Below are 144,179 nucleotides of genomic sequence, written 5' to 3'. Positions count from 1 at the left end.
GTATACATTGAATAAAATTGTTTACAATAAAGTGATCCTAAACCATGTTTCCACCATTGAGTGGTGCTCCTCAAAAAAAGTGTATTTTTTATTTTTTTATTTTTTAAGTAGGCTCATGATGAGTAAAGGGGAACTCATGATGAGTAAAGGGGAGCCTCAGTGCTCCATCTGCCCCAGGCTACCATTCTATTTTCCCCTTTCCCACAAAAGGACTAAAAAAGGAGCTTCTAAGCAAAGTGTGTTCCATGAAAATGTTTCCTGTGTCTTCACACCACCATTGGTAGAAATGAAGAAAAAGACTTCAAACTCTACACGCTTCTAGTAAGACCCACCCCTAGCCTGACTCCCTGGCATGAGTCTCACCACCGCCTGCGTTGGCACTTTCAGAACTTATCTTACTGTGCCCTATATCTCTGCTTGCATCAAACTCTGGAAGGAAGCCCAGCACTCCCAGACCATCTCTCCATCCCAAGACTCTAATCCCCATATATGACTCCATCTCCCAACCCCTGCTCCAACTCCTGAAGACAACCACTGTGCCTCTGGTACTCTTGGTCGGTTATCCACAATATCCCTCATATCTTAAACATCTTCACATTTTTTCTAGCTTCAGCTGGAATCACAATATTGTTTCTTTCATAATCTCTTGGGTGATTTTCACTCCCACAAACCTTGTATCATATTGCAGCTTTAAGACCATCTCCATTCTCTCCTTTCTAAAAAAAACCCCAGGTTTGAATCTCATATTGTCAGACTATAGCACCCATCCATTCTTGTTAGGGTCACGCTCAGAGCTACAAGTCACTCTAGCTCAGGCCTTGAGGATATTAGCTCCTGGCTCACTTTTTCTCTCTTATTTAATTCTTGTCATAACCATGGTGATTTAAAATGTACATCTGCAATATCTCTTATATACTGTCATCTCAGTTCGTTGACTATTTTTCTGTCCAAAGATCTTGTTATTCACCCTACTAAGCCATAAACTTCTATCAGTCCCTCCTGGACCATTTCATGATCAGTAACTACAACACCTCCAAAATTCAATTGCAAGCAACACACCTCTTGCATATCCAGAGTATTTCGATAATTTTCCAACCTACTGGAAACTAAAAATCCATGTATTGAACTATCTTTTCACTATCTGCTGCTACCTTGACATCTAATGCTTCTTTACCTGGCTCAAATTCCACAGTTCTTCATAATAACCACTTCCTTGAATTCTCCCAACTACCTTGCCCTTTCCTTCCTGCATCATTCTCATCTGCCAAAAGCCCATTCCTGTTAAATCTGACTCTCTACGCACTTTGTAGTTTCACTCACACATGAGCATTGCAGGAATAGGCAAACAGGGCCCCACCGAATGGCTTCATGTTAAACTTATGGCCTTGAATTCTGACCCAACAAACCTTTGGACTGTGCCATCCTAATCCCACTACCATCTCACTGTTCTACAGGACTCTTTTCTACATCTCTTCTGTTCTGAAAACTCCTCTTTTTCTACCATCATTAATCTCAGATGATGGCCATACTTATTACTTCACTAAGAAACAGAAGTACTCAGAAGATTTCATAAGCTCCCAGCACCACATCTACCTAACTATGAACATCTGTGCCTAAATTCTCTGCAGTCCTCTGGTTATGAAGGAGGTAGAGTGCCACTGGGCTCAGTTCTTGGAACATCTGTTTTCTCCAGCAAGGCTCTCTCCCTACATGAATATACATGGATTCTCAGCATCTCCACTTGGATATCTAACAAGCATCTTAAACTCAAGTTTTATTTAAACTTAAACTCAACCTTTTATTGCCCCTCCCACAATAAGTCTGCTGTTCCTTTAGAGTCCTCATCGCAGTAAATATTATCCCCATTATTACAGTTGTTAAAACTAAAAAGTTTGTATAATCCTTAACTTCTTTCTTACCTCTCCTACCATACATCTGAATCCATCAGTAAATCCTGTCAATTCAACTTTCAATATTCATTCAGACAATAAGCACTTGCTCCGAACTCCAAAAACTCACTGTAGTCCAAGCCACCATCATCTCACAAGTAATACACTAGCCACCCAACTGTTTGATATGACTCCTTCACGGTCTTCTACTGTCTGGTTTTTCTCTACAGTCACCAGAGTGAGGTTTTCAAAGCCTGTCAGAAAATAGTCTTTTCTGCTCAAAAATCCTGAAAAGGCTTACTCAGAGAAAAACAAAACAAAACAAAACAAAACAAAAAACAAAAAACAAAAACGAAAACAAGGGTCCTACAAGGCCTGTACCATTTAGATCCCAGGCCCTCTCTGAGCTCTGCCATTACTTTTCTCCCATTTGCTTGCTGCTCTAAACACACTTGTCTTCTTGTTATTCCCTGACCACATCAGTCACATTCCTGCCTCATGGTCTTTGCCCTCACTGTTTCCACTCCCTGGAACACTCTTCCCCCGACATCAGTATGTCTTGGTTCCTAACCTCCTTCAGGTCTTTGAATGCCATCTTCTCAGAAAGCTTGCTTTGATTCTTCTATTTTAATTGTAACATTCTTTCTCATTAAACTGCCTCCTTTTTATGCCTTCTTTGTCTCCGTTGACTCATCATCCAATACACCATGTATTTTACCTATTTGCATACTATATGCTTCTCCTCCCTAGAATAAAGCCTCACAAAGGATGAAATATGGGCTGTTTTATAGACTGATTTATCCTGGTACCTCAAATAATTTCTGGAAATAAATATTTACTGAGCAAATGATTAAACTGCAACAACATTGTTAATTTTTAATATGAACATAAGGTCGAAAGAAATGTTCCGCCTCAGGAGTCCTGGGTGCCTCTCTCACCTCTCCAAGATTTACTGTCCTAGTCTTCTGCCACAGGGGTTCATCACTGGAAAGTTTTGAGGAGGCTCATTGTGATGCATTTAATCCCAAAACTCATCTCAGGATTACTATAGAATCCTTACTCAGACACAACCAAGGACTAATGTACACAGTGTAGACTTTGGCATCCGACTTTATTATTTTTAAAAAGTAAAGTAATATATTTTACTTGAAGGATAATTAACAATATCCAACATAGAACCAATGAATTCTTATTTATATACAATTCTTACAATTGTACACAGCCTCTAACAGAATAAAGGCAGAGTGGCTATAAAATAGGCAAACTGGCAGGGGAGAAAATAGGTGTCTAAACATTTTAGTAAAGGAGGAAATGGAAAAACTCTTTAATTCACTAAGCATGGGGACAAACTGTCTAAATGGATACCCTAGTACTAAAACAAAGTACAATATCTCATGTTAATAGTTTCAATTCTGAATCACTGAGGAAAATTGAAATGAAGATAGATTCTTTCCTTTCTTTCAAAACTAAACTATGAACATTTACTTTTATGTAACTGCTTTATTAAGATATAGTTCACATAGTATACAATTCATCCATTTAAACTATACAAATCACTCTTTCTTAGTATTTTTAAAGAGTTGTATAACCATAACCAGTATCTCATTTTAGAACATTTTCATAACCCCACAATGAAACCCTGTACCCATTAACATCATTCTCATTTTCTGCCCAATGCTTATGCACCTCAACAGCTCTTGGCAGCCACTAATTCGCCCTCTGGTTCTGACTTGCTAATTCAAGACAGTTCACATAAATGTAATCATTCAATATGTGTCCTTTTGTGCTTGGAATCTTTCCTTTAGCATGATGGTTTCAACATTCACCCATATTATAGCACGTATTAATACTTCATTCCTTTTTCCGCATGTTTGTAAAGAAGGCAGTTTAGTGTTCAATTTTCAACTAATAGAATATTCAGACATGGCATACAGACTGCAATCTCTAATATCACTTCCTACTAAAAGAACCCAGAAATTAGAGGAAATATGATAAAAGAGGAAGGAAGGAAGGAAGGAAGGAAGGAAGGAAGGAAGGAAGGAAGGAAGGAAGGAAGGAAGGAAGGAGGAGGAGAAAGGGAATGCAGACACCATCAGATACACCCAGAGAGTGAAACATTCTTCAAGTAAACTAGCTAGGTCTCTATAATAATTATGTTTTATGAAGACAAAGTTGTGCTTGAATGAAAGAGATTAAAGGAATATATGACCAGATGCAATGCAAATATTTTGGGGTCAGTTGGAGAAGTTTGAATGTACCCTGGATTGAGATGTGATAAAAATTGACCAAAACAGAAAGGCAAAATTTATTGAAAAGATATGTTACCAAAAAATATGTACTGTATAATCTCATTTTGCTTAAAAAATGTGCATGTCTACATGTGTAAGTAGGTAGACAGGTGGTGGGATAGATGGACAGATAGATCTAGATGGATGCACAGTGGTGATTTCTGGAATTGTGTCTTAATATTTTAAAACCTTTACTTGTCTAATTTTCTCTAATGTAATTGCACTTCTTGCATAATAATAACAAATTATGTAAAATAAAATAAAAATGGAGAAATTCCCATAAATCAATTTAAAAACAATGTTTTTGATCCTAAAATAAATAGGCTGATTCAAGATAGCAGATGAGGAATTCTTACTAAAATGAGAGTAAAGTAATTTTACTTGAGGGAAAGTAACTTTTAAAATATATGTTTGAAGATAACCCTTAAAATGAAGATAACCCTTAAAACCCTTAAAAATAAAACCCCTAAAAAAGTGTGAGGTGATGCCATCTCCAAGTTAAAACAATATATATGTATTTAAATTGAGAGAAAAAAAGATAGAAGATTATGAAGTATTTGATAAGTGAGACAAGGCAGAGAAAGCTGAAGACTTTAAAACCTAGTGAATGGCTAAAGCTGAGAAAGGAGGTCTTTCTAGCAGAAATGTAGCTGTTCTGCAGATTTAGAATTAACTAGTATAGGGTATGGAGTAAGAAGTGGGGGGCTAAAAACTAGATTTAATTGGAGGGTTTGGAACAAGATCCTACCTCTTCATACTAAAAGTAGGGTAACTCAAGAATTTAACCCTAAGCAAACATGTGTAATATATGCATACATAAGAACACAAATTTGAGAGAGAAAATCAGAGCCTTAGAGAATCCATTCAGAAGGCCCCACACCCAATTATTAGAATTTTCAAACAGAGAAAACAAAGAAAAAATAAAGAAGAAAATTAAACAAAAAAAAAAGATAGAAGAAAAATTCACAGATGTAAAGACATGAGCCTTCAAACTGAAAGTGCCCACCAAATACATGATTAATTTTAAAGCATTTGTTTGGTATATATGATAATCAGGTAATGTTGGACATTTTTAATACTATTTAAACAAAAGTGTTACAATTCTTACACATTCATTCCCCTTCCACTTCTTCAGACTATCAAGCATCACAACAGGTTGTTCGTTATAATTATTTATACAACTACGCTTTCAAAAAGAAGTGGTAGGTAGAGGATTCGCAAGTCAATGAACTTTTAAAATTGAAATTGTTAGGCTAAAGGAAACAAATCATCTTTAAATAGAAGTTTTAAAAAAGATAAAACTTAGAAAAAAACAAAAATTAGTATTTTAAATAGAGTAACACAAAATAGTATTATGAGTGCTGGTTCTGTGAGAAAAATGTGACCAAGAGAAAAAAAGAGACACAAAGTTCTCTAATTTGAGAACGAATGTATATCTACCATGAACAGAGTTCACTTTAAAAAAAATAGAATTAAAGATTATCTCTATCATGTTTCTATCCTTAAATTATTAGAGAAACACTAAAGAGTGTACTAAAGAATGAATCTATTACACAGAAGACCCAAAGTTCTGATCTGTGTTGATTACAGATTAGACATGACAAGAGGAAATACCAAAATTTGACACTCGATTTCTTCAGCTGCAAATGGGCATAAATCTCTGTCCTTCTTATCTTATAACAATATTGTTAGACTGCATTTGTTCACCCTCGCTTATTTATCAAGTGCTTACTACATGCACTGCATATGAGTATTCACAAAGTAGGCAGGCTTGCTCTCTTGCGTTTAGAGGAAGGAAATCATGATAAAATTCTCAATAAGATCTTCGTAAACTGTTTTAAAATGTAGATGCCAGTAAAATGTCATTAAATTTAAATTAATTTTTAAGTTAAGTTGATTTTAGGCTTTCCAGTGCTCTTGTGCTATGTTGTCACAGTTAAGTATTTTCAATCGGCATACATATTTCAGTGTATATATACTTTTATGGGTACTAGACAACCTCAAGGTATTTACATAACACTGAAGTAGGTCTTTCTCATACCAACCTGGCTTACCAACTTTCAAGTAAACCAGAGTATAAATCAAGAAGCATAATAAATGTAGAAATTTCCCTAGCATATTAATGTTAAAGATAATTCTAAATGATTGGTCCAGAATAAATAACCCGAAGTAAATTATCTGTAAGGGATTTTGAGAGGTTGTATTGTCTTGCTTTTATGTCATGAGTAAGCATAACATTTCTATGCTGTTCTGTGACTGAAGATTTTAAAAATTGATTTGCACATTAAATTTCATCTAAAATGTACTATAGTTCCTTGGGTCATAAAACATAGACATTCCATTCGGTTTACAATGCTTAAATAATTTTGAGTCAGATTTTTTTCTTTTTTGCCAATGGAGCTTGTGCTCCTTCCCCCCCCACCACCACCTTTTTTTTTTGAACAATAGATCTTTTAAAGACAAGAATCCAATGACCTTTTCAAGGGTCATTTGGAACCTTGGGCAAAATGTAACAGTTCTTCCTGATGGATTTCCACACAAAGTTACTGGAGACTCAAAGTCTATGGTAAATAGAGTCTAGGGAAACACAAACCTGGATCTGTCTGCCAGCTGATTATTAATACATCTGAATGGCCTGAACCCTGACCTGTGCACTGAATCTCCGAGCAAAACTTCCCTTCTTCCTCTCTCTCCTCTATGGCACCGTAGTCTTACAGGCTTTGCTTATTTTCTTCTATGCTTTGCATTCGTGTAACCCCCATTACGATATTAAGTCAGATTTATTTTGTTTCCCACATCTGTTCTTCTCAGCCCCACTGATAGCACTTCGCGGCAAGATGAGCTAGGGAAAGAAAATAAGCAGAATGTGTGGGGTTGCCGGAGTAAAAATGGGGCTTTTTTTCCTTTGATCTCCAAGTCATGTTTTCCCTGCACAGCTTCCTCTACACATCTTGGCAAACGTCAGACGCTGAAGTCACACTACTGTGAAGGTTGGGAAGAGAAAAGGAGAAAGAACAGACAACTAAAGCCTCTGGAATTAACAATCAGGACTGTAGATAGCCCTTAAACATTAACCTAAATGTATATAATAAAAAAAAAAAAGCCTCAAGTGAATTTGTGCAAATTGCATATGCAAATATATGCATAAATGAAATTTTTGAGTTAAGACTCAAAATGAAAGTACTATTCAAATGATTATCTGACAGTAAAGGAAGAATTCTATCATCCACAGGAGCAAATTAATGTTGCTACAAAACTTGAAATCTTCTCCTGAAATTCCCTATTAATATTGCAGTATCAAAGCTTAAAGCATTTAATCTTCTACGATCGTTTATCTCCACAGATTTAATTATTGGCTAAAAAAAGCTAATCGTGAGTAGCGACAGAGATATGTTCATTGTCCAATTGATTCATGGCTCTTTGACCTATTTAATCATGAAAAACTAAATTCTAACCTATATTTTTTCCTAAAAGAACTAACGAGAGTTCTCTGGGCACTGAAATCCATGCTTCAGTGTGATTTTGATTTTGCATCACGATTACTTGACTCCCCATTTTTCTTCAGGTGAAAAACACAGCCATCAAACTGTAGTGCCAATTTTGCCCAGGATTCTTTTTTTTTTTTTTTTTTTTGGCCCTAAGGAGATTACAGTGAATCATTTTAAAAATCATTTTAGAAATTTAATTACATCATTGTTAGGCAGGCACGGTACCATTGCTCCCCTACGGCTCCCCTCACAAAACTCCAGAAAGGAGCTCATGGCTGTGAATGTGGACCAAGTTGCGCGTAGTGTTTAGAAGCGTTAAATCCGAGCTGAGAGAAAATTAGTCCTTTTGCAAGCAGTGAAAAACCAAGGGGATCATTTCATTGTCACCACCCAGTAGCCACCAGATGCTTAGAATTCCACGTATTTTAAGGACAAACCATTCAATGACTCCTTTGACACCCAAAGTATGCCAATAATTCAATGTATTAGTTGGATGCAAATTTTATACAATAAGGTATGGAAAGCAAACTGTAATTGGGAGTGCCAGAGTGAATGGAGCTCTATCCTTTGACAGAGCCCATTGTTGAACTCCAGCCTGAACCCCGACCCTTTACTTTGCAGGGATACAATAGCCTTTGATATGAGATGGTGGGAAACGGACTTAGAGACTCATTTCACATTCAGTTGCAATTCATCAGTTTGGCGAGGACTTTTAGCAGCTTTAATGACCACAGCAATTGATGGTTAAATCAATTTGTGCCGGTGACAGCATGGCTGGCCTCTAGACTGTAACAATCCAGGATTGCACCAGGCAGAAAAGACTCTGTTATTCAGATGTGCACGGCTCCTACTCAGCTCAGAGTGAGAACAACGGGGAGACAGTCTCTCCCAGGGCAGGCCCTGGAGAATGCACACATTCACTCCAGTGGACTACACAACGGCAGGGCTTCTTTGTAAAGTGGGGCAGTAGATTTTTTTTTTTTAAGTATTGTTGCAAGTAAAAATATACAGTAGGAGACAAAGATTTCTAATATTTGACTATATCCTAAGAGAAAGAAGCAAACCAGAAAGAATTTAGCCTTTGTTTCTTTGATCAAAATGGGTGGTCCTCCTCCTGCCACCACTAGACACGCCACCCCCCAGGAAAAAAAAATAGGAAGAAGGCAAAAGAAAATCCACAGTAGAGATTATGGCAGAGGAGGTTTACATTTAGGAAAAAAAAAAAAAAAGAAGAAGAAGAAGGTGAAATAAGAACTTAAAAAACAATACTGCATTCTGAGTCAAAAAGGAGGAAATACTGCTCCCTCTCCTGTTTATCAGAGGGATTTTTCTCCCCAAGTAGTTGGAAGACATATTTTTTTAAAATGTTTAAATATAAATGTTTATAATCAAAGAGGGCAGCGGCAGCATGGTGGGATGACTGGTATGGCTTATGCGATTTATTTAGAATAAAAAATGTTAAGTAAGCCAATACTTCGCTGAGCCTAGTGTTTAATGTTTGGGAAATTTATGTGCAAAAATTGGCATTTTAAAGGTGGGGGTAGGGACAAAAAGTCATTTCGCCAACATAATGCTCTGTGCCAGAATGAATGAGTGTAAGAATGACTGATTAAACCATACACAATACTTTACAAGTCTGCAGAAGATGTACCAAGGCATCTAAGAATAAGTACACATAATGGGGAATGTCCCCTTATTATTTAAACATCTGACTTGTAAAGGTTGGAAAACCTAAAGTCCACAGACATACTTCTCTGGACTTCTGAGGTATGATAGCTAACTTAAGTAACTGTTTAGGATTTTCAAAAAAATAAAAACAAACAGGCATTAATGCTACAGTTTTTGCAAAACAGAAATTGCCTCCCAAAGTATAGAAATCATGTTAACATAATATTAAATTTGGAATTTAATGAACTTGACTATAAGGATGGAACCTCTGTGATCCCGAGCGTTTTTTTTTTCCTACCTTGTTAAAAATCGGACCAAATAACGTAATATTTTTTTTTAAGCTATTGTGAGGAAAAGGGGGAAGGGGGATCTCTTTTAGAACCTGGGTAGATCCATGGGAAATGAATTGCATTAAACACGCAGCTATAGCACGGTGGAAAAAATGTAAACAACATTTTCCACCAGATTTGTCTAAACATTGAGAGAATATTGAGGTTGTACAGAGGAGGTCTTGGCACTGAGTCCAGAATCTGTACTTGGTAACTGGGGAGGGGAAAGAAAAGGAGGCGAGTTTCCATGGCAACGCTGGTGCCGAGAGCAAATGGAACAAGCAAGCATCTTCCCAAGGGAGGAAGGGAGCATGAAAAGTGGAAATGGAGGGGGAAGGGCAGTGGCAGCTTCTGAAAGGCTAGTTTATGCTGAATAAGTGTTTTTGTGCAAAGCTGTGACGTGATCCATGACAGGGTGCGTATTCTGAGAGATGTGACATCCTCTGGTCATGCGCCGCTCGGGTGATTAAAGATCACTCTGCCTGGGAATGTGTATTTGTCTTACCCTCTTCAGTTTAGCTGCATACAGAGAGTGGACTCATGTCGATGTGCACATTGTCCTCCACCTTCACAATAAAATACCATGAGGCGACTAGACTAGAACTTCACATGCATTTTTTTCTTATCATTGTACCCAGGAGTGATGTGGGGGGGGGGGGGGACTTTTATTTCCCTCTCTTAGAGGAAGAGGAGGAACTATAAAGGCAGATAGATGTGGTTTCTCATACTTTTGACTGTAAAACTCTGATTCACAATCCTGACAGCAGTGTTTCGCGTGTCACAAGGGTGTATACTTGTTCCGAAGGAATACGAGCGTCTAAAAGCTAACCTTATTCGTCTGGCTAAAACCATCATTATGAATATTTTCTTCTGATTATAAGTGGCCTTCGCGTAAAGAGGAAAACAGTAATGGCACCAAGAACAGGTGACAGATGGAGGCCTAGCTTTCCTCAATGCTCTAGAAAGAAACACATGGCCACTGAAGTACAAAGGCCTTTCATTCGAGGTCAGATTATATTGCAAATTAGCACCACATAGAAGAGCCCCGAGAAAATGTGGGCTTGGTCGCACAGGAGTTAAACTTACACCATTGTCCCACGATTTAAAAACAAAAACCAGGATCAGAATATATACCGGTCTGTAAACTCTGTGAGGCAGTAGTTATGTCTCCCCTTCTCCCATCCTATTTCCAGCACACCCCCCACCCAGAGCCTACACGTAGCAGATGCTCAATACATATTTGTTGACTATTGAAAGAGTAAGTAAGATGAATCATTTTTCAAAATTGTGAGACACAACTTGTAAATGCGCAGGAAAGGAATGAACCTTTATTCACCATCTCCGATATGCCAGGCAGCATGCTCATGTTCTCTCACTGAGTGCTCACCAATACCTAGGAGGGTGGTCGTTTATCATCCCCATGTTACAACTGGGAATAGAGAATCCCTGGAAGCCTCACTTACTTGCCCAAATGTACACCATGGATTAAGCAGAGATTCAAACTCAACCCACTCATGATCTTTCAACTTTTCCATCCTGCTTACTTTATACCAGACAGCAATGACTAACTCCCACTTTGTTCTGACCTAAAGAACTAAAATGTGATGAATTCATCATCATACTCATCAAGTCTCATTGGGAACCCTCTAAAAGCTCGGGGAACAGTGCTTCAGATCTCCTTCCACCTGCTCCTTGGAAGACAGTGAAGGCCAGGATCGGAAATTAAAAGCTAGATTAACCGAATACAGCTCTCAGCCCTTCACATATAATGGAGCTAAGATTCTGTGGAAGTAAAAGCAGCTGTGTTCCTAAGTTCAAATGGAATCTTGGTGCAGCCCATATTTCTCCTGTCTACTCTTTTGTGTTGCTTCCTACCTTCTGTGATTCAGTGTCTGCCAAGACTGAGCCCCCCTGGACTGACAAAGCTCTACCCGGATCCATCTCAACCCCTTCCTTTCCCCCATCTTCCTTCTATTGACTCCATTAAAAAAAAAAAAAAAATCAATTCCAGTGAATCCAATGGCATCTCCATTTCATTATCAGTCAACATATTTTACTCTAAACTTAGTCTTCATAGAATAATTCTTCACTACACGTTCATGATCTTCTCTTCCTTCTGAGTGCAAGCTGTTGTTTTTCTTCTCCCTGTCTTCCAAGGATCATAAAACTCCCAAATTCCCACCAACATTTTGAGATCATTATTCTTTCACCCTTGTTTAAAAAGGTAGGATGCACCTTTATTTACGTGTCCACTAACTATGAACAGATAATCCTACGACACCCATTGTCTGAGGACATGATTTTGTTTTCCATAAATCTCATTTCACTCCATTTTTTTGTCTCCAAATGACACTCCTTGAAAGTAAGTTTCAAACAGGTTAAATAACTGACCTAGTTTTTGAAGTGGAGTGGGAATTGGCCCCCACGGACGTTCTCTTCACAGCATCATCCTTCCTCTCTATCTGATTAAACTGACCTCTTTCTGCCATCTACCAATTTTCACATGCATCCACAGTCCCTGAAGGCTCTGTCAATTGACTCATATTGTTCCTCTCCATTGCTAGCATCCTGGGGCTTGCCAATGTTCCCCGTGATCATGTATCTTAGCACGTATCTATGCTCTGCCCTGATAATCTTATCCTATATTTCAGAAACCTACTCTCATGGGTATACCCAAACCAGTTTCTCAAAATGTGGCCAAGAAGACCTCTGATGATCACCAATGGTGTCAGCAAACATGTGGCAATTTAGAGCAAAAGATAATGAAACTACCTTGTTGACTTTCATTTCACAAATCTCCTTCACTTATTCCGTAAGTATTCATCACACACTAATGAATTGCCAGACACTATTGTAGGCACTGAAGATAGAGCAGGGAACAAGACAGGTGAGATCTTGTTTTCATGGGACTCATGATCTTAGGGAGAAATAAACAATTGTAAGTTATTATACAATGAAAGAAAAAAAGCAACAGAGCACCAAATAGTCAAATATAATATTCATCTACTCAACAAATATTTCCTTTTGTTCCTCCTCTGTGTCAATCACTGTTGTACATAGTGTGGATGTAGCAGCAACCACAAAATGCTAAATCCAGAAAATATTTACTCCCAAGATAGATAATAATGACCTTATCATTAGAGTAGAAATTCTTTTAACCAGACTTGGTCCATGATCATCAACATATCATGAGAACTTGTTCTTTATCATTGCTAGGGTGTCTGGGATTAAAACACGAAGGTGTTTGTGTAATCATCTGTTCTGTTCTGTGTGTAAGGATCGTTGCTCGAGTGTTCAGCTGAGAGCTCCTCAGAACCATGAGTCTCCTTGGTCAAGAAGTTGAGCAGGTCTAGGGCTTCTTATCTACTGAACAGGATGGGGATTTTTGTTTGTTTTCCCCAGAATAATCGATGCCCCTGTTCTCTGAGAGACTCCTTTTTTTGGGGGGGGAGGCAGGGAGGGAGATCATTTCTGAGCAAATAACAATAAATAAATTTATTTCTAAGTATAGGGCATGAGGATATAAGATATGTAAATGATATGTATTCGTATATGTGATAAATAACATGCAATAATAAAATAATGTAATAGAGAGAGAGAGATGAGGGATAGGGTTTGAGGGAAAAAGAGAATAAATAGGATGTTGTCGGGGAGACCCTTCAGAAAGAGAAGGCTTAAGAACTAAAGAATGAGAAGTGCCAGAAACTCCATTGTTTTTAATAACCATCACAGGCTTACAGGGCCTACCTGTGCAACACTGAAGTAGTCAATATGTTATATCCAACACTTAAGTTTAAAGTCTTCTCAGCTAATATGTTGTTTCAGAACCTACCTGGTTTTGTTCGCAGTTGTTATTATGCTGTAACATATCTCAAATTCAGAAAAAAAAAAGTGGATCAATGACTCCAGAGTTGTTTATTAAAACACAAATGTGGCAAAAATCATCCACAGATTACTACAACCAGGAAAGTCACTTATAGTGTACCAGACCCCAGGATAACATCTGATGTGAACTTCTCTGTGCAAGACAAGTGAATCTGCAAGTGTAATCATTTCACATAAGTAAAGGAGGACAAAACAAGAATACTCTACATAATAATGAATATCTGAAAATTCAATTTTATTGAACCAGTGATCAATAAGTCTCAGTGCATTTCCTGTTGAAAGTACCTCAAATAATGGTATAAAACCATAAAAGCTTTTACATTGTTTCCCAAAAAAGCACAGTGACCTCTCTGGTAAACCAACTGACTTTTTCCAGAATGAGGAACAAATAATGGTTTCCAGTATAGAAGAGATGAATTTATTGGCCAGAGGCGGAAGAGAAACTGAACAACAGAGGCAACAAAATCGTAGGCCTCATAGCGCAAACAAGTATAAACCTACTATGGCTGGGAAGTTTACAAGACTATTAGCAAAGTCAATTTAAGAGCAAGAGAGAGTATGTGTGTATATGGGGAAGAAAGCCAAAGGAGCTGCACGCAAGATACACCAGCATATTTTGCAATTATCGACAATGTATGATGTAGAAGAGCAATTGCAGTTACGTCTGTGTGCTGACCAATAGTTCGCTTTATGGTTCTACAGATGCCACTAACGTGTAGAGCACGAACTAGGTCCTAGTACGTGCGGGATGCGTATGAGAGGAAAGTACTAGGTGATGACTTGTTCTGTTAATCATTGAAAATCCACAGCCACGAAGACGTGAGTCTGGGTGCATAGTGACTATTCTGGTTCATTTAGATCAATGCTGACAAATTTCGACGATGTGTGCCACAACAGGCTACGTTGCTACCCACGTAAAGCTAACTGCACCTGCTTAGCAAGCGATCCATGGCTTCATTCACAGAGACTGTTGGTAATGAGCCCTTTATCTCCTGATGCAGGGTCAGTATGGAAGGAAACCTGAAACTTGGTGAACATAATTAAATGAGATCCCTGGGTGTATGGTTTTTGAATACTTTAAGGAGAAATAGATTGATCAGGAACTATAAGAAAGCTCGCTGGTTGTTGAAGGAAAAAATACCTCTATTTTTGAACTAAGGAACAGGTTATAAATACTTTATAACGACACTGATATTGCTCATAACAGTTTCAAGTGACTTTCTCAAATACTCTACCTCAAATAACCTGCACTTCAATATAAAAAATTGCACATTTCAATGTTGAGAATCATTTGAAAAAAAAAAAAAAACTACCAGGATTTCTTACAGACATGGAATCGCTGTGTTAACAGGTCAGCTGCTCAAAGCTCCATGCCTTCCCAAACCTTCACCGTTTTTTTTCACTTATGAGAGAAATTGATACCATATAATCAAGCTTTTTGTTTTTAATTGTGGCAAAAAAGAAAGAAACCCACTAAACAAAATTTATCATCCCAACCACTTTTAAGTGGACAGTTCAGTAGTGTTAACTGTATTCATATCACTGTGCAACAGATTCCTAGAACTTTCCATCTTGTAAAATTAAAATTCTATACCCATTGGACAACAACTCCCCATTTCTACCTCCTCCTCACACCTAGCAAACCATCTTCTATCTTCCATCATGCTATCTTCAAACTTTTATCTTCTAGGAGTTTGATTACTTTAAGTACCTCATATAAGTAGAATCATACAGTATTTGTCTTTTTGTGATTGACTCACTTCACCTGGTGTGACATTCTCAAAGTTCATCTGTGTTGCAACATGAGACAGGATCTCCTTTTTTAAGGCTGCATAATACTCTGTTGTGTGTATCTCCTACATTGTGTTTGTCCATTCATCTGTCAATGGACATTTGGGTTGTTTCCACCTCTTAGATATTGTGATTAATGCTGCATTGAATACTGGTATGCAAATATCTCCTGAGATCCTGCCTTCAATTCTTTTGAATACATACTCAGAGTGGGAATACTGGATCATGGGGCCATTGTATTTATAATTTTGGGGGGAATTTCCATACTACTTATCATAGGGGTGCCCCATTTTATATTTCCACCAACAGTGCACAAGTGTTCCAATTTCATCACATCCTTGCCAAGACTTGTTACTTTCTGGTGGGTTTTGTTGCTGTTGTTGTTGTTGATTGGTTTGGTTTGGTTTTTGGTTTGTTTGGCATTTTTGCTAGCCTTCTCAATGGGTATGAGATAACTCATCATGTTTTGCATATCTCTAGTGATTAGTGATGTTGAGCATCTTCTTGGCTTGTTGACCATTTGTATGTTTTTTTCAGAGAAATGTCTATTCAAATCCTTTGCTTACTTTTTAATTGGGTTATTTGATTTTTTGTTGTTTTTGAGCTGTAGCTCTTTATCTACTCTGGTTAACCCTTAGTCGCATATATGATTTGCAATGGTTTTTTCTCATTCCATCGGATGCCATTTACTTTGTTGATTGCTTCTTTTTTTTTTTTAAACTGAATTTCTTTGAACCATTCCAACTCACTTCTTTTTTTTTTTTTAAGATTTTATTTATTCATGAGAGACACAGAGAGAGAGAGAGAGAGAGAGGCAGAGACACAGGCAGAGGGAGAAGCAGGTTCCATGCAGAGAGCCTGATGCAGGACTCGATCCCGGGACTCCAGGACCATGTCCTGGGCCAAAGGCAGGCACTAAACCACTGAGCCACCCAGAGATCCCCCAATTGTGTCTTTTGATGTGCACAAGTTTTTAAGTTTGATGCAGTTCCATTTGTCTATTTTTACTTTTGTTGCCCATTGCTTTTGTTGTCATAGCCAAGAAACTACTTTCAAATCCAATAAAATAAAGCACTTCTCCTATGTTTTCTTCTGGGAGTTTTATAGCTTCAGGTCTTACATTTAGGTCTTTAATCTATTTTGACTTAATTTGTGTATACAGTGTAAAGTAAGGATCTTACTTTATTCTTTTTCATGTGGATATTCAGTTTGCCCAGCACCATTTGTTGAAGAGTCTCACCCTTCCCTGTGGTGTGGTCTTGCCACCCTTGCTGAAGATCATTTTACCATATATGAAAGGATCTTATTTTTAAGCCACATTCAAATTCTCAAAAATTAATATCTAATTTCCAGAGATAAATACAACTAAATGGATTAAAAATGTTGTTGTATTTCTCTCCAAACTTCTACACTGAGTGGGCAATGCTTGTTAGCAGTCCTGGAAGTAGTTTAAGTTAATTTCTGCACACATTCAATCTGAGCATTCAACACTGTTTGACAGCTGCCAAATAAGTATTTCCATGCTACAAACTCATGATTGTGAGGCTAGAATTAACTTAATACAAATAAAGCCTGAGAATAGAGAAACTATTGAGTATAGTTCCTAATCTGTGCATTAAGCCATCTATAATTGAGATTGATATCAAGATGTCAGTGAAAAACTAGGAAAATCCCCTCACTAATACTAAATAATGATCATCATTATTTTTCCCCCATTCTGCTTCACCCGTTTTGTCCATCCCTCAATGATCGTTTTTCTTAACACACATTAAAATGTAGTTTGCCCTTTATTTTTTATATTGTGACAATTTTTCTACTTAGTTCAATGTTAGTTTATTATACCCCACATATCCATTAAATGAGGTAAGACCACACTTTGGAAAGCTCTGCCTTAAATCTGTGACTTAATCTACAATTTAAATCTACAACTGCTTTAACAGTGCAATCCAATAGAAAATAAATGCAAGCCATATATGCAATTTTAAGTGTTCTAGTAGCCACGTTAGAAAAGATGTAATAGGCGATGTTAACTTTAATAATATATTCCTTTTAAAATGCCCCAAATATTATTATTTCAACATGGGTTAAATATTTTTAAGATATTGAGATATTTTGTATTCTTTTCTTCCCAGCACGTATTCACAATCTGGTCCATATTGTGCATTTGCAGCACTTCTCACTTGCTCTTACATCTCGACTCGGAGCAGCTGCATGTGACTAGTGACTACTGTACCAGACCGCACAGTCCTGAAACTTTAACCTTACAAATCAGATTCTCTGATCTTAACCTTCTTCGCATTGACTTCTTTCAATATCTTTCTGTCACTAAACCTAAATTTAAACCCCAAAGAGATCCTTTCCTTTGATGCTACACTTCTCTGAGTCCAATGATTCCCCGAGGCCTTTGCTAGGAAAGCCCTCCTTTAGGAAAGCTCTCTAGTCAATGTGCTTCACTGGCCAGACCATTCTGGAATCCTGAACCAATTTGAGCACTCACCTTCCTATTTCTTTTCCAGACCACGGACACTACCAAAGAAAGTATATAACCATGCCGATTGGCATCATTTCACATATATCCCTTTCACCCTGCGTGGGTATGCGAGGGTCTTCAACTCTCCATTATATATTACAGTCACTGTAGTCCCTTTCCACTCCTTCAGCAGACAGTCATTGGTAGAAGCCCCTTCTACTGTCCCATGATATTCCTTCCCCCCACAGTCTTAGCAGACTGTCTAGTCCCCTATTTCAGAGGGAGTAGAGGTGATCAAGCATGCCCAACAGTCAGACACTTGCCTCTTCAAGGCAAATCCCTTCCACCTGAACTCTTCAACCCATCCTCTCCCAGATTTCTCAGTGACTTTGTGTGAAAAGCAAGAGCACCGGCTGACATCCAAGTTAAATATTAATGTAATTACTCAGCTTCTTAAGGAGACTTTACATTATTGTTCCCATTCTGGCACTAGATATGGGACTTTCAGCAAATGTTTCCATACCTCAGCTTTCTCATCTTAAAAGCTAGGCTGGGTGAATTCTATTGTTCCTTTTAGTTCCAGTGTTTTAGACTCTACAGTCCTGCATAACAGAAAATGAGCTTTGATGTGCTGAACAGAATCAGAGGAGAGGAAAATGAGTATGTGTAGGACCAGGTGGCCTCCATTCCTTTCTGGATCTGCAACCTCACATTGACCCGAACCTCTTCGGGACACTGTTCTTCATCTATAAAGTTGAGTTAGTAACCAATCCACAGAATGGCTCTGAAAACTTAAAGGCACAGCACCTACATGGACAGGTGTCTCCTAGGACAGTGCTATGCCAGAGCAGGGACTCAATTTCCATTAATTGTTTCAGTCAAGGGCAGAGGCATTGTGGAGGTTGTTGCCTGTCTGCTTACAGACACAACTGCGCCCTGTTCTTGCAAACTACATTTCCCAGGTTCCCCTGTTAACTGGTTTTCTGGCACATTTGGCCCCTCAGAGGCACTGGTTGGTAACTAAAGGTGGAAGGAGGGAAAAATAGAGAATTCTTTTTTTTTTTTCTATGCCTCGGCAGCATTTAACATGGCTCCAGCTCCCTGTCAGACACCCCCTACCTTAATGGTCCTATGTCGTTTGTCACAAGAGATAGCCCCTAATTCTGGGTTCTACTTATACCACCTTCTGTGTCCCTTTGCCCCTCCTGAGGTTCATCCCTTTGTTTAACATATTTAGTGAATCCCACTTCCTGGCTGGACCCTGACTGATGCAGCCATGACAGTGTCATTTGTCTTTGGGGAATGGATGAGGATTTTAACACTGCGAGTAAAGGAATGGGCCAGGTAACCTATAAAGACCCTTATTCGGTTTCAATCACCTAATTCTTACACTTTGTTAAATTCAAACAGTCATTACATTAATTTCACAGCCTAATGTTTAGTTTCAGAGCTTCTCAGAGAAGTGCTAGGTTCACAGAATGAGCAAAATTTGGGGATATAAAACTTGGTGAGTCCAATGCACCGCAGCTGGTCTTAATAGCAAAGCCACAGGGTAGAAATCGTATGCATCAGACTACCCTGGGCCAGACCAACTGTATTTTATGATCACAGGTCCGGTTTTCCCACAGCATATCCTCCCACAGCTAATGGCTTCCATGATTTGAAACTCTTTCCCCATTCCTGCAGGCCTTGCTGCTTTGGAATGTTGAGGTTTCTAATGCTAATCTTAACCACATTCTCTCCTCTGTGTTATGCACTAGGATGGATCAAAGCAGATTCATATGCAAGAAATAAGATTTTCGGAAAATAAAACTCAAACTTTTCTTGGGCTTATACACTAAATGAGAATTCATTTCTTGTATACCACATTATTTCTCAGAAATACTTTCTGTCTGGAGCTAATAGACGCCTTGCCAAAAGTTCAAATCTCTTAGAAAAACCACATTAATGGTTTCCCCTGACCTCCCAACCTCTTCACCTCTGTGCTCCTCTGTTGCAATGTCAAACATTCTGTTAGCAGGTAATGAAATGGAGATTCAAACTTGAGAATGCTGCTGTCACAATCTGCACTCTCAATCACTGCCCAAACTGAGAGATGGGTTCTTTAGTAAATGCCTCCATAGTTGTAATGTGTTTTTTTTTTTTTTACCTAAAATGTTTTAATTTAAATTTTAAATAATTCCAGACTTTAAAAAAGTTACAAAAATTACATAATTTTCATATTCCCTTCCCTCAGACTCCCCCAGCACAGTTACCCAAATGAAGAAATTAATATTAATACACTACTAATTAACAATACTAATCTATAAATATTATTCAGATATCGCCAACTGTCCCATTAATGACCTTTTTTCTGACTCGAGATCCAATCCAAGACCAAACATTACATTTACTTGTCATATCTCCTTGGTGTCCTTCATCTGGAACAGTGCTTCAGTTTTTCTTTGTTTTTCATGATCTTGATACTTTGATGCCATTATTTTGTCAACTGGCCACTTGAGTGTCCACAATAATCTTAAGGCTCAAGAAAGCTGGACATTGATCAGCAGGAAGTGTCCAAACCTTAACAGAAAGACGTGGAATTGGTATACATCAAACCCTATATTTGATGGGATGCAATGGCCTCTCAAGGAGAATCCACGGGTCTTGACCTTGTGGCAACTAGGCTCAGGTGCCCTCTCCAAAGCAAGCAATCTCGCGACCAGCAATCCTTTCTCATAGCACTACTGGTTTGTAATGAATTAGAGAAATATTTCATTCTGCTGGGTAATCTCTATGAATATGATCTCTCAAGCATTTTCTGCCCCAAACCAATTATCTTGAGAAGCATATGAAGGAATTTAGTTCGTTTTCCTGTACGTGTTCTTCTTGAGCATTTCCAGATAACTGGCTCCAGATGAATTCCTCACATGGATGAAAGCCATCAATATCACATTTCTATTGTGATATAAGTATGACAGGCAGTGTCTCCATGTTTTAAAATCTAAGTTAGTTATTTGCCAGTTTCAGGTTATTACCTATTTTAATTCCTTAGATGATCCAGGCAATACAGCCATTGATGTTGCTTAGACTAATCCCTGTCTCAGCCATAACTATCACACTAGAATTTTTCTCAATGGATATTCTAAATATTGAACATAACAACATGGGGGGAAAAGACAAAAGTTCTTTTAAGTTATCATGTAATTCATGTAATATAAAATAGGCATGTTTCAAATTGGTGGCTGCTGAGGAGTGAGGGCTTTCTCATACAGTTCAATAAAAGACTACTCATGATCCTCCTATGACCATTCTTGGTTCCTTCTTGGACTTGATCGTGAAAATTCTCATTCGTTGGTCAATGTGATAAACTCAATACTTTTCCATACTGATAAGTAAGACTACATTAATACTTTGTAAAGCAATAACAGTTCTCACGCTTACTGGTTTTTGGACGCCTTTATGCCCTTAAAGGTTATTGAGAACTCCGAAGAGTTTTTGTTTTACTGGGTTTTATCCATTACTGTCTACCATGATTGAAATTGAAACTGCAAATAGGGTGCCTGTGTGGCTCAATCAGTCAAGTGCCTCAGCACAGGACATGATCCAGAGTCCTGGGCTTGAGCCCCACATCCTCCCCAGCAGGGAGCTTACTTCTCCCTCTCCCTCTGCCTTTCTTTCCCCCCTGCTTATGCTCTCTGGCTCTCTCTTTGTCAAATAAATAAATAAAAATCTTGGGATGCCTGGGTAGATGTTTGGGATGCTCTAGTAGAGCCCCTCAATATCTGACCCATTCAGATGTCCTCAGACCAATAGACTGAATCCTCTTCATCCAATTCCCTAAAATCTTGGGATGGCTCAGCGGTTGAGTGTCTGCCTTCGGCTCAGGGCATGATCCCCTCCCGGGATCCAGTCCCACATCTGGCTCCCTGTGGCAAGCCTGCTTCTCCCTCTGTCTGTGTATCTGCCTTTCTCTCTGTGTCTCTCATGAATAAAAAAATAAATTCTTTTTTAAAAAATTAAAATATTTAAGAAAAAATCAAAACTGAGAATATTTTAAAACATTTATATATCAATTCACTTAAAATAATTATTCTTCTTTGGTCATCCAAAAATGGGCATTGCCATAATTTAATAAAATCCTTGCCTCCAAAAAATATCTTTAGTCACCACTTTTAGCACATGCACTTAGAAGATATAAAATTGATTGGAGGAGATAATAGGTTAGGACCCACCAAAAAAAAAAAAAAAAAAAAAAAAAACTTTCAAAAATAAAAATGGGACTAAAATGATCAAGAAATTTTATAAATTGACCCAAGGAGCCAAAAGATGACAGTACTTTGTATTGTATTATATCACTCTGAAATTTGTTACCAAGATTTCTTAAGTCATTTCCCTACCGTATTTTCACTTCTCAAAATCAAATCCTAAAGGCTTTGCTATCACTCAGTTCAAATACTGTTTCATATTGCAACTTCTTATATATTACCAAATTTTAAATTGACCTCATTCAGCTTCAATATTCTTACAAAAACCTACAAAGTGTGACTACTTAATTGTCACAAATAAAGCTTTTATCTTTATTAAAGTCCTTTAGAAAAAAAATTAAAAAGGAGATTTAAATCTCCAAGCACAGGAAATAGATGAAATAATACTTTAACCACCACCATTCCACTAGTCATTTGAAAGCAGCAGGCCTGCAGGCAGTTCTTAACTTGGGCTATCCTGGTTCCTGACCCAACCATTTCTCATTAGAAGCTCCATGTAATGTCTGCAATGAATAAATAGGCTTCTGGAACATAACATGACTCAATAAAAATAACCTTATCCAAAAGCCTTTTTAGTTGTAGAGTTATCAAATCTCATGATATATTTAATAATTATTTCTGATACATTTCTTCTAGAAATCATCTTCTGTATCACCACCACCACCACTGCTCCCAGATATTTTTAATAATAGACTCAAGTAGTAAAGTCAAGGCCTTGACTTCATATATTTCCTTAAAATTGCTGCCCCAAACATAAGCTGTTTATAGGTTTCAAGTCGGATTGAAATACCCGCAGATGCATCACTTCTAATTAATGATCAAAACATAAGCTTTTAGTTTTTCTAATAGTATTCTCTCAACCTAATTGGGAGGTACCCTAATTAGAATTCTGGTTATAAATGAAAACCGACTCAAATTATCTTACAAAAACAACAGAGTTCATTGGGTGTATACAGGGCCAATTCATTGAACTGAGAAAGAAAAGCAGAAATTGAGACAGTCTTACAGACTTTGGGAACTGCAATCAAAAATTCAAATGCTGCTGGGGCACCAGGTCAGCATCCAACTCTTGATTTCGGCTCAGGTCATGATCTCAGGGGTGTGAGATCGAGCCCCACCATGGGCTCCACAATTACAGGGGGTCTGCTTGAGAGTCTCCCTCTTCCCCCATGGCTACCCTCCCCCAGCTCACATGTGCGCTCTTTGAATAAACAAACAAATATATAAAATCTTCTTTAAAAAATTCAAATGGCCCCTCTTACCTCCTTTTCTCTGTTTCTCCGTGTGAGCAGTGTATGCAGGCACGTCTTACCTTGACTGCTCTCTACTTGTGGGTTCTTCTTCTAGGTTTCATCTCTGCCAGGAAACATGTACGTCAGCAGCTCTGGGGTTCCATCCTTGCAACTCCAACAACAGAAAGAGGAGGCCTAACTAGTGTCATGCACCCATCTTTTAAATCAAACTAGCTGGAAGTTAAGAACCCCCAATTGGACAACCACAGGTAGTGTGACCACTCCCAGGACAAGATGTGGAGGGAAGTCCAGCCAAAACTACTTGGCTGGAGTCAAGGAAGGGAAGGTTCTCAAGGGAAGATGAAACATACTTCCAGAAGAATGGGACAGAGTGGTGCTTTTCAAAGAAAACAAAAGATATTGACTATAGATAACTTCTCTTATCTACTACAAATACTGACTTTAAAATTATCAAGTGTGTTTTAAATTTAATTAATTGTTCAGCTCCATCAATTTTTGTTCATCTTAAAATAACTAATCTTGGGGCGCCTGGGTAGCTCAGTGGTTGAGCGTCTGCCTTTGGCTCAGGTTATGATCTCGGGGTCTTGGGATCGAGTGTCTCATCGGGTTCCCCGCGGGGATCCTGCTTCTCCCTCTGCCTGTATCTCTGCCTTTCTTTCTGTGTCTTTCATGAATAAATAAAGAATAAACAATCTTTCTTTTACTCCTCATTTCACAACCACTACTCTAGTAGAGCCCCTCAATATCTGACCCATTCAGATGTCCTCAGACCAATAGACTGAATCCTCTTCATCCAATTCCCTAAAGCTTCACTTTCACACAAACCCTGCCCTGCCCTAGTCAAAGAGGCCCCACCAATAGCTCTTCCTGACAAGTGTCATAGTTCTTTGCATTTCTCAGATCCTAGAATGCCTCTCCCTCGCCCACCTTTGTTTTCAGTCCTGAACCCTTCCTTTAGCTACATCTATCAGGTTCTAATCTGATGTCTTCCCATGCAATCAGCTCTTACTTTCCTTCTCCTCCTGCCAGCACATACAATCCAGGGCACATTATATAAATCTTTACTGTTGCAATTCTTGTGCATTAGACCAGCAGCCTGAGGAAAGGTGTTCTAGTTTTGTACCTGCTGCTGTATCTGTCCAGCCTACAGCTCCTCAGGCTCTTCCTAATTCTGAGTTTAGGTTTACTTTGCTCATCATACTTTGCTTAGGTTCTATATTTCCCTTATACATTATTGTTCACATTTTTTATCTTACCCTTTCAATGGGTTATTCCCTAAACAATGCAAGGCCTTAGTAAACCCTGGGTAGCTGGGTATAATTCCAATGCAAAAAGTAAAATGCTCTAGTTTTTAAACAGTAGTTGCATTATCTGGATTCTAAGTGGCTTTGCCTTACTACAGTACATTACTAAGACTTCAACCCTCATTTACTGAATAAGCAAAATAATGTTTAATAAGAGCGATAATTGCAGGAAATGGAGATGGACAATAGTGGAATCTCATAGCACAGACCTGGATTTATTTCAGACCTGAGAATATGGAAAAAATAAGATAATCACTAAATGCAAAAATATATCAGTTGTGGAAGAAGGCAACATGAAGTAACCAGAGGAAGAAGTAAAAAAGAAGCATAATCCATCACTTGTTCTTCAGCTTCTATAAGATGTATCTGCTTTGAGCTTTATAACTTAGTGGCTTTTTCTTCTTAGAGCACTCTTCCACCTCAAAGTAGTTTCTGGATACCACATTTAAAATAAAAGTTAAATAGAGACGCTGGGGTGGCTCAGTGATTGAGTGTCTGCCTTTGGCCCAGGGCGTGATCCTGGAGACCCGGGATCGAGTCCCACATCAGGCTCCCTGCATGGAGCCCCCTTCTCCCTCTGCCTGTGTCTCTGCCTCTCTCTCCCTCTGTGTGTTTCTCATAAATAAATAAATAAATAAATAAATAAATAAATAAATAAATAAAATCTTTTAAAGAAATAAAAAATAAATGAAAATTAAATAGAGTAAATTAAACTACCTCAACTTTATGTCTTGAAACCTTAGTACGTGCAATTCTGATGCCTATTGCTGTTTGCTCACTGGCCTGGCAATGACACACCCGTACAGCTTCCCAGTGTTTGCGAGACTTTCTCTGTGCCGCTGGAGAGGCATGCCCCAAACTCTAGCAATAGGATATGTGTGAATATAAGTCCTGCTGGACCCTCTAAAATGAGAGCTCCTAAGACTCAGGCAAGAACACCAGGTATCCTCTCTCTTCCTCTTCAGCTACCACACCAAGTCAATCCTACTGATATTCGGGCAAGGAAAATGATCAACCTTGTTTTGCTTTTTATAATTATCCCCTCTGCCAGGTAGGAAACTAGGACAATATCTCGGCATGATGAGTTTGTGATGTTCTTCTCTTTTTTGAAGCAGAGGGCAGATGACACTCCAGCTCTTTTGGAATTGTAATACGACATGATTCCGAGTCATGGCAGCATTTAGGTCATTAAGTCTAGTACCCATCCAGGACTTGCCTCCGATGACAATCACTGCCCTGAAGAGCATTTTGTTAGATAAGGGTGGGATGGGGAGGGAATACACTACACCCATTATTTCAAAGAGCTCTCGTTGCTGTGTTGCTGTGAATAAATTAGAAAAAAAAAAAAAAGGAAATCTTCTCATAAGAAGAACTTAAAGAATGCCATACTCTGCTAGTTTAGGATGCTGTGGTCTGTAATGCGAGGATACATTTATGAAGGATGTAGTCTACAGAGGAGAAAGTATGAAAAAACCCTTGGTATAACAGTGTGAGGTGCCTTAAAATAATTTTTTAAATGGAGTACAGATCTTGCTGCACCCTGCTTCCAGTAAAAGGCAAAGCAGAAAAAAAAAAAAAAAAAAACTGATACTGGTTGCTATGGCAGCAAGTGCAAAGAGTGAGTCTGAATTCTGTGTCAAGGTAATGAATTTAGCATCTACAGGAAAAGAAATGGATTTCCTGTCACACACTGTAAATCCACCACCGGAAATGAACACATTGTAGTCATTTTGGGATGTTTAAAACCCATTTAAGATGTGCAAAAGTGGTAGAAAGAGTGCATCAGATTACCTCAAGGGACTCAGTTTTTCCCCATCAGTGTGTTTCCATCCATGTCTGTGAGAGGAGCAGGAAAGAACCTTCCACATGAATCTGGCAGTTTGTACTCAGCAGGTTCCAAAGTGACTATGGCATGGCCAAGATTTTTCCTCAAGGCCTTGTTGCTGCTCTGGACTGCTAAAAGCTTCTTCTCGGGGGATGCTCTTCAGGAGGGCAGTTCACCCCTTCCTTGACCCTTGATAATTCGCTCATTCTTACTCCTGCCCATATCCAGGGCCATCCTCTAATGGGCTTTCCTGGGCCTACTCCTCAGCTCTCCCCACTCTATCACAAAAATAGTGTTGTACTATTTTTGTTATTGGTCTCTTAGGTTGGCAGTTGAATAAGCCATTTTCAAAGTAATAATAATGATGATAAGCACGTGACTATAAATACTGTATCTTACTGAACTGAGAAATATAATATATTGTTTAGGAAGCACCAGAGAGTCATATTCACTTTCACACGTAGAATGGTAACTACTTACCTAGATATGCTATATTTAGTAATGATGTCAAGATGATTATAGATGAATGCAGCGACAGACTTAAACCTCAAAAATGAAACACTAAAAATGTTAATTTTCTATTGATGGCCCTGCCTGATATGAGTAAAACAGCCCCCTTGTCTTGTAGCTCTGCCATCTGGAGCGCCTGAGCTCCAAGCATGACCTGGGAGGGAAAGAGAGACGGAGGGCAAAACCTTGGAGGTGGCATCCATTACTTCCAGCCACATCTCACTCGCCAGAAACCAGTCAGAGGACAATCAGAACTGCAAGAAAGCATATGAACATGAGCAATTTCTACAACCAGAATCTAATAAAGACTTCGTTGGGCAGTATTTTCTATTTTGACTTCTGTTATTGACAGAGAAATACAAACCAAACTTGGGTGAAATGATATAGTGGTTTCAAAATCTACATGAGAAACAATGACCTTTATTGGGAGCTGCATTGAGCCCCTTACGCTAACATTCATACTTCTCTATGATTTCTGTGTGCCTCTCCTGGTCTTCCTAAAACAGAAGGGTATGAAAAATTATCCCTAGACTCTATTAGAAAAATATTTCTGTATTAGAATATTTCTGCAAGGAACAAGAAACAAGGACAATGACAGTCTTTCATTGTACCTTCAGGCAAAATTTAAAACTTGCAATCTTAGAACCCTTTTTCTCACCTTTCAAGTATCCTTGGACTTAGTCTTCAAAGAAGTCCACTTAAAAGTGCTATTAGCACAGAATATCTTCATATCGCTTAGCAATTCCGTAACAGCATATTGATGTCAGTGAAATTGTAATGAAGTACCTTCACACCACTGATATTTCTATTATCTCTGAGAATAGTGTAGTCGGAATAACGTAAAGCATCAAATCAAATACCCTGTTAATTGTTGATGTTGCTTTATCAGATGCTAAGTAAAGACTAAGACAAAGCAGAAAGCATGAGTTGTCTCAGTCCACTTAGAAGGAAAGCAAAGAAACAGAATTCCCAAGTATAAACTTGGCTGAACCCACTTGGAAGCCCAACTTGCCTATTGCTTTAGAAATTAATGGACTGCAGATGTTACTATATTTTAACAGCATATTGTACCCAGATCAGAGACTATGCATGGTCCCAGTAGGACAGATGTTTTGTGCAGTCAGTGGAAAATTCAATCAAATAAGCTGTAATTGCAAAAGTAATTAAAGTTCATTACTTACAGTAAATACACTGAGAAAACTTCAATGGTTAAGGAAAAGCAACTTTCTTCTTTTACCATCATACCAGACAAAATTAAAAATGAAAGAATTTGATCACTAGAACAAGGCAAAGAATTCTTTGCCAGTCTAGAGACAAGTTAATATTTGCAAGGTAATAAAAGTTAAGTGAAAATATCCAGCAATGCGTCTCATAATAAATACTTGAGTTGACAAAATTATGAGCATAAAATATCATCAAATACAACTGAGAAAGATTTAGGCATATAATAAACTTCAAAATAGTTATATGATTTCAAAATTCTACCATTGGGTATTACATAAGAGGTTTAAAATATGACAGATCTTGCCAGTTTTCTCCAAGTTTAATATCTGGTCTTTTAGAATAGCTCCAAAGAGTGTTTGGGGACTTTTTTGTCCTCAAAAGTTCAATGAAGTGTCACCAATTATGCATATTATAATAGTAAAATAATAGCTAGCAGTTTAATCTATTTTCCATGTACTTAGCACTGTGTTAAGAACTTAACAATAATCCACTGACATGGGTTCTTTTATTTCCCCCATTTTGCACATGAAAATAATGAGCTTTAGAGAAATTAAGTAACATCCCAATATCGGGAGTTGTGATGATAAACTACAGTTATACTCCAGAGGCTATACTCAAATACTTCATTATATTGCCTCAGAAAGTCAGGGTTCTTATTTATTCAAATGCTATCTATTTCCAATCGTTATTTAAGGTAGCTCTAACATTTTTAAAATCACAAAAGTTATTCATGAGCATTTAAAAATCTATCTTGAACTCATTTACATTTCACCCTATAGTGATCATTATGTAAAGTATCCTTTTTTGATACTAATACCTCAAGTCCATGAGAGCCCCTTAATTTTACGTGCTCTGTATTTGATGAATTAACAGTCTTGCTCATATTTTTCATTAATTAAAAATTGTAGGTATGTCTTCATTTACTCTTGTGTTTCTTTTTAATTATTTTATTAAACTATTATCTTCCCATTTGTACTAATATGGAACCCATTTACCCACTTTATCAAACTTATTATTCTTCACGATTTTTCAGTCCCTTTATCTCTTAACAGATGGCAAAATGGAATTACAAAAATTCTTTAACTTTGAGTAAGGCCAAACTAATGTTTTCCATATTGTTCTGTCCTGGTAATGGTTTTTAATCATAATAACACACTGTGTTAGAAAATTTAAAAAAAAAAAAGGAAATTCAAGAAAAAGGCAGTTACTTCTTCCTAAAAACCTTTCCTGGCCTATAATTAGTAATACATTAGTTTCCGGTTACTTTTCATCTTTTTTCTAAATATCTCATATTTACCAACATAAGAGTCTTACAATTTCAAATACTGTTATCCTGAATTTCTTAAATGTACTAATAGAAACAGGCTTTTTTTTTTTTTTTTTTAGTATAAATGCTTTTTTTTTAGATGATATTATTGATTCTTCTTTTAAACTTTTTTCGGCACATGGTAGCCTAGTTAACATTGTGATTGAAGTATCTGCTTTCAATTATGTTTCACTAGAAATAATTTCCCTACATTGGAGGTAATTTACAAATATAACAAGAGAAAAAACAAGAAAAATAGCTTGAAAGATTAACTTCCAAAACCATTCATATATAAATGTTAAGTTAATCCACTGCTTCCTAAATTATGGTTCTTGGAACACTAGCTCCATGACATTAAATGAAACAGTTCTATTGTTTGGGAAATCAGTAATTAAACAAGTTAAACAAGTTTCTATACCCCAGACCTCAGTTCTTAAATTATATATATAAAAAAAGTGCATTAGGAATTTCCAAGAGAAAAACATAATATAAACTATTTCCCACATTCCTTTGGCTCTTTCAAAGCCCTTGTATTTATGGAGCCGCTCTCAGTTTTAAAGCCCTGTGGAACACACACTGGGAAATGCAGAGGTAATTAATATGTTCCACAAACTACAATTAGAAACTAGAATGATTTCTACTTATAAGATGTCTAGCAGTGGATATTTTAGGTACCATTATTATATAAGGATTTATTCTAATTGTAAGGATCCTAGAGATGGTCAACACAGAAGGACATTGTGCAAAAAGGCAAGGCAGGGTGATGGGCATCATGTACTACTTATCGATGTAACCTCAAAACTTAGTTGACTTTATTAATTTTTCTGTTTTCAGATTTTCATTACAGTGTAAGTATTTAAAATCATCAAGATGCTTTTTTCACTAACAACATTTAGCTGTTTCCATTTTCTTGTAATACACGTTAACACAGACATAAAAGTTATGTAAAAAGATTGTCCTTTTCATTCAAAATATTTGTTCTTTTTTTTTTATTTGTTCTTAAAGCACAATGTTAGCAGTACCTGTAACAAAAGGAAAAAAAAATAATACTGTGGCTCTGTTTAAATAGATTGTCTCCAACTTGCTTATTGATTTTTTTTCTATAAAAACTTATTGTTTCCTAGGATTCTTTAAAGAATCTACTGGGGAGACTGGAGACCTGTCAGCTTATAAGAATATGCCATTACTGTATATATTATATTAAATTGTTGAATGTGCATGGAATTTGTTTATACTATGTGCCAACCAATGAAAAAGCTGAACTGATGTTCATCCATCGGTGACAACATGAAGGAAATTAAGAAACACAAATTATTAGACTTTTAAATGCTCGTACTACTAGCACTTTTTCTTTTATAATATTGAATACGCTGCAAGTTAAATGCCTTTTCTGTCCAGTGAGGTCTTAGCTTCAACAAATATCAATTCCTAAGGTAAAATTTGATGCACCATCTTTAACAATATTTTTTTGTGCCAAAGGAGAGAGAGAGATCCAGATTTAAGGTGGGATCTGAGCAGTTTCTGAGCAGTGCCAATACTAAAAACTTGATCCTATTGCCCATCCCTTTACCTTCATAAATAGCATCATTCCTTTGAATATTGAAGAAGATTCTGTCTCGAAGCATATGCTACTAGAAATACAAATATCCTAGGGTAGAAATAATTTCAAATGGTAGGAGTCAAACAAGAACATAGTCCTTTGATTTGAGAATGAGAGAGCAGAAGGAAAGGAGGAATATGGTAAGTATGGAAAAGTATGGAAGAAAAGTTTTACTTCCTTAGAAAATATCTTCCCTGTGAACACAAAATGTTCCACCTGTAGCACAATTAATGGCAAGTAAGATTGCAGAAAAGATCCCCAAGAGGCAGATAATGAGAAATGAGAAGGTCCCATTTTTACGTCGTCTAGCATTCTTTTGCATCTTTGGACAATAAAAGTCTCTTTAAATGAAACAACTTATTAAATTTAAAATATTTTGTTTAAGTTTGAGGGGTTAACATATCAACCTAGGAAACAGAAAGTAGAGCAGAAATAAGACCATAGAGCTTCCCACCTCATACAGCCCACCCAGAGGTCGGTGGGTCACTGGCCAAAATCAGAAACCAAGACTTGACCAGTGGAAGCAGGAGACCCAACCCTCACTCTTCCCAGAACAAAGATCTGAAGGAAGATCTCTTTTTCTGCCTAAATTTAGTGCAAATTTCTCGACTCCACAACTAGTGAATGAAATAAAATACGAACAACTGAAGTGCATTATCTATTTTCTCAGGCACAGAAAATTCAAAGAAAACATCTCTGAGTTAATGCATCAGCATTGAATGTAAAGTGAATATGGAAAATCTTTGTTAACACAACATTAAAGTATTCATACAATCGATGGGCCTCAGAGTCAGTAATGTGCTGAACACTTTTAAAGAGAATATTGTCACTCTTTAAATTACTAAAGTGTTATCAGCAGAACACTTACAAATGAGATCAATTGGGGAGCCTGGGTGGCTCAGCCGGTTAAGCATCCAACTCTTGCTCTGGGCTCACGTCATGATCTCCTGAGTTGTGAGATCAAGCCCCCAATCTGGCTCCATGCTCAGCGGGAGATCGGCTTGAAGGGTCTCTCCCTCGGCCCCTTCCCCACTCAAATAAGTAAATAAATCTTTTTTAAAAATGACATAAATTACTCCTTTTTGAAATGTGCACCTTAAACCTCCAAACTTTTATGATCATGGATTTTCTTCACATATGAATGGTGTTAAAGGATACAAAATTCACTTTTTCTTCTTTCTCTTTCTACTTAAATAGAAAGTAATATAACAACCAGCACCCATGGAGCCACCACTTATAATGGAGTCTGCCACATTTGACACTAATCTTTTTTCTTCGCTAAAGAAAATAAAATATTAAAAATAAATTAATCTTTTACTCTTTCCCCAGTTTTATTCCCTACTCCTCCTCCCACCCCAGAAAACAATTAACCAGAATATGCAGGCATTTAAAAAATAATCATGCTACGCATATATGTAGCCATATACAATTTTTTTTATTTTTAAATTTTACTATGAGGACCTCTCATTGCTAAATAGTTTTGTGCAAGTTGGACTTTTACTCAATATCATTTCTTATCTAATCTACACTACATCTAATCTATCCGTGTTGGTACATAGATCTAGTATATTCATTGTAACTGCAGCAGAATATTCAAATTCTATTTCCATTTTATTTCTTCAAGAATTCTTAAAGAATTTAATTAGTTCAGGGATGCCTGGGTGGCTCAGTGGTTCGGTGTCTGCCTTTGGCTCAGGGCATGATCCCAGAGTCCCGGGATTGAGTCCTGCGTCGGGCAGGGAGCCCGCTTCTCCCTCTGCCTGTCTCTCTGCCTCTCTCTCTCTCTTTGTGTCGCTCATGAATAAATAAATAAAATCTTTTTTAAAAAAGAATTTAATTATTTTAAATGAGTTTTCACTTAATGGATTTCATCTGCTGCCCTGTTTTCTTCCCTTCCTGGCCTTTGATCCCAACACACACACATACACACACACACACGTACTCAGAGTTTTTATTTATTTATTTTTATTTATTTTTATTTTTTATTTTTTAATTTATTTTTTATTGGTGTTCAATTTACCAACATACAGAATAACCCCCAGTGCCCGTCACCCATTCACTCCCACCCCCCGCCCTCCTCCCCTTCTACCACCCCTAGTTCGTTTCCCAAGTTAGCAGTCTTTACGTTCTGTCTCCCTTTCTGATATTTCCCACACATTTCTTCTCCCTTCCCTTATATTCCCTTTCACTATTATTTATATTCCCCACATGAATGAGAACATATAATGTTTGTCCTTCTACGACTGACTTACTTCACTCAGCATAATACCCTCCAGTTCCATCCACGTTGAAGCAAATGGTGGGTATTTGTCATTTCTAATGGCTGAGGAATATTCCATTATATACATAGACCACATCTTCTTTATCCATTCATCTGTCAATGGACACCGAGGCTCCTTCCACAGTTTGGCTATTGTGGACATTGTTGCTATAAACATCGGGGTGCAGGTGTCCCGGCGTTTCATTGCATCTGTATCTTTGGGGTAAATCCCCAACAGTGCAATTGCTGGGTCGTAGGGCAGGTCTATTTTTAACTCTTTGAGGAACCTCCACACAGTTTTCCAGAGTGGCTGCACCAGTTCACATTCCCACCAACAGTGTAAGAGGGTTCCCTTTTCTCCGCATCCTCTCCAACATTTGTTGTTTCCTGCCATGTTAATTTTCCCCATTCTCACTGGTGTGAGGTGGTATCTCATTGTGGTTTTGATTTGTATTTCCCTGATGGCAAGTGATGCAAAACCATATCTGGGGGCATCACAATGCCAGATTTCAGGTTGTACTACAAAGCTGTGGTCATCAAGACAGTGTGGTACTGGCACAAAAACAGACACATAGATCAATGGAACAGAATAGAGAACCCAGAAGTGGACCCTGAACTTTATGGTCAACTAATATTCGATAAAGGAGGAAAGACTATCCATTGGAAGAAAGACAGTCTCTTCAATAAATGGTGCTGGGAAATTTGGACATCCACATGCAGAAGAATGAAACTAGACCACTCTCTTTCACCATACACAAAGATAAGCTCAAAATGGATGAAAGATCTAAATGTGAGACAAGATTCCATCAAAATCCTAGAGAAGAGCACAGGCAACACCCTTTTTGAACTCGGCCACAGTAACTTCTTGCAAGATACATCCATGAAGGCAAAAGAAACAAAAGCAAAAATGAACTATTGGGACTTCATCAAGATAAAAAGCTTCTGCACAGCAAAGGATACAGTCAGCAAAACTACAAGACAACCTACAGAATGGGAGAAGATATTTGCAAATGACATATCAGATAAAGGGCTAGTTTCCAAGATCTATAAAGAACTTATTAAACTCAACACCAAAGAAACAAACAATCCAATCATGAAATGGGCAAAAGACATGAACAGAAATCTCACAGAGGAAGACATAGTCATGGCCAGAGTTTTTAATTCAGGCCTCTCAAACCCCAAATTCTGTTGGTGAATGTTCTGGAATCCGTCTTTCAGGCTCTAAAAATACAACAGGCAGTGATGCAGAGTGTGATCAAATACCTGAACTTTTGTCAGGATCTCACTTGGGTGCAGTAATCACGTTTAGCTCAGAAACTTTTTGCAACTGGGTATAAACAAATGAAAATTTGGGGTCTATGGCCGGAATGTCCTATTAGTTTTCCCAAAGGGTTAATAGTTAAAATAGCACGTCAGCAACAAAAACTAACAGATAGGGTGTATGAATCACTGATTTAGCAGGGTGTTTCCATTAATAATGCTTTTCAGCTGTGCAGTTTGGAAAGAAAAGTGAAAAAGAAGGGATGCTCACCAGCTCACACAGATAACTGAACTCTCTTATAAAGCTTTGCTGGTGGAGTTGACATCATTCTGGATGAAAAAAAAAGCTGCAGCTTCCCTGTCCCTAGTTCTCATTACTTCAATTTCTGGATTTAATTAGAATTACATTCTCTTCCTTCACACACACACACACACACACACAATGTGTATCTACAAGGTCAAACCACAAACCTGAATATTCAAAATAATTTATATTTTCATGTGGTAAGACTATTTGTTCTACATATTGTGATAAATCTGTTACTTCTACCTGTTTATGCTTCAGTACTGAATGTCAATCAATTACAGTAATTAAATGCATGAGGAAAGAGCAACTCAAGCTAATCTTTATCCCCTCCCCTAAAAAAATGTGATTTACTTTTTAATTACCCACAGGTTAATGATTACATTTAGGGAACTTCATATATCACAGTGATTTTATACTGTACAATTTATGTGAGCAACACTGTCCTACAGATATTAGAAAATAAAATAAACAACAAAAACCAAAAATGAACCCTATTCTTAGGAGTTTACATTTGCATAAGTGAAATGACACCTCCAGAAATGACAGCAGCATTGACTGTAAACATATTTTAATAGGGAAGAAGAAAGAGTTCTATCAAATATACTAGTCAGGAATTGAGGCATCCTGGAATAGGATAGGATAGGAGACTCAGAATTCTAAGACTTTAATCCCTATTGTGGCTCTACCCTTACTGATTAGCAGCCTGCCTGACACATGGTGGCTGCCAATGAACATCTGTTGATTTACCCTATAGACTCGAGACATCACAGCTTCTCAGGATCTTGGTTCCTCTCCCACAAAAGGGGATAAGAGATAATTCATAAAATTCTTGTGATGAAAAAAAAAATTCTTGTGATGATCAAATAAAATATGTGAAAGCATATTATGGTAACTTTTTATATTGCCTATTCTCTGAGGAATCTAAAACTATGAGCCTCTGGATTATTAAAGCTTGTGCATCATGATATGAAGGTAACTTTCCTGTGAATAGCCTAGGGCTGGGAATAAAAAATAAAAGAAAAAAACATAGCTCATTGTTTTCCTCTTCCTTTAGCTATAACCACCCGCCCCCCCATCCCACCTCCCCAACCTCCCCTAGTGGTTAAGAGGTAGATGACCTTCCAAACTTGTAAGTTCCTTTTCCATAGGGGAGTGGGACATTTCCCAGGAGAATGTGAAGCACAGACTACCTCCATGCCTAAAATCTGACCCTAAATTGAAACCAATCAATGTCTCCTCTGTAAGCCCCAGCACAATGACCTTAGAGAGGAAGATTTAAACGCTGTGGGGTCACCTGTGATTTTAAATCCTCATTCTAAGCCAAACCTCTTGCTGGGAACAATGGGAGATCTGGGTGCAGATTACCTGCAATTTCCATGTTCTGTGGTAGCTTAAGAAACGATGCCCAGATCTGGAAACAGAGCACAGAGCCATAATGACAGTGAACAAGAGGTAATGAGAAACCTGTTCTCACAGTTTAAATATCTGAATCACACCTTCAGATAGCATTTGTCCAAGAATAGGAACGTTCTGAGCATTACGGCACCGACCAAACTTTCTATACGAATCCTCAAAATAAGCATTGTTTGTGAAATGCACAATGTTTTGTGAGAATGCACAATACCATACTTCACGTGCTAATGTTTTCCTGACACTTTGTTCTATAGACATTTCAGTGATGGTGTATAAAAGAAGAAACGTGACTAAACCTAAAAGGGAGGTGGTAAGGATCATTCAAAAAGAAAGAAGGAAAGAAGGAAGGAAGAGAGATGGGACGATCTGTAGTTGAGCCAGTGAAACTTTTTAAGAAAAAGAAAAAAAGGAAGGGAGGGAGGAAGGAAGGATAATATATGGTGCTCAATCCATCTTGCCATATTTGAGAGGCTATTTTATTAGGATATTTTACTATTGACAGACTTTTCATTTAAATGTAAATTGTGTACGTAACAGTAGTGACCCTCCACATATAAATCAGCTTGGCTCCAGCTATGAGCAATCCTACACAGATATGCCAATAAAATGCTGGAATTTCAGCAAAAATTAAAAATCAATAAGGCCCATTGAACTATGTCATTCATTTATTATCAATCTATTTATATAATTTTTTTCAATCTTTGGTTAAAATTTCTTCTTCTTCATGTCGTGCATTTAATACATTTATCATTGTGACATTTCTCATAGTGCTCAACCCACAGTATTTGTTCCCTCTCTCTGTACTCATATCTTTCTTTTCTCTGTGGTATCTGCCTGAACTGGTATGTGTGCGATGCCAAAAAACAAAGTAGCATAGGGAAGAAGAAGCGATTATGAAGAATTATGACTTTAAAAATGGAAAAGTTCTTGAGTAGGTAGTTTTAAAGCAGAGTATACTGGGTTTCTAACAATTTATGAGTTGTTTTTCTGGAGTGTTTTCCTTCTTTTACCCATTACCTGGCCTATATTTTTTTGCATTCTTTCTCTCCCTACTCTCCTTTGCTTTCAGATGACTTCATTTTTTTCTTTCTTTCTCTACTATTTTTCTTCCTTTTTTCTGTTTTTCTCTCAACACTGAAGACTACTGCTTTAATATTGTCTTCTCTCATGGGATCTCTCATGGGAAGTCTATTTGTGGGTGAGCCCCAGCTTCTTTAGCTATAACCAGAGGAATGCAGTCCCAGATTCTCACCACAAGCCACATCTAAAAGTGAATCACTCTCAAGCAGATGGAGTTTCCCAGAAGAACAATGTACTGCTTGAGACTGTCATTCCTAACTAAAGGCTCAGCCTCAAGTGAATCACAAACTTGACCAACAATATGTTTTAAAGTGAAGATACAATAAGTATAAACTACTGGAAAAGATTGTTAAGGTCCAAGTCCCCCCAAAAATGGGTTCTAGTGCATAAATCATATTGGTAGTTATAATATGGATCCCTATTATAAAGTGAGCATCCAAAGACAAAGGGCTATCTGTAATTTAGTCTAAACCTAATGTGCTAGGTATGAGAGAGTTACTTTGATTTAACAAATGGGGAAGAATTAAACAATTACTAATTTGGGTGAAATGTGTGTGTGTGTGCGCGCATGTGTGCATGTGTGTGTACACACCCACACATATACAGCTTCTCTGAGTTTGAAATTACATACAAATTTAAAAGTATATAAAAAACATGTGCCAAGATCAGCATTCTAAATTACCAACCATCCGTTTCGCCCAGGATTAAGAGATGTCCTTGGGTACAAACTTGAATCAGTATAACCAGGAAAGTTCCCCTGGAAACAAGGGCAAGTTGGCCACCCAAGCCCCCAAGTAAAGGGTGAGAAGTGATCTGGACGTGAAAGAGAGGAGTTTCTTCGCTGTTTGGTTTGAATGCTAAAAATTATTTATGAACTTACAAAAGTATAAAATCAATCTTAAGAGAACAGCGCTATTAGGATGAGAAAGAAGACATGAATTGTACTGTTAAGACTGTTTGGCATGCTAGAGTAGTAACTAGTTAGGGGAAATTATGGAAATTGATATTTACTATGCACCCTCTTTTTAAAGAATGACATTTAGCCTATAAATGTGTAAGTTCAATCATCAAAAAATACAATCAATATGCAAAATTCTGTATTTGCATATAAAGAGATTGCCTCCTTATGTGGAAGATTAAAAGAAACCAATTTCCCTCATACTGCTGTTTAGTATCTAATGAGGGATTTCAACCTATTTCAACTGAGATTACTCTTCAGCATTCCATCCAAGACAAAGTATCCTAGCTGGCATGCATGACATAGTGATTCTAAAGGGAAAACAAATGAATAGCATAATTGTGTTTTCAAAACATTTTAAACAGCTTTGATGCTTGGAAAGTCACTTCACTTTTTGCCAACAAATAATGCCAATTTTCCTTTAATCTTAAAAAAAAAAAATGCCGGTTTAAAGCAAGATTCCCAGTTAGATTTTTCAGTCGAAAAAAATTTTGAAAAATAGAGGCCAAAATCTCATCATATTACTACCATATAATCAGTATAAACCCCCTTATAAATAAGTGTGAAGCTAAATATAACAAGAAATTCTGAAGGATTTTTCTGCAAGCATGTCTCAAGTATCTGCCCTGAAAGCCTCCTGCAAAAGAAGCTGGTAAATAAGCTCATTGAGTCTCACAAGTATCTTCACACAAGCAGTTTCTCCCTGCCAGCCTACAAACTACGCCTCTCAGACTTTGGGACAAGATATAGAGAAAAGCATCCTTTCTTTTTCAAACTGTTGTTTTGCTTTTGGAGAGGCTACACTGACTAAAATCATCTGGATTTGGAATCTTCAGGGTATTTTCTGAATCTGAGTTTCACTAATCATCTTAAGGTAAAGGAGGTACTATGAGCCTCTGCACCTTCTTATACACCTGTAAAATCATAAAGTACTTGATCCACCCACCTCACAGAGGATCTTTGAAGCATCTGCTGTAGTATGTAAGATAAGGGACGCCTGGGTGGCTGAGCTGCTTCTCCCTCTGCTTATGTCTCTGCCTCTCTCTCTCTGTCTCTTATGAATAAATAAATAAAATCTTAAAAAGAAAATAAATCCAGGAACTTACTGTTGAAGGTCTCCAGCTCATTCTTTGTTGTGGAACCGTGGTTGTCCTCCTCACTAAGAAGAGAGAGCCATAGTTTGCCCCTTATAGCTACCTACATGAGTTGTTCACACAATGCCATTTTTGTTATTAGATGTAGTTATCCTGCAGTTAGGAGAAATGAAATGAGAACCTGACAACGAGCTGAATTTATTATAAAACACTATCAGTACAGCATTTGGGAGGTATACGAACTATCCAAAAGGATAAAAATCAAAGTTTGCAAATTATCATTCTACCTATATATTTTTTAAAGATTTTATTTATTTATTCATGAAAGACACAGAAAGGGAGGCAGAGACACAGGCAGAGGGAGGCAGAGAACACAGACATCAGGCTCCCTGCAGGCTCCATGCAGGGAGCCCGATGTAGGACTCGATCCCAGGACCCCGGGATCGCAACCTGAACTGACGCTTGATCACTGAGCCACCCAGGTGCCCCAGTTCTTGGTTTTATTAAGACAATTCCTGCCAAGAAAATCTTCCATCAGGGCAGATCTGGCTGTCCTGACAGGAGCTCAGGGTGGTTGCTCTTGCAGGATCAACTCACAGCACAGACCTGCTAATTCCTATTGCTTGTTTCCCAGAGTTGTCAATGCCTGCCCTGAAGGGTGACTCTAGTCAGCTCTCCAAAGGAGCTCCATCTTTCTTGGTAATTCCTAGTTCGATGTCACTATCTTATACAATTGGATCAATAAATGTTTATTAAATTCCTGCAATTTGCCCAATACTGTATTTGGTGCTAGGGATAAACATGTGAAAAATAATATGGCTGTCCTTGAGAAACATAGAAGCTAGTATCAGCCCCAGAGCCAGAAACAGAAGCAGGTGGTTACACGTTCTGCAGTAGTCCCACCAGCAGTCAGGGGAGCACTGGAAGACAGATACCTGGACACCTAAACTTTAATAGTTGGTTCATACCTTGGTCCTCTCTGAGCATTCTAAGTTGAGTTCTTTCAAGGAAATAGATGAAGGCTTCTAAACCTGGGATCCACAGATACAGTCTCTGGTATAAGGAGAGTTCTGAGAGAATTTTGTGTATATGCATTCTTTCATTTCCGTGATAACCTCAATTATGTAAACCAAAGTCAGCAAACTTCCGTAAGGACCAGATGGTAAATATTTTAGGCTTTGAGGGCTGTACTATATCTATCACAGTTACTTGACTGTGCCGTTATAGCAGGAGAGCAACCACAGGCAATGACAAAAAAATTTAGGCATGACTAAGTTACAATAAAGCTTTATTTAAAAAATAAATGTGGGGGGGGTGCAGATTAGGCCAGCAGGCCAAAGTTTGATGACCTGTGATCTAAGTGAACGTTTTATAACAAAATACTCCTGTGCGATTGCAGTGGTGTTTTGAGTGTGTTTAGGAGAGGGATGGATCCAAAAAGCATCAAGGCACAGTATGAGTGTAAGCTTATAAGTGATTCAAAAAGAGTACTCTCTCTTTCTCTCTCAAAAGGAAAGAAAAAAAATGAAGAGAAGAGAGGAGAGGGGAGGCCAGACAAGGCGAGTGGGGGGAAGGAGTGAAAGGGAAAGAGGAAAGGAGAGGAAAAGAGAAAGAAGGGAAGAGAAAGGAGAAGGAAGAGGAAGAGGAGAGGAGAGGAGTAGGAAGAGGAGAGGATAGTCAGCTGAGGAGATAGTCTCCTCAAGACTTCCTAAGTACTCACCATCCTCTCATCTCATCTCCTCTCCGTCACTCTCCTCTCCTGATCTCTCTTCTCTCTTCTCTTCTCTTCTCTTCTCTTCTCTCTCTCTCCTCTCCTCTCTCTCCTCCTCTCCCTCCTCTCCTCTGCCTCTCCGTCTCCTCTCCTCTCCTCTCCTCTCCTCCCTCTCCTCTCCTCTCCTCTCCTCTTCCGCTCCTCTCTCTCGCTCTCCTCCCCTCCTCCCCTCTCTTCTCTCTCCTCTCCTCTCCTCCTCTCCCCTCCCTCCTCTCCTCCTCTCCCCCTCTCCTCTCCTCCTCTCCTCTCTCTCCTCTCCTCTCCTCTCCTCTCCTCTCCTCTCTTTCTGCCTCTTCCTTCCTCTCCCTCCTCTCCCTCTCACTCCTCTGCTTTTGAGCGGTCCAGTTGGTTAAGCATCTGCCTTTTGATTTTGGCTCAGATCATGATCTCAGGGTCGTGAGACTGAGCCCCGCGTCAGACTCCACACCCCACTCCACAAGAAGCCCATTCAAACCAGACAGGCCAAGATGGCAGATGCCATAACAGGAAACTCCTCACCAAATTAGTTAGAAAAAGCCCAAAGCCCTGCATATTGCTCTAAGTAATGACTATTCTACGTGCTAGCTAACAACTGCAGATAGCAGATAGAAACCCAAGCCCTAGGGATGCAGCTCCCTCTCTCTCTCTCTCTCCCTCTCTGTGTGTGTCTCTCTTTCATTAGCATGCTGTCATACCTTGAGAGTGTATTTTTTGCTTTAGTAAACTTTCCCTCTTGTGTTTCCCATCTGCTGTGCTGTCTGTCTTGAATTCCTTTTCATGATGAGACCAAAAATCCCTAAGGACTCTTTCAGGTCTGGCTGGGTCAAGGCCCCAGGGCCCAGGGTCACCACAATCACCCAGTGGCACTAAGAGGACAAATCAGAAGACTTGACTTATATTTCTTGAAACCTGGGTGATACAGAAGACTGGTGTCTGCCCCAGAGCTGGGGAATTTAAAAAGCCTAGAAGTGGGTAAGGTGGACAATGGTAGCTGAGAAGATGGCTTCACTGTGGGAACCTTTTCTAGCAACACATTCAGTGTGGGTGTGTTTCCTCTGAACTGAGAAGAAGTGACCTGGTGTCAGACCTCAGTCATCTAAAAGTGAGTTTTTCCAGGAAGTGTGGTAGAGACCCAGGTATAGGTGGACAAAAAGGACTTTTAGCTTGTCAGTGGGAAAATGTCAACGAACGACCAATGAGAGATCTGCAGTAATGGGACAATCTCCAAAGAACCCACACAGCCCACAGTCAAAGAAAGAATCCATTGTAAACACTAGCCACGCCAGAAAGAGTTCTGCTGCTCACATTAGTACCAGGAAAGTAAAACCATACTGCGCCCTCACTTCCTTTCTCTTCTCCATTCATCTTGGAGGAGCCACAGCATCTTTACCTTGATTTTTTTGGAGGGGTTACCTATTCTTTTTAATTAATTAATTAATTTATTTATTTATTTTAAATTTTGTTTATTATTCATGAGAGACATACAGAGAGAGAGAGGCAGAGACACAGGCAGAGGGAGGAGCAGGCTCCATGCAGGGAGCCCGATGTGGGACTTGATCCTGGAACCCCAGGACCATGCCCTGGGCTGAAGGCAGGTGCTAAACCACTGAGCCACCCAGGGATTCCTTATTTTTTTTATTTAAATTCAATTTTCCAACATATAGTATAACACCCAGTGCTCATCCCATCAAGTACCCTCCTTAGTGCCCATCACCCAGTCACCCCCTTCCCCCCACTCCTTCCACAAGCCTTTGTTTCCCAGAGTTAGGAGTCTTTCATGGTTTGTCTTCCTGTCTAATTTTTCCTCACTCAGTTTCCCTCCTTTCCCGTATAGTCCCTTTTCTTATTTCTTATATTCTGTGTATGAGTGAAGTCATACGACGATTAGCTTTCTCCAACTGACTTACCTCACTCAGCATCATACCCTCCAGGCCCATCCATGTCGAAGCACATGGTAGGTGTTCGTCCTTTCTGATGGCTGAGGAATATTCCATTGTATACATAGACCACATCTTCTTTACCCATCATCTGTCGAAGAACATCGAGGCTCCTCCCACAGTTTGGCTCTTGTGGACATTGCTGCTGTGAGCATTGGGGTGCAGGTGTCCCAGCGTTTCACTACATTACCCTGATTTTACGACCTGTGTGGGGAGAGGGGAAGGGGCAGAAACATGAGGCAATACAATAGAAAAGAAGCCTTCTACATTTCCTATTCTTAGCAGGTGTGGGCTGGGAGAGAGGTAGGGAGCTTGGCAGTTAGAACTCACCAACATCATTCTATTCCCTTTTTCTGATAAGAAAAAACACATTTTCCAGCCCCTTTCAATTACATGGGGCATGTGACTTTGTACAACTGAAGACATGGGACTGGAGATGTCATGTGTCAAGAAGATAGAGTCTACACAACTTTGTTCTTCCCTCTTTTGCAGCCGCAAGGAGGCCCCGTGTCAACATGACAGCACCCCAAGAGCCACAGGGCTTAGATTACTCAGTTACCGCAAAGATGAGTTACTCTTTGGTCCCAGGAGGACTTAGAGTAAACAAACAAAAAAAAAATAAGCAAAACCCCAAAACTTGTGTTGCGTCTGTCACCACAGCACAACTTGATCTGCCCTAATTCATGCAAGGATAGAAGATTTAACCTAGAATGAAATTTGGAGCTTCTGTTGCTACTTGGGACTGAACATACTAATTACTGGTCTAAAACTGTCATAGGGGTCAAAGAACCTACAGGGCTTTTGTTGTCTAAGAGCTTGTTTGAGATTTCATCCAAGGGCAGGGAAAAAAAACCAGCCACACAGACATTTGCAGGGCAGTTGGGAGAAAAAAAAAATTATTGTTTTATTGTTTCAGCCTCAAAACTTATGCTTCTTTTGTGTGCTGATTATGGAAGGTTTCTGGAAATAACTAACTTAGGTCAACCTATTTAAGAGATGTAACAGGAAAATAATGGTATATAGATTTTAAAAAAACAGATTCTAGCTCAGATTTGACTTCCTCTGAGCTTCAGGTACGGATAGGGTTAATTCGCAAAGGAACGGAAAGGACTACCATCCTCCAGGAGTTAAAATGTTATGTTTCTGGAAGATTTCTAGACCTTGAAAACACTTTCGTGCCATCAACTAGTTAAAAAGACAATTCTCATTGCCTTAGATTGCTGTTGGTTCTCTCTGCCGCAGCAGTGGGGTCGCCCAGAAGTACGGCTGGGCTACGTGACCAGCCATAGGCTTTATTTAACTGCAGTAAATTACCACCACCACCACCACCACCACCCCCCAAAAAATGGCCACAATCTCAGCTCTTTTCCTCTGTCCCTTCCATCTGGTCTAGTCTTTTGACTTGATGTGGCCAACAGACTGAGGTGGAAGGAACAGAGTTCAAGTTCTGAGCCTGGGACTGATCTGGCTTCTTGCAACCCTGGAGTTGCCATAGCAAGGCCAGGCTAGCCCGCCCGAGGGTGACAGACACGCAGCCCAGTCACTTCTGTTGACCAGCCACCCTCTGAGAGAGATCCACCCGGCAGGCAGGTGGCTGTCCACACACGGAGAATCCCAGCTAAGACCAGAAGAACTAGAAGAAGGGAGCTCCCCAGCTGAGATCTTGCCTGCTGGCCCACAAGACTGAGAGCAAAATAAATGGATGTTTTGATTCATTAGCTTCTGGAGGACTCGTCAAATGACAAAAGCTGATTAAAAAAATAAGGATGAAATCAATATTATTTGTTTAGAAACTCTGCTAATTATTTTACAAATGGTGACAGAAGGGAAAGGCCTGGAACCAATGCCATGTGTCATCAATGTTACATTTAGGCAGAGAGGGTTAGGTTTTATAGCCACACATTTTTAGGTTTGTATTAATCAGTTCGGGCTGTCATAACAAAATACCATAGCCTGGGTGGCTTAAACAACTGAAATTTATTTTCTCACGGTTCTGGAGGCTGGGAAGTCCAGAGTGAAGGTGCCAGCTGATTGGTTCCTGGTAAGAACTTTTCCCAGCTTGCAGAGAATCAAAGCCTTTTCTTTGTGTCCTCACATGCCAGTATCTCTTCTTATGAGGGCATGAGCCCTATGGGATGAGGGCCCCACCTCGTCACCTCATGTAACCTTTCTCACCTCTGCACAGGCCGTATCTCCAATACGGTCGCATTGGGGGATAGGGCTTCAGTGTGTAAATTTAGGGGGAACAGAAAAATTCAGTCCATAACAGCTTGAAAAATATTATTATTGTTGGAATTCCTAGAGCAAAAAATCACTTCATTATTGTGCAACTGAAAGTCATTAGTTTTTAACCCCCCTTTCCCTGCTAAACGATTGTGTTTGGTAACACGATTTCTTAGGAATGCAACTTTTACATGATTAAACTGAACAGATTACACAAATAATTCTCTCTAAAGTTTTTGCTACAGAATCTGACATTTGATGACGAAAAAGCATGCCATTGGAAGAAATAACTTGAGCTTTAGCAGCTTTTTGGATGTAAAAGTTGTCCTCAAACCGAATTACATTTGATGAAGCAAAACAGAAAAATAATTCTCAAAGGCCCACAAATACATACTGGCAATTTTATTATTTCCCCTTCTTCTCGCATTCTTTTATTTTCATATTTAGAAATAGCCAACCTGTAATATTATTTGAATAACAAAATAGAAACAGTGATAGTAAGTAAAAGGCAAAGAATTTTTAAAGTCTATTAGGTACTCCTTCCTAAAAGTTGACCACAATGCATATAAAAAGGACTTTATGCAAATTTTGTATTTCTCACTGTGCAATGCTGAGTAAATATTGAGGCTGGGCTGTTTTGCATTCAAAGTGTTTTATGATTTCTTAATAAAAGAATGCTAAAGTAGACAACGTAATGGGTGACGGGCACTGGGTGTTATTCTGTATGTTAGTAAATTGAACACCAATAAAAAAAAAACAAAACAAAACAAAAAAAAAAAAAAAAAAAAAAAAAAAAAAGACAACGTAATGACTACGGAGCAACATATAAAAGAATGATCTATTCAATTCTATGAATACTATTGGTGGACCATTACATGTTTTCATATTTTATACTCCAACTGAAGTCAACAGATACAGACCGTTCACTACCCTGACATCATAAAAAACCTTTTCCTGTGTTGATAATTGTGTCTTTTGTATTTAAATCTTTAATCAGCCCAGATTTGATTTTCTGTGTGATGTAAAGCAGCATTTTGATTTGTGGTTCATATGGATACATCTGATCTGAACAGTATTTATGGAAGAGATTTTTCATCCTCCGCTCACCTTCCACGCCATCGCAGGCACATACACGTCTGCATACCCATACATCCGCTTCTGGGCTCCCCCTTTATTTAATTGGTCTTCCTCTGCACCCATACCACATTACCTTAAATAGGATAGTTCTACAATAAGTCTTAATACCTAATAAGTCAAGTCTTTGGACTGATTCTTCTATTTCAAGACTGCCTAGCTGTAGGCACCCTCTTGAATTTACACATAAATTTTAGAATCAGCTTGTCATTTTCTATGGAAAGAAAACGCTGTGATGTCGACTAGAATCATTTGGGGGTAAAATCAATGAGTACAATTTAATTGTACTTTTACAATTGTACTTTTACAATCTTTTAATTCATTTAGGTATTGTTTAAGGTCTTTCAATAGATGTTAAAATGTTTCTCACAGAGTTCTGGAACATAGTCTGTCAGAAATGTTTTTGGATAATTTGTATGCTTGGTGTTACTGTAAATGTCACCTTTAAACTTTTTTCTTTGTATTCTTACTATTTATTGCTATTATTCAGGAACACAATTTATTGTACTATGCAGATTTTTATTTAGCAGCTTTTCTTTACTCTTCTACTAATTTGAATAATTCATTTGTGGGTGTCTTTGTTATTCCTTCTACACAATTATATGATTTACAAATTAGCTTTTATTTCTCTATTCTTCCCAATCCCTACACACTTATTTCTTTTTCTTGTAATACTGTGCTAGTTAGAAACACTGATAAAATATTAAATAAAAGAGCTATTGCTTGGAATCTTGGTCTTCTTCCTAAACTCAGAAGTAGAGCCTTCAATGAGTCTTCACTGCGTAGTAAGTTTACTGTTGATTTTCAGTCACATTAAGGAAGTTCCCTTCTGTTTCTAATTTGTCAAGAACATCAACATCAATGGACATTATATTTTAATAAGTGCCATTTCTGCAATTGTGGAGGTATTATATGATCTTTAATTTTGTAATATGGCAAATTATATTAATTAACTTTTCCATATTAATACTTTATCTTCCCGAAGTAAAATTAACTTTGTCACGTGGATTATACCATTTGTGCTTTACATATGTTCTACATTCTTTTTGCTAGTTTGTTTTGTTACTTTTGTTACTAGATTTTTGCATCTATGTTTCGTAAGTAAATTTTGCTCATGCTTTTCTTTCTTTACTATTTTTGTTACATTTTGGCATTAAAATTAAACTAGCCTCATAAATAAATTTTTAGTGCTCTGAAAAAATATGAGTAAGATTGCAATATTTTGTTACTTAAACACTCGTTTGAACTTGTTGATAGAGACTCTGTGCTTGGAATTTTCTTAGTGAAAATACTTTGGACTATTGATTCAATTTTCTAGTAATTATGGGACAATTCAGACCTTCCAATTTTCCTTTAGGTAAATTTGTTTATATATTTTTTCCTAGAAATTTGTCAACCTAGTTTAAATGTTTTCATTTATAGCATAAAGTTTTCATAAAACTGTCATAAATATTAAAAATCCCAGAAACACCCAAATGAGTTATAACTTATATGCACACAAAAATCTGCACATGAATGTTTATAACAGTTTTATTCATAATTGCTAAAACCTGGAAGCAAGTAAAATGTCCTTTAATAGGTGAATGGATAAAGAAACTGTGGTATATCCATACAGTGGAATATTGTTCACCAATAAAAATAAAGGAGCTATCAAGTCACGAGAAGACATGGAGAAAACTTATTGTATGTTGGTAAGTGAAAGAATTCCATTGGAGAAGACTACTTACTGTATATTTCCTACCATAAGACATTCTGGAAAAGATGAAACTATGAAGATAATAAAAAAAAAAAAATTCAGTGGTTGCCAGGGGTTGGGAAAGGCAGGAGGAGGGTTAAATAGGTAGATCACAGGGGATTTTTAGAGCAGTGAAATTATTCTGTATAATACTGTAATGTGGACATATGTAATACACTTAGACATTTGTCAAAATCCACAAAATACATAGCACAGAGTGAACTCTAATATAAATTATGAAATTCAATTAATAATAATGAATTGATATGGGCTCATCGATTGTAACAAATGTTCACACTAACGCAAGGTTTAATAATAAGGAAAACTATACTCAGAGGAGAGAATGGGTAAATGGGAATTCCCCATATTTTCTGCAAATTAAAACTGCTAAAAAAGCAGCCTATTAATTTAAAAAATAAATAAACAAGTATTGTATTAATTTACTCCTTCTCATATGAGGTTTCCTAGTTTCTTTCACAATTGCATCAACTTTTAAACATATTTTTCCATTACTATATTACATTTTTATAATGATGGAATCCACAGCTGTCTAAGTCCTAGACCTAGACTTTCTTCTTTTACAAACTCCTTATGTACCATAAAAACACTACATTTTTTCCTAATTGACTTATTTTTATGGGTATATTACTTTGAGAGACAGTTTTAAGAAACGCTCTCATTAATGTTGGTTTCCTTTCTGAATAACCATTTTTTTCATTAGAGCTTTATTATTGTTGGCGAATTGTGATGTTTTCCAAGGTCAATAACATTTGCTAAGTACCAGCTGCATCAACTCAGGTAATTCTTACCTTACCTCAGTGTACACTTGCCTAAAACGGTCAATTTAATAAATTTATTTATTTATATTAACATTGTGGTCACATAAATCCATCAAGGCAGATATTCCACATCTTTAGATAAGTTCCATAACCCCGACTTATTGATATTTTCCCAATAATCATGGGAAATGAAAAAGAACTAATTTAGACAATTTTTTAAAAGTATATGTCTCAGGACACACTGACTGTTCTATGTTCTCTTTCCTTTTGAATGCAACCCATCTGCCCAAAGATGAAAGCTTATAAATATAGCCTTCCGGCTGCCTAAGAGAATCTGGTTGTATTTTACTTGAGATGTTAGGTTAATATGATTTCCTTAAACTTCATAATTCAATCCACCTTTTTTATTTTGGGCAGAAACTTTTCCCTTGAATTACAAATGATCTACAAAGTTGAAGGAAGTTGTAAGTTCAATTCTTTTGTGTTGACATAAGCAACAAGTTGGAAATATCAGGCTTACTTTATGATGGTCTCTGTAATTAAGCAGAAAATTTATTTTCTGATATTAGTTATAATTTTTCTAGTATTTTATTAATATTTTTTCTTTTGTTTATTCAATTTGTGCTAACTATATGCATGAAAGGCCCAGGAATAAAATTCTAAATACAGGGGATCCCTGGGTGGCTCAGTGGTTTAGCACTTGCCTTCGGTCCAGGGTGTGATCTTGGAGTCCCAGGATCGAGTCCCACATTGGGCTCCCTGCATGAAGCCTGCTTCTCCCTCCGCCTGTGTCTCTGCCTCTCTCTCTTTGTGTGTCTCTCATGAATAAATAAAATCTTTTTTTAAAAAAAAAAGAAAAACTCTAAATACATATATTTTGAGGTTTCATTTAGAATTGCAAGCTCTTTTATTTAGGACAAACCTGAAACTGATTAAATTATTTCTACTTCAAATTCCAAAATTTCAAGAGCTATAATACTAACAAGAAGAAATGATGAAAATAGACTTTTATTCTTTTTCTGGACTTTTTCTATGATATCTTGGACTTCATCATATTTTTTTCACCTACAATTCTTGGGCACGGAATTTCTACTACTTAGTTATTTGTTAATAAAATTGGTTGTCAAGGCCAGAGCAGGCATTTTTTTTTTTTTACTTTCTTAAAAAAAAAGAAAAAGAAAGAAAAGAAAGAAAGAAAAGAAAAGAAAAGAAAGAAAAGAAAAGAAAGAAAAGAAAAGAAAAGAAAAGAAAAGAAAAGAAAAGAAAAGAAAAGAAAAGAAAAGAAAAGAAAAGAAAATGACTTACCACTTTAAATGTCCTCAGGGGGCGCCTGAGTGGCTCAGTCAGTTAAGTTTCCACCTTTGGCTCAGATCATGGGGTCCTGGGATCAAGCCCCTCTGTCGGAAAGTCAGGTTCCCTGCTTCACGGGGACCCTCTTCTCCCTCTCCCTCTGCCTACTGCTCCAACTGCTTGTGCTGTCTCTCTCTGCCAAATAAGTAAATAAAAAAGCCTTTTAAAAAATAAATAAATGAGACAAAATGCCCTCTGGAATTCAATCAAATTCTACAGAAAAACTCTAAAACTCAAATGTGTACACTAGGTCAGTTGGTTAGAAAACAGTTTGTGGAATTGCCATAATTGAATCTGTCTGGTCTAATCAGGAGGAGAACCCAGACCAAGTAGTTTAATAGAGGACATTAATAGGGGCCACTAGTTAAAAAGGAAGAGGAAGATCTGCAAGACGATCAGAGAAGGATGAGGACACTCCATGATTCATGTCAACATCCAGAGATTAGTGCCAGCCCAAAGTGATTCTAGAGTTGTAGAGACAAAGGAGACGGTGATGCTGCAAAAGCCTGAGGATGCAGAGCCTGTAGACAGAAGCTGAAACCACAGAGGAGCTCCTTATGGAGGCAAGAGCCAGTTGGGAACTGGGATTATGGCAAGGATTGGCTCAACAGAGACTGTGGCCCCAGAGAGAAGGTCTGCTAGAAAGAGATGGAATTATGGAGACAGTTTAGGCTACAATTGCAACCCAAAGCCAGGAAAGAAGGCAATGAAGTAACCTGGCTTCTCTCCTGTAGTCCTCCATTTTCCAAATTTTGTCTCCCATTAGCCATATCTCTCCAGAAAGCAATTGACAAACGGGGGTGTGGGAAATCAAGTCTGTGAGAATCGGGACCCTAAGACACTGAACAGGAAAATAACACATTAATCTTTTCTCATAGTGAACTAGTCATGATCTGGGGAAATCTGGCAGAATATTTAGAAGTAAGGACTAGAAAAAAAGTAAGAAATGAAGGGTTGGAAAGCTCTTTCGTGACTACCAGTAACATTATACAAGACAGAAATGTTTGCATGATAAGTGTTTATATTAAGTTTTATGGTAAAGAGCAAAAGTCTCAGGAAAGTTTTAAAAATACCTAGGAGCTCTTGAATCAAGTCAGAAATCTTGCTTTATGAAGTTCTTGGCAAATTTCTTGTAAGAGCAACTGCTTATTGACTGTACATGATGTGCGTGCAGGGCTCTCCATGCACTTTCTCACTCAGTCCTCACAAAAATTCTATGATATGGAGACTATTGTCATTCTGCAGACGAAGGGACAAAGACTAATTGTCTGAGGTCACAGCGGTGGTAAGTGAGAGAATTCCCACCCCAAGCCCCGTATCCTGATCTCCAAGCTCGGTCTTGGTCACCATGGGCTCTGTCCCAGTCGGCGCTGGTTGGATGAGGCTTCATTATGTGTTATTCATAATCACCTTTCTGAGCAGATGGCCGTCTCCCACTTCCACAAAGCTGGCTCAGAATAATGATGGTTAAAATTAAATAGGTGTTTTATATCCAACCCACACACAGAAGATGAAATCATTCCTGCTTCTGTGACCAATGATCTTTTAAAGGCTATATGTACATTTTTATCTCTTTAATCATCTGTAAGCACTGTGCTGTTCTATAAGATGGCTAAGGGGATGGGCAGATTGAAGCAGAAAGGAAAGCATCCATCTACAGGCAGCAGCATCTCTGCACCCAAAGCGCCTCCAAACTTCCTTCGCCTCCAGAACCTTGCTGGTTGCAAAAACAGAAAATGGAAAAGCATTTGGTGGTCAACATTGACACACATCGCTACCTTCCTCTGGTCAACGGAGACTTAGCTGATGACCATGTCCACACCCTGCCCATCAGACACTACCAGTCCGTGATGGAGCTTTCAGCAAGATGGTGGAAGAGGTGGAAAATGGTTCTACACTAAGATGGTTCTTTAAGAGTCAAGGGAAATGATGTGTTCTATTTTAGAGAAATTGTAAGATTTATCACATCCAGCCACAGGTCATTTTTGTGCAACTCAGCCACTGCTCTGCTAATGACATTAAAGATGCCTTCATCCCCCAGGTGCAGGAACCACACATAGAGCTAGCTGTTGGAAATCCAGAGCACTCTGACATCAAGCCCGTTGTGCAGCCAAGAGTGACATTTTTTTATGTTGAAATTGACGGAGGATCAAAAAAAAAAGGAACTTGACAGAGGAAAGAAGCTTTCCTACACAATTAAAAAAAAAAATGTTTCCCTTGCAGTTAAAAAAGGAGGTCTTGGCCAGTGAAGCCATTCTTAATATTCCTGACTGGTCTGAATGGAGGCAGTGCCAGATGAGCAAGGAAGAGGCAACCCTGGCCCACAGTTTCTAGAGAAACGTTGAGCCCTTAGACTTCATTCCGGATGACTCAGCACAGGGGAAGGCGCTTTATGAACTTCACGGGAAGTAGTGGCCACCTGTTTGTAAATAAGCTAGTCTCTCAGGAACCCCTGTAGAAACGACCTGCAGCCAAGAGGCCTGATGCTGAATTTTTTGGTAAAAAAAAAAAAAAAAAAAAAAAAAATCACATTCTGGGACGCAAATCATATGTTAAAAGCATGTCTGTCATCCAGATTGTGTTTACCAACATTTTCAAAAAAGGATTTAAATTATCAAATAAAAGCCAAATGCTTGTCCATGAAAAAAAATTACATCATGAGTAGGGGCAACACGAATTCTGCTGCTTTTGCTTTAGACCAAATTAGGCAAGTATCTGGTTGGCTGATTATTTGTTAATTCAATTCATTAATTTACTTATTTATTTATTACTGATACACTTTTATAGGATGTGTGTGTGTATGTGTGCTTGTAAGGAAGAGTGTAGCATGCTACCACAGAACCCTTCTCAAAACTGTATAAGCCAATGGCATTCTAGAATCTTATTTTTAACAGGTATCAGTACTCAGAATAATAATATATGCTACTATATAGGCTATAATAGTAATATTAGTATATATGCTACATAGTAATCGAATTTAATCCTTAGTATTCCTTTGTAATGCTACCCAGGTTATGCTGAACATGTTTCTTGAAGAAATATGCCTCAAAAAAAAAAAAAACACAAAAAACAACAAAAAAAAGTAAAAAGAAGAGTATCATTCTTCCACTACATGAAAACATATTTTCTATCTGTGGGACGAGCATGGCATTGAGTAAAGGGCACTTGTCAGAGATTTAGGTGTCCCACCTGTGCTCCTTTTTTATTCTGTAACCTTGAACATGTTACTTACCCTCCTTTGTTCACAGCCGTTTCTCCATAAAGAGAGGCAACTACTTCCTGCTTTTTTTACCTCAAACACAAGTGAGGTAGGAAAATGTAAAATGAGGTGATTGGGGCTGATATACTTTGTAAATGAAAATGATATACAAATTTAAGTCATAAAAATTCTCCTGAGTTTTTCTGTGCTGGTCTAGATACACACTCATGTACTGTAAATGCTTTCATATATGGACAGAAAAACACACACACAGGCCTGAGAAACAAGTGCCATGCCATGTATATGATGCACACTTATATGTTAGAATGCATGGATCATGAGCGGCGTTGGAGGGGTCAGGAAATAAGACCCAAAGTAGGGTAGACTGGAGCACTTGGCCTGGCTTCTATCTTACTGGTCACCTCTCTTACTATGTTGTTAAATAGCAGAGGAAGGAGAATGGTGTGCCATTTCTCCACTGCTAGGAAAGGCATATATGGCAGAAAATCAAATTAAATGATCAAATTATATTGTGGTCCCTAAAGATTGTTCTCATTGAGATGAAGGGGAAAAACTCGCCATTTCATTTCAATTCAGAAGAATAGGGGACAATACATTTCACGTAAATCAGAAAAAGAACTTCATCATAATTGACTTCTAGAAAAATAAGAAATGTGAAAATTATCATAAAGAACAGAACTGAGTTCACTATTATCTTAAATAATAATTCTCTACACAAGATGATTCTACTACTGAAAATTAGAGAAATAGGACACTTTTGACCTGGAGGATTTAATTCCAGCTACTTTACTTTCCTTTTTACCCAAAACAAAAACTTAAAATGCCATGCCCTGCGGTTGAATTATTGGACTATCTCTTCTGTAACTATTGTCAAACAACTTTATCATTACTAATTTTGCTTTTTTATTGTTAAGCTTATTTCTTTTTTTTAAGATTTTTTTATTTACTTATTCATGAGACATGAGAGACACAGAGAGAGAGAGAGAGAGGCAAAGACACAGGCAGAGGGAGAAACAGTCTCCATGCAGGGAGCCCGATGCGGGACTTATTTCTAAATTTTAATTACAGTATAGTTAACATAGTGTTATATTAATTTTAAATGTACAATATAGTGTTTCAACAATTCCACACACTACTCAGTGCTCACCATGATAAGTGAACTCTTAACCCCCATCACCGATTCACCCTTCTCCATCCACCTCCCTCTGGTAACCACCAGTTTGTTCTCCATAATTAAGAGTTTGATTTTTTTTTGTCCCTTTTTTCCTCTGTTCATTTGTTTTTTTCCTTAAATTCCACAATATGAGTGAAATCATAAGGTATTTATCTTTTTCTGACTATTCCACTTGGCATAATACTCTCTAGCTCCACCGGTGTCATTGCAGGTGGCAAAATTTCAACATGTTTTACGGTTGGGTAATATTCCATTGTATATACATATTACCTCTCCTTTATCCATTCATTGATCGATGGACACTTGGGCTGCTTCTGTAATTTGGCTGTTGTAAATAAAGCTGCAGTAAACATAATTCTTTTTGAATTAATGTTTCATATTCTTTGGGTAAATACTCAGTAGTATAATTACTGGATCATACGGTAATTGTATTTTTAACTTTTTGAGGAACCTCCATTCAGTCTTTCACAGTGGCTGCACCAGTTTGCACTCAACAGTGTGAGGGTTTATTTTTCTCCACATCCTCATCAACATTTGTTTCTTGTGTCTTTGGTTCTAGCCATTGTGATAGGTTTGAGGTAATGTCGCATGGTGGTTTTGATTTGCATTTCCCTGATAATTAATGATTTGGGGGATCTTTACATGTGTCTGTTGGCCATCTGTATGTCTTCTTTGGATAATTTTGCTTGTCTTCTAGTTTTCTTTTTAGACATGCCAGAGATCAGTTTTACTAATTGTCTTTATTTTAGGAACTATTTTAAGGAAAATTTCAATCTACTCAATTTTATGTTGGTCTTTTTTTTTTAATTTTTATTTATTTATTCATGAAAGACACAGAGAGAGAGAGGCAGAGACACAGGCAGAGGGAGAAGCAGGTTCCAAGCAAGGAGCCTGATGTGGGACTCAATCCTGGGTTCCCAGGATCACGCCCCAGGCTGAAGGCGGCGCTAAACCGCTGAGCCACTCAGGCTGCCCTTATGTTGGTCTTAATTTTCTTCTTGATTCCCTTAAAGTTTTTAGTTATTCTTTTTCCTAAATTCTGAAATAAAGTATGTCACACAGTGAATAAAGGGCATGGGATCAGAAAAAAAGCTGTCTGTGAATAGACTTAACACCTTGGACTTCAGAACATCTTTCATGCCTAATGGAGAAACACATAGTTAAATAGATTTGCCTACATGTAAACGATAGCTACTGATTTGGAAGTGCGGATTATCATATTTTATCTTGGTATATGTCCTAAAGTGGCAGAGGTTTGCATTTTCCTTTTGTAATCTGCCGAAATTTATATCATGAATAAAAACTGACAAACTTCTGTGCAAAATAACATGACTCATTTGGTACTGATACCAGGTTTCTAGTTGGTGGAGCTGAATGGGCATGAGGGTTGGCAGTTGGCCTTGGAGAAGGATAAGACCATCTTTTAGCTTCAGATGACCAGAACGTCTGGGATGAAGCACAGGTGAGCCATTGCTTGCTCTATATACAGCACTGTCCTCTATTTAATTAGTAGGGAAAAAAATGTTCACTGATAATCTAGCAATTTGTCAAATTTTATTTTAGGTATTATTGTGGGTTTTCTTCATGGTCTATATTTTCACAGACATTTGTGTTGCCAGAATGATGATTAAAATACAGATTCAAACCCAATTACAGAACAGAGGGTAGAAAATTTTAAAGAATGCAAAATTCTAGTTATTGGGTATGGAAGTAATAACTGAACTTAGGTTCCGGTGCTCCTCTCTGGCCCCAGCCAGGCCGTGGGTGCAACTGAGGCCAGATGGGCAGAGGCGGAGGCCTGCTGAGCCCCGCCGTTGAGGAACTGCTGCTCCTTGTGGTCCATGTTTGGGCACCGTGGGCCCCACAGTGCTTGCAGATGAACAACATGATCGCGGAGTTAGCCAAAGAAAGTCCTCAAGTCTCATTTGTGAAGTGGAAGCTGATGCTGTTCTTTAATGGAGAGACTGCTTAAGGCCACAGGCCTCCTTGCAGATGGCCTCTCCTCTGCTGTCCTACCCTGGGCCCCCTTACTGGGGGATTCAGTAAACTTCCATCTCCTTTGTTCTGCCTCAGGTCAATCCTTCCATGCCCAGACCATCACCTCCGACCCTATCATCACCCCACATTGGGGCCCCCACCTGATCAAGGCAGACACCACATTTAAACACCACACTGAAGTATCTGAAAAATATGAAATTAGTTCTGTTCCCACATTCCTGTTTTTCAAGAATTCTCAGAAAAAGGACCTGTTATTTGGTGCACATGCCCGAGTTGACCAGGACAGTTCAGTGACGTGAATCTAGCGGTTCCTTCCCACCCAGTGGTAACAAGCATTCTAAAGAGGATTCCAGCTTTTGCCTGAAGAAATGAACTCCTGTCGCGCATTGCATGTTATTTATGAAGGCAACTCCTCAAGAGCCCCCGCTGGGGTTTCAGCAAGCACGTGGTAGGAATTCTTAACAAGCATAACATGCAGTGTAGCAGTTTTGATATCTTCTCAGGTGAAGAAGTTTTAGGGCCTCAAAACCTATTCCAATTGGCCCACCTCTACCCAGCTCTAGGTTTCTGGAGCGCTCATAGGAGGATTTGATATAATTAAGGTGCTGGAAGCATCTGACAAACTAGATACAATTTGCCCCAAAGCTCCCAAATTAAAGGAAAGCTTCTAAGTACTGACAAATAAAGCTTCGGTGATGAGCTTTATAGAAGGAAACTAAGAGGAATCAAAATGTGGATTCTGCAAACAAATTCTGGAAGTACGAAAAGTAATGGTGTTGAATATGAGACGTTTGATGTACTGGAGGATGAAGAAGTTCGGCAGGGGTTAAAAGCTGACTCGAATCGGCCCACATACCCTCTGCTGTCTTCTAAAGGGGAGCCTGTTGGAGGTGTGGATAGTGCTGAGGAACTGAAAGACAATGGCGAGTTCCCACCAGTAATGAGAGGAGAGAAGTAGTGAATGTTATGCTGGGGGCTCCGCTGTGGCAGGAAATATTTCCATCACAGTGGGGCTACTCCTGACTTAGTTCTCAGGGGGAGCAGGGGCAGAGACTACTTCCTACCCACTTATGCTCAGTGTATTTCATAAATTTGTGCTAAATACATGTGTGTTTTGTGTATTTTCACCGAACGCAGATTGCAACAAACATCTTCAAATCCAATTAAAAATACTTTGTGTAAAAAAAATAATGATCTAAAATAAAATAGGAAATTAAAGTCTGTGTATCAGTTATCTACTGTGACATTTCAAAGGAATTAAAACTGAGGCTAAGATATTTACTTGTTCATAATTCTGCAATTTGGCTGCCCTCCATTCAATAGTTTTCCTGCTTGTCTCTCTTAGAGTCACTCATGTGGCTGCTGGCATTGAGATCTCTTCTGGGAATGGATGGTCCAAAATGGCTTTACTCATGTGTCTTGTGGCTATCCAGGACAGCCACTCAAGGTACCTCAACTTTTCTATTCACAAGGACTCCAAATTTTCCTATAGGAAATTTTCCTATAGGTAAAAGCAGGTATTTTAAGGCCTCTTAGGCCCAGGCCTACAAATCACACAGTCACTTGTACCATTCTACTGGTCAAATCAAGGCACAGCCCACCCAGATCCAAGAGGCAGGAAGATGGATTCCACCCCTTGACGAGGGCTGAGAAATTCACATTGTTAAGGGACATGAGTGCAGAGAGGTATGACTCACTGGACGGTCTTATTGTAATAAAACTATTTATTCTTCCAGAATAATGATTATAACAGCAGCTAATATGTACTGAGAAATTTATGTGTCTAACAACTGTTAACATATTAATTTTCAAACAACTCTCTGAGAGAGGTTCAATTATTTTCACAATTTTACAAATGAGGAAACAAGACCACATGGACATAAATGTATTAAAATTGTTTCAGTAATTAAATATCAGGAATATGATCTCAATGTAGAAGCAGACAGACATAATTAGAACAAAACAGAAAGTCCAGAGTTAGGCTCAACTATATGTGGGAATTCAATCTAATATAAAGCAGGCATTTCAAATTACTAAGATAAAATAATTTGAAATTACTAAAATACTAAATTACCGTGCAACAAATTATTATCTGATAATTGTTTAATTAAATAGATCACGAACAAAATGAGCCATTTGCAAAAAGTTAACATTTGATATACATCTCATTCACACGAAAATGAATGCAAATAGATTGAATGTATAACTCTGTAAATGTTAATCCTGTAGAAGTACTGATATAAGGTATAAGTAAATATAGGGGAGTGACTGAGCACATTTAAATCACAAAATCTTAGGGTAAGACTGGCTGTGAAAACCAGAAAGTCAAAAAATATTATAGATTTTTATTATATAACAATAAGCTAAGACTCCTTAAAGACTTCTAAGTCATAATCTGTTTTTCAACTATTATAACACTTGACATTCATACAATTTCTATGAGGTAATTACTGGCATTAAAGCACACTTAACATCTGAGGAAAGTGAAGCATACAGTTACTCACTATACTTATATAGCTCTTAAGGAAACAAGGTAAAATTAGAACCTTAGCATTCTGACTCCATAACCTGTGCCCTGCCATAAAAATAATTTTTAAAGATTAATTTATTTATTGGAGGGGAGCAGATGGAAAGGGAGAGAATCTCAAGAAGACTCCACTAAGCACAGAGCCCAAAACGGGGCTGGCTCTTGGGACCCATCAGATCACAACCTGAGTTGGAACCAAGAGTCAGATGCTCAACCAACTGAGCCACCCAGGTGCCCCCAAAAACTAAAATATTTTTAAGTAAAAGGCCAATAAAAGGAAATATATGTTATAAAGTACAAGTCATGAAATAGGAAATGGATTTAAAATGGAGATAACAAGACACCTGGGTGGCTCAGTGGTTGAGCGTCTGCCTTCAGCTCAGGTCGTGATCCCCGGGGTCCTGGGATCAAGGCCCACATCGGGACTCCTGCAGGGAGCCTGTTTCTCCCTCTGCCTGTGTCTCTGCCTCTCTCTGTGTGTCTCTCATGAATAAATAAATAAAATCTTTTAAAAATAATAAAATAAAATGGAAATAGTATAAAAGATAATACAGCAAATGAAAAGAACCTAACAAACAAACAAATACAAATAAGCTAAGAATAGAAAAGGGAAATTCACACAGAAAAAGAGACACAAAGATTCAATAGAAACAAGAAAACATGTTTGAAATCACTAGTAATAAAGTAAGTGCAAGCAAAAGTAAAGATTATCAATGCCAGTTATTAGTCTGGGAAACCAGAAAGTGGTGAATGATGCTCAGATCTTACAAAAATACAAAGAAATAGCTACCCATATGCATTGATGTAGGGATTGTACATTAGAGGATGAAATAAGAAATATTCCCCAAATCAGAATGACCACACCCTAAAAACTGTGATATTTCTCAAAGAAATTTATGCGAAGGATATGCCTAAACAAATGTGCTCAGGTGCACATTTATCAAATTGTTGTTTATAGAAAGAAAAAAGGAGGAAGCCATCTTAAAAGTCCTCAATAAGGGAGGGCAATAAATTTTAGAATAACCATGTCATAAAACAGAGTCTGGTGCAGGCATTAAAATGGCTGATGTAAATCTATTCACACTGACACTGAAATACCCACTACCTTGTTGAAAGATGGCAGGTTGTAAAGCATTCTGTAATGTGTGGTCCCCTTAATATAAAATTGCATAGTAATACAGTAAGAGAGCATGAAAAGACAGTCACATTGGGGTTAATAGTAGCTGGAATTCATAATAGTTGTAGTTGAAATACCACAGGAGTTGATTTTTATTCTTTATTTCTCCATGTATTATTTGACTTTTTTTTTTTTTTTTTATGAGAAGCATTCTCTTTGTAAAGCAGAAAGTGTGGCTTTCTGGATGTGACAGTGTGAAGATATTGGAGAATCCCTTCCCCCAAAAACAAATATAAAACTGGACAAATTTGTGAAAAACAAACACTTTAGGGCTGTAAAAACAATAACAACAAACTTGAGCTCCTGTATATAGGAAAAATGGCTTTGTGCAAGAACAGCAGGAATCTGGCTGCAGCCTTCTTTCCCTTACACGTTTCCTATACACACATGCACAAGCACACACGCACACACACTCCCAATCAGTTGACATGGTAATTTTATAAGGGTGAAGCTGGCCAGGAAAACCTGCAGCCCTGCTGACTGGAGCACAGGATAATGACTCAGGTATGGCAGTGTTGTCAAGGAAAACAGTAAACTCACTAGGTAATGAGCCGGGAAAACCTTATGCTCTACCAACCTGAGCTTGTAATCTCAACTGAAGGGAAGCCCTAAAAATCAAAGAGCCATAGACTATAACAGGCAAAAATTGTAGCACTGTATTACTGGGTTCATACCACAGACAGATAGACTTGTAGCACAAGGTAGGGAGAAGTTGTCATATTTTACTGGAATTAAGTCAATATTTAGCCTCACCTAGCTTGTGATAGTTATTGAATCTAGTATCCTTAGAGTAACCACTAAGAGAAAAGCTCAAAAATGTGGCGTTAAAGAAATAAAAATGAAAGAGGAGACATTACTATCAACCTCAGAGAAATAAAAAAGATTTGTAAAGGAATACTCTGAACAACCATATGCCAACAAAGTACATAAATTGGATGAAACTGACAAAATCCAGAAAGCACAAAAGCAACCAAAACTGTCTCAAAAAGGATATCTAGGGGCACCTGGGTGGATCAGCAGTTGAGCATCTGCCTTTGGACCAGGGCGTGATCCCAGGGTCCTGGGATCAAGTCCCACATCAGGCTGCCCCAGGAAGCCTGCTTCTCCCTCTGCCTATGTCTCTGCCTCTCTCTGTGTGTGTCTCTCATGAATAAATGAATAAAATCTTTAAAAAAAAAAAAGGATATCTAAATAGACCTATAAAAGTAAAGATTTTGAAAAAGTAAATTAAAAACTCCCTAGAAAGAAGAGCCCAGGCCTAGATGCCTTCCCTGGTGAATTCTACAAAACATTTAAAGAATTAATGGCAATTCTTTACAAATTCTTCCAATAGGGATTACTTTTCAACTCACTCTGTATAGTCAATATTAACCTAATACCAAAATCAGAAAAAGATATCACAAGAAAGAAACCTATAGACTAACAAATCTTATAATGTTACATAAGAAAACCCTCAGTAAAAAAACTAATAACCCGAATCCATCAACCTACAAAAAGGACTATATGCTGGGATGCCTGAGTGGCTCAGTCAGTCAAGCATCTGCCTTCAGCTCAGGTCATGATCCCAGGAGCCTGGGATCAAGTCAATGTCCGACTCCCTGCTCAGCCAAGAGTCTGCTTCTCCCTCTCCCTCTGCCCCGCCACCCACTCGTGCTCTCTCTCTAACAAATAACTAAAATCTTAAAATAAATAAAATAAAAGGACTACATAACTAATGGAATTCATTCCAGGAATGCAAGGCTCGACATGCTAAAACTGATTAGTGTAATACATCACAACAGACATCACAACAAAAATCACATGATGGTCTCAATTGATGTAGATAAATCATTTGGCAAAACTTAACATCCTTCCTGATAAAAATACTCACAAAGTAGGAATAGAAGAGAATTTCCTTAGCCTGATTAAAGGCATATATGAAAAACCCATAGCTAACATCGTGCTTAACGGTGAAAGATTAAATGCATTTTTCCTAAGACCAGAAACAATACAAAGATATTCACTCTTACCAGATGAGGCAAATCTCTGCAGACAGAAAGTGGAACAATGATTGCCTAGAGGTGGGTCAGGGAGAGATTGAGGGGAAAATGGGAAGTGTCTGCTAGTAAGTATTGGGGTTCTTTGATGGTGATGAAAGTATTCTAAAACTTACTGTGGTGAGGGCTGCCCAACTCTGTGAATACCCTAAAAATTATTGAATTGCATATTTTAAATAGATGAAATGTAGCATATATGAATTATATCCTAATAAACTGGTTACTTTTTAGAAGGAAAAAATGAAATAAGATACTAAAATATTGATTCAATACAAAAACTTTAGTAAAGGAAGAAGACCAAAGGGACAAAAAAAGACATGAGACATATTGAAAATAAAGTGCAAAATAGTAGAGATAAAACCAACTATATCCATGTCTTTTCAAGTGAATGGACTAAACACTAATGAAAAGGCAGAGATTGTCAGACAATTAAAAAACAAGATCCAACTCTGTGTTGTCTTCAAGTGACCCAATTTGGATTTAAAGACACAACGAAGTTGAAAGTAAAAGGATGAGGAAAGATATACTATATATACAGGAGCCATAAAAGAGTCGGGGTGGCTATACTAATATCAGGCAAAATAGAGCTTAAGACAAAACATATTATGAGTGACAGAGAAGGACATCTTATGATTCAAAAGTCAATATATAAGGAAGTTATAAATGTACACACACCTAATATTAGAGTTTCCAAATACACGAATCAAATGCAGACAGAACTAAAAGGAGAAACTGACAGTCCAACGATTATAGGTGATTTCAATACCCTACTTCTCACAATTGATAGAAATGAGAAGAAAATTAATACTGATATAAAAGACTTGAAAACTATCAAACAACCTAACCTGGCGTTTATAGAATTCTCCTCCCCCAAAACAGCAGAATACATATTCTTTGCAAGAATAAACAGAACATTCCCCAGGATAGACCATGGTCTCAGCCATACAATAAATCTCAGTGAATTTAAAAGAATTGAAATCATATAAAATATGTTCATCAAGCACAATGAAATTGAATTAAAAAGGAACAATAGAAAAAAAATTGAGATATCTCAAGTATTTGGAAGTTGAACATCTGTAAGTAATCCAAAGCTCCAATCAGTAACCACAGGGAAAATAAGAAAATCTTTAATTACTTGAAAAAGAAAATATGACCTAAAAATCGAGGAAGGCAGCTAGAGAAATGCTGAGAGGGAAATTTAGTGGTTTGAACACTTATATTAGAAAAAAAGATAGAGGGGGGCCTGGGTGGTCCAGTAGGTTAAGTGACTGCCTTCAGTCCAGGTCATGATCCTAGGGTCCCAGGATTGAGACCCCCAATCTTCTTCTCCTCCTCTCTTTGCCCCTTATGCCCACTTATGCTCTCTTTCTCTCTGGCTCACTCTCTCTCTCAAATAAGTGACAAATTTTTTAAAAAGGAAAAATAGATCTAAAAAATTATCTAAGATCCTACCACAAGAAAAAAGAAGAGATAAACCCAAATTAAATAGAAAGAAGGAAAAAATAAAGCCCAGTGCTGAAATCAATAAATCAGAAAAATATAAAACCAACAAAGATGACCAATAGAACCAAAAGTTGATTCTTTGAAAAGTCAATAAAATTGGTAAACTGAAGTGTGAGAATGACAAAGAAAAAAGAGAGAGAAGATACAAATCAATAAAATCAGGAATGAGAGACTGGGCATCAGTAATTTGCCTACAGAAATTAGGCAAGGATTCTTGAATTTCTTGAATTATTACAAGAAAATATTATACTCTTTTTATGCTAACAAATTAAATGACTTAGATAACATGGATAAACTGATACAAATATGCCCATTACCAAGAAACTCAAGGAGGAACAGGAAATCTGTATAGATCTATAAATAAGTAAAGAAATTAAATGAACGATTAAAAATCTTCTGATACACAAAAATCTAGATGATTTCACTATTCTACCTAATATTTAAGGAAGAAAAGATAGTAGCTCTACTCAGACTTTATCAGGGGGTAAAGAAAGTTTTCAAGTCACCCTGAGGCCAATATTACTCTGATACCAAAATCAAAGATATCAAATGAAAAGAAAACTGTAAACCAATGCCCTAAATAAATATAGATACAAAAATCCTTAACAAAATATTAGCAAAGGTAACCAACATATCAAAAGAATTATATACCACATCCAAGTGGGATTTACCAAAGTCATACAAAGTTGCTTGTATTCAAATATGTAATTCACAGTATCAATAGAAAAAAGGACAAAAGTCATTTCAATAGAATCAGAATAGCATTTTAAAAAATCCAGTATCCATTTATTTTGAAAAAAATATTTCAATAAACTTGGAATAGAAGAGAATTTCCTCTAGCTCAAAAAGGGCATTGAGAAAAACCTAAAATTCACATCATGCTTAAGAGTAAAAGCTTAAGTAATCTCACACTTAAATCAGGAACAAGGCCAAAATATTTATTATCATGACTTCTATTCAATCCTGTGCTAGATATTCTAGACAGTATAATCAGGCCATAAAAATAAATTAAAAGCATATATTGGAAAAAAGAAATAAAGCTCATCATATGCAAACAACATGATTCTATGTATAGAAAATCTTAAGGAAGCTGCAAAAGCCAAAGCAAAACAAAACAATAATCTATAATTAATAAACAAGTTTGAAAGGTCATAGGGTACAAAATCAAAATTTGAAGGCCAATTATTTTTCTTAATACAGCAACAATCAAAATTTTAAATTAAGGAACCAGTTTTATTCACAGTAGCATCCAAAAGAAATACTAAGAAATAATCTAACAAAAGACATGAAAAACCTGTACAAAGCAACCTATAAAAGATTGCTGAGAGAAATTAAAGTAGATCTCTAACAAAATGGAAAGCTATTCTGCATTCATAGATCATACGACTTAATTTTTTAAGATGTCTCTTCTCCCCAAATCGATGTTTATATTTAATCCAATCTCCATTAAAATTCCTGTAGTCTTTATGTTTGTTTGTTTGTTTGGAAAAAATGGGCAAGGTGATCCAATATAAATGGCAATGCAAAGGACCTAGAACATCAACAAAAAAAACTTTGGTAAAGAAGGACAGAGTTGGAAGACTTACACTACCCAACTTGGAAACTTTCTATGAAAGTACAACAATTAAGATAGTGCACTTTTGTTAAAGAAGATCAGAACAGAAGGTCCCAGGGCACCTGGCTGGCTCAGTTGGTGGAGCGTGCAACTCTTGATCTCTGTGTTTGTGGGTTCAAACCCCATGCTGGGTGTAGAGATTACTTAAAAATAAAATCTTAAGGAAAAAAGAAATTAAAAAGAAAGAGTAGAAAGTTCCCAAATAAATGCTTGCATTGATGGTCAATTATTTTATTTCATTTTCTGGGCAACAGTATTTATGCACATTTACCTGGTAATATTAACTTTTCTCAAAAGCCTAGAAATTTTTGTTTGTTTTAGAGTAGTTTTAGATTCAGAAATAGTAGAGAGAGTTTCAGTGTACTCTGCAGCCAGTTCCCCGTTTTGTTAACATCTTACTTTATCATGGCACACCTGTCATAACTAGTGAATCAGTATTATTAGTGCAAAGTTATTAGCTAAAATCCATACTTTATTTGAATTCCCTTCCAGGATCCCATCCAGGATACCACATTATATTTAGTCCTCTTGTCTCCCTAGGCTTCTCTAGACTGTGATTGTTTGTCAAACTTCCCTAATTTTTTTATGATTTCGACAGTTTTGAGGATTGCTAGTCGGGTATTTTGTAGAATATCCCTCACATTGAGATTTTCTAATGTTTTTCTCATGTTTAGACTGTGGTTATGCCTGTTGGGGAAGAAAGACCCCAAAGGTAAAGTGTTTTTCTTATCACATCATATCAAGGATATATGTTATCAACATGACATTGCTGAGGATTTTGACTTTGATCACCTGGTTGTAGTAATTCTTGTCAGATTATTCTAGAGTAAAGTTACTCCTTGGTCCCTCTCCAACTACTATACTGTTTGGGAGGGAGTCACTATGCACAACCCTCACTTAAGGGGTAGGGAGTTATGCACCTCCTTGAGGATGTTATTTCCACATAAATCATTCATAATTCCTTAGTATGGGATATTTGTCTCCTCTTCCTCTTGTATTTATTTATTTGGTCATTTATTTATATCAGTATGAACTCATGAGCATTTACTTTATACCTTGGGTTATAATCTGATACTACATTATTTATTTTGTTCATTAAATCTTTCCAGCTTTGCCCGCTGGGAGCTTTTCACATTGTCTCCTGTGTCACTTTGACACATTCCTAACATTTTGTCTTTTAAGTACTTTCTTAGTTTCCCACAAGATCTCTGGGTCCATCTTAAATTTTCCCTGATCCAGCCCTGGAATCTGCCATTTCTCCAAGGAGCCCTTGTTCCTTTCACTGGAGAATGATATTAAAAACCAAAATCTAGATGCCAATCTGCATGCTGCTTGTAGGATGACATTGTTCCTAGACCCTCTCAGAGGACAGAGCCATATATGTGTATATAGTATATATATATGTGTGCGTGTGTGCATATACTAACCAATGTACACACATATCTATAATTATACATAGATACAGCTAAAATGGTATAATGTAATATAAATGAGATAGATGATAGATAGATGATGATAGATAGATAGATGATAGATAGATAGATAGATGGTACATCGATCTATCCACCCATCAGTATCTATATTAAGGTAAATATGTTTATACTGATACAGTGTCTCCATCACTAATTGGGTATCACATGGTTTGTTCTAACCTTCCTCCCTAACTGCAATAATCAGCTGATTTTCAAAAAAGGTGCCAGGACAATTCAGTGGGGGAAATGAGTCATTTCAACACATGATGCTGGAACAATTAGATATCCACAGGAAAAATATTTAAAAACAAACTCAAATTCTTACCTCACATCATTGCAAAGATTAATGTAACATGGGTCATAGACATAAGTGTAAAAGTTAAACTGGCAAACTATGGAAAACAAACTGAGGGTTGATGGAGGGATGTGGATGGGGGATGGGATAGATGGATGATGGACATTGATGTGATGAACACTGGGTATTATATGTAAATGATGAACCACTGAACTCTGCTCCTGAAACCAATACTGAACTGTTATGTCAACAAACTAGAATTTAAATAATTAAATAAATACATACATACATACTCAAACTATAAAAATTCTGTAAGAGAATATAAGATAAATAAATCTTTGTGCCCTCAAAGCAAAGGTTTCTTCAATGTGACATCAACTGCACAACCCATAAAAGAAAAAAATTTGATAAATAGGATTTTATCAAAATAAAAATCTTTTGTTCTTCTAAAGTTACCATTCAGAAAATGAAGAGATAAGTCAAAGACTGGAATAAAACATTTGCAGGTTATATACCTGGTTTTAAAAAACCTGTCATAATTCAGTATTAAGAAGCCATCAATTCAATATTAAAATATGAGCAAAATATTTAAATAGAATTTCACCGAAGAAGACATATGAATAGCTAATAGGCACGTGAAAAGATGTTTAATAGCATTAGTCAGCAGAGATATGTAAATCTAAACCGTAATGAAATACCATTAGATACCCACTAGACTTGTTAATCCAAACAGCATCAAAATGAAGTTTTAACCAGAATGTGGAGCAACTAGAACTCTCATGCATAGTTGACTAGAATGTAAAATGGTATAATCACTTTTAAAAAGTGTATCAGGTTATTTTTTCTTAAGTTAACCGTATACTTATTTTAAAACCCTATTTAATTCCTAGGTATCCTCTCAACGGAAATGAAAACTTATGTCCACACAAAGACCCATGGAAGAATGTTATAACAGCATTATCCAGAATATCCAAAAGGCGAAAGCAATTTAAATATCTATCAATTCGTGAAGTGATAAACAAATGTGATATATCCCCACAATGGAATACAAGTCATATTAAAAATTATGAACCATGATTTCACACTGCACTACAGATGAACTTCAAAGACATTGCATATGCAGAGTCATAAAAGACCATATATTGTAGGGCTTTATATGTAATTTCTACTAGTTTATATGAAATTTCTACAAATGGCAAATCTGTGAGGGACAGAAAGCAGATCTGTGGTTTCCAGGGACTGGGGATTGGCTGCAAACAGGCATAAGGAACATTCTGGGGATGATGCAAACGTTCTAAAACTGGGGTTATGGTGATGGTTGCACAGCTGTATAAACTTATTAAAAATTATTGAGATGTACACCTGCGCAGTTTGAATTTTATGGTATTTAAGTTATGCCTCAATAACTAAGGAATATATAATAATGGTATTAAGCATAGTGTAGTATTTAAACCAGACAGTAGAGAGCCCAGCAATAGATATACACAGGAATTTGACATGCAGTGAAATGGCTTTACAAATTGACAGAAAAAGGATATACTACAAATAGTGCCAGGACAGTTACGTATCCAAAGGAAAAAAAAATTATTTTCCTTTCACACAATATGAAAAGATAATTTCCAGATGTATTAAACACTGGAAATTAAAAAACAAGTTGTTAATATTTTTAGGAGAAATTTTGGAAGAATACATTTATAACCCCAGGGTTAAAAGGGGTTCCTAAAGAAAACAAGCAAAAACCTATGAAAGAAAGATGGTAAACTGAAAATTTCTAATCTTATTACAGTGAAGCATAACATAAACAAGGCAAATGATGACATCAAAGAAAAAAATTCGTGCAGTGCCGATTTTAGTTAAATCTGACAAAAGACTAGAATGTATCAAGACCTGCTAAAAATCAACAAGGCAAAGAAAAACCCAAAAGTGGAAAAAGTGTATGGCCAGATGATTTACAGAAAAGAGGACATAAATAGCCATCACATATATTAAATGATGATAAACATCACAAGTGATTATTTTAAAAAACCATTTAAATAAGTATGTGACACCATTTCACATCCATTCAATTAGCAAAAATGAAGAAAAGTCTGACAATAGAAGGAGCGGGCAAGCATGTGGAGAAATGGGTAACATCCAAACACCAATGGTAAGGGGATACAAATACTTTTAAGAGTAACTTGACCATGTTTAGTTGAATAAAACAGCAATCTTCAGAACACAAACATTTAGAGAGGTGTGCAGACATTCTAAATGGCACAAAGACATGAAGAAATTTTAAAAATTCTACACTGAATTCTATACTTGAGTCTAGGATCGCACTGTATGTTGACTGGAATTTAAATTAAAAACTTGAAACTACAAAAAATTATATTAATAAATTAATTTTCAGAACTTTACCTTCCTTATATATATTCACAAAAGCAAAGGCAAAGGAAGTTGCAACAAGTATTAACATACAATTTTGTCTTATTTAATCCAGAAGACATACTCATGACAAAACTTTGTCTTATCTATGTAAAATTAGAATATTATTTTTTTAATATTTTATTTATTTACTTGAGAGAGAAAGCACAAGCAGGGGGAGTGGTAGAGGGAGTGGGAGAAGCAGATGACCCACTCAGCAGGGAGCCCCTGTGGGGCTGGATCCCAGGACCCTGGGATCACCTCTAGAGCCCAAGGCAGACGCCCAACTGACTGAGCCACCAGGCGCCCCTAAAATTAGAATATTAAAGATAAGTGAACAGTATGTTGGCAAATGCCAATCCACCATTAAGTGTGTTCTCTCTGCATGCAGCCACTGTCTGTAACGGGGAAGAACTTGGTAAGCATTCTCATCCCCTTATGTCTTGATTCATGCCGAAGTTTCCAAGATATTAACGTGATTATTTAAAGTGCGTGATACAGTAGAAAGATTTCATCGAAACCAGGTACATTTGCAAAGGTTACCGAAAGTAAAGAATTGTGACTTTTCTCAATCTTTACTGAGTCATTGGATTAGGCAGGCTAGCTTTAAGTGAAAAAAATTAATAAATATAATTAAAAAGTGTTTGGCAGGTCTTGGAAAAGCCTTTTTGGCATACTTTCCAGAAACTGAGAAAATAGATAACTTTGATGAAACAATCCCTTTGAAAGAGAGATGACTTCTCTTCATGAACCACATGGATGGTAGCACATATTCCACTCCTCCTGCAGCCCCCAAAAAACCAAAGGTGACAGTCCTCATTGCAGGCTGACCCTTGCAAGTGCCGCAGTGCTGATCACTGCAAGCGGATTCTCAGACTTCGTCACCCCGACCTTCCAACTGGAGCCTACCTATCAGAAGTGAATGACCATCCTTGTGTGTGTTTACGATCTGATAATATGCTGATGACTGTGCTTTCATTTTCAGAGTGCCTTTCTTCTAGAGTTGTTCAAGGAATGTTCCATGTGGCCTTTTACATTTTTTAATTACATATTAACAACTTTATGGGGAAATATAAGCAGAATCATCAAAAAAGAAAAATCCCAGTCCTTTTCACCATAAAACCCCAACTAATGTCAAGATACAATGGTCTCAAAAAAAAAAAAAAAAAAAGATACAATGGTCTCTCCTTGCTTTAATGTTGCACAGATATAATTTTTCATAATTGCAATAAGTATACCCATATTATTTAAGTTTTTTTTAGTTAACATTACAGAATCCAGATTTTTTGCACCCCTTCCTCATTTACATATTTTAAAAGAACGATGTGATATTCAGTTTGTTAATATATCAGATTATTTAACCAAAAAGAAGTGAAACGTCTTCTAATTCTTTACTTTCAATAGAACTGAAGAACCTAATTAAATTTTTGACTTAAAAAAAGCTTGTTAATAATTATTGTGCTCGATTGTTATCTTAATTTTGGTTTAAACACAAAAGAAGTTTAGAGAAATATATAATTCTGTTACAGCAAAACAGTAGTCTAGACATTTATTTGAATAAATGGGAATTAAGCTGACACTGAAACTTATTTCATTCAACTTCATGTAATCTTCACTTATGTGAACTGATTGACAAAGCCCATCTCATTTAGAAATACCTTTCGAGTACAATTTTACCTTTATCAAATTTTTAACGTATTTTTGTGATCTTGAGCACTTCTATAATAATAATAACTGTAATGCTAACCTAGTACAAAACAATTTTAGAGCCTAGTGTCACAAGAAAGTTAAAATTTTTGTTTCAATGTACCTTTATATTATTGTTGAAGAAAACTTGATAGACTTTTCCATAAAACACTTTCAAATATAACAATATAAGATATTAACATCAAATTGAGAAACATGAAATGGAAATATGAATTTGCAAGGTAGAAATTACAGTGCAAAATTTCCAATTGTTAAAGAAAGTGCTCATGTATTTTTAAAAAGGTAGGAGAGGGCAACATTGCTGATGTTTATATTCCAATTAGTACATTTTAAAGATACGGTATGAACTTTGCCATTAAATGCCAGTACAGATCTTCCTTGACTTACGATGTGGGTTACGTCCCAATAAACCCACTGTAAGTTGAAAATATCATTAAGTCAAAATGCGTTTAATGCACCTAACCTGCCAAACGTCACTGCTTAGACTGATCTACCTTAAACGTGCTTGAAACATGTCCTTTTAGCTTACAGTTGGGCAAAATTATCTAATGTAAAGTCTAATTTATAATAACTTGAATATCTCATGTAATTTATTAAATACTTTAAAAATGCTATTTTTAATGAAAAATAGAAAGATTGAATGGGTACAGAATGATCGATTTTAAGTGCATTGGTGATTGCGTGGCTGCCTGGGAGCTACAGCTTGCTGCCGCTGCCCAGCATCATAAGAAAGTATCTACTGCACTTCGCTCACTGGGAAAAGATCAAAATCCTAAATTCTAAGTATGGTTTCTACTGAAAGCATAGACAGTGCTTTTGCGCTATCGTAAAGTCAAAAAATTATAAACCAAACCGTCATATGTCAGGGACCATCTGCATTTGCAGATTACTAGCATCCATGTCTTTGCAACTAGTTAAAGTCCTGTCAAAAGATTTTAACTATCAGCTTAAGATGTGTGAAGGGTTTAGTTTTAGTTTTTAGTTTAGTTTTTTTGACATCTTTTAGGTTTTATTTCTTTTAGGGAAATGCAAGCAAACATGTATAAAGACCTCTAAGGAAGAAGATGATCATGTCTTTTGACCAAACAATTACATTCGGGGCTCAATGCCTCCTGCAACCAAGAGACGTGATAGGTCAGGATGTTCGTTGCCACACCATTTGCAATTCCAGCAGAAACTGGAAACAACTACTTACCAAAAGAGTAATGGATAAACAAATGGTACAACTCCAGACAAATATATATATATATAGGGAAAGCAGATGATTTAGACCAATGTCACTCAAAGCACATTCTATGGACCAGTATCAGTTGGCAAACCATCTGTTACCAATCTGTGTCAAGATCGTACTAAAATTGAAAGCGATTATTTAAAACTTTTATAGCAGCTTGACAGAGTAATTTTTATCTGTTAAATATAATAATAAAAACTGTGACTTGTCTTTAGTACATCTGTTTTATCATATTTTCTCTAATAATACATTTTATTGTGTTTTAATTAGACAGATGGTACATCATAGACTGAAAATTAAAAAAGAAATCTTTACCAGAGTTGGAGCAGTGATCTTGAACCAGATAAGAAAGCATAGATAAATCTGAAAACCATAGCATTGAGTATAAAGAGAAAATTTGAAAATTATGTGTACATTGTGTTGCCAATGATTTTATACATAAACACGTACATCATAAAATATATATTACCCAAATAATAAAATATAAGCAACTCAGATAGTAAAAAATGTAAGTATGTACTGATAAGCAATGCATGAGAATGATATACACCGACCTCTGAGTAACTTTGAAGAAGATGGGTGGGCAGGACAGCAGATTCATGGAGGGATGGGGGCTTCCGCTGTATCTTTCACTTCTTTTTAAAATATCTCTAAAACAAATATGACAAAACTTTAAGATTTTTTTAAAGCTTCCTTGTGAGTATCCATTATATTGTTCTCTATCTTCTTTTATGTTTGAAATATTCCATAATAAAATACATAAAACTAAATCAAAGTTGTTTTTTTTTTTTTCAAATGCAATATAAACTTCAGATTGTTGGAACTTTTCCACAAAAGGAAAAAAAAAAAAAAGGGAAAGAGATCTAAGAGAAGATGAAAGCTTTTCTACAGTATCTGGCAAATTTAACAGATTATGTGCCTTTCCAAAATCATCCATTGAATATCAACTATGTGTGAAGAACCATACAACGTCTTAAAAATAGGAAAAACTATGTGTTGAGGATGTAAGATAAACTATTTGGAAGAAACCTGAGACTGAATCAAGAGCCTACTAAGCCAGATGTCTTGATATGTACCCCAAAACAAAACTGGATCTCTGTATCTTCTTAGACAGGCAGGATTTTACCTTGAAAGGGACAAGGTTCTCTTTGTTATTATTACTTCACTTCCCCACATTATCATTATCTCCTATGATACTGGTCTTAGCAGTGTCACCTGATGAAATGACATTTTTAGGAAGAGTCTGAGGCTCATAAGAGAGATTACAACAGATGCTGGGCAGATGTTTCCCTCTGCCTTTTATTTTATTTTATTTTATTTTATTTTATTTTATTTTTTCAGAAGTTGGGTAAGCGTGATCTTTATGCTGCTGTTTAACTCTGCAGGCCAGCTGCCTCTACAGCAGCCCTGAACAAGTGGATTTCCTTTGTGTGTCTGAAATCATCTAACAGCAGACGTCGGCCTAGGGGTTTCCATCACTCAAGCGTGCTGGGCTGCCCTATCACCAAGCGCTGGGAACAATGGCTCAGAAACAGTGGTTTCCTATCCCGTTTCATTAAATGGAATGTGAAGTAAAGGGAATTTGACCTCCTTGAGAGGATGCTTTCTTTGACCTCTGAGAAGTTTGTTGTTGTAGAATGAACATGCAATCACGGGAGAGAGGTAAAAAAATGAAGCTAACTGGACAGCTCACAAATCATTTAACAGTGTGCATGGGACTTCATAGTAATAGGGTCAGGGTTTCCAGAAAAAAAATAATCTGATAGTGACTACAAGGATACTAAAAAGTAGAGATGCTTCTGTGTGTCCCTGAACAATGAGGACACAAGAATAGCAATAAACATCCTTCATTAGGGCTCTGTCCCTCTGGGGTCTGGTCACTTCAGATATCCTTCAGCGGAAGCTTGAGCAATTAAGATGGCTGATTTCCCAGGAAAAGAGCTTTGTTCCTTAGCACGACCAGCACAAAGGCTTAGGAGGCCGTCCGCGTCCGAAAATAGCAGGCCCCGTTGGAGGGTCTGACATTCCTCTTGCCTTAATTCATGGCCTAAATTAAAACGGACTGTTTATTGGAACTAGGTATCCCACTGTTGAATTAATCTGAGAGAAAATTGGGATATTTTCTTGGATTGTTCGCAAGGCCTTAGAAATTGGCCTCGAAGAATTTTGCCGGCGCTGCTTTAGAGTCGCTTTTCTGGTCTGCAGGGGAAACCTCAGGGCTATTTGACTGAGAAAAGGAAAATGAAATCCGCCTGAAATAAGTCTTCCGTTAGTTGTGAAAGCCTCTTGCTGCACTGTTGGTGTTGAAAAACTAAAACCTGAGACAAAAACTCGGGCGGATAGAAACATCGAGGTCAAGGGTTCCTAAGCTGCTTTGGTCGTACGACGGCACGCCTCGAAGAACCTCAAGGCCACCCAGTTAATTTTCTGCCACTTAAATGTTTATGTTAAAATAGAGATGCAGGAGCAGAGGAGAGTTTCGGGGAGTCGTAGGCCATTCCCTCCTCCTGTGCACACCCCCCCCCAGGGGGCCCTGGGAGCTGGTAAGGGCAGGCCCAGGATCCTGCTGCTGCTGCAAAGTGGTAGCAAACTCACGCAGACCCTGTGCACCGCCTTTCTCCGGCAATTAAATGGGAAATAACAAAGTACCTACCTCCCTCACTATTTTGAAGAGTGACAGCTCCAACATGCGTCAAGCACGTGGTGCCCACTACAGGCAACTCACACGTGGTAGCTGCTGTATCGTTTAACTGGGTCGTTGCTCCACTGAAGACAACATCTTAGCAATGGCGGCATCTAGAGTGGCTTACACAAGTACTGGGCTTAAAATTTTGTGAACATCTGTATGTGTTTCAACATTGAGATATAGATGTGCAATTTTTTTTTAGATATGCATATTTTAAAACAGAAGTGGGACCCCTGGGGGGCTCAGTGGTTGAGCCTCTGCCTTCAGCTCAGGGCGTGACCCCAGGGTCCTGGGATCGAGTCCCACATCGGGCTCCCTGCAGGGAGCCTGCTTCTCCCTCTGCCTGTGTCTCTGCCTCTCTCTTTCTCTCATGAATAAATAAGCAAAATCTTTAAAAATTAATTAATTAACTTAAAAAACAGAAGGAAACTACCACAAAATGTTAAATGACTGTGAATATAGTGACACTTTCTTTTTAACTTTTTAAATATTTTCCAGTTTTAAAACAATTTTTCTATTTTCCAAAATTTACTTTTGTAATAAGAAAAAGGAATCCCAAGGGATGCCTGGATGGCCCAGACCAGCAGCTTAGTGGCTGCCTTTCGCTCAGGTCATGATCCAGGACCTGGGAACCACCAGCACTGGGTTCCCTCGCTCAGCAGGGAGTCCGGTTCTCCCTCTGCTCTTCCCCCTCCACCCACTTGTGCTCTCTCTCTCACTCTCTCTCTCTCAAATAAATAAATAAAATATTTTTTAAAAAAAGAAAACAGAATTTCAAAAGGAAATAAAAGATAATAAGTTAAAATTCTAGCTTTCAGTACCTTATCGCCTGGAATACTTGGATTCCATGCCCTCTTAAACAACCTGGACTCTGACCTCTTCTTACTATTCCCTAGTTGAGGAACAGCTTTCAATTTGTGTCTGAACTTGATTTCTCTAAGAAGAAATTTCCAGCTACGTTTAAGATTGAGGCTGTTCACAAAAGCTCCAGGAATGGGTTTCCCATTTACTGTAACTACAACTCTTTGGGGTTTTGCTTTTTCTGTAGTAGAAACACCTACAAATGTAATTGCAGATCCTAAGGATTAGTGTTAAAACAGCCCATCCTACTATTTGATACACAAGTCAGAGTGTTCATCTTATTTACTCCATTTCCGACAGAGCTAAGGCGCCAGGGTGGCCTAAGTGGGGAGATGGGAAATTTAGTTCCTCTTCAGAAACACCAAGAGATTTAAAAAAACAAAAAACAAAAAAACAAAACAAAACAAAACAAAACAAAAAACAACAGTTTCTGAGGACCTTCTCCAACCCTAATGAATCAGAAACACCGAAGAAGGAAGTCAACAGGAAGGAACGACCTGTATGCTACTTGAGTGATACTGGTAATTGGCCAACTTGGTACAGTTATAGTTTGGGACCAGTTAATATTAGGCGAAAGTGTGTTTGTCTGAAATTTAATAATCGTGGATAGCTCTATTTTATATTGCATATGTTTCATCCTATTACAGGTATATACTACATTCGCCCATGTTCTACGTATGTAATGTATTTTTAGATCTACTTGATCAGTTTTCCATCACCTTGAGTAAATTGGAATGTTCATAACTGTTGATAGGCAAAATAATCCTCATTCAAAATGTTATCTGAGTTTTATTTATTTGGTCCAATATTTGGGTGGTAAGCCCGTCACAATTTCCCTTAGAAGGATTCTTTGTTTTAAGCCTATTGGTTTCCAGTTACAGAAATGCAAAGAGATTTTTCTGGCAGGACACTCAGTACTTTTGGCTCCTTGCATTGGACCAGTTCTGAAGTTGAAAGGTGTTTGGAAAAGGGTTCAGAGGAAGTGGAAAGTGACTCTCTAATAAGGCATTATTACATCAGGTTTATGTGAACACCAAATGAATGTCCAACTGTTTGTATGTGAATTGTTTGGCTTTCTTCCAGTCCAACTATAGTATCAAAGTGCTGTATAAGTATGTTCTGATCCAACTTTACTGATTTTAGGTGCTTTGATTTTGGCTGAAAGGCATCTTTTCAATCAAGTTACAGACACTGGTGTAACTTAAGGAATGGGTCACCTAATAATGAGAGAGTCCTAAATATTTTGCCAATCTCTTTCTAAACAAGTAAGCCTTTTGATTTTTCTACTTAAATTATATAAAATGTATGGGTCTTGGGAAATAAATATAAAATAAAAACGAAAGCAATCTTTTCCACTAGGTGAGAGATATTGGTAGAAGTAGAAAGTAGTTTTCTGCACTCATTTTTTACTGTAAGAATGATTCGACCGGGCAAGGAACTTGCTGGACTCCATCTCCCTACGCCTTAGAACTTGAGCACCATCAATCCTAGTGACTCAAGTCCAGCATATTTGTTTCCAAACTTCATATTTAGAATGTGATGTGCATTAAACTAAAAAGAAGATTCTTGAAGGATTTTATCATCCGCCAAAAAGAAGCCCATGGCGATATCGTTTTCTAGGATGAGACTGCTTTTTAACTAGGACCCCCAAATTCCCAAGGTTTAAATTCGAATATTCAACTTTTCAAGTAATCTATCAGTGTACACTCCAATGTCACGCTCTCAAAATTAAAATCCCAAAATTTCAAACAAAGGGATCATTTGAGAAAAATGAATGGTGAGCCATGGTGGCCTGGTATGTCAGTTTTGATTGTAGTATCTTAAGAGTGATTCTAAGATAAAAGCTTAGTTTCATTTTGTTAATTATGAGATAACTTATCATGTCACCAAAGGTGAGCTTTTTTTCGTAAGATGAACCAGGTTTGGAGAAATTCTGAGTCAATAATAAAAAACAACAACAACAAAAAAAAAAACCCAAGTCTCAGTGCCAAGATATTCTGAGTCAGAAGTACGCTGGTTTCCTAAATCTTACTTGAGAACCCTTCAGAATCTGAAGACCTTGGGACAAAGTAGCAGTTCATTGTCATCCCTTTCCAAGTCACACTCACTGGAAAGTAAGTGACCATCCAAGCTGGAAGAGACCAAAAAGGGGGCCCTAATAGCTTCAAGGCAAATGAGGGAAGGAGCAGATCAAAGAAAGTAATATAATTCCTTCCTTGATAAAAAGCTGATACTTTTCAAAGTTGCCCCAAACCAAAGGCCTCTTGTGTTCCAATTTATTTAGAATTCTTTTTAATACCACGCATTCAAAGAGTTCTTTCCTTCTCAGGGAAATTCGGGGGGGAAAAATCATATTTAATTAAGTAGTCAAAAGAATGAAAATTTCATTTGAAGTTAAATATTTTTGAAATATTTGGCTTAGCCCCCTAATGCAATGCCCAAAGTGCCTTCAGATTTTTATTCCTAAGTGGGTTTTCAAATTCAATTAAATTCTCTGGCTTCAAAGCTACTTAAGAAATATTCTGGGCCAAAGATATTTCAGTTACCTTTAAGCCCTCCGGGGAACGCCCCTCCAAAAAAGTCAGGTCATTTATTCTTGAAACTCATAAATGTCAATGCAAACATACCCTGAAGGTTCATTTATCATATAGAGGTTGAGTGAACCTATGATTGGAAGTAAAATGAATAGTAATAACTTCTGAATATGTTCCATATTTTTGTACACTCTGCAGTCTCTGGTATCAGTTTTCGTTTGCTACTCCAGAGCTGGAATTTATTAAGGTATATTAGGGATAGAACCCAGATTCATATTTCAAATATTTCTGCCAGTCTCCCATGCAAAAGCAAAAAAATAAGTGTTCATTGATACTGATAATTCCCACCACTGCTGACAAGTTTCACTGTTTTTTTTTCTTCTTTTTCCCAGCTGAGAAAATATTTGCTGTTGAACATCTGGCTGAGGAATGTGGAAAGTCCAAAGGCCTGGTATAGTATCTGAAATGGACTTTTTAAAGACAAGTAACATGGAGTATTAAGCAGTTTCCCAGAAGTGAATTTTCAGAGAAAATGCCCCATGTCACTTCATGAGAGTCAGAACCTCCTAAGAGTGGAGGGGTCGAATTAAGGGTCAGTATCAAGAGTTTGCTGTGGTGTAGACACCACGCTGTATGTAGACAGTGGCTGTGCCAGGCGGGTACTAGCGAGGGCATCTGCTCCTCACACATCTACTCCCCGTCGGGGACGGAAGGGCAAAGCTCTCAGACTCCACGGGAGAATGTCCTTCCAGCCTGTGTGAGCAGCAACCGCCCTTGGAAGCAGGAGGACCCTACGAGAACCTTCTCCCGCTGACTCATCCGGGCAGACACGTGGCCATCTAGGGCTGAGTTCAAGGAGTTGCTGTGCTGAGCGCGTGTGTGGGTAGGAGTGTGGCCAGTACAAGTCAACATGGGGAGAGCCTGCGGCAGATTAAAGAGTAAATTGGTACACGTTTGTGCAAACACGTACAAACCAGCCTCTTCGAACCAGTATGCTGAGTTCCCTCTAGTGGGTCAACAGCACAGGCCCAGTAAGTGGGTACAATTTCCCATCCATGTGCCTCTACTTACATCAGTTTGCATCTACTCACATCTCACTGCAGAGCCCTTGTGTTGACTATAGTCCTGCACCTCAGGAACCCCACTCACTCTACACGCGGGAACCACAGGTAGTGTGAAGTGAACCTCGCCAAAATCCGGATCATATATCCCAGGAGCCCAAGAGCCCCGGGGCCTGGCAATAGAGATGTCGGCTGCCTGAATTTAGATGTGTCCCTTTCACATACAGAATTTTAGGTCTGAGAAAGAACAGAGATCATCGGGCCCAAGCTTCCCATCTGCGAGAGTGAGAAACTGGGAGAGTGGGGCAGTTTTTTTCTGAAATTATACAAATAAGTAGCAGATCGGGAGCCCCGACCTCTTTCCTCCATGCCGCAGGGATGCCCAATGATCCTTGTCACCAGGTCTCGGGTCCTGATAGCGCGTAGTTTTGATTTAGAGTTTTTGGCAGTTTGGGAAGCTGTTAAATTCTTCTGCAATACATTTAGTAGGGCATTTTTTTTTTTTTTTTTGGAAATCCCGACATGCTGCCGTGGGGATCATGAGATGAGTGTGGGGAAACTGAGGCCAACGAAAGGGACTGAGGGCTGGCAGGGGGCTCGTGGTGCCATGTGACCAGCCTCAGCCCCGAGAACAGGCCTCCCTCCCGGGGCTCCTGCGCAAGGCTCAGCTCCCGTATCCCTCGCCCCTTCTTTCTCTCTTTCTTATTTTCTTTTCTCCTTTTGTTTTGTTTGGTTTCCTTTGTAGCAGTTTGACAGACACAATTGGGAGGGGACCAAGGGAAGAAAAATATACAAATTCTTTCGGAAATGTGCCACCTGATACCCACTGTATTATCAAGAGGAATTTAACCCCTTCCCTTGAAAAAAAATGATCGTTTCTATCAGAACGGTGATAATTTCCTGACTTAGTGATTGCCAAGTGGCATGACGGGGTCTCCTGAAGGCAGTAAACATTTCTCCCAGCTCGGGGAGGCGTCAGCCAGGGCCTCGGGAGCCCCCGTTGGCTTGTCGTGCCCCTGGATCCTGCAGGGAGGGAGCAGAAGCCAGCAGGCCGATCCAGTTCCTGTTTTGTTGGGAGCTTCAACCCCTGGCTTCAATTTTCCCCGGTAAGTCCTGTTTGACAAGCCCTTGTTCCCACACAGGGGCTCCCATTTTCTCATTTTTCAAGATGAACATAAAATGGACTATTATTAACAGAACCAGAGAACTGGGAACAAGCTTAGGCTCTTCCCTGTAACAAAACCAAACACAAACAAGCACGCGGAGGCCCCAGCCCGTGGGAGGAGAGTCACGACCACCCCTGGACGACAGCCTTCCGCTCCCTGGAGGCCTGTGTTACTCAGGGACCTCCTCGGACTATAATAAATTAGTCTGACAAATTATGCCTCTCACCAGACTTATCCATTCTCAGCCTTTCTGAGAGGGGTTTGAGCAAAGGACGCTTTGTCCGCAAGTGACACGCTGAGGGCATCTGTTTAGCAGATTCCTTTCCTGAAGGGCCCGTGAAGGCTGCTGTCATCAGGATGGAGGTGGGGGGCGCCTCGTTCTTCACTGTCCCGGAGCTCACCCGCCGTGTGTCCCGTCAGTCTTGCCCCCACCTCTCCGATCTGTCCCCCCTGCCCTCTCGAGTCCCATCTCTGCCCCCAGAGGGACGGCTCAGCCAACACCACATCCTGTTTTGCAGAATCGTACCTGCCCCTCAGACAGCTCACAGATGCACTTTGTTTTCTTTTGCTCGGAGGAAACCCATTTCCCAAAGATCATAAAATGAAAGCTGAGACTTTTCGATCAATAAATATGTTACTCTAGTGCCCCTCAGCAGAATCATTAGGGTTCATTGGTCATCCCACGGGAGATGAACAGCAGGCGCCTCCATGCGCAGACCCTTCGAGAAGGCATCGCCAGAAATACCGGAAAAAAATTACAAACCCTGTCCCCTGTTTCCAGCCTTGCCCTCCCCATCCACTCCTCACGGAGTCCTCTAGAGTCCTCTTTCAAAAATGTGAATCTGAGCACACTGTAGACCCTGGCTTAAAATCCGAAATAATTCATCGCACCTGTCTTAATCAGCCTAAATCCCTTCACAAGATGTAGAACATAGTTTAGGATCTGGCCACCGCCTTCCTCCAAGACCCGTCTTATCTTTGGGGGCACGATCCCAGCTCCCCGGCAACCTGTGCCCCAATCACACCGAAACGCAGGTGTGCCTTATATAAAGATGTGCCCCCTCTCACCGTCACTTCCGGGGCTTGACCCCTGCAGCCACTTCTGCTTGGGACAGGCCTTCCCCTCCTGCCCTCCTCCTTCGGGCATTTCCTATTTTTTCTGTCTGGGCCACCATTGCCTTGGGGAAATCCCTGGGCCTCCGAGGTTGGAGCTCAACCCACTCAAGTGCAGCCATCAATTCAATTACAAGCACCTATTTTCTTCTTCTTCTCCCCCCACCCCCACCCAGTAGAACCGAATAAGCCATTATCGTCCCAGCATCTAGTACAATAACTTATACAAAAAGGGAAAAATGTAAGAGCTTATCCAATGGTGAACCGGCTGCTGTAAAATCAGAACTTTTACCTGGTGCCCTGTTCATGGTGATGGTAACATAGCCTTTATTCCCAAAGAGCCTGTAATTTGGATGGGGTGACGATAATTCACCTGTAAATCTTTAATGAAAGAAAGGAGACACGTGAGAATTAGATGCAAATGATGTATTAGTTTTTAGAAATTGCTATAGCAGTTGATAAGGACAGGGCATCGCAAACTGCGGAGCCGGGGGTGCTCTCCTGGGGGCGAGATTACATCTAAATTGTGAAAGCTGGACTACTTGAATAAAGAAGAGGACAAGGGAAGAACTGAAGGATCAGTAAAAGGAAAGGTCCACATGGAAAAAACATACACATAGGACATGTCCAACAGGTGACGATTAGCTAGTTAAATCTGGAAAGAAAAAAAGGAAGAGTTTCATGGGACAATTCATTTATTTAAGCAACACACACTGAGAGCAGTGCCTGGGTAGAGGGGCAAATCGAAGACCATGAACTCCGGCCTCACGGAGTTTGCCCTCCAGTGCAGGGATGAACCTAACCACTCTATTCAGCTCCACAATTCTTTAATAGCAAAACAAAGTCTGTAAAGGTTTAAAAATTGGAATTTTATCCTGAATGTGTCAGTGAAACTGGTCTGAACTGAACTCCTCTTTATTTTAGCTAATACACATATTTCTAGGTTTGGCTTCGGGAATATTCACGTATTTGATTACAGAACTTTGCTAAGGATAAGATGTAATATATGGTATATGCATTGCATTCTCTACTAAACTCTGAAAATGGCTAAATTCTGAAATGCATCTAGGATCCCAAAGATTTGGGTCAGAGATTGTGGATCTCAGAGTGTGGTTAGGAAGAGTGCCATGAGAAAAAGAAAACGTGGAACAGGCTAAGGGAAATCCAGAGGACTGGAAGGCGGCATGGGAGCTGGGCAGGACTGAATAGGGGAGTCAGGGTTAGGCTTTGGGGGAAGGGGAGGCACCTTTACTCACAGAAGTGAGAGAGTCAGCCGAGCAGTCACCCAGGGCAGGAGTGCATCATGCTGCAGAACCGGGACGGCGAAGGTCCAGGAAGCATGGGGACACCTGGGGCAGCTAAGGAACTGTAAGGAAACACAGAGACGAACAAGGAGAAGAGTGGGAAAGAAGATGGGAGGAGTGATAGGTGGTCAGATCACATAGAATTGCTAAGGCATTTCAAGGTTTGGGGTAGAAGAGTGACATGATACGACATACCTTAAAACATCATTCCACTTGCTCTATGGAAAATAAGCTACAGGAAATAAGGGTCGAGTCATAGAGACCGATTAGCAGGGTATTGCAATAAGCCACCTAAGACGATGCTGATGCAGCCCAGAGTGGTGGTAAAGGAGATGCTGCGAAGTAGTCAGATTCCAGACAGATTCCGAGGAGAGTCAATAGGATTTCTTAATACACTGGATGTATGTATGAAAGAGGGGAGTCATGAGTGACTCCAGAATCTGAGGCCTGAACAATCGGAAGAATGGACATGTTACCATCTAAAATGGGAGAAGCTGTACAAGGTTTTGAAGGGACGATTGGGAGTGGTTTTGTTTACGCGTAGTTCAAGACATCCGTTGGACTTCCAAGAGGTGATGTGGAGCAGGCAGGTGGACATACACGTCTGGAGTTCAGAAGAAAAATCTGGCCTGGATATAAATTTGGGATTATTAACATAGCGTTGGCTTTGAAAGTCATGTGACTACATGAGAACTACAAGGAGGTAGGTGTAGCTAAAGAAAAGACACCCAAGAACCGAACCCTGAGAAGCGCAGAAGATAAATACAGAAAGAATTACCAGTAGAACGAAGTAATCACATCTCCTACCAGCCTTCCCAAGGAGTATAGAACTCGAAATAGTGTGAATGAGTCCAATCATCCCTAGATATGGGGTTGAGAGATGTAAATAAGACATCCTAGGAAATGAACACTCATTTCCTGGTTCTTAAAATATTGGCTGGGAATGGAAACAAGAATTTATTAGGCCATTGCAGCTCTCCAATGCCTAATGTACTCCTGGCAGGATTCAAATCAACATAAAAGCATGTCATTCGGACCTAATTTTTATTCCCACAGAGATGGAAGAAATGTAATAAATGCTTTCCCTTACTATAATAATAAGTATCAATTATGGTAACAATGGCGTTTGCTGCTATGGAGAGCGCTAATATGCAGCCTCTAAAAGGTGCCAACCGGGATTCTGAGTGCTTTATGCTTGGAAACCCATAGACTCCCACTGCAACCCTATGAAATAGATAACACTATTAACAAAGAGGTTAAGAATACCGCCCCAGATCACACAGCCGTGAGTGGTGGGACTTGGATTGGGCCTCCAGCACTTTGATCCCGGAATCTTCTCGCTTGACCATCATGCTAACACTTGCTACTTGGCATGTGGTTGCTGTCATCAGTTCTAAAGGTGAACCTATTCCTCCAGGGCGATAGAATGTGAAAGCAAACAACTGACAGGATATCTGGGATTGGCATCAGAGGACACAGACTCTGGTGTATGCTCTTCCACTCTCCAGCCATGTGCCCTGACTTAACAACAGAACAGCCTTGACCAATCTCTCCTGTGCAAACATGTCCAGGATGGCAATGGCCCCTGCCTCACACTAGTTGCAAGATTCAGGGCAAGTATATGTGAAAACAGTGTCTTCTGTGTTGTAAAGTCCACATGTCAGTTATTTTCTAGCATCTGACATATGGAAGGAAACATTAGTGGAAGAAAATGTCTTGTTATAATGGCTCTGGCTCAACTCTACAGAGTGACAAGGTGCCATGCCCAGTCTTCGAGGGATGAAGCCTCATTGTGTTGTCATTGTCCCCAGAGGCCAGATTTTGGTCCTTTCTTTAGGCCTCTTTCCCCTCTCTTTTACTCTGTTCACAATATACTCTCATGATCCATTATGCTTCTGACCTGAAAAGGTAAAGGGCCAATTACGCTCAGCCACCTACGCTCAAAACACGGCTTTGAGGACAGGTCTCTGAGCCGGAACCTGTGCAAAACACCAGTGGTAGTAAGCTCCTTGCCTGGATTATGCGTCTTCAAGTCTTCCGGGGTGGCAAGAGCACAATTATTTTTGAGAAAGTGAAACGGTGACAAAGAGTCTCTTAACATACTAGCAATCTTTATAAAGTTGACTTGGTGCATCAAGGGGTTTCTTCTTCTTCCAACATTTCACCTGAAGGTACTGGTTGCAAGGTCTTTGCGCAAGCTGTTTGCCATTGCTTCAGGATGTGAACTGGGAATGAAAAGGTTCTTTCATTGGGAGCTGAGATGTTTACTAAGGACTTTCAGAATCCACTCTGCAAGGCTAAACGTTGTGAAGTTGACTTCAACTGATAGTCAATGACTCAACTTTCATTCTCTGCTCTGATGAAAATTAATTACTTTTTTACAAGATTAGCAGGGAGCGAAATCTCTGGAGATAAATGGGCCAAGTAACCAAGATTGCTTCACTGTCATATTTATCAGTCCTGTAGCCTGTGTGAATACTGTCCATTGCTCCCGACTTCCCACACCATGATCCTGAATTCTGCGTTATGTTTCTGTATGGGATCCCATTAGGGAAACTCTCAAATGCAGAGTCAAAAGAATACAGTATCACTGCTACTGAAGCCACGCTGACTTCTGGTATTTTCCAAGGCCACGTTCCATATTACCTTTGCCATGAGCACCTGTTGGAGGTCTCACGTGACAAAAGTCGAAACAAATTCATGCCACTTCTGAGAGAGCAATCTAGAGGGATAGGAGAAATAACACAGGAAAGAAACAGATCTATTTCTCTCTGAAATTGGCTAGAAAAAAATTAAAAATTAAAAAATAAAAGTAGAGCTCAGTTTTCTGCTGATGATGCTTTAAAACAAGCTAATATGTTCAGGGGCAATTCTTTCAGAAAGGCTCCTAAACATTGAGTTTGAGAGTAACAAATGATCCAATTATCCCAACCAAAGCTTTAAGACATCATCTGGCTCAGTTGGTGGTGAGACATTAAAGAGTCCTACAAAAAGTGCTGAGTAGGATAAAATGCAATCCTATGAAGAGGAAGAGTTGCTAAAAACTTCTAAGCTCCTTTTCATTATTTATCAAACTTGAAGAAATCAAATCAAAAATAATCTTTAAAATGGTCCTCAGAGATCCAATGGTTAACTTCATCACTAGCCAGCAAACAATCTTCCTCAAATACAAATTCGTAGTGTGCTTTTCATTATCCAATAACAAGCAGAATGTTCTCAGACATTCACTCAAAGGCATGTCAGTCAAAGCAAAGGCAGGATTTTAGTAAAATAATTGGGGCCTTTGATATCCACTTAGGTCCTTCTTTGTTTCATTGACCTACTCAGATTGACCTACTCTAAAAGACTTTGAAAGTATTCTGTACTGTAGCCCTCTGTCCCCACACTTCACCCCCACTTTATATTTATAAATTTACAGAGGTATATGGCAGTCCTGCTCTCTGCTGAAAGAGACTGTAGAATCCTCTCAAACTCTTAGTTTTCACTTTTTAAGACAGCTTTATTGAGATATAGTTGGCATACAATCGATCAATTGCAAACAAAATACAATTTGATAAGTTTTCAAATATGTATAGACAAATAAACCATCAACAAAACCACGATAATTAAAATTTCCATTTCCCCTCAAAGTTACCGTGTGTTTCCTTTCAATTCCTCCCTTCTTCCTTACTATGTACCTCCCTGTCCTGAAGCAACCACTTCTATTCTCTGTCACTAGAGATTAGTTTGCAGTTTCTAGAATTAGAATAATATAATAGGTAACATGTTTTTGTCTTGATTCTTCCTCATAGCATAATTGTTTTGAGATTCAATCATGTTATAAAGTTCCCTTTTTTATTGCTGAGTAGTATGCTATTATATGGATATATTACAATTTCTTCATCCATTCACCTACGTCCAAACATTTGAGCTCCTGTCCATTTTTTGATGCTTTGAAACAAAACTGCTATGTGTATGTATATATATATATACACACACACACACACATATATATATATATATATATATATATATATATATATATATTTGTATACAAGTCTGTATGGACACATGCTGTCACTCCTCTTAGTTAAATACCTACCAGTGGAATGGCTGAGTCATGTGACAGGCATATAATTAGTTTTTTTTTTTTTTTAAAGATTTCATTTATTTAATCGTGAGAGACACAGAAAGAGAGGCAGAGACACAGGCAGAAGGAGAAGCAGGCTCCCTGCGGGGACCCCGATGCAGGACTCGATCCCAGGACCCCCGGATCACGCCCTGAGTCAAAGGCAGATGCTCAACTGTTGAGCCACCCAGGTGTCCCTATGATTAGGTTTTTAAGAGACTGCCAAGTTATTTACCAAAGCGATTCCCACCAGTGGTGTGTGAGAATTTCAGTTCCTCCATATCCTCTCCAACACTTGGTATGATCAGTATTTTTAATTGTAGCCATTTTACTTTGTGTACTAGTGTCTCCTTATGGTGAAGTGTGAATACCCCACTCCATCAGACCGACCTTTGTGTAATTATTGAGTTAGGAACGACACCCATGCGAGGACTTTGAGCATGGATGCTTGGTGATCCCTCTGCTACAAGACCTCCTGAAAGCTTCTCTCCTCTCACAAAGCACCTACCCCTGCCTCTCAGCTACTGCTCTCTTTACCCCATTGTTCTTCTGTCTCTCAAATGGAAAAAGGCTTCACTTATTGCCCTGCTCTTAATCTGTCTTGGGCACAGTCTCACATCAGCATATATGGGTTCACGCCATCTCTTTTCAGAGCTGCGTAACACTTCATTCTCTGGAGGCCCTTGAATGTACTCGATCACTCTCTATGGCCATTTCCGTGGTTTCCACATTTCTGCTACTAGACAAATCTTGTGTGTGCCTTTCTATACGCATGGAAGTCTTGTGAGGAGAGCACCATGTATTTGTTATTAGTACTGTGGCTACATGCTCTCCAGAGCACGTCCTTCTCGGTTATGTCTCCACTTTCTTAGCCTCTTGTTCATGCATGTTGGGCACATATAAGGAGACACCAGTTAAACCATCTAAATTAATGGCCAATCTGCTCTATGGTGAGAAGAAAAAGCAGCCGAGCCAAGGGAAATGAGTACCCTCTGCCATCCCCTGAATTTCTGTAGCCTCCCGGCTTCTATTTCCATGAGAGGTAGTGTGGCTTAGCAGGAAAGGCTTAGAGTTAGATCTGTGCTTACAATTCATCCCAGACTCTTTGCTTCCTCCAGCAAGTCACTGTCATACTCCGAACTTTGCCTTCCTCGTTGTCAGCAGGATAATGTCCTGTATTACCCACGTACTGAACAATCACAAGAGATGTTGACCTCGGGACTAGAACAAGTGCTGAGAGTACACACTGGGTAAGGCACTGGCCCTTCAGTTGCCAGACCCTGGAAAGTTGGAGGGGTACCCCTGAAAAATTCTCAGGAGGCTGGATGGAAGGACACACTTGAGGAGCTCAGGGCAGCCATTATTTCTACCTGGTACTGAATAATACTTTAACTGCTACTATTGCCTACGCCAAATAATATTTAAGCATCCACCTGCAGAAGAACATCAGTGCAAAGCAGAGCACCTGAAACTTGGTAGAAGCTTCAACATTACTTCTTTCCCTATATGTTATAAAACTCATTTCTTTTATCCTTCATTCATTAGTTGCTCTGTGTTCTGGACATGAAATGTTGGTCTGTTATACTTCTAGCAGAGAATAATGTCTTCATAGACAGTATTCTATTATCCTCCTGATGAAAATGTTAATATCAGTTATTAATTTTTATAGAAAACCAAATCTATTACCCATGCAAAAGGAACTCTTTGGGTCATTATCTTTCTTTATTTCTACCATAGGAACTACTATTAAATAAGTACATTAGGATCTTATATTAAAGCCAATATGAGCACTCTGTGTCCTTGTGTGAGTGAGGAACAGGAGCTCTGAAAAGCAGAGTGGCCAATTCCAAGGTTAGAAGCGGGTCCTTGGGAATGATGCAGTGAAAACAAAAACCCATTGATCTCTGCAGCTCCCACGCCTGAACAAAAGGGGGAACTCAAGAAAAGACTCGCAGAACTGAAGTGAACCTGTGATGAACCTTGGTAGAGCAAAGACACTAATGGGAATGCCATGGCCTATCTCTTAGCTATGGAGAAGCCAGGAAAGGCTGGAATGGGACCCATGCCAATGGCACCCATCCTGCAGAAAAGAGCAGTAATGAGGATAACACAACACAGCACAAATTAGGAAATCATCTTACCACGCTACAAGCTCTGTAAACATCATGACCTATGAAAGCAGATGTCCAGCAGTTGAAAACCTCCTGGTACCAACCAATCTATAGTCACATTCCCTCTCTTTCATTGTGTCTTCACAAAGTTAGATCAATACACACACACCAAGCCCTACAGGTGGCCTTGAAACTTGGTGTTATTATGGTCATAGGAATGGCATCAATGATAGCAAAGTTATCAACATGGAAATACAAGGAGTGGTTTTATTCATCTAACCTCTCCTAGTGTAATCACTTCCCCTTGTAAGGAGTCTTCCTTTCATTCTCACTAACTCCGACTGCTTCTAACAGCTCTTGCTTCTCTAATTAGGCACATTTCATACTTCAGGCCTAATGTGGGCTTCCCATTGTCTCAGCTAATAGGTTTTTAATATTTTAAATTCTATTATGTTTGTTCTTCTTGGCTTCACACCACAAAAAAATTAATCTTTCCTTGTGTTGTGTTTGCTGTTGTAGTAAAGGCTGAGGCAGGACCCAGGTCGCCACACAGAGATGAGCCAGGCCTAGGATGTGGCCTCTGGCCAAAGGAGTCCAGGTGTTTTGAATTAGAAGTGGAATGAAGTGTGCTCCTGGCGTGGGATTCCCAGATCAGAATGAACTTTGGGCTAATGAAGTGAGAAATGACTATGTCCAGAAAGGTTAACTGAGTGATTTCTGCCTCTGAGATTTCTGTGCCTGGCTGGAGAGCCCCTCAATGTGGGGCATCTAAATGACCTAACCCTTTTCTAGCTGCTAAGAAAGTGATTCTCCGGGCCTCCTTCTGTAACCCTCTTTCCTGGCTCTCAATTCACATGACTTAAGGGATGGGAATGTAATAGGAAGTGGGCTACTCTCTAGGCATCCCAAACCCCAGGAAAGGGATAAAAGGTTTTCAGGCACTGGGAGATTAAAAAAAAAAAAAAAAAAAGTTAATAGAAATGGTCTTCAATAAGAACATGTTGAATAGGAGCATATGCATTGTCTCAAGGGTATCATTATGCCTATCTCATAGCTAACGGAACTGAAATCCGAGAGATTAGGTGATTTTTCCCAAAGATGATACAGTTAAATGATGGTTGGGCTCAGAATGAAAGACAGATTTCCTAGCTGCAAGAGTATGTTCTCTCATCTTCTTTCCCCTACCATCACTCTTTAACAACCTTTCCAATTTCTCTGTTCTTTAATTCTCAAAACAAAAGCAATTTAAACTTGCACATTTAAAATCACCTTAATTTCCTCGTGATAATTGTTTTTGGCATAAGCTTTTGTAAAAAGCTCTCACTATATGTAGGATATAAATAGTTATATTAAAAAATTGTCATACCAGTAGTAAATATGACCCACACCAGAATCCAGGCAGTGGAGTGCCTTTAGCCACACATCATATGATTGTGAAAGTCACTGAAGGCCTCCTAAGGGCTCCACATATACTCACTTGCTTACTCTTAACAGGAGCCAGTGAAGTAGGTATTGTTATTTTCTTGATTCTATGTTACATCATGAGTGAGCGATAGAACTGGGATTTAAATCTAGTGGGCCAATGCCCAAGTTTGCGTATTCATGCTACTTTATGCAGATTCTTAATATTTATTAAGTAAAAATGGACACTAATGACCCTTCTCCGGAGAAATACATTTTCTTTTCTTTTCATCCAACCAAAATATGCTAAGATAAAAATATAGAATACTTCTTTCTGAATTTCTTCCTACTCGAATTCTGTCTATAATTTACCCCTCATGAACATTTAATGGACATAAAAGTTAATACTTTATACTACACCCATGGCTAGAGTCAACTTTAGCTGAAATCTTGAATACACTTTAGCTGAGTTCCTGGAATAAAATAGAAGAGTCTGCAAAAATGTCAGAAGCTCCATGTTATCCATATTTCATAAATATTTTCAAAAGTTATTCTTATCCTTTGTTAAACTAATTCTGTCACTCTGTTGAATAATATACAGAATTTAACATCAGCTGGAATGAAATTTTAGCCATAAGCTAAATACCTGGTTTTCATATTCGGACCAGCATTGTTTCTATATCTTATTACTGGTTATCTCTGGTTTTATCAATCAATTCATTAAAAAAAAAGTCAATTATGGATTATAAACTCTGGGAACTCACCCAAATTAAAAAAAAAAAAAATAGGCCATTCCCTTGAGAGGTTCAATTATTCATTTAGGGAACTACTCAACAAAACTATCCTCTATACTCTCAATCACACTATTAATTAAAAATAAACCTACAATGTCCTGGAAGAACAGAATCATAATTTTATCCTCACATTTCCAGAGTCTGGCTCTGGTGGTGTTCAAGGAAAAGCCCTTTATGTCTGATGGAAGCTTGTAGAAATGAGATTAGTTTTTCAATGATTCCTGAGAATGGCAAGCATTTCATTTCAGTTTTACTGAACGCTTAACCACTGACAATGACTAATGCTCATAAGGAGCGAAAATCATCCTCTGGCTCACAATTTCATTATTTTTCAAAGAATTGATTTTTTTGTTTGGGCAATTTGAAATCATTTTTCAAGATGCAAAAACAGATTTCCTATTATTGGTTGGGACCTTAACAAACTAATAATGATGACCTTGTTCTGGAGATACTGGTTTGTAACCGTCTCTGAATTTTAATGATTCTAGGGGCTTATGCAATAGCGGAGAATCAAACACATGACTTAAAGAATGAAACTATTGTTTTACTTGTCATTTGTCTGCACTTAATGCTACTTATGTCCATAGAAAATTCTTCTGCTCCTTGTCTGGATGGAGTATAATCAGAGTAATATACTCCATGGCCTTTTGCATTATTTTCTCCTTGTGATATTTTATTAAACAACTAAAATTTGTTTAATAAGCATAGTAAATCTCCCTACCAGCTACTATTGAGAAACATAGTGATTAGCGAAGACATTGGAAATGTAATTACACTCCTTGTCTCCAAAATGATAGAAGTCATCACTTGATATATGGAAAGAATAAAACTTTTTGAAAGTCAGATCTGACTTTCAGTCAAGGCTCCTCAACTTCCTAGCCACGTGACTTCTAACGAAGAGCCTAACCTCCTTCAGCTTCAGTTCCTGAGCTGGATAACTCACTTGTGCTCTCAGATGCACTGTCCACCCCTCCGCTCTGTTTTGTCACGGGAAGCTGACCTCCTGTGTCCATGACTATGTCGCCAGACCTCCTTGCCCACTGGCTTTCCTTTCGAGCTGTGGGGAACCTGGCAGGAGACTGGAAGGAAGTGGGATCCAGTGCTGACTCTCTACCTCCCTTCCTGCAGAGTCCCCTCTCTGGTCGGCTCTGTCATTTGATTAAAGGTCACAACATTTCTCAAGGTATCCTGCTCAACCAGTCTCTTTCCAGGGTCCTGCATCCCCTTCCACCTCCTTCTCTTGTCCTTTGAGCCTGGATCTGGGAACAACTCTATTATGACAAGCTCTGGGGAGACTGCACTATCGTCTGTGGGTTCCTCACCATGAGGACACATTCATAAAGAGTCTCTTTATTAAACCGTCCTTGATTAATCCTAATTTGAGAGTCTCATTTGCTTCCTGCCCAAATCCTGACTGTTACAGTTCCCCAGCCCATACAAACAGAGATAATCACACCCAGGGTTATTGTGAAGAGTGAAAAGATAAATACGTGCAGGGCCAGGCCTTTCCTTGGGGTTCAGTACATGTGTGCCAAGCTTACAGTCCTTCGGTTCAATTATAAATTTTCATTATGTGCAAAAGTGAATGTGCTATATGCTATGAGATGGATCATCAGATTTCTCAGTTTAAAAATTGGTGTGATGTTTCTGCATTATAAAGACTTAAATAGTAAAGTATCGGAAACTCAGGAGGAAGTCCACCTCCCCACTGATCAGGCAATTTGGTTCCTAGTCACACAACACCCTGTATTCTATGTAAATAGATTTTTATTCACATAGGCAGTGTCTGAACAGAACCCTGAAATGAGGAAAAGTTGGTAAAATCCTACTACAGATACTACTAAGTTGCTTCAGTAACATCTGACTCTGTAAGTACCGTGGAGTAACACTTAGTAACATCTTACTAAATTAAACAGGAAACTGGTTATTCCTTCTGCTCAAGAAATATTATATGGGTTTCTAAAAGGAGATTTCTGGCTGTGGAATCCAACTATGCCAAACTTATTTTATTTCAAATAAGCATATTTCATTGATTTATCATCTTATGGCAAAGGAAATATATAGAATTTCCCTTGTATATATCACATGGTTTATTCGACCAGTTTGCCAGGTTTTGCAAATACCGCTCACTTACACTCTTTTTGAATCTATTTAGTCCAGATATCACATTTATACAAAAATCTGTATATATTTGGAGTCACCCAGCACACTTGATAATCTCTTTTATAACTTGACAAATCATTCTGACTCTTAGAACAGGAATTTAAATTATTCACTAAACACGACTTGGTTACATTACTTGGAGAAACCCATTTACTATCTTCATTTCAAATATGGAGCTGATTATGATAATCACTTCAAGGAATTATGTTTAAATAGGCTAGATATTTGAAGGACCCTGAATTGGTATGTATTCTCTGAGCTGAAAAGGAAAATCTTAAAAGGGAATTTCAAAAGAGAGGAAACATTCATTTTGTCTGTAGGTCAATGGGAAAGCACATTCTTTTAGACTACACTGATATAATAGTAGCTAAACATCTAGCAGACTCTTTTGTGTGTGCTAAGAATGGTACTAAGCATTTTATATCTATTATCAAATTCAAAAGTATAAAATAGTGTGCAAAGGAAGGATAGCTTGTGGTTGCATTTATTTAAAGACCTAACAATGTTGCCCTAACTAAATAATGCTGTGCTTCCTTTCACACATAACAGGAGACTCCACAGACAGGTGATCCTAGGCTGGTGGCGAAGCTCCACGATGCCCGCAGTGACCCCACCTCCTTCTGGCTGCAGGGGTGGGACACCCCTCACACTCACAAGATGCCTCAGAGCTTCCACTATAGCATCCATCTTCTAGGCAGGAGCAAGAGGAAAGAAAAGAGCACAGGCAAAAAAATAAATAAAATAAAATAAAATAAAATAAAATAAAATAAAATAAAATAAAATAAAATAAAATAAAATAAAATAAAAAGAAAGGAGGTACCAGGCAGTTAAGGGTACCACCTGTCAAACTCCTTATTTAACAACTTCCACCTGCATCTCTGCAGCCAAGACATGACCATCCTGAAAAGTGTCTGTAAAATGTGGTTATGTAGCTGCGGGTGCTGCCAATGTCATCAGTTTGCAGTTCTTTCAATAACAAAGAATGCAGAGTGGGTATTGGTTAGGCGGCTGGCTGCCTCTGTCAGAGGTAAGTATGGTTGTTATCGCTATTTTGTGGATGAAGAACTTCAGCAACTTGCCTAGAAAGCGGTTGGTGGTACAGCTAAGCCTGGAACCCCTCCTGCCCTTAATATTGATCGTGCTTCTATTTTGGTTAATCAAGCTAAAACTCCCAAGTTCTCTATTTGCTGTAGAAAAAAAAACAAAACAAAACAACAAAAAAAAAAAAAACAGTATTTTTTTTCCTATTTTCCCTCACCAAGATTTAAGCTTCAAACCTTTCCCCAATGTTATTTTAAACATTTTCAAGCCTACGGAAGAGTTGTAAGAATACCGTTAGAAACACAATTATAGTCTTTACCCAGATTTACCCATTATTAAAGTTTCATCACATTTTTTGTCTCTTCCTATTTATACACATATGTATACACACAAACATACACACATACGTGTTTACAAAAATACACACCTGTGTCTATGTATTTACATACATAAACATTAAAATAAACATTAAATATACATATTAGTGTACAATATATATTATAAACTCTATCTTTGAAGAATTACTAGCTAACAAACAGCATTATCCTTCATGCTAAACGCTTCTGATTTTTATCGGCTAAAAACAAGGGCATTTTAGGTTTTACCTGGACTGTAGATTCTGGATTAAAGCTATCTGTGCCTCAATAATTGTTAATGTTCATTTCTTCATATTTCAAAAGTGCATTGGGATACTCCACGACACGCAAAACCTACAGTAAGATACTATTTTTGCATTCAATAAGGAATACACTGAAAGAACAGTGGATAAGAGTCAAGTTGTAGAACTAGTTCTTTCATTAGGAAATTAGAAAACTAAAAAAAAAAAAAGTAAATTAGAAAACTGACTTCTGCATTCATTCAACAAATAGTTATTGTATGTTTATTACGTGTCTGGCATTATCCTAACGTTTCTAGATTTACTTTTTTTAAAAGATTTTATTTATTTATTTATTCATGAGGGATACAGAGAGAGAGAGAGAGAGAGAGAGAGAGAGAGAGAGACACGGGCAGAGGGAGAAGCAGGCTACATGCAGGGAGCCCCATGCAGGACTCAATCTTGGGTCTCCAGGATCACGCCCTTGGGCTGAAGGCGGCGCTAAACCACTGAACCACCCAGGCTGCTCTAGATTTACTTTTATTAATGTAATGAATTAGTCTTTCAGCTGGGTCTTAGATTGGATATAATAACAATTGTTTGCATACATATTCCTAAGTAAGATAATTCTACTGCAAGGATCAACACTGGAAATTATTTTAAGGCCCAGATTGTTAATACAAGTGAGTGAAACTTCTTATGGGAGACGGAAGAGTGAGAACTATAATAGAGACAATAAGTCACGCCTAACTTATCCACATTTAAGCACTTGAGAACATTGTGCACACAGAATACACCTACAGGCTATGTTCCACCTGTAGCCCAGCAGCTTTCCACTTCAGATTTTTGCTTTTTTTTTTCTCCTCTTGCTACATTTGTCTAATATACTTGCTTGAGTTGCTCTCCAAGCCCTCCAACAGTTTCTGTCTTTAGTATAAAAGTCCCTGACTCTCCATGATTAGTAATTATTTTTCATATTCTCTACTGTTTCTATTATCTGGTTCCTCTGGGGCTCATTGTTCCGTTTGTTCATGTTACTGCTTTTTGTCCATGCTACTGGTTTTCCTCAAATGACTGGTGATACTTGGATGCTTTTAATATTTAAAAGTAAAGAACGTGGTGTGTCAATATGTGTGTTAGTCAGCTAGAGCTACCATAACAAGTACCACAGACTGGCGGCTTACACAACAGAAATGTATTGTCTTACAGCTCTGGAGGTTGGCAGTCCAAGATCAAGGTGTCGGCAGGGTTGGTTCGAGGCCTTTCCCCTTTACTTACAGATGGTTGCCTTCTTCCTGTGTCTTCATACCCATCTTCCCTCTCTGTCTGTGTCCAAATTTTCTCTTCTTACAAGGACAGCAGCCATATTGGATTTGGGCATACTCTAGTGACCTTATTTTAACTTAATTACCTCATTTGAGGCCCCATCTTCAAATACAATCACATTCTGAAGTGCTGGGTGTTAGAACTTCAACATATGAATTTTGGGGGGACACAATTCAACCCATTGACAATTCAGGAGGTGCAAAAGGATTCCTCATGAGTTTCAAAAATTCCTTTTGATGGCAAGGCTCCCCTCAATGAGATGTCAACTCTACCACTTTGTAAATAAATGGGCAGAAATGCTCTAAGGCTGGGGGTAGGGGTTGGGGAATGGGTTCCATTACAACTAAAAAGGACACAAGAAAGACTTTATTCTGGGGATAGAGTAATTCAGGGTTATTTTACTCCTGTGTGTAGCTGACTTCCTTATAATCTTTTTTTTCTCTTTTCTCTCCATAGTAGACATCTGAAGTTACCAAGTGTCATCTCCTGTTTGGCTCCAATGTTTATGTTAACAACACTTGCCCTCCTCCACACCCATACAACAAACACCCATCCACTCTTTAAAGGAGCTATTCTCTCAGGCTTCATCTAGGGAAGGAATATCACAGCCTGTCCTTTTGTGTACACAAAATAGATCACTGACCCAGCTGTTTTCCTTTTCTTTCCTTGTTTGTCCTTGAATTAATGACCCTGCAGGTTGTCCTGGGGCCTACTTCCTTCCTGTCTGCACCCTTGCTGATTCAAGCGTGTATCCGTCTGGAAGTCACACTGAGAAGGTTCTAAAGAGCCATCTCAGTACTATTCCCTTGGTTTGTTTCTCTTGCTTTCTCAAAACCTGTTCTTTTTGTCATATTTCTAACTGACATTTCAATGTGAGTTGGGAGGTAGGAAAGAAATCCTTGTGATCAATCAATGACCTTGATCCAGAAGTTATGGACGCCAATTCTAATTCCTCCCAAACCACATTATCTAATAATGCATTCGGTAAATGTAAAGAGATCAACATCAAGCCCTGCCTGAAGTGGACACGGTATGTTTCCCCTTACAGAGAGTTAGAATAATATTCCTCACATCTTTCCATGATTTCTGTACAATGAAATCAAGTCTATAACTTCTTTCATGTTCTGGAACGCACTCCAGCTTTTAGAGTTGCTGGGTGATCTGTCCTTACCTCCTCAGCTATCTGGTACCTTTTCTTCCCTAGTTTTTAGCCCTCCGGGTTGGAAATACTTTCTAATAGCAAAGTATGTATTTAATTGGCCTAAGCCTTGACTTCATCTGAGGCTGTCACACAAATTCAATCTTAAAGTTATCATACAGAGGAAGAACCCAAAATTCGCAGACAGTGAGATGCAGAATCAAACCTGGTGGTGAGCTGGAGAAGAGCTTTGTGACTGTTTCTGATTTTAAACATCTCAAGTGTTTATGACAGATTGAAGTTTCTGAAGAGGGAAGTTAAAAGAAAGAGAAAAACTTTCCATCCTATTCACCTCATTTGGTTTTCTATATCTGGCCTAATTCCAGCAGTGACTTGAGACAGGCTTCAGTGGAAGATGCACGTGATACCAAACTCTAAACATGGAGATTTTTAAAAAAAGATGCATGTACCGAAAATGACTGTATACTGGGGTCTCAGGGTCTGTTGGACGGTTTAAATCAGTGACAACACACCCTGGGAAGTCGATGGCTTAAAAAATGGACAAAATGCAATGGACTAAATTTGCCTTCTTTCAAAACCCCCTTCAACCTTGTCAAATACCCCAGCTCCAAGTAGCAAGAGTTGTTCCAGATGGTATCATTTTTACATGTAAGCCCCACAGTCTTACCAGGAACACAATTCTGTTGCATATATCTGCAAGAGCTCAAAAGGAAATCACAGAATGTCAGGAGGATGTCCAGTAAGTAAGGATAATGAATTCAAAGTCTTTTCAGAAAGAACAAGATTGAGAGAAATTAGCAAGTAGATAAGGGTAGGCAGAGGGTGTTAAAAACAATAGAGAAGGGTGTTGCCTGTGTTCTTCTCTAGGATTTTGATGGAATCTTGTCTCACATTTAGATCTTTCATCCATTTTGAGTTTATCTTTGTGTATGGTGAAAGAGAGTGGTCTAGTTTCATTCTTCTGCATGTGGATGTCCAATTTTCCCAGCACCATTTATTGAAGAGACTGTCTTTCTTCCAATGGATAGTCTTTCCTCCTTTATCGAATATTAGTTGCCCATAAAGTTCAGGGTCCACTTCTGGATTCTCTATTCTGTTCCACTGATCTATGCGTCTGTTTTTGTGCCAGTACCACACTGTCTTGATGACCACAGCTTTGTAGTACAACCTGAAATCTGGCATTGTGATGCCCCCAGATATGGTTTTCTTTTTTAAAATTCCCCTGGCTATTCGGGGTCTTTTCTGATTCCACACAAATCTTAAAATAATTTGTTCTAACTCTCTGAAGAAAGTCCATGGTATTTTGATAGGGATTGCATTAAACGTGTATATTGCCCTGGGTAACATTGACATTTTCACAATATTAATTCTGCCAATCCATGAGCATGGAATATTTTTCCATCTCTTTGTGTCTTCCTCAATTTCTTTCAGAAGTGTTCTATAGTTTTGAGGGTATAGATCCTTTACATCTTTGGTGAGGTTTATTCCTAGGTATCTTATGCTTTTGGGTGCAATTGTAAATGGGATTGACTCCTTAATTTCTCTTTCTTCAGTCTCATTGTTAGTGTATAGAAATGCCACTGACTTCTGGGCATTGATTTTGTATCCTGCCACGCTACCGAATTGCTGTATGAGTTCTAGCAATCTTGGGGTGGAGACTTTTGGGTTTTCTATGTAGAGTATCATGTCATCGGCGAAGAGGGAGAGTTTGACTTCTTCTTTGCCAATTTGAATGCCTTTAATGTCTTTTTGTTGTCTGATTGCTGAGGCTAGGACTTCCAGTACTATGTTGAATAGCAGTGGTGAGAGTGGACATCCCTGTCTTGTTCCTGATCTTAGGGGAAAGGCTCCCAGTGCTTCCCCATTGAGAATGATATTTGCTGTGGGCTTTTCATAGATGGCTTTTAAGATGTCGAGGAATGTTCCCTCTATCCCTACACTCTGAAGAGTTTTGATCAGGAATGGATGCTGTATTTTGTCAAATGCTTTCTCTGCATCCAATGAGAGGATCATATGGTTCTTGGTTTTTCTCTTGCTGATATGATGAATCACATTGATTGTTTTACGGGTGTTGAACCAGCCTTGTGTCCCAGGGATAAATCCTACTTGGTCATGGTGAATAATTTTCTTAATGTATTGTTGGATCCTATTGGCCAGTATCTTGTTGAGAATTTTTGCATCCATGTTCATCAGGGATATTGGTCTGTAATTCTCCTTTTTGGCGGGGTCTTTGTCTGGCTTTGGAATTAAGGTGATGCTGGCTTCATAGAACGAATTTGGAAGTACTCCATCTCTTTCTATCTTTCCAAACAGCTTTAGGAGAATAGGTATGATTTCTTCTTTAAACGTTTGATAAAATTCTCCTGGGAAGCCATCTGGCCCTGGACTCTTGTGTCTTGGGAGGTTTTTGATGACTGCTTCACTTGCCATCAGGGAAATACAAATCAAAACCACAATGAGATACCACCTCACACCAGTGAGAATGGGAAAAATTAACAAGGCAGGAAACAACAAATGTTGGAGAGGATGTGGAGAAAAGGGAACCCTCTTACACTGTTGGTGGGAATGTGAACTGGTGCAGCCACTGTGGAAAACTGTGTGGAGGTTCCTCAAACAGTTAAAAATATACCTGCCCTATGACCCAGCAATTGCACTGTTGGGGATTTACCCCAAAGATACAAATGCAATGAAACGCTGGGACACCTGCACCCCGATGTTTCTAGCAGCAATGGCCACGATAGCCAAACTGTGGAAGGAGCCTCGGTGTCCAACGAAAGATGAATGGATAAAGAAGATGTGGTTTATGTATACAATGGAATATTACTCAGCTATTAGAAATGACAAATACCCACCATTTGCTTCAACGTGGATGGAACTGGAGGGTATTATGCTGAGTGAAGTAAGTCAGTCGGAGAAGGACAAACATTATATGTTCTCATTCATTTGGGGAATATAAATAATAGTGAAAGGGAAAATAAGGGAAGGGAGAAGAAATGTGTGGGAAATATCAGAAAGGGAGACAGAACATAAAGACTGCTAACTCTGGGAAACGAACTAGGGGTGGTAGAAGGGGAGGAGGGCGGGGGGTGGGAGTGAATGGGTGACGGGCACTGGGTGTTATTCTGTATGTTAGTAAATTGAACACCAATAAAAAAAAAAAAAAAAAAAAAAAAAAAAAAAAAAAAAAAAAAATAGAAGCCAAAAAAAAAAAAAAAAAAAAACAATAGAGAAGAAAAATGGTGTCCCTGCTGAGGAAAAGAGAAAGCTTTGTGGTTTTAACCTTGAAATTCCCACCTGAGAGCCTCAAAGAGAAAAGGAAGGAACGGGGATAATATCTTGGACAATTTGAGATAAGGAGGAAGACACAAGGGATGCCTGCGGGGCTCAATGGTTGAGCAGCTGCCTTTGGCTCAGGGCATGATCTCAGGGTCCAGGATCGAGTCCCACAGAGGGCTCTGCCCGGGAAGGCTGCTTCTCCCTCTGTCTCTCTCTCTCTCTCTCTCTCTCTCTGGGTCTCTCATGAATAAATAAAAATCTTAAAAAAAAAAAAAAAAAAGGAAGACGACATCAAGTCACTAAAGTCACTACTGAGAAGTCCCAGAAAGATCAATGTAAGCAGATAAACAGGAAATAGAGGTGTAAATGTGTAAATGCAAACTGACGTAAAGTACATATTAGAAGGAGTAGAATCTGAAATAGAAAAAAAAAAGAGAATAACTCATTAAAACCACACAAATATGTATGTGAAGGAGCTGTACTGCACATAGAAAAACATACCATACTAACTTTGAGAGAAGAACAAAAAAACAAAGTGGCTTTTTATAGTTTGACTGAACTTTGGAGATGTTGTGGGAACCAGGTGACCATGGCTCAGTGGTTTATTTAAGAAAGACTACATAAATACAAAGGATCAGAATGCACACACACACACACACAAAGAAGAATGCACAGAGTTATATTCTTAAAGACACTTTGAAAAGGCAACTACTTAAAAAATATTGTACCTGCTTAAGATGCAATGTATTATATCACATACCTTTATAGTAACAATGGGGTAAGACAATAAATTTGTTTTCATAAAAGTGGCAGAAACTAGTAACTGTCCCCCAGGGACTCGAACCCCTTGCGTTTTAACTGAATACACAGCTGCCCAGGCAAGACTGTATTTTCTCTGCCTCTCACACAGCTGGATACAGCCGTGAAACTCCGCTCTAGCCAATGGGGAAGAGCAAAAGCAGTGTCTGGGTCTTGCTCTGGGTCTTGTTTAACATCTTTCTAGGCTCTGAATGTGTGTTTCCCCTGAGCCCAAATCACATACTGAATCCTAATGTCCAATGGGATGGTATTAGAACACAGGGCCTTTGGGAGATGATTAGGCCATGAGAGTGGAGCTCTCCTGAATGGGATTAGTGTCCTTAGAGCCCCACAGAGCCCTAGCCCCTTCCTTCATGTGAGAATACAACAAGAAGTCTGCAACCCAGAAAAGGGCCCTCACCCAACCATGTTGGCGCCTTGATCCAGAACTTCCAGACTCCAGAACTATGAGAATAAAGGTCCACTGTTTATAAGCTTATCTAGTCTGTTGTGTTTTATTATAACGACCTGTATGGACCTAGATGCTTCCCCTTCCTCTATTACTGACTGGAGAGCTGCAACATGAACGGTGATGGTTCAGAGCTGTCTTCAAGCACATAGCAAGGGCAATGGCACAGAAGAAGACATAATGGCCACATAGAAAGGACGTGAGTCCCTTGGCTATTCCAGAGAGTAGAAACGCTCTGTCCCATGCATGTAAGAATAAAATAAACTTCTATCTTACTTAATCAGCATGATTGATCTCTTTCATTTATTTATTTTTAAAGATTGTATTTATTTATTTGAAAAAGAGAGTGTAAGCGAGAGAGAGAGAGAGAGAGAGAGAGAGAGAGAGAGCACTGGTGGGGGGAGGAGCAGAGGGAGAGGAAGAAGCAGATTCCCCACTGAGTAGGGAGCCCGAGGCAGGGCTCAACCCTGCTGGGACCATGACCAGAGCCCAAGGCAGACAGTTAATTCCCTAAGCCCCCCAGGCACCCCTACTGAGTCTCTTTTAAAACAATCATCTCATATAGTAAGCCTGTCAGTACTACCTGTAACGACATCTTTTAGCAAATAATTTTGCTTCTTCCAAGACGAAAATAACGTGTTCCATGATTTAAATATTTCATCCCATCAAGATGAAAAGAAATCTGAAGAGTTCATTATAATCAAGGAGTTCCTTTCTGCTTGTGTGTGTGTGTGTGTGTGTGTGTGTGTGTGTGTGTCTGTGTGTGTTGTTGCTTGAAGAACAAAATACACGCCAGCGATGGTGGGGAATTAAACACTCAGCCCTGGAGAAAAAAGCCAGCGAGCAAAAGTTTGTGTGCAGGGCACTCTCATTGAACTTACACGCGGCAACTATCAATCCACTCACGAACTTAAATGAGCGATAAATTGAACTTGCTTACTTACCTTCTGTAACCAGACCCGACCGCGGGCTGCTGTCCCCCAGCCCCAGCAGCCTTCTCAGTTGCAGGGCGTCCCTCTCCACTGCCCCCACCCTCCTCCACAAACCAGCAGCCCTCCGCACAGCAGGCAGCCTCCAGGAGTTTTCAGCCAACACCTGTCCCGATTGGCTGTTACCGGGGCTCTACAGTTGCTAGACACTTTCCATTACCCTTGTCTTCACTTCAACTTAATTTTAGCTTTTGGTGCCCATTCCACTGAATGGCAGGAGCCATGTCAGTTGCTTCAAGGTCCTCACCCCCTTTCCCAGGGCTTTCCCCTAAGTTCCAGAAGGTGTAAGTAGTACAAAGGATTGGACAGCGGGTGTGAGATTGAGGACGGAGGGATCTTACCCTATAGTATTAGAAAAACGTTCTTTGGTGGTTTTCCATCTCCTCTCTGATGTCACTGGCCCTCAGCACTTGGCTAGCAGATCCCTGAAATGTTAACAGCGTGTCTACTTGGTCCCCTAAAGGTCTTCAATGCTGATTAAGGACAGTTTAGGAGTTTACAGCACAATCATCAATAACTCTAAACTTTCGAGTGCCAAGTTCACTCAGGGAGAAAATTAAGAGACTTTGATGACTTCGCACGTCATTGGTCACCAAGGTTTGGATCTCAGTATCTGCAAAGCTAAGCAAGCCAATTAAACAAAGGAGTTGTAAACTGTCCAGCTTCTAACCTCAGAGGTGCATGGAGGTCCTTCAGACACAGGCATATGGCCATCCAGAGGCAGCCGTGGCGAGCAGGGGGGATCAGTGGGCTGGGGGGTCTGTCCGACGGGGCTCTAGCACTTCAATAAATAGGCATCAGTATCTCCAAATAAGGACTTCATAAAACAAAGAATGGGGTTTTTTTGTTTTGTTTTGTTTTTTGTTTCTAGTTGCAGAGGTCATGGGAGCAATGTCCAAGGAAGAAATAAAGAAAAAAATAGTTAAAGAAGATCGTAAGAGAAAAATCTAGATAGTTGAAAATTACACAAATGAATGCTAGAGAGAGAAATTTAAAAGACAAAAAGTAGCTTGGACTTGAGGGAAGTGAAATTCAGCATCACTGGGGCTCCTGGCTGGCTCAGGCTGGGAACCCTGCAACTCTTGATCTCAGGGTTCAAGCCCCATGTTGAATATAGAGATTTCTAAAAAAATAAAAATCTTAAAAAAAAAAATACAGCATCACTGGTTTCCAGTAATAGGATAAATAAGGAAGTTAATGCCCCATTATGAGCCGGAAAACAAAGAATGAGATTAAATTCAAGCAGCAGTGATGGAGTAGGGCATACGAACTGCTTTCTCCATGATAAGAACCAGACATGATTTGAAATACTTCCTCACTACTGAGGATCCTCCCATGATAGTTCGGAAAACAGACAGGAGGGAGGCTGACCGGGGCCGCTCAGGCAGCCTGAGAGCTCATTCACTGCAGGGACTTGGCTAGCAAAGAAGGAGTGTTTATAAATATTACTGTACGTCTCCTCTATTTCTCTCAATTATATTAAAAACAGCTGCTATCAAGGAACAAACATTTGGGCCTTGATTCTGGAGCTGTGATTTCCAACTCCAGAATGCACTGATAAATATGACATTTAAACAATGTTTTCAAAGCCTTGAATAAGATGCTTAAGTGAGTGGTGGTTTCATCCTTCCATGTTCTTCTTTTTATTCTGGCAAGACCTTTGACCCTGGTTCTGTTCCTTTAGGACAGGACATAAAAACCTGAATTGCACAGAGGATCCCTCCCCACCCTGCACTGTACCTCCACGCTCTCCACTCCCACCCACCAGACCTCAGAGGTCTGCTGGGACTGAAATTTGCCTGTAATGATGTGCTGGTCAATCAAGCGGGCACAAGAAGCTCTGGGTTTTGGTGTTTGCGGGGTTTTGTGGTGTAAATGATCCCACCATGGCTGATTTCAAAGATGGCTACATTTAAGGAACAAATGGCTCATAAAATTCCTGAGAATGTCAAAATGGGCTCCTGTGGGTTAGCAGGCAGATCCACCACACAGGGATGAGGGAAGTCTCCTGCGTCCAGTCCTCTGGCCCGTGCAAGATGTGGTCCAAGCCTATGAGCAGTCTTTCATAAAAACAATAAAAATAACAGCAAACTCCCGGTCCCCATTCTTTACGTGCCAAGATTTGAAGTCTTTGAGAGTAACGTTATTGACGTCCACAGGCACACTACAAAGGTATTATCATGACGCCCAGGAACAAAGGATTACAGGACCTAACACAGTCAGGAGCAAGGTCACAACTACTAGAAGTTCTAGAAGCAGAATTTAAACCCAGATCTGTCTACCTCTAAAATCCATGGCCTAACCCTGACCCGGCCTTGCTTCCTTTACATGTAGCCCAGTCATCCCGATGGTCTTTTGAAAGTCCTACTGCTTCTCTCCAGTAATTTCCTGCCATTTCCCTTGACCTTCATTGGGTCCCATGTTCTCCCTTCCTCCATGGAAAGGAATCCTTTGCTCCTGGAGGGCAGGGACAGCGTCCCAGTCATCTCTGCATGCACCAGCCTCCTGTGAGCGTCCTATTAGTATTTGCTGAATGAGTGAATGAACGGAGTGATTCAAATTGAATCCATAAATTGGCTTTTTATTCCTGTTGTTTAGAAAGCTCCAGTGGCTGCCATCCCCGCACCCTCCAGATCCCGCAACAGAGCCTCACCATGGAAGCCAACTTCGAAGGTCAGGCTGGAAATAAGAAAATGCAGTGAGGCCTTCATTTTTAAGTCTTAAGTTGAAGACATTGCTTAGCACCTTCACTGGGTTTAAGTCTTTTTTTTTTTTTTAAAGTAGAAGATGAAATACTCATAAGGCAATATTCCCAGTTCCGAGGTCACCTGGGCCAGTTCTCACCTATATGTATATCTCATACATTCATTAAAATGCAAAACTTTCAGGGTGCCCGGGGGGCACAGTCGGTTGAGCATTTGACTCTTGATGTCAGCTCAGGTCTTGATCTCAAGGTTGAGAGTTCAAGCCTCAAGCTGGGCTCCATGCTGATAAAAAAAAAAAAAAAAAAAAAAAAGCAAAACTTTCAAATGGTCATTTCATGGCTTTCCTGCCCCCTAAATGATTAAGTATCACCTTTCCAGACTTGAGGCTATAACTAGTCACCCTGATTTGCAGCTCTTTGACCTATAAAACAGGCTCATAAAAATTATAGCCTAGAAAGCATCTGGAGCAACTCATAGACAAGGCTGATAAATCATTTTATAAATTCATAAAAACTTAAGAGTGTTTTCAATTGAATTATAATAATCACCCTACAAAAGGATCTCAGCAGGTACTTTTTAAAATGAGGCACACTGGAGTTTTTAAGCAGCAGTGTCTAAAAGGCTATTTCTACCTGTTTGACTTCCTTTCATTATGTGTGAATTAGTTAGGCAAATTAGCCTGCACTTCTAAGGCCTGTGACATATGTCAAATCCAACAGCTGCTAAGCGTGATGTCAGTCGAAATGTGGAAATCTGATCCATTTCACAGATAACTGGGTGACAGGCGACCACTTGCGTTTCAGTACGACCTTCAGGTCTCTTTTTGCTGATCCCAGAGGCCCAAAGTAAGAATGTCATAGATATCTTGATTTGGGTTTTTTGTGACATATCTGAGAATAACTATTAAACTAGAAACCCTCTTTCCACATAGACGTATCTTTCAATATACAGCACAGAATTATTTTAGCAAGTTCTTTCTAACAGGCTATTTTTTATTTGCTTTCCTGAATTAATCACAGTGCCTTGCTCAAAGAAGGCCCACAGCAATATTGTCTGATTGACTTACTGACCTTTAGTTCTGGTAAAACAGCAGGAGGAAGGGACACAGGGCTTCAGTTTTTATTAGCTCAGACTTTTCAGCTGATGGAGAGTTGACTGTATCATCTTTAAGTACAAACACAGTCCGTTACTGGGTAGCTTGGAACTTGTGTCAGATAGAAAGATCCTCATTTAATGTGTATTTCAATTAGTTGTCTGCCCTCATAGATATATTAAAACAGGATTCTTCCCTTTTAATTAATTTATAAAACTATGGCTTTTGGAGATAACCTAAGTATTCTTAGAAAATCTCGTTTCAAATAGCCCATGATCGAGAACTTCCAGTTTTCCAGTCTTAAAGTGAAAAACAATTTTGAATGTTTGCTAATGAGCTAGTTTTGACAAAAATATTTTACTTGTTCATTCTTTCCATCAGTTTTATAGCCGTGAAATGTTAGCAATTTTTCAAATATTAGAAACATTTACAGAGAAGAAAACCTGGTAGATGGGCTTCCTGTCCTTTGTAGAGTATTATTTATGAGCTATTTCATTTACCCCAAAATGAGAAACTGGTGTTTTCCATTCTTTAACTGCACACAATGTCATGTGATTCCTAAGCAGCAATGTCACACTCAACAAAAATTATAGATTACATTTATGGTTTCTATAAAATGAGATTCCTATCCATGCAAGCTAAATATTTTAAAGTCTTCTTTCTTTTTCCTTTTTTTTTTTTTTATTTTATTTTTCTTGGTACGGGGGAGAGATTGATTGGGCCAGTGCTGAAAAAGCCTCAGGTGAGGATGAAATTAGTTGACAGGTTGGAGGTTGTTGGTGCCTGTGATTGGCAAAATAATGGTTTCCTAAAGATGTCCACATCCTGAGATTTGGAATCTGTGGATATGGTAAGTGACATGACCAAGGAGAATTAGGGTTGCTAATAAACTGACCTTAAAATAGAAATATTATCCTAGATTATCTGGGTGGGCCTAGTGCAACCACAAGAATCCTTCAAAGTGTAAGAGGGAAAACAAGGAGAAAACCTGAAGAAAGTGTGATGATGAATGCAGAGTCGGAGAGATGCTAACTGCTGGCTTTGAAGATAGAAGACACTTCTCAAAGTGTCTCAAAGCTGGAAATGGTAAGGACATGGATCTCTTCCTACAGTCTCCAGAAAGGGGATGCAGCCCAGTTGATAGCTTGATTTTAGCCCTGTGAGACATGTGTCAGACTTCCGACCTCCCGAACAATAAGATAATGAATTAGTGTTCTTTTAAACCATGGAATTTGTGAAAATTTGTTACAGCAGCCATGGAAAACTAATACACTGCCAACTGAATAGAAAGAATCCACTCTGGGGAATTAGAGAGACCTCAGTTAGCACAGGAGCTGCCTATGCCAAGTGGCTAAACACAAACACACTAAGTGCTGACACAGACTCTTATTCAGAAGCAAAAACAAAACAAAGTCCAGCTGTGGAGATTGGTTGCACCACAGTGGGAATGTACTTAACATTACTGACCTGTACGCATAAAAATAGATGAGCTGGTAAATTTTATGTTGTATGTACTTTACCATATAATAATTTTTAAAAACTCAGAAAATTTTCACATACCCCTGAACACCACCAATCTAGGGTTAATAGTTCACAAGGGAAGAGGAGTCTGAGTCATGTTACTAGAAGAAATATCCTTTTCCTGTGTAAGACCAGACAATGGTTTAGAGAAAAATACAGTTGTGCTTGGTGATAGATGACGTCTTTGTTCAGAACTAAGGAGAGAAACACCTACAACCTCTGCGTGTATAGACTGTAGACCCAGACCATTACTTCGGTCATTGCTTTGCCTTCAGAATCAGCAAACATTAAGTCCAAGAGGCACTAGCCGGAAGTGTTCCAGTCTTCAATTTATAAGACCAGACCAAGGGCACAGATCAGAACCCTCCTGTGAGGACAAATAGAATTAAAGAAAGGAAGTGGGCACAGGAGAACAGAAAGAGGTGGGAAAGATACAGTGTCTTCGTGGGACCGTGTCTTTTCAGGAGCCCGAAGTTCAAACACTTGCTTCCAAAGGAATCGGTAACTGTCCAAGTTTCAGCTTATGGCTCCCAACAGGTATAGGGGGAGAAAGATGAAAAGTCAATGTTTTGAATAAGGAACTCTTCATCTTCTCCGCCCAGATCTCCACCTCTTGTGTTTCCTTCTTCAATCAAAGACACCACTACTTGTCTGTTCTAAGAGCGTAGAACTTCAAAGCTCCTTCCCCACTGGGAAAGAGCAAAATACTCCCGAATCTATTTTCTACCATATTAGGGACTTTCTTCAGAGTCTCCTGGCTGTATTCCAATCATCTTCTCTTGGTTTGATGATTTTGGTGGACTTTCTGTTACATTTCATTCTGACTTTGACCCTGAATACTGTCTTTCTTCGTTCCCAGCTTCAAACTCTATAGACCAGAAGCCAGTTCTCCTACCGGTGTGAACAGCCAGCCAGCCTAGGGAAAGGACAGCCCAGGAGAGTGTCACACACCATAGATGCCTTGAGAAGCAAGACCACCATGTGAAGCCTAAGCCATAAACTAGGAAGTTATTCTAGAATCTACCCTCTCCTTCACTGCGTGCCAGACTCCCATGGCCTATTTCCTCACCCCAAATACACACACATGCAATCAAATACCAAGTTATGCTGATTCTACCTCTTGAATATTTCTGGAATTTATACTCTTATTTACATCTGCACATACCAGCCCTTTGGTTTACACGCTCATTATTTCTTACTTGAAATTTTGCAGCTGCTTTTCCATGTTAGGGCAGGTTGCTTGGAAACAGACTCAAAAGCAGATTATTCTGTGCAGTATGGTTATTACAGAATGCACTGAGAACAACAACTAAAAGCAAGTGAGGGAAGCGGGATTGGACAGAAACAGAAATTGAACGAGGATGCAGATATACCAGAGGCCTCAGCTTACCCCACAGGGCTCTCTGAGGCTGAGCTGTCTCAGATTGAAGAAGGGGGGCTGGCCATCATGTAGGGACTACCCATTGGATATGGGATCTCCCCAGGCAGAAGCCACAGTCCCAGGGGTGCAGTCTGGGTGGTACAGCACAACATCCCCTACAGCTTCCTCAACTGGATTCCCTGTCTTCAGCCTCCCCATTGTTGCCATAGTAATCATTTTAAAACAGCAGTCACATTCTCGAACTGCATAAATATAATCCTTTCTGTTCATCTGTTTGTTTTTTTAAAATAAGAAGATGCAATTCCAGGAGTGAGGGTGAGAGAAAATAGTCAATCAGATTATGCCTTGGTTAAAAAAAAAAAAAAAAAAAAAAAGAATGCTAGTTTAGAAAAGGACATGCTGGGGACACCCCGCCTGTATAGCTCAGTCAGTTAAGCATCTGACTCTTGATTTTGGCTCAGGTCATGATCTCAAGATTTTGAGATCAAGTTCAATGTCAGGCTCTGTGCTGGGCACGGAGCCTGCGTAAGAGTCTCTTTCTCCCTCTTCCTCTGCCCCTCTCCCCATCTCGACCTCTCTAAAAATAATTAATATGGAAGGTAGCATTAATGACCAGAAATTGCCTATGTTTATGTGGAGCTTGTGGTTATAAAGTAAAACCTTCAAGAATTATAGTCAAGGCAATAATGTAAGTTATTTACTAAATCCTTGCCAGCTAGAGGAATGTGGGTGTTCTATATGCATCACTGTTCATGGTCACAGCACTAAACTCTTGCATTATGTTGGCCACTTTACGCGGGGAGAAGAGCTGAGATGCAAAGAAGGTAAAACCTTGCTCATTATAGACATAAGAGGCAAAACTAGATTGGAACCCAAGTTGACCAACGCCAAAGTTGGTCTTGAGATTTGTTTTTCTAGTTCATTGGCATTGGAGCTTTAGCCAAGAAGAAAATTAATGGCCAGTTCTGATTTGGTCATAACTAGAACAAGAAATATTCTCATCAAATTTTAAAATGTAATGTTTGTTCAGTGATGACAGATAAGAGAGTTTGCTCTTTTTATGATCAGCTACCGTGAAACAGGAATCACTTAGCATGAAGAACAGAAGGTCACAGAAAGAAATGAATATGCTTTTTGCTGATGAAAGTCACAGCACAGAGAATGAAACAACAAGAGTAAGGGCTGGAGTTGTCACACTTCAGATTTATATTTATTAAAACTAGTAACCCCATCAGGAAAAAATATTGCTTCATATGAATTACACGTGTGTGCTATGTAATTCTTCCGAGAAAGCTCAGGACTGAGCTAAAGGTCTACAAAAACAATGGTCCCCTCATATAAGACTAGCTGAAAACTGGTGAGGCTGCATCAAAAGGAGTATTTAGGCAAGGACAATAAAATGAATGGAAAACAAGAAATAAATGTTTTCAATAAGTAATAGAAAATCAATGAGGCAATGAAGTCCTTTCCTAAAGATGAATGAGGTGAAAATATATATTTCAAACCTATAAATCTTGTCTGCCTACCACCCCTCTCACCCTGTAGAATCTACTAAGAAGGCCATAAAGGATAGGATTTATTGTTTTGTTCCTACAGGAAACATTTATTGAATGCCATCTCCGTGCCAGGCTCTATGGTAATCACTGGGAAAGCTGTGATGAATACAACATACATGACATCATGTGGCTTATATTCTAATATGAAAGCAAATAAATAGTGGTAAGCTATGAATAACAGTAAAGAAGGATAAAGGTAGAGAGATGGTATGTTTATACAAGGTGGTTAGTGAGGTCCTCCCGGAGGAATAGCATTTGAACAACTACCTGAATAATGAGAAGAAACTGAATGAGAAGATGCAGAAGACAAGGATCCTAGGAAAAGAGAAAATGAGTAAAATCATAGTTGTATCAACAAAGTTTTTGAACTTAGGTAAAATCCAGAGCACTCCTGCCTGTGTGAAATGCAGTGAGGGAGGAAGTACAGATTACATCACAGAAGAGGCTGAGACCCAATGGGAAACTCATCGGATTTGGGATTTGGGATGTGGCTGCTAGAAATATGACTGTAGAAGAGCAGGAATGCTGGTGGCTTGGACCAAAGTAGAAACAGTAGAGGTGGTGAGAGCTGGTCAAATTCAGGAGATACAAAGTAGAATCAAAGGGAAGACTGAAGACAACTTCCAGGGCTTTTTATCTAAGCAATTGGGTGAACCACAATGCCATTAATGACGACTGGCTGGGGAAGGAGCAGGGTGGGTATGAGGAAGAGGCGTGGTGGTCCCTAGAGCAGTTATTCTGCTTTGGACATGTTGAGAATCCAATACCTGTTAGACATCTGGCAGAGATTCTAGGTAAATAATAAGTATGTGAATCTCAGCCTCAGAAAAGAGGTTATGGCTAAGGATGAAAAATTTGGGAAGTTTAGTATTATTGGGATTTAAAGTCAAAGGACGGGAGGAGCACACTTAGATGGTTAATGTCGGTAGAGAAGAGAAGGTATCCAAATATAAAACCTGGGACACACTAACACTTAATAAAAAATTAATAACACATTGATTGGATCCTACTATTCACTAAACACTTTTCTAAACACTTGACCCGAATTAACTTATTTTTTTAAAAAACACTCAACTTCCCTCCCCCCACACTAATTCCTTCCAATATTGAAAGTCAACTGAAATATTTTATTAAGTCAACTTTAAATATTTTATTTAAGGGAACATGAAATATAACTTTTCTCTTAACACAAACATAATCACTTTTCTTAGCATATCTCATCATGAAGGCAGATACTGTTTTCTTTTTACAATGAAAAATAACTTTAATAAGCTGACTGAAAAACTGCATCTGCAGATGGAAAGGGTTAACTGAAATATTAATGAAAATACAGCAATATTTGAACCAAGGATTCTTTTTTTTTATTGACGCATAATCGACATATACAATTATATTAGTTTCAGGTGTACAACATAATGATTTAACATTTATATTTGTTTAATCCTTATAACAATTCTCTAACATAAAAATTATTTTACCTTTATTTTACACATGAGGAAACAGGCAAGGACCAGCTAAGAAACTAGCTAGTAAGTGATAGAGCTGGGATATGATCAAAAGCCATCTGGTGCATTGAGGCAGAGAAGGAGGCTTTAGGAAAGGGGACAGAAAGAGCAGCCAGGGAAGGAAAATTAGGATAGAAGGGATGAGTGAGATAAGGACTGAGAATAGAATAGATTGGTTGTGTAGAAGTCACTGGTGGTCCTTAGAAGGGCTCCTAGGAGGAATCGATGCCAGAAGGCAAATTGATTAGAGAAAATCCATTCTGAGAATGTGGAGACACTAAGTAAGCCTTGCTGTTGAAATGTGTTCCAGAAGGTACTATTCACGCAAACTGTAACGTGAAGCACACTTCCTGGAGCCATGCAGCATGGCGGCATTGAGTATATTGGTTCAGATACAGGGAGGTTTAGAGATTTGGGGGTGGGAAGATGCAAAGTTCCTTTCTAATAGTTTCCATTTTCTTCATGAACTAAGAAGCATGCACATCGTATGAGACAAAATAGTGGAAAGAGGATGTTACTTGAAGAGAGAAGAGGATAAGGGGAGTAGTCCTTCAGAGAGAAGGATAAAATAACAAGAGAAATGTAGTCGGATTGGTGGGCAGAGTGGCAGATCCATTTGAAAAAATATGCTAAGTATCAGTGCAGTTTTGAATTTTTCTCCAGAGTCACTCAAAACTCCTGAGGACAGGTGCGGAGTTCTGAAAGATGAGATTGGTCAACGTGGGTGCTAAGGAGTTGGGAGTATAAGCCAGGGGTCATCACACTGATTGGCTATGGAAAACAGGAAGTGACAATGCCAAGGGGTTAAAAAGAAGAGTGAGGGTTGGGTTCCCATGTGGCTCAGTCGGTTAAGCATCTGACTCTTGGTTTCAGATCAGTTCATGATCTCAGGATGGTGAGATCAAGCCCCACATACAGCTCCACACTGGATGTGGAGCCTGCTTGGCATTCTCTCTCTCCCTCTTCCTTCCCCTCCTCTCTCCCTCTCCCTCTCTTAAAAAAAGAAAAGAAAGGAGGTGGGGGGCACGAAGAATGGAGTGACTATATTGCCAGAATATTCCAGGATAAATAGGTGCCTTTGATTTCTCAACCCTAAATAACTGCCAGGACCCCAAATCCAGACCAACAGGAAGGGGTTCATGAATAGAATAATCATGCCCCCACTCTGCTCATGACAGTCGTATTTTGTACAAATCTCCTGGACTAATAATTAGTAGGAGCACTTTCATTCTCAAAATGGTCTCTCCTTGATAATAAGTTATGTGCTCACCCTACTGTAAAGGAGGTGCAGCCCACATCAAGTGTGTGCAAAAATAAAAATAGTTATGTTAAGATGGAAGAGAGAAGAATACCTAATATATCTTAAATTCCTGCAGTGAAACAGAACACTGTCTTAGGTGATGTTCGTGTTTAATATGTGATCCAATTTTGTCTTAAAAACAGCAGCTTTATAAAAGTAAAATTATCATCCTGATTTTACAAATGAAGAAACAGAAGGCTCGTCTCATACTTTGCCTAAGACACAGACTGAATACTCAGCACGTTTGAAATTTCAACACAAGTCTTACTGGCTCCAATTTGAAAAAGTTGAGTCTGCAAGCGGTATATATAGCCTGATAAACAAAAGAAAGACAAATGTGTGTATAACTTATAAAACTTTGTATTTAAAAATGTTTTTTAAATATTTTCCTTTTTTTTCTTTAAAACTATTGCTAAACTGTGTTGTCGGAGTGTTTATATGTATATACAAACAAAGTGCTAAATCAAGAATAATCCCTCTTGACATACCTTGGATTCTTTAAAATCCAGCATGACCCGCCAGAAAACCATCCTTTAACAGCTATCAACCAACAACTATGGCAGCCTTGGCTTAGAAAATTTGATAAAGACCAGTTAGTTCTACTTTGCAAATTTATGGCTGCGGTGAGTGACTTCAAGGATGAAGAAAAGGCTCAATAATATGCATTAATGATCAAGTAATGCAGAACTATATAGAATATGCATAAATTGAATTCTAAAAAAAAAAACCCAAAGAGACAGAAAAAAGGAAAGAAAGGAGAGCAGAATATAGGTAGGTAGGCAGAGAGGGAGGAAGGGAGGATGGGAGGAAGGAAGGATTCAAATCTGTGAACCAAAGTAACTTCTAGGCAGGCGCCAAACCGCTGCGCCACCCAGGGATCCCCCAAAGTAACTTCTTAAAAAATCAAACAAAAATTTGATCCGTGCCTTATGATCTTTTTTTTTTTAGTCTGAGATTTTTCATAGGAGGATTTTTGTTGGAAGGGAATTTGACTTGTACAGATTTCTAGACAAAATCTACTTCTACGAATGTAGACTTATCAGTCACAGCAGCCATGAATCCAATAGTAGTCTTAGAAGGAAAACCATTAAGCATTAACCCTGAGGCAAGAACCCTGAGGATTCCTTCTCTCTCCCTGAGTAATCCTGCGCATCACCTGTCGCTGTTTAGACCCGAATCGTGATGATTATCTAGCCCAGTTGAGGTATCTTCCTCAGGAATTAAGCGTGGCAGGAATTTTAATGTAAAATACAGAAACAACTATAATTATTAGCAGGATTGTTGGGGGGGTTACAAAAAAAAACAACACAAAAAAGCAAACTAAAAGCAGAGGAACACAGAGGAGCCAAATTATAAGTAAGTAGAAAGTACAGCATAAAGATATGAGGAGGGTAGTGAAGGTGGGGACTAGATGGAAGTAGCAAAATTGGAGACAACACAACTGGGATGAAAGAACCACCAGTGGGGGCCCCATGCAATACATGCCCTGTCCCCTGGAGAGTCCTTGAATCCTGAATGACCCTGCCTTCCAGGGCAGGCTCTGCAAACTGTGGCTGCAACATGGCTCCCACTTCTTCCATTTTGATTCAGCTATTTCAGTCTTGTGACACTTTTATCTCCCTTACTGCTGTGCAGGTAGCCTCGTAATAAGTCCCCATCATGTCCAGCAGCCTGATATTCTTTCAACCATATCCCCTAATTACACGCTTACTATCTTTGAATGACTTCCACCTTTCTGTCAAGGACTAAATGATCAACGATTGCAAATGCATGATGATCTTATATTTTGTGGACGTGGGGAGTGCAAAAATGAAGGAAAGGTTATAAAAGAAGGAGAATAATGGTGGGGAATATGGATCATGGGGCTTCCAGAGTTTGGGGATGCAGGGGACTGGTGGGGTTTGCAGTAGGTCTCCGGGATTACATTGCTCTATTGAGTTATCGTAGTCCTATTAACTGATCTTTGTTTCATATACTGAACCCCTCGATGATTGTACAAGTTGTCCCAAGTAGGAAGGGACAGTCCGGTTTTAATGGACCTTGTGTTCCAAATTAGAGTTCTGGCAGTAAACGGGCATAAAGGGTCTTGCTCATTTCCTCTGGTCCTGCAGGTTTCCCAACTTCCATGTATCACGGATTCTTTTCTCAGTCTAGTTCTGCTGGCCTGATGGGTAATATTCTTCACAGAGTCTTACATTAAAGTGATTGGCTGTCCTAGTTTTTTTTTTTAATGGTGAAATCAAATATTTTATTAGAATGTGTTTCTCTGTACACCTGTATGTAAACTATGTGAGCCTCTTTCTTGTTCTTGTTAACCCTCTTCTTCCTTCCTCCGTTCTTTTTTTGAATTGAGTGGAACGGTGTCAGTTGGAGGTATAGTGAGGGAAACAGTCAGTTAAATTAGCCTTACTAATGGGTCTTAATAATAACCCCCTGTTCACTTGGCAGAGGGTGGCTATGGAGCACCCCAACCTCATTACAGGCCGGCACTGAGGCACACCCAGCACAGTCAAAAGCAAATGAATAGAATCAGAAGGGAAGCAAGATAGTGAGACACGGCTGCATATTTCTGAGTCCAGACAGGAAATCACCACCACGGTGAAGACAGGGTGTCTCTGTTCTCCTGGAGGAGTGGCTGACTCACCACTGCCTATTCTTGGTTTGGACCTCAAGTGTCTGGACCTTCACTTTCTTTCTAAAGAAAGTCCTTTGGGGCCACCTAGGACTCCAGCCCTGCAGCGGGCACTGTGGCCCACATTTCCTAACTTTGAACTAAATCACAGAGATGCTTGGAATTTGGGGCATAGATATTTACAGATTGCTTATCTATTAAACTCTAGAAATGATATACCACCCCACACCCTAAAAAATGATATAGTCCCTTGAGTTTGGTAAAGTAAAGCAAGTGATGAAGGCAAAAATCCATAAGGGAGTACCTATCTCTCCTGGTATTCAGCTCACCTATTTCACTGACCTTGGACATTGATCCCCTTAACAAGGTATTGCTTGAGCTCCCTCAAAGCCATGTCAAGTACCACCATGCTGTCAAGGTTCACGATCATTCCCGAAGCTTCCATATCTATCCCCAGTCACCCTTTCTGTCCCCACAAAGTTGGAACACAGGAAATACTCAAAGACATCCTGTCTTTCATTCCTACTTGTGTCAAATATCTGATAACACCCACTTCTAAAGCCTAATCCTAAAAACCACCACCACCCTATTAAATGAACATCCTACACTACAACCGAGGGCAGGGTGTATCTTCACGTGGTCACTAACCTGGGCTAATCTATGCTTAGCCTCATTTGGCCTAGTTTCTTCCACACTTTTACAATCGGCTATGCACAGGGACTCTGAGACATAGTCATAAGTGTCTCTTTAATGTAGTTGCTCAAGTTATTTATCTCGTATAAGCCGTTCTTTCTGGAATGTTCCCTCTACAGTCTGTCATAGAGTGACTTTATTTGAAGTCTCTTAGCTTCCACGCAGCTTACATACCACTCAGGAAGGCAAAGTGCGGCACTCCTAGCGCATAGCATCTCAATTTCTCCTTTCCATTCCCTGAGGGCTATGAAGCCACTGAATTTAAGCTGCAACAGAAAAGGAAAGAAGGTACATCCACATATGTTTGTATTTTCATACCCACATTCTGTTTCATCCCTGAATGTTTTAAATTTCAGTGATTTTACTGTGAGTTGAAATGAATAAGATCCTAATGATCTATCATCTCCATTTATATTAGACAAATATATAATCCAATCCACATAAATATGCATGCATTCTTAAAGAGACTGCTAATACATCATGCTAAAGAGGATATCTCAAAAGAGGTATTTCAAAAGAATGCACTCAAATCTGCAACTACCTATCACACTTTACACATAGGCCAAGTTATCTGAAGTCATCAAGAACTCTATATACGGGGTTTGGAGAATTTCTGAAGTAGAGGAAATTATAACACTAGGGGACACGTCTGATTATTCTCCATTAATGTTTTTAAAACCTGCATCTATCAGCCCAAAGCATGCTTTCTTACTTTTTAAAATCAGGCCGTAGTTCTTAGGAGACACTCACCAATTACTAAGATGTGTTTTAAATTTTGAATATTCAGACTGCTAATTTATGGTTGAATTTCATTACCAGCAATAAATCAGGCCTTGTATCTGCACAGATACAAAAAGTAAATAATTCAATCTTGTATTCAGACTGTGGGGAAGAATAATTCAGTCTTGAGATTTTAATTAAAACAACCCCTCAAATGTAAAGTGTAATTCTTATATTTTAAAACAACCTGAATGTAAAAGTCACTGAGTAGCAAAAATTGATTGAAGGTTTCAATTCTATTGAAAATTCAAGTTTATGGGATGCCTGGGTGGCTCAGTGGCTGAGCATCTGCCTTCAGCTCAGGTAGTAATCCCAGGGTCCTGGGATCCAATTCCTCATTGGGCTCCCTGCATGGAGCCTGCTTCTCCCTCTGCCTGTGTCTCTGCCTCTCTCTTTGTCTCTCATGAATAAATAAATAAAATCTTTAAAAAAATTTTCAAGTTAATGTCAAGCCTTTTGAAAGACATCAATAACTGTCTCTAATACACTGTATCTATCCACTGAGCCAAAATGATGCCAATATTCTCCATTCGATTTATGTAAATTTATTAAACCAGACGGTCAAAAATCACTTTACCGCCTTATTTGATGGCTATCTATCAGGTTTCAAAGTGATTCTAATTCCAGGTTGGAGATTTCACTACCGCAATATCCAAAACATATATTGAGGCCTATTACATTAAAAGTATCTTTCATGCCAGCATTTTTTATTCTCTCTGCTTATGATTCAGGTCATCTATACTGCAAGAGTTTTCCTACTGAAAGTGTCAAAATCAATAAAGTGCTGTCAAAGTTTTGTTCTTAAAGTGAGCTATCAGTCTTGTTGTCATAAGCTGGTTATTTCAGAGTGAAAAAGAAGGTTTGCAAATGACAGTAGAAAAATGTGTTCCTTTTGCCTCTGATAGTTACACTTTAAGTTGATGTGTATAAAAAACATAACATTACATTTATTTTGAACTAAGAAAATTTTGGAAACAAAACTCAGTGTTAGTTTGTGATGAACACCTAAGATATTATCTTGCCAGCACCATCCCTTACTTTTCTGAGGATGCACCACTGCCCCTCAACTACCCCATCCACATGGCTTCCTTGGGAAATGACATTCTTACCTGCAAGGCTCCAGTCAGCTGGCTCAGATGCGGGTACTTCATTCACCTGGGACAAGCAAGTGAAGCCCTTCTGGGGAATTTTTTTTGGACTGACACCAGAAAAATAGGTCGGTCCTCAGTGTTGCTGAAAAATATATCAAAAACTCATCAGCTATTGGTGGCTCATATTCAATTTTATGATAATCATAGTGGCATCCAGAACATCTGAGATGAGAGAGGTTATATGCTGGTAGCATTCAAATCCCGGCTCATGGCTGCTTGGGAGAACCAGCTGCTTCTCTGAAGCTTGGTTGTTCAAGTCTTGCATATATTCTGGGAAGTGACTATGAATTTGATTATGGTCATTTATAACCCAAAGAGTCTGGCTCCCACAAGCGTAGGGATCAAATTTTTGGTACAGCTGAATCCAACTAAAGTGAGGGTGAGCATCATTTTGAAAGTCAGGGCTTTGGAATCCAACAGTTCAATATGTACACTTTTATTAATATGGATGCTTCTTGAAGGTGGCGAAGCAGTTGGTTAAACTACTCTTACCTCTCAGATTCAGACCAAGTAATCACTGAGCTTGAAGGAAGTTGGTAGGAAAATGCTATCATCCCTGTCATAGGATGTCAACTATTTCAGCATTCACAAAAATGAGGCACAGAAAGACAAGCCAACTTATCGGAAAGTTGACAGGGAACAAAAGGACAGGTGATGTAGCTTTTCAAAGACTGCTCTCCATGGACTCAGTAATCTGGGACTTATGAATGTCAGATAATAATACAATTTGGGGCATTGCCATAAACTCTATCCCACCCTAATGTAGTGGGCTGAAAGGGAGCAACTGGCTCCTAGCAATTTGAATGGTATATTCTTGAGGATTCAGGATTATTAGCAATACCGGATTCCTTGACACTCCCTTATGCATGCTATAAGAAAAAGAGGACAGGGATGCCTGGGTGGCTCAGCGGTCAAGTATCCACCTCAGGGTGTGATCCTGGAGACCCGGGATCGAGTCCCACGTCGGGCTCCCTGCTTCTCCCTCTGCCTGTGTCTCTGCCTCTCTCTATCTCTGTGGCTCTCATGAATAAATAAATAAAATCTTAAAAAAAAATAAAAAGATGACAAAGCTTCCCATTGAAAAATTCATTCATGTTCTAGTTAAACGTGGCAAATTAACCCTAGGCTCTTCTTTTTCCTGAGATCCCACTAAAGTGATAGTTGAAATGATATAACCCAAAAGGCAGAAGTGATAGGAGGCAAGGTAACTGCAGAAAAGAGGTTTTAATACGATGTTTGAAGATAGAAAGCAGATGGAGTAGCAGTAACTATTCTCAGTAACTAATTGAGAACCAACCGAGAATCTATGCCCTTACAGAAAGAGGATACCAGCAGGAAATGAGTTAACACATCCCCACCACAGCACCCATGAAAGGCTCACAGTTAGGTCAGATACCAGGTAAGTGGGGGGTGTGAAATTGAACACAGGTAGATTTATTGACAGTCTAAATAGAGAAGAGTTGGATTCCCCAGCTCTTTCCCAGTCAAGCACCACAAGCAACTACCTCTGAAAGAAATGGAAAGCTTTATTATTTGAAAAAAATTAAGTAATGAGGGCCTAGACTGAAGGATGCATGATGGTGGCAAAGTATAAGATTGAAAAGGGGATTAATCAGAGTGTACACATGGAACTGTTGGGTTTAAAGGCCTTCTATTGGACCAGAATTCTTCTCTGGATAAACTAAACACTAGCAAGAAAAGACAGTCACATAGTAAGTTTTTGGCACCCTCCAACAGAAAGGCTATTTTTAATATATGGGAAGCCAATAGTGAACTCCATGGGTCAAGTAGCCTGATGCATACACAACCTGCCACCAATTTTTTTAGTGGCTTACTCTTAATTATGAACTGAGCCAAGTGATCACTGAACATATGAGGAAATCTTCAAATATCTACGATGAACACCAAATTAACAAAGGGAACTCAGAAAAGGGAAAGACAATGAAACAAGAAAAAATTTGTAATCATATAATAAATAACCTCAGACAGACAATGAGCATGGTAAATGCTTATGGAGCTTCTTACTATGGGTCAAGCTCTGTTTTAAGTACTCTAAGTGTATTAAATCATTGAATAATCACAACCATCCTTTGATGAAGGTTTAGCCCATTTTACCAATGAGAAAATTCAGTAGTTAGTCCAAGTTTGTACAACCGATAAATGGCAGAGCTGAAATTTGAGTGTAAATGATCTGGCTGCGTACAGGTCCACCTCTTAACCATACACTATGACACAATAAAACTATGTCATGTGAACAAAGTCAGTTGTATCTAAAACTCTTCAGAATGAAATATGATAATCATAATAAAGAATGCAACAGAATATTTAAAAGATAATTTCAAGAAATCTCCCAGAAAGTTAAATTTAAAAATTAATTAAAGGTAATACAACCAGAGATCCAGTATATGTGATCCAGAACATGACTAATAGGAGTTTCAAAAAGAGAGAACAGAAAGAGTGGAAACAAGGAAATTATCAAAATGATGATGATGATGATGATGATATCAGAAAATTTCCCAAAACTGATGATCATATTAATTACCATATGGAAAAATGCTCACTTGAGTGACAACCATGCATAATTTAGAAAATACAAATATACCTCATCATGCAATTTCAGGATACTGCAATGAAAGAGAAGATCCTAAAAGTCTAGAGAGGCAAAAAGAAGCCCACATGCAAAAGAATGCAAATCCAAATACGATTAGACTTTTCAAAAGCAAAACCAGATACTTTAAGAGAGTTTAAAATAGGGCCTTTCAGATTCCAAGTGAAAATTATTTTCAACCTAGAATTCTATAGAAGATCAACTTACCTACCAATCATGAACCAGGACAATAAAAACATTTCAGATACCTGAGATTTCAAAAAATACACCTCCCATTCATTTTAGAGATGATACCAGTAAATGCGGCCTAACAAAACAAGGAAGTCTACCGAGAAAGAGGAAAATCATAGCATTAGGACATCCAACTAATGCCCAACCCAGAGACATGGTAAAGAAAAGCTTCAAAATGAGATGCCAGGTGCAGAAAGCATTTGCTCAGATGAGAGTTGAGGGAGTGTGTCAGGAACAAACAAATGAATAAATGAAGGAATTCATAGATTTTCAAGTGCTTTAAGCATTTGCAAAAATATTACTAAAACAATAGAGTAAAATGTTTTAGAATTTGCTAAAAAATTAACATTCAGTACACACAGAGTCTAGAAAATAGAAATTATTATTAAAAGGCAGGGAAGAAATATAATAATAATTAACTACTGGGCTCATCAGTGAATATGTTTATATATTCATAAAAGTATAACATTGAATTGTAAGTTAACCAAATTCTGAATTATGACCTTATTGATTGGGTAGAGAGAGAAAGAAAATGCCTTTTGAAAGAACTAATGGTTCAACTACCATAACAGCATGTTATATATGAAGTCTAAACCATCTAAATGAAGAACAAGCCACATAACTTATTTTTGTAAAGATATGAACATAAATTCCAGAAGAAACAGCTAAAAGTTGAAAGTATCTAACTCTAGAAGTGAAACTAATGCTGGGGAGAGATGGGGAAGGAAAAATTTTAATGTAAGCTTTTCAGTAATCCTTTAATTTAAAAACTATGTGAGAAGAACACAGGCAACACCCTTTTTGAACTCGGCCATAGTAACTTCTTGCAAGATACATCCACGAAGGCAAAAGAAACAAAAGCAAAAATGAACTATTGGGACTTCATCAAGATAAGAAGCTTTTGCACAGCAAAGGATACAGTCAACAAAACTCAAAGACAACCTATAGAATGGGAGAGGATATTTGCAAATGACATATCAGATAAAGGGCTAGTTTCCAAGATCTATAAAGAACTTCTTAAACTCAACACCAAAGAAACAAACAATCCAATCATGAAATGGGCAAAAGACATGAACAGAAATCTCACAGAGGAAGACATAGACATGGCCAACATGCACATGAGAAAATGCTCTGCATCACTTGCCATCAGGGAAATACAAATCAAAACCACAATGAGATACCACCTCACACCAGTGAGAATGGGGAAAATTAACAAGGCAGGAAACAACAAATGTTGGAGAGGTTGTGGAGAAAAGGGAACCCTCATACACTGTTGGTGGGAATGTGAACTGGTGCAGCCACTCTGGAAAACTGTGTGGAGGTTCCTCAAACAGTTAAAAATAGACCTACGACCCAGCAATTGCACTGTTGGGGATTTACCCCAAAGATACAGATGCAGTGAAACGCCGGGACACCTGCACCCCGATGTTTATAGCAGCAATGGCCACGATAGCCAAACTGTGGAAGGAACCTCGGTGTCCAACGAAAGATGAATGGATAAAGAAGATGTGGTTTATGTATACAATGGAATATTACTCAGCTATTAGAAATGACAAATACCCACCATTTGCTTCAACGTGGATGGAACTGGAGGGTATTATGCTGAGTGAAGTAAGCCAGTCGGAGAAGGACAAACATTATATGTTCTCATTCATTTGGGGAATATAAATAATAGTGAAAGGGAATATAAGGGAAGGGGGAAGAAATGTGTGGGAAATATCAGAAAGGGAGACAGAACGTAAAGACTGCTAACTCTGGGAAACGAACTAGGGGTGTTGGAAGGGGAGGAGGGCGGGGGGTGGGAGTGAATGGGTGACGGGCACTGGGGGTTATTCTGTATGTTAGTAAATTGAACACCAATAAAATAAATAAATAAATAAATAAATAAATAAATAAATAAATAAATAACTAAATAAATAAAAAAAAAAACTATGTGACAATATTACTTTGAGAAGGCTAAAAATTAAATTCTGTGAATCGCATTCAACTGGATCCGAGTGTCAACATTCCAGGAGCACCTCATCTCCCCACCATAGCCCCTGCTCTCCCTCCCATGTTCTATGAATGGCAAAGTCCACAAGTTCAGTACTAAGAAATGGAAACTCTAAATTTAGGATACAGATTCAAAGGGCTTGGCTGGACATAATTTCTAGCATAATTAATGATACAATCCCAAAAAAATTAAGTTAACAAGAAACGCACTAGAACGTTAAGTTGTACTGCCAAAGGCAAAAAACAATAACAAGTAAGTCTGATTGTTCAACTCCAGCAACATTCAGCGTGAAGGCCCCTGACCTGTGGGAAGGGGCTGTCAAGAAAACGCAGTCTGAGAAGACAAATTGCCCCTCGTGTCCCTCACAGTGACCCTGAGGATCCTAGAAAAGGGATGTATGTTGGCAAGTGGACCCTAGAGAGGCCAAGAGACTAATCAAGGACTCAGATGCCCACAAGGTTCTTCACCTTCTGTTCCTAGTGGGCTTCAAATTTTCAGAATTCAAGAAAACTATAGACCTCTCACATATCGGCATTTAATATCTTCCATCATACATTTGAATTGTTGTAGTTAATATAACCCCTGGCATATTGTAAATATTGACTTTTTTATTTTGATTTTTTTTTTAAATCTTTAAGTAGTCTCCACACCCAACGTAGGGCTTGAACTCACGTGAGATGAGAATAGCATGCTCTATTGACTAAGCTAGCCAGGTGCTCCTGTAAATATTGACATTTTAAAATAAAAAGACATCATCTAATATTTTTCATCATAAATTTAAAAGGTTAAAAATAATCTAATTCTTGGCATATTGCAAGTATTGATATTTTGACATTTTAAAATAAAATTTTTATAGCACTCTTTTGAATTAATCTAATGGACTGTAAAAACCATAGAGATTTTATATCTATTATCATCCATTTAAAAAAATGCAAAAATATGTCCACCTTAAACATTTGAACATTTTACATTCCTTTTCTCTTGGAACTCGTATTTATAATCTACTTTCTCCCATGATTTTTTTACTACTGCAATACATTTTATGCTTTAATATTTTTTCTTAATCACACATTATATTTCTCTGCAATAAAATTTTGTATATAGATTAAAACGTTTTTAAATGTAATATAATTATAAGGTTCGGAGCATTAAGATAAAATAAACTAATTATTAGAACACAATTGATGAAAATAGTCTAACTGTACTATAATTCTAATGAATAATTATAAAGCATAAAAATAAATTAATGCATCCATGTACTTATTGCTAGAATGAAACGGGTGATTCCAACATCAGCCAGGACTGAGAACCAGTGGTCTGCAGATGTAAGGAGCCAAACACCAGAGGACAACAAATGGTCTGCTCAGCTGGAGCCATCTTCTCAAACTTTTATTGTTAAAATGCAGATTGACTTGCCCCAGCAGGTCTGGGGCCTAAGTTCCTGTGGGCCTCACAAGCTCCCAAGTGATGCGGATATTACAGGTCGAAGGGCTACACTTTGAGTAACAAGAAGCTGGAGCGGTGGTTCTTAAGCTCAGCTGCGCCTCAGAACCTCCTGGGCAAGTTTAATAGCATCCCACCCGCCCCCAGCTATTCTGGTGTAATGGGTCTGAACTGTGGCCTCGATGTTGGAATTGTCTAAAATTTCCCACGTGATGCTACTTGTGGTGCCAAGTTTGAAAACTACTAAGATAGAAGATGAGACAAACTATTCCAGTCCCCTTTCCACCAACATTGTTCCGTCAAACTGAGCACAAAGTATCAAGACTTTTAAAAATAGGAGGCCTAGTTCCTGGGTCAAGTAAACAAGAAAGGAAGTGGCATCAGCCCTTCATTCCCTCTTCTTGCTCAGCCCTACCCTAGGGTAAATCATCCTGTGGTCTGGGAATTCTCGCCATTGGGATAAAGAAGCTTAGTGCTACACGTGGCGTTACGATTCCCTCCCAGGCTGTCTGTGACTGGGCCCATGCCCTGGAAGGCCTACCCCTCTAAGGAGAAATGGTCTAAATCTCCAGGTATCATCTGCACGAATTGTCTGTTGTGGGCAGGCTGGCCTCAGGAGCGTGTAACCAGTGTTGGCTGTCGGAGGACCACGCTGAGAAGGGCCCTGTACTTGGCTTAATGCTCTGCTGGCACCATCTTTAAATGCTTAATAATACTGCCTTTGGACTCCTGCTACATAAACGAAGTCTGATAGGACAACGGAGCATAAGCACGGAAGGCAGTGCCCACAGACCATTTCTTGCTGCCCTCTTCACCTGCAGCATTCTCACTGGCCCATGAGCAAAAAACTCCAGTGGACTCACAATGGTGGGAGTCCAGCGAGACTCAAAGTTAAGTACAGGGGAAGCGGGTTCTATCCATGACTGAGTAAATGGAGGCGCTGACAGTCCCCAAAGGCCCCCCTTTCCCATTCTATCCAGATTCTGAAGGAAAGGCCATGGCCATGATGGTCTGAGAAACATCCAAGACCAATCATATTCTTTATTATTCGTGTTCCTCCCTGTAGTAACTGACCACTGACACTAAAAACCATGACATAGAAGGAAAGAGAAAAGAAGGAGAAAAAAAGAGTAACCTACAGTTTGCATATATCAAGAAATGAAATTAAAGAAGCTGAGGCAGTTTTATGCAGCTTTTCCACTCTTTCTATAAGAACGAAATGCATACACGTGCACGAAATACAGACTATGTAATTTCAGTGATTCTGCCTACAAGTGGAATGCTGTTTCATTTACATTTAGACTATAAAGATGAATAAAAATTCAAGCTAATAACTTAAAATGGCAATTTTTTTTTACTTTCAAAAACATTAAATAGCAAATTAAAAACACCGTGACAATTTGGGAGAGACTGCAGAGTACAGAGAAAAGCTTGTTGTTTGACACTTTTTTCCAGCTTCTTGAGCAAAGGGGGTCCTACTTCTCTATTTTACAGGGGCCCCAGGTTAAGGACAGCATTGTTGCTTGTGACCAAGATTCCAGAGAGTCCTCAGCTCTCGCTCCCCTCTGTGCTCCCAGCCACGCCTGCTTCCTCTCAGTATTGCACACGCTCAGGTCCTTAGAGCAGATGTGGGAGTCCCTTCTTCTTGGCTTACTTACTCTTCCAAGAAGTAACGGTTTAACTATCAAAAGCTCAATTGCTTTATCTTCAAGAGAAACACAGATGAAGTCCTACTTTAGTACTAGACCTAAAAATACGTCAGTGGCTCAGTTCTGCTCATTGGTACCAAATTATCTTTATTTACTCAAAGCAGAAAATCCTAAATCAAAATGTACTCAATATTCAAACCCAAACATTCACTTGAACTCTTATTTTACTTTTTCTTAAAATAAGTTATTTTGAAACTTTTCAATGTTGTTGTTAATAGGGAGGTAGAGAGAACATTAGCAGAAATAGCCAAGGTTATTTTTGCTACTGAGCAAGAGTTTTTCAAAACCATAAATTCATACACATGTTTTCCAATTAATACTTACGACTGTCACTATTCCCTTTCCCCTTTTTCATACTCAATCTGCCCAATCTAAATTTTCCGGATTTTATTCTAACATGATAGATATAAATTATTTTCTTCAAGTTGCTTTGTTTTTCTGCATTTTCTTATAAAATGTTATAGCAAAAAATGAACGTCTATTAATTTATGCTTACATGCTAAAGGTTTTTGAATTTAATATCTCTACTATACTCAATATATTAGCAATGAATTCAAGAAGTCTTAATATCAATATCACCCAAGGTTCAGTTTCTTTGATAGGATTTAATGATATGAAGGCATATTAAAAAGAAATATTCATGGTATGTAAAATACTCTATTAACTTTAACTACTTAAACTTAACAGAATGATTTCAGATACAATCCATTCCATGTAACAATAGCACCATTATTCAAATTAAGTAGCATTAAATCTTTTTTTCTGAATTGTGCTACTAGGTTTGGCTAATTGGATATCCATATTAAAAAAAAAATGAAGCCATGAGAAAAGTCAGTTCTTGTTGGATTGCAAATCCAACCGCAAGAGTTAAAACAATAAAACTTAGAAGAAAATGTAGGAGAAGGTCTTCATGACCTTGGATTAGGTAAAAATGTCCAGCTGGGGCTAACAATAAAGAAAAGATTATAAACTGACTACACCAAAACTGAGAGCTTCTGTTCATCAAAAGACACTAGTAAGAAAATAAAAGGCAGCCCATAGCATGGAAAATATTTGCAATACATTAATCCAACAAAGAACCTCTATGGAAAATATGCAAAGAAATCAATAAGAAAAAAATTTTAAAAATAAATCAATAAGAAAAGGACAAATCAAAAATGGAGAAAATGACTTAAAGAAGCACCTAAGGTGCACAGCTTGATTAGGCACCATGATTAAACAAATTAAAAGCAAATGTAATATCAGTATATACCCTCAAAGAAATAGCTAATGTTGGCAAGAATGTAGAGCAACCAAAGCGGTCAAATACTGATGGTGGGAGTGTAAACTGATACAAACAGCTTGGCAAATTAACTGGCAGTATCTACTAAGATGGAAAATATGCCCAGTTGATGATTTGATATATACAAAAGAGGCATGTACATATGTTCACCAAAAAAAAAAAAAAAAAACACACACACACACACACAAAGAATGTCCACAGCAGCACTTTTCATAAGAGCTGAAAAAAAAAAAAAATTGGGGAATTACCCAAAGTTCTAATCAAGAATTGAACGAAAAATAAATTGTGGTATATTCATATAATGGAATTCTAGTTAGTTACAGAAAAAACCCACAACAATGCACAATAATATAGAAAAAAAATCTCAAACGTAATTCCAAGTGAAAGAAGCCAGTTACAAAAGAGTAAATATTGATTTCATGGATATCAAGGTCTTCATTGCTTCCTCTCTGAGGGTTACTTTACCTGGATGGATTCATTTCGAAAAAAACTCTTCAAACTTTACACTTATAGTTTATACACTTGTTTTCATGTATATGAGGCTTAATTTAAACATTTTTTTAAAAACCCTCTGCCATATGGAGAATGTCTATATTTCCAGCAGAATATTATAACACTTTGCTTAGTTATAATATTTGTTTAGTATAACATTCTCTCTAAAAGAAAAATTGAGTGTGGGGCGCCTGGGTGGCTCAGTCAGTTACGTGTCAGAATTTTGATTTTGGCTCAGGTCATGATCTCAGGGTTGTGAGATCGAGCCCCACTTTGGGCTCCACACTCAGGGAAGAGTCTGCTAGAGCTTCTCTCTCCCTTTCCCTCTGCCTGTCCCTGTGCTTCTTCTCTTTCTCTCTCAAATGAATAAATAAATCTTTAAAAAAAATTCTCTCTCTTCCTGTCCCTCTACCCATCCTAAAAAAATAATTAAAAGTCAAAAAAAAAAAAGAGAAGTTGAGTGTGCACGCATGTCAGTGTATGTTTGAACAGGGAGTTGCCCTTCTACAAGTCTCAGCATAATCCAAAAAAGAGCCATCATCCTCAATTAATATTGCTAACTCAGCTGAATCAAATATTTAAACTATTTTAGCCACTTTCCTGGTATCTGCAGAGCTAGGAAGCCTAATTGCATTGGAAGTATAAACTTATTTTTTTTTTACTTGTGTCACCCCTTCTTGACCTGAAATTGAGTTAAATTGCAAATAAGCATTGGAAAGCCATTGTAGGATGTGAGTTTATAAAACCAAATACATTTTTTAAAGTTGATAAAAACTTAACCTTGACCTTTGTTTTTTCACATCCAGGAGTCTTAATTATGCGTTGGCTATTTCCTGTCTACAGGAGCACTGTAATTAAGCCACTGCTCATTTCTGCTAAGGTATTCCAACTGCTAATCGTCTCTGTTCTACATGCTTCCCTAAACCTTCCCCTAAAACAAGTAAAACTAAGTTGTGAACCTTGATTATCTATCACTAAAGTTTCTGGAGCTTTCTGAAAGGCAAGAGCATCATCTGAACCCCCAGCTTTGGCTCCACGTTCCCACGAGGACGCTGCAGGAGTGGAGGGTTAGACCGGGCTGAGGTGGACACAATGTGGGCCGCAGAGGGCCGTGGGCTCTGAGGGGTGCAGGTGAACCGCTGGAGAAAGAGAGCAGAGATGTGGGTGGCAGGAGGGAAGGGGAGAAATGTGACTCTGAGGAAAGCAAAGGTCCCTGAAGAAATAAGACACAAGGACGGACCCAAGGCCAGAGCTGAGTCCTGGCCTCCTGGGGCCTGAGCCACCTTGGTGTGCTTATCTAGACTCTGTGAGCCATACCATTTCCTTACTGATAAATTGCTGATGATAACACCCACCTGCAGCATCACTATGAGAATATAAACCAAGTTTACAAACCATCTGGACTTGAATAGATGCTCCATGTTATTTATCCATTAAACTGGAAGCTCTTCCAGTGGCCGTCATGCGTTGTTCAACGCCGGCCTCAGTGACCAGCCAAATCCCTACCAATAGCAAGTGCTCAATACATAGTCCTTAAATGAGTATGTTAAGGAATTAGATGATTGTTTGGGAATATCAATTAACGGCTGAAAAATATCCCAATTAATGTAGAGCAGGGTTTGTTTTGAAATACTAGGTGGACCCATTCTGCTTTCCTGGAATCCCATGCCAGAGCACACAGAGGAAAAGCGAAGTATCCGCATCCTGGGTTCATCACCTGCCCAGAGGCCGTCCGCGTCCTACAGGCCTTTCTGAGCAAGGTCATTTCTGCAGGACTCCTGGGCACAAGCCCTGTTTTCTTGATTGAACCCTGACATACAGACCCTCCGAACCCCAGGCGCCCTCCACCCCTACACGGACACGCCCAGAGCCCAGGTCCAGGTCATGCAAACGCACACACCCTCGGGCCTTCGTGTTCACTCTTTTTTTTTTTTTTTTTTTCTTTTTTTTTTAATTTTTATTTATTTATGATAGTCACAGAGAGAGAGGCAGAGACACAGGCAGAGGGAGAAGCAGGCTCCATGCACCGGGAGCCCGATGTGGGATTCGATCCCAGGTCTCCAGGATCGCGCCCTGGGCCAAAGGCAGGCGCCAAACCGCTGCGCCACCCAGGGATCCCCGTGTTCACTCTTTACCCCTCAGGCCAACAACCACGGCTGTGGAGGCAGAAATAGCGTGTCCGTCTCCAACCGCATCTTTCCAAAGGACACCGACAGCCATCGGGCCTGCCCCAAGCCATCAAACCGGGCGTCTGGGTCACTGGGACGGAGGAGCAAAGGCCTCCCCTCGCCGTCCAAAAGCCGACACCGTCCAGGGCCCGCGCGTGCTTGCAGGTCGGGGACAGAGCCCTGGGTCACGTCACCCACGGCCCGCCTGGGAGCTGATCTCAGAGGGCAGCCCCCAGGGACGACTCTCCAGCCCCACGACCTCCCCGAGCTCCCGGAGAGGAGGCCCTGGGGCAGCAGGCGGGGAGCGGGCAGCGGGGTGCGACCGCAGGTGCCAGCAGGGAGGGCACAGCGGGCAGCGAAGGATGGAGACGCGGGGGTGGGGGGATGCGGGCTGCGGCCCTGGGCGGCGGGGGGACAGGTGGGCCCGACCAACCCTCCCGCCGCCCGGCCCCCGCCCCGCAGGACCAGGTCAGGGCGCCTCCGGAATTTCCCGCTAAAGGGTACTCCCGGGTCACCTCTGGGGACGCCCCCGACGTCCTCACACGCACACGTGCTCCGCGGTGTAACGGGGCCATTGCTTGCTGCGAGCCTCCACGTCATTCGCCTAAACTCGGGAGGGCCGGGAGGGCTCACCCCGAAGCCACCTGCTCCCGAGGCCGGCGCTGCCTTCCCATCCTCCCCGCGCCCCACGGAGCCCCGGCTGGGGGCGGGCGCCCCGCGGGCCTTGCCAGGGGCCGTGCACCCCCCACTGTCTGCGGGCCGCACCGGCTGAGCACCCCCATCCCATCCGCAGGCCGCACCCGCTGAGCGCACCCCCCCGCCCCCACCCCGTCTGCAGGCTGCACCGGCTGAGCGCACCCCCCACTGTCTGCGGGCCGCACCGGCTGAGCACCCCCATCCCATCTGCAGGCCGCACCGGCTGAGCGCACCCCACCCGTCTGCAGGCTGCACCCGCTGAGCGCACCCCCCCCGCCCCCCGCCCCCCAACCCGGTCTGCAGGCTGCACCCGCTGAGCGCACCCCCCCCGCCCCCCGCCCCCCAACCCGGTCTGCAGGCTGCACCCGCTGAGCGCCCCCCACCCGGTCTGCGGGCCGCACCGGCTGAGCACACCCTCCTGCGTCCGCGGGCCGCACCCGCTGAGCGCACCCCCGCCCCCCCCCCGTCTGCGGGCCGCACCCACTGAGCACCCCCCATCTGCAGGCCGCACCCGCTGAACGCACCCCCGCCCCCCCCATCTGCAGGCCGCACCGGCTGAGCGCACCCCCCCACCGCGTCTGCAGGCCGCACCCGCTGAGCGCACCCCCCCGCCCCCCACCCGGTCTGCAGGCTGCACCCGCTGAGCGCCCCCCACCCCGTCTGCGGGCCGCACCGGCTGAGGGCACCCTCCCACGTCCGCGGGCCGCACCCGCTGAGCGCACCCCGCCCCCCCCCACCCCCCCACCCCCCCACGCTCGGTCTGCAGGCCGCACCCGCTGAGCGCCCCCCACCCCGTCTGCGGGCCGCACCCGCTGAGCGCCCCCCCCCCCGCCCCCCGTCTGCAGGCCGCACCCGCTGAGCGCCCCCCGACCCGCAGCATCCGAGGGCCCTGAAGGCACCGCTCGCCCCCCAGCCGGTGGCAGTTCTCAGAGAGTCACACTCGCTTCCCCCTCCAAAAAAAAAATAACCAGATCTATTTACATAAAAAGCAATAAATCAACACGGCTGTATCCACAGGAAAACAAAATCCGTGATTTCATTAGTAACACAGATTTTAAAGGGCTGGTTGCTTAAAGCCCGCGGGAGCTCGGTGCCCCTGCTGCCGCTGCTCCCGCTGCTCGGGGGCGTGTCGCCCTCCCAACCCACAGGGAGCGACCCCCGAGGGTCCAACCAGGCCGCCGCCTCCGCCTGCCTGGGGGGCTGCGACCTCGGGCGGGGGGACGCAGCCCAGGCGCTCCGACCTCCCGCCGCCCCCTCGCAGCACCCTTTCCCTGCTGCATTCCCAGCAGGATCATACAAAATCACTCACATACTAAAGTTCCTTTAAAACCCATTATATCTGATTTACATAAAGGTGGTAGTTCAGAAATACTAAGTATAATATATTGCATCTTAAACCATAAAACTTTGTTGGCTCTTGCATTTTTCTTTAAGAGCAAATCAAATAGGGGCCCCTGGGGGGCTCAGGGGTCGAGCACCTGCCTTCGGCTCAGGGCGTGACCCCGGGTCCTGGGTTAGAGCCTGCTTCTCCCTCCGCCTGTGTCTCTGCCTCTCTCTGTGTGTCTCTCATGAATAAACAAATAAAATCTTTAAAATTAAAAAAAAAAAAAAAATAAGAGCAAACCAAACAAATTACAAAACACACATAGGTAGAGTTTTTCTTACTAAACCAAATTCACACAGATGTTGGTTTAGAGGCTTGGAGTCAGTAACCATGTGTTTCATGATTCCAAAAATAACAGGATTGCTTGCAGGTCTGTGAGAAGCTTCACACAAACCCAAAGAAAAGAAGCCCTTCCTAATTTCAAAGCATAATTGGATCTGAATGAAGCAATTCAATGATGCATGTTGGAATTATTATTTCCAGTGATATTATTTTATGATTTTTGATGCCTTTGGAACACTTCTTTTTCACTCAAGTAATTTTAATTCACACACATATATCTTCTATCTGAAAAACTGAAATTTGACACATGTGTATTTTCAAAAGAAAAATTGTTATAAAAATGTTTTTTTGCAGGGATCAGTTCTTATAGTGCTAGTTTTGTGCATATTATTTAGCCACACTGTCACTTTTATGTATTGATCATACATCCTCTTTCTTTTCTTTTTTTTTTTAAGATTTTATTTATTTATCCCTAAGAGACACAGAGAGAGAGGCAGAGACGCAGGCAGAGGGAGAAGCAGACTTGATCGCAGGCCCCGGGGGTCACGCCCTGAGCCGGAGGCAGGTGCTCCACAGCTGAGCCACCCAGTGCCCCCCAAGCCTCCTACTTCCTTGCATGAAGATGTTCTTTCACCCCACAGTCCTCCAGCAGCTGAGATTGAATCAATGATGCCAGAATCACAGAATTATGTAAAGAATTTCCTGCCTGCGTTTCCAAACCTGAGCAATTCTCTGTGCATCAAGTGATTTCAGTCTAATGAAAATTGGGATTTTTTCTAACTTCCCAGTTTTCAGTGTTATATTTCAGTGCTGCCACACCAGACACTTCAACTCTCTTTGCTGTGAGGAGTGTCTGCTGGAACTGCCTCCGCTTCCCTCACGATTTTCAAAGAACAGTAGAGGGTAAGGGGGAGCAAGCTCTCCCCCCGACCCCCCTACACACACACACAGGCCTTTACTAGCCATTACCCTTTTCCAGTCCTGTGGCTAACCTTTCATATTCTTGTGTTCCCACAAAGGAGCAAACACTAACCTACAGATTAAAGGGTCCCCAAGGCAGGGATTGTCACCCCATTAACTGACCCAATCCCAACAGTCCCTGTTACAGGACAGTCCATATGCCAGTTCTTACAGTGCCCACTAGAAGGTACACTATTTCTTTCTAGTTTTTTGAGGATGACTCCTAAATTAATGGTTAATTAAGGGCAATCTCTTCTAACCCTCTGATCGCCCCACATGTTCACCTAAATTAAGCACTCAATATCAGGGATCTCAAAAACAAAACAAAACAGGGACACCTGGGTGGCTCAGCGGTTAAGCCTTCAGCCCAGGGTGTGACCCTGGGGTCCTGGGATCGAGTCTCACATCAGGCTCCTCGCAGGGAGCCTGTCTCACATCAGGCTCCTCGCAGGGAGCCTGCTTCTCCCTCTGCCTGTGTGTGTGTGTGTGTCTGTGTCTGTGTCTCTCATGAATAAATAAATAATTTCTTTAAAAAAAAAAAAAAGAAGAGTCGCATTTAATGGATCAAGTGGCCCATTTTGTTGAAGTAGCAAGAACTACCTGCCTTAGTCTAACGGCAGGATCGTTTATTAACCCAAGAATTCTCAACCTCAGGAGGAATGTTCATGGGCACCGTGTGCATCATGATTTGTCTGTGCCACTACTTACACACACACACACACACACACACACACACGGTCCACACGCCCAGCAAGGCTCCTGAGGAAAAGAGGAAGGAGTGGAGATAAATCTCAGGTGAGCCACGGCACAGAGCAGATGTAAGAGCAACACCCTCTCGGGCCCAGAGCTCAGCCCTTTCGGAAGTAGCCCTCGCCTCTCTGCTTCCACGGGTCAGAGCAGGGCAGTTGTTTCGTGAGTGTGTGAACTCAAATGCAGGCCTACTTGTCAACGCCGAGCAGGAAGGAAAGCTCTCGCCTGTGTGTCCTTTGACTCGGGTGGGCGACATGGTCTCCAGGAGCCAGGCCTGAACACTCCGCCTATGACTCTGTGTGACCTTCCACAAGAATTGTTGTGCAGAGGCAAACTTCTAATCTTTTTTTTTTTCAAACTTCTAATCTGGACAGCTGGACAGCTGAGCTCATTGACCTTCTTAAGGAAATACAAATGGGCTTTCCTCTCAACCGCAATTATAATGTGATGCTCCTAATATCAGTTATTCAATATATTATCTTTTTCCTCAACTGCAGTTCGTGTGTTTGGTGCAATTGGTATTTCTGTCAACTGTCAGGATGCTCCATGTCATCTGCTTTTTTTTTAATATATCTTATTATATTTAGCTTCTTGTTTAACTTCATGATAGTAATTGACTATTGTTGGTCACTGCGCGCTCGCTTCTATAAGGCTAGCCAATTTTCTTCTCCGGATACTACCCCAGAAATCTCTAAAGCTATCATTGCTCCCTATCAACCAGGATGTTCCACACCTCTCTTGTATTTCTTACCCTAAGTTTAATCTACCCTCAACAGAGACCTAGCTCGGTTTGGAGGAAGACAGTATAAGGCCTGAAATCTGGCCCCTAGTCTTCCCTCTACATTATTCATACCACCCTTTGCATTATTCATACCACCATCACCTGTCTAATATCAGAAGCGGTGTAAGTGATTTCAGGAACACAGGAGTAGACTTTCAAAGTCAACTATATGTGCGAACTACCTGGTGTTCACCAAGATTGTTAAAACAGTGGGTATTTCCTGCCCACTGGAGTGATGATCTCCAGTGTGGGTACTCCCCGGTGGTAGTGGACGGTGTTAAAATACAAGAACTGGTTCTACACTATGGTAGAAACCCGTACTGTGTCCAAACCCACACATCACCAAATACAGGCCCATTTCTGGTTGATTTTTCCTGCATTATCAAGTACAGCATAGAAAATTTTGGGATCCCTGGGTGGCGCAGTGGTTTGGCGCCTGCCTTTGGCCCAGGGTGCGATCCTGGAGACCCGGGATCGAATCCCACGTCGGGCTCCCAGTGCATGGAGCCTGCTTCTCCCTCTGCCTGTGTCTCTGCCTCTCTCTCTCTCTCTCTCTCTCTCTGTGTGACTGTCATAAATAAATTTAAAAAATTTAAAAAAAAAGAAAATTTTATTAACGCTCTCTGGCAAAATGTCTTTTGGTCTTTGGTCCCCGTTAACAAAGAAGCAACACCATAAAAATGAAGTCCATTCATTTCACTCTTCTCCCTAATACTGCTGTATGGGATGTAGTATCTATTATAGAGGAGTCCTGGGTTTCCTTTGGCTTTCCCTTTGTCCTAAATAGAACATTTTATTGCCACTTTCTTAATTTTTTTCTGCCTATTACGTATCAGTTATGAATGTAGTAGTTAGTTATTTCATCCATAGGTTGCAGACAATTCTTAATAGAGAATATCTTTTTTAGATTAAGCTTTTGAGTCAATTTCTGTTACTTAATACCAAGGGTCTTTATTTTTTCAAGATTTTATTTATTTGAGAAAGAGGCAGAGAGAGCGCACGAGTGGGGTGCAGAAACAAACTCCCTGCTCCTGGGCTCTGTCCCAGGACTCGGGATCATGACCTGAGCCGAAGGCAGATGTTTAACCGACTGAGCCACCCAGGCGCCCTCCAAAGCCTCCTAATTTTTAAAGGTGGTCTCAAGTTATTGGCTATTCTGAAGTAGAACATCCATAGTATTTTAATATAAAAAGGTCACAATTGGAAAAGCTGCTATCTTCTGACAAAAGTCTACGGGAGTCGGAATTCATTAGCACAGTTTCAGCAGAGTCAGTTGAAAACTTTAATCAAGGCCTGGAAGTCTGACCGTTTCCAAACAGTAGAAAAGTCAAAGGTGAGAAGACATTCACCTCGGCTGCACTCTTCATACATCTCTTAACTGAATTATTAATGATGGGAGAAGATACTGCACTCACAAAAGTTTTTTTACAGATTCATTTAGAATTATTTCTCTGCTGGATCTTCTGAGGGATCTTGCCTAAGGTGAATATTGACTTCAGGATATGTAAACCCTTCTGGGATGCTTTGTCTTTGGGATTTTCAGCCCAGGCAACTCATCAGCCCGGCAACAGCTCCTAGGGTAAATTAACTCACTCCGGCTTATGACACAGGTTCGCACCCAGGAAGCCTCTGCTCCCAAGACCCCCATTTGGAACAAAGATCTGTAAGGCAGAGGCCTTGCTACAGACACCTGCAGAGGCCAACAAACAATATAAAATGGGTGGATCTGGCCGTGGACAGACAGTAGGACGAGGTCAGCTGTGGGGGATTGCCCCCATGTCTACCCTCCTAGCTCCTACCAAGCCAGACCTTACAAATCTTCCAATTTCTCAAGAGAAACTGGTTTATTTGTAAGTTTGTTTATTGTTGAGATGTCAGGTGAGCAGAATGGGATTGATCATGCCATCCACTCAAAACACATTATCTTCACTTGTTCTTTATTTTGTTTTATGGAGTTTTCGTCCCTTCATCTTATATAATCCAATTCCTCTCTCCCTCCATAGACTCCCAACCTCAAATATTTAATATGTGTACTTTCAGACCACCTTCAATAGTTTTATTTACAAATGTATGTGTGATAATGTCTTTAAAACATGGACATTTGTGGGAAATATCAGAAAGGGAGACAGAACATAAAGACTCCTAACTCTGGGAAACGAACTAGGGGTGGTAGAAGGGGAGGTGGGCGGGGGGTGGGGGTGAATGGGTGATGGGCACTGAGGGGGGCACTTGACGGGATGAGCAATGGGTGTTATTCTGTATGTTGGTAAATTGAACACCAATAAAAAATAAATTCATTAAAAAATAAAAAAAAAAAAAAAAAATAAAACATGGACATTACTGTTTCTGCACATTTAATTGATATAAATAGTGTCGAACTACAAACATTATAAAGATCGATCTATGTAGTTTCACATATACTTAGTTCAGTCTTTGTGACCATAGTATAGTCTACATTTAACCTCATTATTCCCCGGTTCTTTGCTATCACAAGTAATACTGTGATAAACATATTCGTAAATACTTCCCGGTACTCCCGCCCCCCCCCCCATGAGAATTTCCCTGGTGTTTATGGTCCATATAGTAAAATCTTCATTCCACAAAATACTGCTTTATTGCCTTCCAAAGTGACCATAGCAGTCTACACCCCCACAAGCACTGGATATACAACTTTGTACATTTTTACTCTTCTATCAATAGTATCTTAGACTTTTGATTTGTATTTCATTGATTATCGTGAGGTTGAACATCTCATTTCTGTATATTTTTAATTATTGGGATATCTCTTAATAATAATCTTTGCTATGTTTCTACTGTTTCTTTTTCTTACTTATTAATAGGAATTTATCCTGTTTTTCTAGATATCCGTTCCTTCTTGGTCCTAAATACTCCGTAGCTCTTCTCCCAGACTATAATGTATCCCTAAGTGTTGTCTGTGATATCCTTTACCGTCCTGCATGAAGCACTGGCTGGAAAGCTCAAGTGCAGTGCACACCTTCACAGATGCCACCACAGCTGGGAGGGGCCCGGGAACAACACATTTTGATATAATAAACTACATTCCCTTTTAGCTTCACAGTTTATGTCCTGAAGAATGTAATTTAAATTCTTCCAAATAAATAAATAAATAAATAAATAAATAAATAAATAAATAAATAAAAATTCTTCCTATATCCCAAATCACGAAGCAACCTTTTTTTTTTACGAAGCAACCTTCTCGAATTTTCTCCCATCAGCTCTACAGTTTGACCTTTCACATTTAATGTTTTAGCCGATCTATTAAAACAACTTAATTTTTTGACGTATTCTATATTCTAGTTACTCCAAGTCCTATCCAAATTTTCCAACGCTGTTTATTAAACAATGGCTCTATTTTTCAAAGATCAAATATCAAGTTGTTTTGTGTGTGTGTCTGTTGTAATTTCTGTTGTTTTGAATAATGTCTTAATATCGGGCAAGATTTTTTGCTCCCTTACTGCTCCTTATGTTCTAAAATAACACAGCTATTTATAGGCCTTTATTCCTCTACTTAAATTTGGGAATCAGATGTGCTTGTGGAGATGCACACAAAAAATACATTCCCTGGATTTTAATTCAGTGACCTGGAATGTTTCAAATATTAAATTGTCCCATCCACGAACATGATTTAGCTCTAGAAGCTTTCAGGTTCCTTTTATATGCTTTACTCATAAAGGCATGATACCTTTAAGTTCATTCCCAGATGCATCATAGATTTTGTTGCTGCAAATATTGGGATTAATGCTCAAAAGTGTTCAAACCCACTTCTTCTCTTATCTTTCCTGTAAAGACTAGAAGCCAAAATACCTTTTTTTCAGACCAGGATAATAATGAGGGTCTACTCAGTTCTGACCAAATTGAGAAAAACCCTGTGACGGGGATTTCTTTCTTTCCCACCCCACTTTCCCCAAAAGCAAAGCCTGATGAGATGTCATCAGAATGATATCCACCTGAGACACCAAAGTCCTTTGATTAGTAATCATTATCATTTTATTTTATTGTATTTGGGGTATAGTGACATACTCAGCAAACTCCTAACACTGAGATTTCTTCAGACCAGATTCTTTAACAAAAGAAATCTCAAGGGAACGAGGTAGAGGGGGAACTTTAGAGGCCTATCAACCAATAGTGATGGTTGGATCTTATCTGGATCTCAATTCAAATTTAAAGAGTGAAAAAAAATGGGAAGAAAATTAAGAAAATATGAATGTTGGCTTGATATCATCGAGGAATTCTTTAGGTGTTAATGGTATTGTAGTTATTTTTAAGGGCTCCTATATTTTAAAGATTATACAATGAAGTATATGTGAAATGACGGAGTGTCAGATGTGTTTCAAAATAAGCTTGAGACCACCTGTTCATAATTATTGGGCTCGGCTGATAGGTGCACTGGGTTCATTAGATGCTCTCTTGTGTGTATGTTTGAAAATTTACGTAATAAAAAGTTTATTTAAAAAAGAGAGTGCTAATGTTTATGTTATTTGTATTTTCTGAATTACCTCTATCATTTCAAGGGTCATTCTTTGATAATAATGGTTCTTCTTTTCCAATATGTCAATCCTCAAAAATGTCTGGTGACCTTTGGTTGCCTGTTCGTATTAGTAACTAACAGTGAATCTAAACTATAAGGATCTGACATGAATTTCCTCTGCTGCTGGTGGATGTTTACCCCTAATCTTCTTTAATTAGAAAGGAGAGCTAAAGGGTCAGCGTAAATAGGATAAAGTGAGTCAATGACCAGCCTTCGAATAAAAATGAGACTAAACCAAGGGGCATTCCCTTTAGTGTATTGCTCTCCTGGGAAGACACGGCCATCCCTTAACGCCACGCACCCCCGTCGTTCCAGTGTGGATGTCTAGAAGCACCATGAGATTTACTCTCTCCCGTCTTGCCCAACGCCTGCTGGAGGAGCCTCAGCCAGGCACTCTCTTCTAGAAGCAACTGTTGAGTTTTAACCTGAGGGCACAACAACAGATGCCTGAATTGTGCAGCCATCCCGTGACTACATCCTTAATTAAGGACTCTAATTCATGCCCCAATCCCACTCCTCCTTTCCGTATTGGCTTTCTCTAAACTTGGAGCGTCTCTAAAGCTCTGGATTCCCAGCTCCACTGCACATTTTTCTGGTTTCTGGGCTGATGCTTTTTCTGTTGCGCTTCATTTGTCAAAAAGAGCCCAGATGCTCTTCTGAATACCAGAAATCCATGGAACATTCTCCTTTATATGGGTTTTTGATTTTGCTTTATTGATTATGTTATGATTCTCGTAATACATAGAATCTCAAAATTCTAACAAATTCAACCTCTTGATCCTTATTTCTCATCATTGCAGGAGAAGGCGACATGTGCTCTGGGCGCGTGAACTTGAACCAGAAGCCTCTGTACACACCTGTGATAGATTTAGGCGCAGCATCAAGAAGCAGGCTTGGGTGGGAGGGGAGAGTCCCTTGACGTTGTAGAGGTGCACTTACGGCGGGAAGGGAGGCGGAGGGTGTATTTGCCAATAATAAAGTGAGAACCAAAATGAAGGAATCTCATAACTTTTAGCACAGCGCTGAGGGAGAGGAGAGAGTCCAGCTGGCAGCCCACCACTAGCCAAACATTTGTCCTCATTACAAAGATCCTTATTTTTAAAATCTTTAAACGCCAAAACTTAAAACGCCAAAGTATTGTTCTCCAACTTCGTGGATGGCACTTATCACCACTACCCAATAACTTGCTTTACGTAACATTCGTATATAAGAGGCCAGGAAACAGGAAATTAAGTAGTTTGCACGGAGGGTGTTACAAGGAGAGCCCTACTGATCCCGAAGGATAAAATCCCCTCATGCAAAACATTAATTTCTCTGCAAAGTGTCAGGGGCAAGAAGGAGGTTGGAGGTTTTCCCCGTATAGATTCTATGAGAAAAAAGAGATGATTTTGTTAGGTAATCTGGGTTTGGTTGAAATGGAAGAAACCCCAAACTGAACGGGTGTGAACAAAAAGTGGGGGTTAGAGAAAGGACATGATAGTGCCTCCTGACAGGACCGGGACGAGCCAACCAGGATAGGCATCTGCGTAACTGAGCTAACAGGCATTGGCCCCTGGGTGAGTCGCGGAGAGGAGCTTCCCCAGGTGAGTGAACTTCACTGCAGCAAATGAGGGGATCCCAGGGCGTAATTCCCAAAGCTGTGACTCCCGGAGCAGGGCCCAGTGGGCTCCTGGGGCTCGGGGGTGGGGAAATGAACGTTTGGATGGGGTGCCAGGTCATCACAGTGGAGGCAGGCACCAGGTGGCACGGGCACCGTGGGGGAGCAGGCCTGCGCAGTCCTTGTCTGTTCCCAGTGAGGCCTGAGCTCCTCCTCGGGCAGAGGTTTTAGGATCATGTGAGGTCAGTGGGGCGGCCGCTCCCTCCGTGGGCCACTGTGTAGCTCACCTGGGCAGGTGTGGGCCACCCCTAGCTCACCTGGGCAGACGTGGGCCACCCCTAGCTCACCTGGGCAGACGTGGGCCACTCCTAGCTCACCTGGGCAGGCGTGGGCCACCCCTAGTTCACCTGGGCAGGCGTGGGCCACCCCATAGCTCACTTGGACATGTGTGGGCCACCCCTGTAGCTCACCTGGGCAGGTGTGGGACACTCCACAGCTCACCTGGGCAGGCGTGGGCCACTCCAGAGCTCACCTGGGCAGGCGTGGGTCACTCTGTAGCTCACCTGGGCAGGCATGGGTCACTCCGTAGCTCACCTGGTCAGGCATGGGCCACCCCTAACTCACCCGGGCAGGCGTGGGTCACTCTGTAGCTCACCCGGGCAGCCGTGGGCCACCCCTAGCTCACCTGGGCAGGTGTAGGCCACCCTGTAGCTCACCCGGGCAGGCGTGGGCCACCCCTAGCTCACCTGGGCAGGCATGGGCCACTCCAGAGCTCACCTGGGCAGGCATGGGCCACCCTTAGCTCACCCAGGCAGGCGTGCGCCACTCCATAGCTCACCTGGGCAGGTACGAGAATCCAGGGGTTGAGCTCAAACTGGTCTGAGTGGCCTGGGCGGCCAGAGCTCTTCATCCAGGCAGTCGTGATTGCTTGAAGGCCAGTTTCAGGTTTTATCACAGATGCCACGCCCGAGAGGGTCTTTTGCCTGAGTTATGAGATAAACTGGGAAGAGCTTAAGGGAAAAAATGTGGGACAAAGGTCGGCAGGTGGAAGCAGGTAAACAGTAAAGGTGGGATCTTGGGGTCTAGGTGGTGACACTTGGGCCCCAGGACCTTTAAGAGCCTGGGACTGGAATCCAGCAGTATCACTGCCTCCCACCTCGGCCTCCCACTAAATGCTGACTTGCTTTCTGTCTTGATCTTGGCCAGTCTTCCCCACATGATGGAAATCAGAGATGCTCTCTGTTCCAAGCCTTTTGGAAATTATTTG

General features: G+C 39.5%; 2 long non-coding RNA genes and 2 pseudogenes across 4 annotated transcripts; 3 read left to right on the top strand and 1 right to left on the bottom strand.

Moving 5' to 3' along the window:
* Positions 1-9,960: 9,960 nt before the first annotated feature.
* Positions 9,961-27,220, top strand: LOC119874313. Its single transcript, XR_005367493.1, has 3 exons — positions 9,961-10,077; positions 12,314-12,474; positions 27,066-27,220. It is a non-coding gene; the product is annotated as an uncharacterized LOC119874313 (long non-coding RNA).
* A 24,873-nt stretch (positions 27,221-52,093) lies between these two features.
* LOC106559573 lies at positions 52,094-52,769 on the top strand (annotated as a pseudogene).
* Positions 52,770-56,706: 3,937 nt separating this feature from the next.
* Positions 56,707-57,707, top strand: LOC100686769 (annotated as a pseudogene).
* A 7,066-nt stretch (positions 57,708-64,773) lies between these two features.
* LOC111098403 lies at positions 64,774-104,157 on the bottom strand. 3 transcript variants are annotated; one of them, XR_005368167.1, is made up of 6 exons: positions 104,012-104,157; positions 83,393-86,162; positions 82,429-82,517; positions 75,369-75,520; positions 73,270-73,365; positions 64,774-65,523 (listed from the first exon to the last, which is right to left on the bottom strand). It is a non-coding gene; the product is annotated as an uncharacterized LOC111098403 (long non-coding RNA). The 3 variants fall into 3 exon arrangements; XR_005368169.1 differs by having other exon boundaries at positions 75,369-75,511; XR_005368168.1 differs by lacking the exon at positions 75,369-75,520.
* Between the last annotated feature and the right edge of the window lie 40,022 nt (positions 104,158-144,179).

Source organism: Canis lupus, chromosome 12 (assembly GCF_011100685.1).
Source record: "Canis lupus familiaris isolate Mischka breed German Shepherd chromosome 12, alternate assembly UU_Cfam_GSD_1.0, whole genome shotgun sequence".
NCBI classification, from domain to species: Eukaryota; Metazoa; Chordata; class Mammalia; order Carnivora; family Canidae; genus Canis; species Canis lupus.
This window is presented reverse-complemented; position numbering and strand designations above follow the sequence as displayed.